General features: G+C 36.4%; 6 protein-coding genes across 7 annotated transcripts; 5 read left to right on the top strand and 1 right to left on the bottom strand.

Annotated features, from left to right (window-relative positions):
- The first annotated feature begins 5,886 nt into the window (after nucleotides 1-5,886).
- On the top strand, nucleotides 5,887-12,510 carry LOC135071826 (uncharacterized). The gene is made up of 5 exons (XM_063965653.1): nucleotides 5,887-6,078; nucleotides 8,079-8,199; nucleotides 9,684-9,872; nucleotides 10,140-10,262; nucleotides 10,661-12,510. The coding sequence occupies exons 2-5, from the start codon at nucleotides 8,086-8,088 to the stop codon at nucleotides 10,733-10,735; spliced, it is 501 nt and encodes a 166-aa protein (XP_063821723.1). The 5' UTR covers nucleotides 5,887-6,078; nucleotides 8,079-8,085; the 3' UTR covers nucleotides 10,736-12,510.
- A 222-nt stretch (nucleotides 12,511-12,732) lies between these two features.
- LOC135071825 (protein singles bar) lies at nucleotides 12,733-16,724 on the top strand. The gene is made up of 4 exons (XM_063965652.1): nucleotides 12,733-13,294; nucleotides 13,759-13,941; nucleotides 14,803-14,943; nucleotides 15,844-16,724. The coding sequence occupies exons 1-4, from the start codon at nucleotides 13,148-13,150 to the stop codon at nucleotides 15,919-15,921; spliced, it is 549 nt and encodes a 182-aa protein (XP_063821722.1). The 5' UTR covers nucleotides 12,733-13,147; the 3' UTR covers nucleotides 15,922-16,724.
- Nucleotides 16,725-22,086: 5,362 nt separating this feature from the next.
- On the top strand, nucleotides 22,087-29,899 carry LOC135071824 (uncharacterized). Its single transcript, XM_063965651.1, has 4 exons — nucleotides 22,087-22,314; nucleotides 27,753-27,824; nucleotides 28,112-28,271; nucleotides 28,968-29,899. Exons 2-4 carry the CDS (start codon nucleotides 27,785-27,787, stop codon nucleotides 29,122-29,124), a joined length of 357 nt encoding a protein of 118 aa, XP_063821721.1. The 5' UTR covers nucleotides 22,087-22,314; nucleotides 27,753-27,784; the 3' UTR covers nucleotides 29,125-29,899.
- A 174-nt stretch (nucleotides 29,900-30,073) lies between these two features.
- Nucleotides 30,074-37,864, top strand: LOC135071823 (uncharacterized). The gene is made up of 4 exons (XM_063965649.1): nucleotides 30,074-31,030; nucleotides 33,057-33,346; nucleotides 33,435-35,338; nucleotides 35,564-37,864. Exons 1-4 carry the CDS (start codon nucleotides 30,699-30,701, stop codon nucleotides 36,041-36,043), a joined length of 3,006 nt encoding a protein of 1,001 aa, XP_063821719.1. The 5' UTR covers nucleotides 30,074-30,698; the 3' UTR covers nucleotides 36,044-37,864.
- Nucleotides 37,865-38,114: 250 nt separating this feature from the next.
- Nucleotides 38,115-72,308, bottom strand: LOC135071822 (multifunctional protein r). Of its 2 annotated transcripts, XM_063965648.1 has the most exons (23): nucleotides 71,935-72,308; nucleotides 70,317-70,467; nucleotides 69,617-69,777; nucleotides 67,872-68,022; nucleotides 65,402-65,465; nucleotides 65,222-65,316; nucleotides 64,951-65,131; nucleotides 62,127-62,345; nucleotides 61,550-61,668; nucleotides 61,137-61,412; nucleotides 60,842-60,976; nucleotides 60,370-60,582; nucleotides 59,696-59,833; nucleotides 49,351-49,456; nucleotides 47,618-47,759; nucleotides 46,553-46,826; nucleotides 46,146-46,462; nucleotides 41,697-44,838; nucleotides 41,507-41,611; nucleotides 41,166-41,414; nucleotides 39,237-40,976; nucleotides 38,774-39,157; nucleotides 38,115-38,633 (listed from the first exon to the last, which is right to left on the bottom strand). In XM_063965648.1, exons 2-23 carry the CDS (start codon nucleotides 70,455-70,457, stop codon nucleotides 38,427-38,429), a joined length of 8,559 nt encoding a protein of 2,852 aa, XP_063821718.1. In that variant the 5' UTR covers nucleotides 70,458-70,467; nucleotides 71,935-72,308; the 3' UTR covers nucleotides 38,115-38,426. The 2 variants fall into 2 exon arrangements, with proteins under 2 accessions (XP_063821718.1, XP_063821717.1); XM_063965647.1 differs by lacking the exons at nucleotides 59,696-59,833; nucleotides 60,370-60,582; nucleotides 60,842-60,976; ... (8 more) ...; nucleotides 70,317-70,467; nucleotides 71,935-72,308 and adding an exon at nucleotides 51,826-51,913 and having other exon boundaries at nucleotides 49,351-49,468.
- A 2,552-nt stretch (nucleotides 72,309-74,860) lies between these two features.
- LOC135071818 (carboxypeptidase A2-like) lies at nucleotides 74,861-94,126 on the top strand. The gene is made up of 9 exons (XM_063965645.1): nucleotides 74,861-75,578; nucleotides 86,160-86,357; nucleotides 86,633-86,892; nucleotides 87,091-87,300; nucleotides 87,744-87,933; nucleotides 88,452-88,602; nucleotides 89,545-89,734; nucleotides 92,440-92,586; nucleotides 93,069-94,126. Exons 1-9 carry the CDS (start codon nucleotides 74,861-74,863, stop codon nucleotides 93,279-93,281), a joined length of 2,277 nt encoding a protein of 758 aa, XP_063821715.1. The 3' UTR covers nucleotides 93,282-94,126.
- The last annotated feature ends 9,197 nt before the right edge of the window (nucleotides 94,127-103,323 follow it).

Here is a 103,323-nt window from a genome sequence, read left to right as displayed (position 1 = left end):
TGCAGCTGCAGATAGGTATATGTTATTTTTAATAAGGTGGCACACAATTAATCGGTCCACCGATTAATCAAATCAATCATTGACTTATTGCAAAAACTGTTATCTGTTACTTATATCAGTTATATTATTCGTACTATCTGTCTACTCAATAAATAAAGTATCAAATTATTGAGATTTACAGAGCTCAAAAATACGGAGAAGAGATTTGAAAAAAGCTTCAAATAAGCCGCATTAAAATCAATTAAAATCGTGCGTTCCCGTTTTAGTTGACCTTCTTCTATTTAAAACATGTTATGTAACACTTATAAATGTCATTTATTTATTTTTAGAAACGCTCATATGTTATTGCAATTAAACAATTATGGATCTTCACGAAATGTTGATTACTAAATGTATTTTTGGTTGTGACAATGAAAATTCCATCTTTATTCGGTGAAGAATTTAGATAGCTTTTCCAGTTTCAGGCATATCTCTGGGAATGGTGCATACCTGTTCTGTCTCTTTTTTGTCTGAAGACTAATTTAAGCTCTAACACTACCCAAGTAGCATCAGATTATCTTCATAAGGCATTGAAGATATCTTGCAGACTAGTAGCCTAATTCCAGCCGTTGTCTTGGCCAAGACAATAGTCGCACTCAAGAAATCTTGAAGTTATCCCCCAAGACAATGGTAAGCATAAAAGGGCACAATCCTTTGGAAATCACAGAGAGAGAGTTAAGACAACGCTTAAGGCAGACTTAAACCCTAATTAAGAGTGTAGTTTTAAGAATTTCTAAACAAGTACTATAATATATCTTGTAGTATGACTGTAGACAAGGAAAGAGAGTAGAAGATATCTTGAATACTTATTTAAGACTAATAATTATTTTTATAGCTAAGGTTTATTTAACTTCATGAAGAACTATGTAAGACACTTTTTATTAAAGAGTAACTTTAATTTAGAAAACATTGTGATCTTTAATACTAAATCAACTTTAGATAAGGTTAATGAAAATGGCGATTAAATTATTTTAATAACTAATTTATATTATGTGTAGAAAAGACCTTGAATGTCATTTTTGCATAGGAAATATAAAACGCAATGTGGTTTCTCGTGTAAAATCAATGGATAATGTTATAAAACAGAAGGGCCTTGAAAAAAACCTAATAAGATCAATAAAATATTACGAAATTGTATTGTATAAAGAAAACTTTGAGGTTATAAAATAATATTTTATTTTATGCAAACGTTCTTAGACATTTATGCAACTAGAAATAGTGTAACAAAGACGTACTTCAATTTAAATGTCCCCTTGTTATGATATTATTGGTTAATTTCTGATTTATTTTTTGTTACACATAGCTCATAATGGCGGTAATTCTAATTTGTCTTAAGGTAGCAAGAGTTTAGAAGATTTTGATTTTGTAAGTTTAGTAAAGAAAGAGTTGAGTCAAGTTATACTTTACATAGTATTAGTTTAGAAACATTAGATTTAACTTACACTTAAAAGTCACTTGATGAAGTATTACTTAAGTGCATGTGGTATCAAGTAGATCTTTAGTTTTAATTAGTTAAAACTAGATAGTTTTCATTCTGTCTTAGTCTTGCTAAATTATTGGTGCTGTTATACATTAGAGAACAATTCATTTACTAACTTATTTATTATTTACATGATTTCGCCCTCGACTTTGTCCGTGTGGAAGTCGAAAATGGTTCTAATAGGACTAATTGGTTTTTAGTTTTATTATAACATATAGGGGAAAGTTCGGTATATTGTACTGGCGGGTAAATTACACCATCCTCATATTTCGTAAAGTATTCTTTGAACTCTGTAATTGCAACACTCAGCGATAAGCAATTAAATTCATTGAATATCGGCTATGTGATTTTTGCCGTGTTAATGAACGTTCGTTCGTTCGTTTCAGCCGAAAGACGTCCACTGTTGGACAAAGGCCTCCCCCAAGGATTTCCACAAAGACCGGCCCTGCGCCGCTTGCATCCAGGTACCTCCCGCGACCTTCACCAGATCGTCGGTCCACCTAGTGGGAGGTCTGCCCACGCTACGTCTTCCAGCTCGTGGTCAGCACTCAAGAACTTTCCTGCTTCGGCCATCAGCTCTTCGAGCTATGTGCCCCGCCCACTGCCACTTAATTTTAGCGATTCTGCGGGCTATGTCAGTCACTCTGGTTCTCCTACGGATCTCCTCATTACTGATTCGATCACGCAGGGAAACTCCGAGCATAGCACGCTCCATCGCTCTTTGGGTGACCTTGAGCCTTCTTATGAGGCCCATAGTAAGCGACCACGTCTCAGATCCGTACATCATCACTGGCAACACACACTGGTCAAATACTTTTGACTTGAGACACTGCGGTATTTCGGACGTGAGAATTTCGCGAAGCTTCCCGAACGCTGCCCAGCCGGCCAGTTAATGAACACCATGACGTATTTTATTGTGAAAAGTTTTTATGTAATTGCTTTTATGGATTTTTTTATCCACAACGAGGAAGCTCTTGGCCTGTATCTCACCTGATGGTAAGTGACGATCAGGCCAAAGGTGGAAGCGAGCTTCGCCTGGAATCCTCAACCACGGAGGAACTGGCTATCTTACCTCTAACTGCCGGAACACAATAATGCTGTTAACATTGTTTTTATGGCGACAGACTTAGGTAAGATGGTGGTAGCTAGCCAGGCGGACTTAGAACAAGCCCTACCACCAACCAAACCGAACAGAAAAATCTGCCCCCACTAGGAATCGAACCTGGGACCTCTGCGTCTGAAGCAGGTGGTCTAGACCACTAGACCACGGAGGTGGTTAAAGAAGAAAGAGAGGAATTTTTAACAATTTGTAATTTTGTTAAATTTAATCACACAATGTTTCTAATTTATTAAATGAGAAGATTGAAAAGCGTAAATAAATTAGTGTGGACTGTGGATTAAAATTATACAAATATTTTACGGTAGTTATTATGTCAAGATTTTTTAAAAGTACCTACTGTCACCTAGTTAGTTAAATTGTATAATATCATGTTGCACTCAACTTTACCATACAATTTCAAAAATATATAGGCAATATTTTAGTAAATCAAATTTTGAGTTTACTTATAATAGCATAATTTAGTTCGCGGGCGACCGCACGCATTTTGTGTCAAAAATTAATACAATAAGCTGCGCACGCAGGTGCCCGCGGCGGGCGCACGCCGCGGGCGTGCATTACGTGATCCTGTTTTATCGAAATCGTCCCGTTAAGTGTATTTTTTCTCAAAATGTATAGTAATTCTAGTAAAAAGGTAATTAACTTAATCTTCAGAAAACTATTTTTAGGACAATGGTCTTTAAAAAGTCCTAAGTAAATCTACAAATACTTTATTTACTTTGCAACACTTAAATAATACTTCATCTATACTATTTAGTATTAAGTGAGCATACAAAAAATCTTAATTTAGTAAAATAAGATTTTTTTAACTTAAGCTAAGAATAACTTAAGACCAAATTCTCTATAGAATACTTAACTTGGTTTTGGGTATTCTTAATTTGCTTAAGTAGCTCTCGATGAAGAATATAAAGTCTTAAAGACAAAAATCTCTATTCTAAGTTAATTTGGTTTTAGCTTAAGTGTAAATTTAGATAGAGTTAAAACAAATAAGATTTTGCCATTAATACCAATTGCTACTTGGGTAATGAGTCCTGCCTCCATTTTTGTATGCCTATATGCATTTATTTGTCTTCAATATGATGTGCTTGATCATGGAATACGAGTAGATCTACCACTAGATATACCTTAACACCACAATATTATGACTGAGTAACTGCAATTGAAATTGAAAATTTGGATTGAGTCTATTCCTTAAAATGGAGGCAGGGCCCAGAACCGTATAATTTAAATAATGATTTTTGTTAAGTACTGAAATATTTAAGTTGTGTTGACAGTTTTGCGATTCCGTTGTCGTACAAAAATATTAGGCTGTCTAGCACAGCAATTTGTTTCAGGTAATTTGCTTTGTATGACTACGGAATGATGAAGATTTATACTATAGTTAATGATCATTATTTAACTAATTTGTAAAAAGTTAATAAATATATTTTAACGTATTTTGTACATTTATTTATTTTTTACAAGGGACTAGACCCGGCTTCACTTCGGTGCAATGTATTTCCTCTTGAAACACTCATTCATTGATGAAAATCGTATTAATTAAAATCCGTAGTGTACCTTAAAACTATTTAATCGGACTGAAATAACGGACTGACTTTGTTTTAACTGTGTAATAAATATTATAACGGAAACCTCTTTTCTGTTTTAGTAGTGAACAGAGAGTTGTTTTATGATGTAAAATCAATGATATTCCTATTATAAACTAACATAGTGGAGTAATATTATTTTGAATTTTATATTTTGAAATGAATCACAGGATTGATTTTACGCGGACTTTTTCAAGCTCTACAGATAAAAGTTTCCCGGCAGGCGTGTTTTAAACATTTATATTTACCATTTCACGATAAAAGCGGGTATAATATAATTTTATTGAAAATTCTCATTCGATATCTTAGAATATTTTTCGAGATGAAAAATACATAGGTACATACCTACAGTTCAAAATTTTCAAGGCGCCATTATTACATATTAATAGTCGTCCAAATGAATTTTAAAAAATAAAACAAAACTGCTAACATGACACTTCACTTCACATTCCCGCCAAGAAGCCCCTTCGTATAGCCTGACCAGGAACATAAAAACCCTGGCATAGAGGCGCGTCAATTACATTTGATAGTGTAACACTAAGTACAGTCGTACCTGTGTTAAATTAATAGGCTAACTTTATGTATCAGGATTCTGGATTACGGGCTAATTTGATATTTTCATAAATTAACGAAAAAATATTATTATAGGTAACCTGGTTTAAATAAATTAAATGAAACCATCAATCGAGTTAGTAGGATTTATTTTATTATTCGTCAATAATCAAATTCAGAACTTGAATATTCAACTGCAATGTCTGCTCATGAACGCTTCAAACTCAGTACTTCTTTCCCAATTCCATAAAATTCAACACTTAGAAAGTGACAAAAAACTTTAAAATAAGTAGTTGAAACAAACCACAGCTAATTTTCATAGTGGACTGTACTATACGATAAACATGTCAGTCAATTTGACAACCTTTGTCGGAAACATTATTCAATGAAAATATTGTCCGAACCCTTAGTATTTCTCTTCGACAAATACATTAACACATTGTGAACCACTATTCTTTCACGACTATAAAAATATTTTAGCAATTTAATTCACAAAATCAATTGCGCACATTTAAAATAAAGTTTGTTTACACTTTGACAGCAATAGACTGACATGCAAGGTGACATGTCAATGAAGTTTTCAGTTACTGTTGCCATTAAAAGAAATTAGTACCATTAGTTTTCCGCAACATGGCGAGGGTTTTTATGTTCCTGGTCAGGCTATACATATAATAGAATCCTCTACCTACAGGCTGTAGACTACAGCTCTACATTAATATTATTAAGAGGAAATATTTGATTGTTTGTTTTGAATAGACTCAACTACTGAACCGATTTGAAAAAATATGTATTTTACCGTTAGAATCCTACATTATTTTTGATGAACATAGGTGGTACGAAGTTGGCTGGGTAAGCTAGTATAGTATATTAAGAACAAATGGACTCTAGATTGAATAGCTTTCGTTAAAAACAGACTTCTACTTTAACGAAGAGAGAGCTTCTACTTTAATGAAGAGCTTACTTACACAAGACTCCGATTGATTTGATTTATTGCTGTATTGCATTGAGAATGTTTAAGGCGCGCAGCCAGGTTTATTTTTAGCTGTGATTAACGTGTGTATTAAACGTCGGTGAGTACAACCACAGTTTAATTTTCGTAGTAGTTAAGGAAGGTATAGCTATACCAGCGGCTGAGAGGACGCATGCGCCGCACTGGAGTGAGTCACCAGCTGATCGCGGTGTATGGCTTACACTCGTACAGTGCACCCACCGTTGACGACGTTTGAGCTCGCTCCGCGAAGCGCGGATTTTTGTGATTCAAAATTATAGTTTATTTTCTCAATTTGGACAACTTTTTATTATAGGTGAGTCACCAGTCTTATTAATTTACTAAAACCATTCATTGTAGTTAAACTGTTTGAGTGCTTAGATAAGTAAACGTTCACCAGTAGATAAATACACATTGAAGTTTGTGAGTAATAGTGTTGTTTGTTTGCGATCGGTTTTCTGCTTTTATTATAATCAGCTTTGAAGTTTCGTAGAAAAAATACCATAATTATCAAGGTAGGTTTATTTGGAATTTTTAATATCAATATCGATACCAATTTGGTCTTACAATACTGTCTAATGAATCATTGAAAAGTCAAATCAATGAGCCATTAACATTTTAATCATATCAGTTGAGAGAGCATTATAAAATAGGTTACCAATACTAATACATAGAGTGCCAATAAATTAGTCGGTGTTCTTTACTCAAGAAAGAGATGTATGTGTCGTGCCTATTTATGTGTCGAGTTTCTTTCGTTCCGTGTTAATTGGATGGTTGACATCACTAATCAACAAACTTACTTTTGATGAGCTGTCGAAATGCGTTTCCCACGATTGTGTACTAAAGCAATATGAATCTGTGACGACAGTTATTTGCCAAATTTTACTAAACACGAGATAAAGAAAAATAAAAATGTAATGTGCTTTTAACTTACCTGTTTAATCAAATACGCACTGCACTGAAAAGGGAAAACTTTCTTTCCCTAAGTTATAAATCGGAGGGGTATATTGTCTAGACATAGTGTCGCGACGGAGGGGTTGATGCCCGATTGCTGATATTTGGTACAAAATATTTAGGTATCTATTAGGTACTATACTTTTCTTTTGATGGAAGGACTTAATAAACTAATGATTATATTGTTGGTTTGAGGCGCGTGAATTTCGGATTTTGAAGCGTCGTCTACGACGACTACGACTACGAAACGAAAGAACAACTATTGTTTCCGGAGGGGCGCGTTTTTTTATGACACTTTTCCGGACGCGTAATTTTATTTACATCATGAATCAAGATGCTATACTTATTATACTTATTTTACTTGACTGTCGAGCCCGCATTGGACCGCGAGGGCAGACGACCTCGGCCCACAAACTGCGCAGGCGTCATGCCTCGCCGACCAGTTGTCCTTATCCTACGCATCCTTTTTCGGAAATTGAGTTTTTTAAGCACCCATTTTTATAAAATTTCACGGTAACGCTAAATGACCATAATTTGAAATGCCAGATTTCCTTGCGTGCGTTGAATTCTTTATTCTTCCTAAAGGTTAAATTACGCTATTATTAAAATGTTAATCTGTCCCTGTGTCAGTTAGTAGGTAGTTAAATTCCCTCTCTTTCTTTTCCTGAAATTGGATTGACGTGAAAATATGGATATGACATAATATTATGTACCCTGATCGAATATGATGATAGAGGCGGAAGCCGATTAATAGTAATTGATCTCGTTCTCTTCATGAATAGAATTATAATAATAAGAGGTCTTTTCATTTGGAACAGCGAATCACAAGTTGTTTTTTCTTCTATTTGAAATAAATGACTATCACATCACGTCTGTCATTTATTTATTAAATTTCCACGAGTCGTGGTCACCTTCTTGCCTTGGATTCGCCGATGTGACCTCAGATGTGGACCTACAGATGGCGTCAATGTCAACGTCATTCAATAAGTATGCAAACAGCATTGTTGTTACCGTGTCGGTCATACATAAGTTGTTAAAAGCCTCATGCTATTTTTCAAATTAGCATTAATTAGGTTTTGTTACATTGTTTATTAGAATTTGGTGTAAATCTTGCCGTTTTATTAATGGTAAAATTTTAGTGTTCGGGAAACTTGGACTCGGTGTTTGGGAAACATTAATATGTAGCACCAACTTCTGTTCCATAGTTTCGAAAATGGTTTCAAAAGTCAGTTCTTTCGTTGCACTGATCGTTTCATTTTTGGATTTTTACAAATCCTGTTTACATTTACCTTGACAATGTAAGTAGGTAGGTATATTAGTGATGTTGCTTACCTGACTAATTAGGCAAACTTTATGTTCCAGCTAAGCCATGTCTCACACGGTGACGATTACGCGGACCACGGCTGTGTCGTCCGGCCACGCGGTTTATGTGAACAGCGGGTACCTCAGCTCGACTCCTGGCCTGCTGAAATTAGCACAATTAGTAAGTATCATTAATATGAACAGAGGTGGAAAAACATTAGAAAGAAATGAGAAAAACTTTATTAAGTTGTTTTCATTCATAAGGATCTCAGATCGAACGTTTACGAGGAAATGTAGAGTCAAACTCAGTCAGATTTGAACTTATGTTATGAAATGGTGAAAGAAATTTTCATTTGATCATCCTGAAATAAATAAAGAACATCATTCTTTCTTGGTTTAAATCTATTATATTAAGTACATATTATTGTATTGGCTAAAATTGCAGATGTATTATAAATTATGTATAACACGTCTTTCATGTTTACATGCCGTTGCTTTATGTTTACAACCTTGTCCAGAAAAGCGCAGCGTGTTCCTTGAATATTTTGGTTCAGGCGAGTGCGGAGTGACCTACTTTCGATTACGTCAACAGCGATGTTGGGCAATATACTGTGGCAATAAAACTCTTGTGGGAAGAAAGATTTTGATGAAAACTCCGATTGATCATTTTAACTCTTTGTTATGTAAATACATACATACAGCTTAATATTGACTATAAAAGTGGCATTTAAATGCTATAATTTACAGATACTTAAAGGAGAACTTTTCTTTCAAATTAAAAGCTTTGTTTTCCAACTGTTAAATAAATAAATACCTAAAATGCAATGATTAAGTTACACTACACAGTGTTTTAATATAGTGTTCATTGTAATATTCATGAAAAGCGTTATCAGAAAGAGTAATATTAGCGTTTTCCTTGAGTCACCCGCGATGTGATGACATCACCTCGCGTCACTGCCATTGTAGAGTGTGAATATATTCAGCGGAAGGTGACCAAATCCTAAAACGTTGAATTTTTTATCAAATGTTATACATAATCGTGTTTTGGTATGCCATTTCCACAGGCCATTTGCGTTATTTACTCGTGTTGTTATTAATGGCAACAACAAATAATCTTAAATTCCTTATTCATCATTTGTTTTTAACAGAAACTGTAAGATCCTACAAGTTATAAAATGTTCGGCATTAAAAAAAATCTGATCTCTACCAGAAGATGAAATGAACTGCTTGGTGCACTCTTAGCGGAGCGTGCTTTATTTTGGGATTCTGAAACATTCTGACGTACTCGTATATAAGTATAACACACGAAGTCAATGAGGAGAACTCATAAAACGACTCTTGTATAAGTGTAGGTAGTAGGTTATTTTGTCATTTGCTTCCACAAAATGACCTTGTGCTGAACTTCGCCCTTGTATGAATAATTCAGGACTGTTAAGTGTCTTGGCAAATGATTTCAATATCCCTTGATGTTCATACGATGGATATGTAAAGAGACATTAATATGGGTTTCAGAAATGGACCAAAAATTATTAAATTTTGCCACCAGGTTAATAGCCCTTAAAATAAGTACAAATATTTAATAAACAAGGATAAAAATTCATTTAATGGCGATTATTTATATGAAAAAAGGAGCGATTAAATTCATAAATTGGCTTTTCTTTACAGTTGCTGGGTGCAGCATGCGTGGGTGTGATGGCATACTACATGGACCACGGGCCCTACTACCACGTGGCGCCCAAGGCTGAGCTGTTCTACTTGCTGGTGGCTGTGGCTTTCCTCATCGGCACGTTTTGCCTCGTCGTCTCGTGCCTCGCGTCCTTGTCGACGGCCTCCATTATTTCCAAGACTGTTTATGTAAGTATATATTCTAACTACTTGCGACTTTTCAGGCAGAGTTGCCCGAAAACAAAATATCCTAATAACATATCGATGCTGCTGGTTTACCAGCCTTTAAATTAAAAACTGTTTTTTCTTCCTCAATCATTAAAGGGGACCATTTAGCGATACGTTTTCTTTAGATGTAGGTACATTAATAGTATTTTTAATCGACTTCAAAAAAAAGGAGGAGGTTCTCAATTCGAGGATGAAATTTTACGACTTCAATTATTTTTTGCATTGCAGGAGGTGATATACCATGGGCTGGCCTGCCTCCTATATTTGGCAGCAGGACTTACGCTTATTATAGAAGTAAACCATTACAAGAACTCATATGGCAGAAACTACGAGCCCTATTTAGCTGCGTCGGTAAGTCATTAATATTTATGTAAGTAGTTTTGCTTAAAAATCTAGCTTTTGCTTGAATTGCAAAGGGCTTCGTTGAAAATGCAAGGAGATGTAGACTGTAGACAGCACAAAAAATAATAAAATTCATTTGTGTCCTTCCAAAAAAGTGGTATTAACCTACCCGTTCAGAAAGAGACTTTACTTCCCTATAGATAGTGTAGAGTCGTTGCTTAGCTACACATCACACAATATAACTAGTTCTTAGGAACTATGGTCATAAAATGATTTCTAATCTATTCCTCAATTTTTCTCCTCTGATGAATTACATAGAATTAAAGAACTTTAGAGTTTAGAAGTTCTTTGACAAACCTGCTCTTCCACCTGATGTACTTACTTAAAGTTTATTGTTTCTTTTTCAGATTATGGGTCTCATCATGGCTGTACTGTACCTTTTCAGCACGTTCCTAGCCAATCGTTCCTACCGCGGCATTTAAGCATTCAGGAAGAAAGGGAAATACACTTAAGCTAAAGGATGGATTCGATCAAACTCATTAATTCGTTTAAGTTTATCTTTCGAATAATATTATTAATTACTCCAGAGATAAACCTTACAATATAAATAGATATATGTTACGTAATTGTCATTTTTCGGGACAACAGGACAGATCCTGGCTAAACAGGAGTTACAGAGGTGTTAAACGAGACGTGGAAATAGTCCCGTAATTGTATTTTTTTTACGGATATTTGTGGATTAGTCGTCAAACCTAGTCAGAGGCCTTAAGGCGGTTTAATGACATCAGTCAGTTTTCCACCACCTCCACCAATCCGCCCTAGATTCACGTGGTAGAGAATTTGGGGTGCGGACGTGGGGGCTACACAGGTAGGCTCATGTATTGTATTTGGTCAAATTCTGCCTAAATGTAGCCATTTACTTAGTGATAGAATATTTATTGATGTCTGTACCATTTATAACTTGTCTGCCATATAGTTTTAAGGAAATGAATTTATAGGTCAGGTGCAACGACCTCTTTTTCATAGACATGAAATAAACACATATTTTTTATAAAAAAGAGAACATAATATGAAAGCTATTTCTACATTCTCATTTTGATATCTTTTTTTAGATTTTAGGACATATTGTTTAAATAAGGATATTATTCTCGTAAAAATAAAATGAAATAAGTATTATTTATTGGTCAAATATAATACATACTTTAGTACGTTGCCGTTCCAGCTTTTACCACTGTTTGTTAAATTAATTAATAAGTAATTCTGTTAATCTAACATTGGTTTTGTATGTCCTACTCTCGACATTCAGTTAGTCATTATGTCAGTTAAAACTTATTTATTAAAAATGCACTGTTATAAAATATTCAATCTTCCATATAGACATGAGTTGTGTTATGTTACTTATTGTTGGTTATTTGATACACAAATCTAAAGACTCTACCACACAGACGGCGACTACAGCGTAGTGTAGTAAGTTTTCTAAACAATTTTAATCATTGCCTTGGGTACACTCATGCCGTTCTGTGTATTTATGCAAAGAAAGAATAATTTTAGTGTTTAGTTATTTTTAGGTACTTACATACAACTTCACTTAAGTCGCCATCTAGCGGCAAGGCAATACGAATGCATTGTAGCGCCACACTGTGGGTTTACTCCAACGAATTTCCAACCATTTGTATTGTAAGGAAAATCTTATATCTGCCTGCCTACACGCAGTTTTTGTTAAGTATATTTTTGGCATTAGGTACATATGTATTTCAGTTAGTGTCATGCGATATTTAACATTAGTTTGTAAAATTAAACTACGAACAAAAAAGTGTGATGTTATTGAAATTGGGCACGGTCGAAAAAAACGGAAAGAATTTTGCAGACTGGAAAAAAATAATTTATTCTTCAAAATAACCTCTGTTGTGCATAATTTGTTATTTTAGCATTTCGTAACTGTTGTAAGTTTTCTAGTTTTTATATAAACCTTTTTTAAAACGCTTTGAATGTATTTCAAATAAGTACCTTTTACATATGTAAGTATATTTTTAATCTATATATATAAAAGAAAGTCGTGTTAGTTACTCCACTTATAACTCAAGAACGGCTGAACCGATTTAGCTGAAAATTGTCAGGGAGGTAGTTTAGAGCCAGGAGAAGGACATAGGATACTTTTTATCCCGTTCGAAATAAAAAAAAATCTGCTTATTTATTGCCATTAAGGCGGAACAAAGTTCGCCGGGTCAGCTAGTTTAATATAAAACGAGTACCTCGATGATATTGTTTTATTTTTAATTGAGCCCGCCTATTTAAACTGAAGCCAACTAGGTACCTTCTGTAAGTAACTAATTTGATTTTTTTATCAATAATGTGCCCAAACAGTATTCACTCTCCCATTTACTGCAATATTCCTAAACCCATTCATTCATTAAAAACAGAAGCCCAGAAATAGTATACAACCCTCCACGGCGCACGCGACGCTCTATTTTTAAGCTGCGCACACGTATCCCGCCCGGCACGAGACAATTACTCCTTCTTTGGTGTTTGAGTGGGATACATTGATTAGGAGGTACTTATACTTTCCAAATCTATTTGGGTGATCTGAATAAAAGGTGATAGGCGACCTACATCATCTCTCAAGTATTTGGGACAGGGCGAGTGCGCTGAACTTTTATTAGTGCGCTCGCAAAACGTCTAAAAATATTGTGTTGTGACTAACGCTAACCGTGTAAATTGTGAAGTGTTTAAACTCTCCTGAACTTCCTGTGGGATGGGATGTGGATGGGTACAGTGAAATCGTAGAAACGTTAGCAACGGGATAGACATCGTGAGGCTCTTGCTGTGTTTCTTTTAAATATCGAACGAAATTAAATTATTTCGGTGTTGTGTTTTGTTTTGTGAAAAATAAAATAATGACTCCAGGACCTACCATTGTACGAGTAGCCCCAAGCGGCGTTAGCGGCGCCAAAGGCATCAAATGTTGCTGTTGTCGGTGTTGTGAGTGCTTCAACCTCGGATATCTCACAACGCAGCATGGGCTCATCAAACTGGCAGAAGCTGTAAGTAACAATATTTTATTAATACAAAAGTAAAGACTTTACATTGTGTGTCACTCACAACAAACATAAACAAAGTCGTTTCATAAGTTATAAGAAGACTAAAATTGCTTTATTGTCTTCTTTTGTGTTGAAATAACATAGCTTCGACACACATCAAGAAGATCAATGGTTATGATTGTATGAATAAAGGAAGAAACAAAGACGTTTGCGCTAAAACTCCGCTAAAAGAACTTTGTCAGTAGAAAGTTTAATGACTTTAGAAAACCAATGTTCAAATCTTGCATAATTTAATGCAACAAAGCATTCGCAATAAGTTAGACAATGCTATAAGCTAGAGAAAAAATACCGATACTTCTAAAGTAAGATAAATAATTCTTAAGTAGGTTTTTGTTGCAGGAATCTTGGAAAAATTACTTTCAGTAGATAAAAAGTATGTGCTAATGACTAATTTTCTACTTCCCCAGATGCTAGGTGGTCTATGCCAGAGTCTGTTGGTTAAGTATGGAATGTCAGAGGCTGGAAGCATGGGTTCAGCATTCCATGGTTTCCTGACGACGGCATCCGCTTGCTTGCTCACCACTGCGTTGCTCATTGCGAGTTACGTCCTTTCATCAAACACGCAGCAGCTCATACGGCAATCTATCTTCGTAAGTCAAACATTTGTTAATTAATTTATACAATCAGATCTACAAACGCATTTATTTATAGATAGGTACCATATCTTATCGACATTGAGTTTTTAGAATAATATACCAATTGTTGTTATATTATGTTACAAAATAAAAAAAAACCATGTTGTTTCTTATTTAAAAATGCTTTCAGCAGCTATACTTACCGCCGCTAACCCATTTGTTACCTTTTGTTTTTTTGATGCTATTAGTTGTGGTAAAGAATCAAAAAGCTAAATGCTTCGTGCACTTTATCGCGGACTCAGGCTGAATGCGTTGTCTTTACAGCCTTTTTACATCTGCATTTTACGTTTGTTATAGACAAAGTAGGTACTAAGTAATTACTTTTTTCCAAAAAGATTACTGACATAAACGTATCAAAGTTTATATCGTTTAAATCATCGACACGTCACATATCGATTAATTGATCTTTAGTAAAATCGTGATCGATGTATATTTTTTCGATTGTATTCATTATCGATGCACTTATTCGGAATTAAACATATTTAGCAGATTATCTATAATTATTAACAATGCATAGGTAATTATTTTTTGGACTGGCAAAGATTTTTGACATTCAATAAACTTTGGACATGGTATTTTAATTTGAGTCTCTATACAAATCAATCCAAGGCATTCTTACATTCATGACTGCGTGATTGTTCGCAGTTATTGTTCTAGAAGTCTCACGTTTGATAATAACTTAATAGATTTTAGGACATGCGACTGTCTAACTTATCACGAAAACTTCCCACGTTAATTTTACGTGTAGGCACAATATTTTTGTAGTCTTGTAAATAAAAAATATAACAATTGAAGGTATTATGTTTTTGTTTTCAGGAATGCCTGTTTAATGGGGTTGCGTGTTTCCTATATCTCTCCGCATCGTCGTATATGGGTGTTGCAGTGAATATTTATCTATACCCGAAGTATGCTTTGGTGAGCATGTACTCCGCATATCCTGCGATGACTGCTGTATACGTGAGTGTCAGAATTGAAACGTATTTTAAAACAGTAGCTAAATGATTTAGGCTTGATATAAGTCTCAAGAACTACCGTCTATAATTACGCAATAGATAAAGCGCAAAAAGCACTGAAATAACAACTGAAATCATTTTTTCTTTAAATGTTCTTTCGATATACGTAGCGATAGCAAAGTTCGTCATCAGACAAGAAACGCAATCTACTTCTTAGATCAAATAAAAATAATATCAAATAGGCCTAATCATAATATTTGATCTAACAGATTTCTTGTCATCTGATTATGGAATCAAGGCGATGTTAATCAGACTATTCAGGCATTGTTTTATAAAATTCTAGACTGTCGTTCACTACTTCTTCAGTCATAGGTAAAATCCTCAACTTAAAGAAACTAGTTAAGTCTGCAGAACGTCTGTTTAGACAAATTAATATCATAGCGATTAGCGAGGTGGACGAACAAATTAGTATAGCTCGTTCTTAAGACCTTAAAGCTGTATTTCCCTAAACCCACCCAGAATTCACTACGAGTAAGTAATACCTAACTATATATTTTTTTAATAATGTTAAAAATTCCTGTTTGTACAGGATACGTATTACGTAGGAGGAGGTGGCAACTGTTTGCTTTTGTGAACATCATCATTACCGATTGTAAAAATGTTTTGTCATTCGAAGTTTAAATAACGATTTTGCTTCTTTGAACACTCTCTATTTAAAATATCTAGAAAATATCAATTGTACCTACCTAAAACTATTTTTCAATTTTGACTGTTGCCTTTTTTACAAATACTACATACTCGTATAATAAGATTTTTTTATGGCGTCTGGTTAATAATAAGTTACAATGTACTATTTTCATATTTTATTGTTTTTATTTATACATTTCTTTACATTTTTTTTCAGTATATTGGAGTGGTGGTGGGAATACTTCATGGCGTCGACGCTTACATATCTTATAAGTATCACAAAGGCTACCGATGATGTAATACGAAATCATGTTTTTCATTCCATGTTTATAAATTAATGCCTTGCTATTTTGTATATAAATAAGCTTAAGTTTTAAAATACATACTAATATTCATTAATAAAATAACTAGTTCCTTATTTTTCTTGGCTATTGCTTGTAGAAACAGAGTAAATTATTAAGGTGGAAGTATTGTTAGGGTAAGTTTTAATAAATATGGAGTATAACATAATACAAAGCATAAAACGCCTTCGTCGAAACTGTCCTATAGCGTTGACGTTTTCATACCGGCGTTATGATAAACTAAATTACTTAACCTTTACATAAAAAAGTTCTCAGTAATAACTTAATCAAGGTTATTACTTTTTATTGTTAGGTATTTGTTTTATTTATTCACTGCAAATCGGCTTATGCCCCTATAATTTGTATTGGCGTAGATATTAAATTGCTACTCAGTTATCATTGTTTATTAAGTATTCATTCATGTTAAACATCAAATAACATACTACATTGTTGTCAACAAAACCAATTCCGTTCTTATTAAGGATTTTAGTTTTGGGGAGGGTTTATTCCATTACTCTCTTTTACAAATAATTATGTTACCTACTCTATTCACTTCTCTTTATTTCTATCAAATGTTGGCTTAGCCTTGTTAATACAATGAGTATTTGAAACGGTGTTATTTTAAAGTTGCAAAGGGTGACTTAAATATTTTGAAATTTAAGGAGCAGTTACTACACTGTAAGCCGAGGTAGAGACGTACTTTATACTTAAAAGTTGTACTTTATATGTTCTTTAATAAAGGATGTCTATTTATTTATATATAATTTCGTTTTTTTTTGGCAAATGCAATGACTGTTTAGAATATTTTGCTACTATTAATTTGAGCTGATATGTTTTTACTACAGGACCTTCACAAATCGGAGGAGGAAAAATTAACTCTTCTTGTTTATTGTTTTTGTAAGTCGCGTGAGCGGCTGCGGCGAATCGTGCCTGGTACGCGCTGCGCCGGCGCACCTAGCCTCCGCCATTGTGATTTTGGTGAATCTGTTGGGTGCGACGGTTGATACGTAAAAAATAATCAGCTTCCATATTTTATAACCTTATTAAATAATCATGCTTACCGATACCATCAGGTGAGATACAGGCCAAGAGCTTCCATTATACCCACTTCCCACTTACCACCATTTTACCCAACACCGGTAGAGCATTCTGCGCAGCAAAATTAGTTAACATTCAAAACTTGTTCCAATCTCCACATTAGCAACGTGGTAGGAGAACCCAATGCGTGCCGGTAGGCATGACATGAAACTCTTTCATGAAAACGGTAATTTTCATTATGGAGTTTCATGTCATGTCATGTCGTTGGCATCAGAGGCATTATAAGTGCAAAAGACGTGTAGGGCGTACATACACCCAATGAATAAATAACTTTGCCTTTATTTCATTACACTGCTATGAAAAAAAAACATATAATATTTTTTAGGTTAAGTCGCTGTTAGCGAACTTTAATTTTTCTGAATAAGGATAATGATTATGATTTGGAAAATTATTTTCTCTTCCTATGGTGGACCATAATTTGCCAGAAGAGTCGTTACAAATCACGGCGCAGAAGATGAAGAACGCTTAATTTTAATGTGTTTTCCTTTCGACATATTATTTTCTACGTTTGTTTGTAGTTTTTTAAATCATAGTCTATTGACTAATAATCTACTCAATAAAAATTGCAAAGTACAATAACATCGAAAAGTAGATTAACTGTCTTACGATTGGTAGTGGTCCATAGCAGTGCTCACCCTGCAGCTTTCAATACTACTTTCGCAGAAACGTTCGTTCAAAGCCTGTGAAAGTGGAGCGCCCAAGCAAACTGCCAACGGGCTAATGCTTGGCTGTGATCTACCTCAGAAGAAATGTAACACCATCTTTACCTTAAAAAAATATGGACGGAAAAAAACTAGCAGGCTAAAGGTTAATTACAGACACCTGTTTAATCGTTCACCATCTCCCCATTTTAAACTTTTAATTTTTCTACAATTTTATCTACAAAATGGAACGCTAAACACATTACAAACAATTAATAATATTACAGTTACCTAATACTTAGTGTTTCAACTAGAGTCACGTAAATAATTGTTTGATCAACATATAATTAACAGATTAAAATATTGTTATCATCTTGTTTTTGCAGAGATAGGAGTTAGTATTAATTATTAACTAAATCAATATTATGTTTATTGCACTTACTCGTAGATACTTATAATATACTGTTAAAATGGCAGAGTATACATTATAGGGTTGGATGATGTCCGCTGTTATCGATATTCTTTAATATCAAAAAAGATATTCCATATTACTTACACCGATCAGTCGTCAGTTATTTACAAATGTTCCTACATTTTAATGCGAATTATGTATGTGTACATTGTACATATATCTTAGTTCCAACAAGATAAAGACTTCAGTCTACCTTATTCCTTAAGTTTTTTTTTAGCTTGTAAGGCAATTTGACTATTGTACTTATGACACATTTAAGAATATAATAATTTGGCAAGTAGGCTTTCGAAAAGCGCTTTTACATGTCCCAAAAATAGCTTGCCTTATCACCACTTCGGGACATGAAACTAATGTTTAGTAAAAACATTTGAATGAATTTCGTGAATCAACAGTTGAAAACTCGATATTTAACTAGCAAGAAACATTAAAGTTCAAGTAAGTACTTCCTTAAAGACAGCACGATAGTGCAATAATGAGGTAAAACGCTATAGCAGCGTGGCCGGAAGTTCAATTCTTGGACTTGACGGAAAGAAATATGCACTTGGAAATTATTATTTTTTATTTATTTTTCCTTACATCTTATGTAGAGCCGAGTAACTGTAAAACATCACTGATGTCGTCGTGGTGCACCTAATAAGCTTACTGCAAATCTTGTCTAAATAGAAACATCTTAGACCAATTTTGAAGATTAAGGATGAGTTGCACCACCTAACTTTGACCGTAACTTTAACGATAACCGGTGCATTTTTTTATGGAGTTTGACAGATTATTGACGTTTGTCAAAGTTAAAGTAAGATGATGCAACCCAGCCTAAGATTTTATTGTGTTATAAACTAAAACCAAATAATGTGTTTAAATAAACCAGCTATGCAGTACCTTCGTTACCCTTCACTTACCTCTTGTAAAGTCATTGTGTAGAAACGAAGGTGATTCGTTCGACTTTGGCGCATGAGATTGCTCAACACTTCGAAAGTGATAAGGCAGCCGGGCGACCTACTTTTTACCTCTGCATAGGTAATCCATCTTGCATTAAAATATTAAGTAGATGTTCCCAAGAATACGACCACACAGGCTGTCCCCAAGATATCATATGAAAACTTATATAAGAAAAAGTTTTATCGCTGATAAAAATGCGAGAATTACGAGTACTTAACGGGTCATTTGCGAATTTGATACTCATGGTCATGATGGTCACTATTAGCTATTAGCTAACTAATGAAATTTTCAAAATATAATGATATTACCTATTGTATTAAGTAGGTAATTTCTTAATTTATTTTGGGTACAAAAACTAACAATTGAATGGTTTCAATATCACATCTTACCTAGATCCAACGAAGCAGTTTGGTCACCATATTATTATGGCGATTAAATCGCATACCTACACATTGGTAAGTAATGTAAGTCAGCAATATTTAAAAACCCATATACAAAAGCTCTAGATTTTTCTATTTAGGGATCTGTTTGCAAATTATTAAAGTTTAAAGTGCCAATTTTTGATCGAGTAGGGCGTCCCCCCCCCCTCTAAAAACTAAACAGTTGGCTTGAAAAATCTGGAAAAATTCGTATAATACTGATTTTCATGAACTTTCAAGGAAAACTATAACGGTTTTAAGATACATCAGTTACTTTTGTAATGTTTAAAGATACTGATGCTGATTACATATTTTTTCATATTCATTTTCATTCATACTATCATGAAATTGTGAAAATGCAGTTTTTCCACTTCATCGTACACTAATTTAGTCAATGAAAAGTTACCTAACCATTTCTACCGAAGGAAGAATGTGATCGTTGGAACTATGAAATTTTTTATTCAGACTGCATAAGATTGGTAATTCATCTATGGGGAAATGTATTAAACTTTTCAATAAATTACCACAAACTGTTGTAGAATTGCCCATTCATAAAGCACATATCAAAAGCACCTTAAAGTTGATGATTATATGTATAAAAGATAAAAATGTTTGGAATGTTTAACTACCTAGCTCGCATCAATACTTATGAAGTTATGACTATAATTTGTATATTTTAAAGACTGTATACCCTTGAAAAGGAGGCTGACAATAGTGACTGAGTTTCTTGCGCTGCTTCTTCTCAGCACTGGCCCATTTATTGTCCCGAAGCAGTGGTAGGGTTAATATTGGGACGTGTAAAAGTGCTTTATATAAGCCTACTTGCAAAAATAAATGAGTTTTATGAGTTTTTTTTAAATATCCAAACCATTTAGGATTTGTTTCACTTAATTTTATTTAAAAATAACTCATAAAATTCAGAATATTTTTAATCTTAATCTAGGTACTTATTTTATTTGAATTGCAATTTAGAATTTTACAGACATAATATATTTCTGAAAAATTATACAATAGAGATTCAATAAATGTTAGCCCTTAGATTAAAAAGTCCATTTGCTTGCTACAGTTGTCTTAATAGCTCACATTATAGCAGAAGTGCAGTCAACGCTCTTTGAGCAATAACAGTTGCGCAAACAACCTGCGCTGCGTCCGCGCCGTATCACGTGACGCGATAATGATAATGTATAACTACTCGACAGCACATCAGCTAGTCATTTTTGTTGCAAAATAGCACGTATTGCAACGACATAAGATCCTAGAGTGTTAGCTTGATGTGCCGATGCTCGTTGCTGTACGTTCTCCGGCCATTTCATTAGAATACAGAATGCCAGGTAACAAGTTGTTGTCATCTATTGTTTAATTGGACATGGCTTACGTCAACGAGTGTTTTGGCTAGTTAATATCAGAAGTTTAGAGAAAGGAATTAAATAACTGGATTACTGTGAAAGTGCTAGACTCACGTAGTACCAATTACGTATTGCATTTACCTGCCTACGTATATTCAAAAACGATATTACAGAAGAAAGCTAGCGAAAGTCAACATTTGCACTTGTTTTTATCATAGATAGTAATGACATAGATAGTCAAGCATGACATGAATTGATCTATAATAATCTACAAGTTAACATAGTTTAGTCAAGGAAATGCAGAAATCTCGAGAGTGTCTTATCATGTTTTACTGTATCTGTTATTGTAATGTACATAGGTACCTACCTAATTAAGAACTGAAGATAACTTACAATCACTTAAGGTAAGTAGGTACCTGTCATGTGCTAGAAACTTTTCTTATTTATTTGTTTACGTTGTGGGCCCATTAATTTAATTATTTAATGCATTATCTCCCCGTCACTCTGATGGCATTGTGTCTCAGATTTCATGTTATAAACGACTATCAATGATAACTTTATCTAGCAGGCACCTACTTACGTATTTATTGGTCGACGTCACATAGGGGGCGTAATATTTATCCAATTCTGGGAACTACCATGGGTGACATCTACAAAAAGAATGTAACTTAAAATTAATCAGTTTACACTCAAATATACATATACCTACATAAGGTATCTATACTAATATTATATACCGAAGTAACTCTGTCTGTCTGTGTCGCTTTCACGCCTAAACCACTGAACCGATTTTGATGAAATTTGGCATAGAGACAGTTTGAGTCCCGGGAAAGGACATAGGATAGTTTTTATCCCGGTTTTTGAAACAGGGACGCGCGCGACAACGTTTTTGTGTCACAGAAATAAATACCACGCGGGCGAAGCCGCGGGCGGAAAGCTAGTTTTATATAAGTTGTTTGTTAATAAAGAGAACATTAGATGTAAATGGAAAGTAGAACGAATCCGTAATTCTATAATATGTTTTCATATTAATCCAATTAAGATTTTTTTTTGAATCACCTTGAAAGTCAGTCCTATCATAGCAATTGATATATTGATACAAATATGTGTCCAGAGAAAAAAACCTGGTTTTGTACATATTATTACTCGCAAGTGAACCAGCTGGTTCCAACCACGGCGAGGTGATCTCTTGAATGCGGAATCGCGGACACCTCTGTTGACTACCTACAGTAAGAGACGCGCCGCTGAGCGCTGCGCATGCGCTCCTAGCTCTTAGCTGAACCGTCGAAAAATTCCATACAAACAAACCGTGTTATAGTGTTCCACCTTAACCATTAGTGATACAAAGTGCCAAAGCATTTAGTGTGCTAAATTAATGTACGAAACTAGTTTATCGAGTGAAAGGACCAGTCTCCATTTGGTGTCGTGAGTTTATGTAAGTACTGGAAATTCAATGTTTGAAATTGATTTTACGCATGCTTGCGACGTCGAATCAGCATCGAAATCGTTAAAATAAATGTTAGCTTGTGAAACATTGAAGGCCGGGCGTTAGATGCGTTTTTATTTAGTTGATCACTACATAAGTTTGATTGATCACAACAGTTGAACTCACAGTTTCGATGAAATATACCTATTTAATTATTTCATTATCAACAACCATTACCTCTAACAATGTGATAGTTTCCCGAATGTGATAGAGTAGATTAATTAGCATCATGTACGTATTAATAATTAAAATTTTCGTTATCACCATAACATAGAACTTGTAACCTTGGTGAATTCAGTCAAAGAGCAGCTGAATACGTCAACGGAGCTAGCCACTTCAATAACTGGATCTCACTTCTGGACAGTTTTCATTCCAGAAATCATCCTGTATATGTAAGTAGGTCCTAAGTTCTTCAGGGTTCTTGCAGTGAAATCTTCCGTGTATTTTGGCAGCTAACAGTGTTTGAGTCATCGCAAACCCGTACCGATCATTGTCACTTTCCGGGCATGCGTGTGCGTCGCTCTTGACATACATTATCGCAATGATTCACTTGTAGAGAGAAGGACCTCTCGTAATCCTTTTTGTTATATCATACCCAATATACCTATTGTTATATCATACCCAATATACCTATGCTGGCGAGTTCCGTGAGTGCCTAACTGTAGTTTAACCGTACAGGCTCATTGCGAACGATTTTATTCATAGTAGCTGGAACAGTCATATATAATGAAAAACATAAAAATTTACTGAAATATCAATGTATACAAGCATTGGTTCACAGACCAATGGTGGTGTTGACATTGATGACTACGAGTAGGTGAAGGTAACTATTTTATTAAATTATTATACATGTACTTGAGTTAGGTGCTTGTAATAGCTTTTGTTAATTATAAACATAATATCGTAGATATTTACATTATGATAGAATACTATAAAACATAATAAAAATCCGAAATAATTTTCTTATAATATTTTTTTATTCAAAACAAGGCAGGTATTTGACCACAATCGCACCTGATGTTAAGTAGGATGGTACATATCTGCCCTGTAAGTGCCTATTCACTCTCGCCTTATAGTCCGGATTATAGTCTGCGGGAAAGACAGCAGCAGGCAACAAATTCCAGTCCCTAGCTACATTATGTACTTAGACATATTATGTTCGTTCGTTTCAGCCGAAAGACGTCCACTGCTGGACAAAGGCCTCCCCCAAGTCGCGGTCATAGGGTGCGTAGTAATGATGCGCGCTGCAGCGGCCGCGGCGTACGCGTTCGTGTAACCGTAGCTTAAGACCTAGTAGGGACATTACCGACATTACTTACTTTAAAGGAAAATATTGTTTTATTAACGTTACTATGTGATTTATTTTAAGGTTGAATTTTATTTCTTTATCTCAAATCATAATTTAAATTAAATGTATATGGCCATTAACTACTAGTAGATTTCTGTGTGCTAAGCTTAGGTAATGAGTGATAAGAGATAAGCTGTGCCGTAAAATTTATAATGCAGTATGACTGTTATTTCGTGCTTTAGTAAATGCTGTTGAGCAAAACACTAACGCAAAAAATAAAACGCAAGCCGAGAAGCTTACGTATCTACGCTACCTTGAGAAGTTAATAGAAATGCCGACTTGGGATAGCGTAACATTCAATCCAATGCCTTTTACCAGATTGTGCAAAATACTTACTCATTTGGAATTTATAAATAAAAAGTGCAGTGATAGGGCAGTGTAACCGAAACATTTTTTCAGTCTCCCAACGCTGTCTAGCTAGAGGCTTACGAAGAGAATTTCAATGGAATAATTTTGCAGTGATTCAGCAATCACGTATCAACAAATCTTACTCAATTAATTCAAGGGCTAACTAAACTCCTAAAAACAAAAGAGTAAATTAACAACTACGAGCTCGTTTCTGATGCCTCGATGACGTTGTGTGATCCAGCTTCAAAGTTGAAAATGAAATTACTATTTTTCTAATTAATTGGTCTAGCCTCAAAGACTGGGCGTCTCTCAGCACACCTTGACGTGAGCCTACCGGGGAAACTCATTCCCTGGTACCTACAACGTAACTGTAACACAAGGATGCAAATGGATGTTAATAAGCCATGTTGTCCGACGCATATTTTTTATTTCCTACGCTGAATGAACCAAATGACTATTGACAATCTAGTTCTGAATGTAATTATTAACACACAAAAAATATGCTTGTCAAATTATTTTACGAAGGTTATGTGTACTTATCACGTTGTGATATGGGAATGTACTCCACGCGGCTGCATGACACATGACTACCTACTGTTAAATCTCATCTTGAGTCTAGATTATAAAATACGAAAGATAATAAATACTTAATCATGTTTCATTTTATAAATGAAAACTAGTTAGTTAAAGGGTATGAAGAAAGAAATATTAATAAAACTTGTAAAAGTTTAAGTTTTAAAAAGTAAGTGCAAAAATAATCAACAAACAACTATAAACTTTTATGAGTATCAATCATAATGTTCTCTAAAAATATTTTCAAGACCTTTTCGACCCCTCTGTTACTTCTTAGTAAAGCTGAAATTTCAATGTAGAGAGTGCTCTATTAACTCGCTAAATTATTCTCAAATACGATTTTTGAGCATTTAACTACGGTTTACAAATAATTAAGTTAAAGTAATAAATAAGTTTTCTAATTTTTTTTACTGAACGACTAATTTTTTTTACGAATAACGCAAAGCTACGCTAATTGGCTTTGACATTTAATGCTCTGAGTAATTTAGGCTCGACATTAGGCAACCCGAAAATGTAGGTAATAAAGGCAATGTACTCGTCTAATTATGTATTTAATTATCTTCACTTTATGATTAGTTTCCTGAATCACCTTCGTAAGTACACTGGCATTGCAGAGAACGTGATGGTATGCAGTAGGCGGGTACTTATCTATCAGCTAGTGTGATGGAGTTTATCATACTTATATGCATAGTACCTGGTAGATATGCGAGTGTAGTATACATACGAACATGTTCCGCCCACCTCATCATGCAATATGTCAAAAACCCACAAAGAAAGTACCTTGTTGTAATTAAGAATTAATACCTATTATTTACATTTGAAATTAATAAAATGCGCTAAAGTGTTAATAGTTTACAATGACTAAACTGTAGTGCTCTACTGAAACTATGTTCATTTAAACAAAATGTAGACAGGTAGTTAAAATAGCCTAATAATATCCTATATATCAGAAAATTTTCGAAAAACATTTGAAAAGGTCACTTTTCGGATCTTTTTGAGACTGAATTTATTTAAAATGTCCGAAGATATTTATTTTTATTAAAAAAATTTTTCTCAAAATTAACCTTCTAGCTGAAATTTTCCTTTTTGAATCAAATGTTTACTTTTTAGTTAAGTTACATTAGTAATTTACTCGACTCGAACTCGACACGTAAAGCTCATGGAAAATAAACGAAAATTGCATTTTACGACATTTGGTTCTTATTTTTTGGACAACTTTAACGAACCCTAATATTTGTTTTGTCTTTAATTAGTTGTATTGCAATAATATTGTTTAAATCATATATCAATATAAGCTTCTTTAATTAATCTTTAACTGTAATTGAATCTGATTATATGAAAAAATTTGGTACATTCCATTCGATATTTATACTAGAAGCTCATCCCGACTACGCCTGGCTCTTGGCTTATTAGATATTGTAAGGTAGACTATTTAATATCTAAAAAACACGTAGTACCTATAACTCCACAAATAAATGTTTAACCACATGTACCTAACATGTTGGTTAAACATTTATTTGACCAAATAAGATTATGGTTTACATACGTATTAATATGAAGTTAAATATTTTGGAGTTAATATTTTTTTTAAATCTGTTAATTTTGCTTCACCACCCACTAATTACATTAAAAAATACTTTCAGAATACAATTTAACGCTTATTTACATAGCTATTAGCAGAAAGCTAATGTAGGTACAATTCAATACTAAATACCAATCAAGAATATTATATGTACAGTTTTTTACGGTTGGTATCGGATTTCGGAACAATATTTTATTCGTTTGTTAGTTTCCAAAGACCTTCCCCAAGGATTTCTGATTTTCTGAAAATTATTAATTTAAGAAAAAATATGTATTTCTAACTTTTTCAGTTAACGACGACGACGAGCAGCTGCTTAGCTGCTACTAATTTTTAGATTAGTAATGAAATTATTTTAAGTCTCAACGCGGACACTGCGGAACATGCCTAAATTGAACTCTTTAATTACACGAGCAAGCAGAGTCAAAATTTCACACTAGTACAGTCATAATACATGTGATCTTGATAAAATCAGCGTGACTACATTTGATAAGTCGCAGTCAGAAACCGTGATTTATCAGCGATCTTAATTATTTTACGTCATTATCGATTCTAACAATTTCGAAGAATTGTTTTTGTAATCTATTAATAAAGTCAAGAATGTGGACTTTATTCGTTGCGGCTAGTTTTCACTGAGGGATATGTAGGTATTGTTATCGTTTATTTTCTATTTATACATTTTTATTGTTAATTACGGGTTATGTGTTGAAATCAATGATATCAGATATTAAAATCCGGTTGTTATGTAATGCTTTGTATGTAAGATTTTCAAGTGAAATTTTGAAAGTACTGATATAATATATAACACAGAAAAAGGAAAATTTTACTGATGTTCGTTCATGCAAAATGCAAACCTGTTTATAAATTAGGCTAGAATCTAGGTTTATGTTGGTAATTTCTGAATGTCTCGACTTCAACAGCAAGCTATTTCAAAACACGCAAAATGCAACAAACTCTGAATCAAATAGAATCCATATTACTTAGTCAGATAGATAAAAATATTTATTTCTTTGTGGTTGAACTCAGTCCCTACCCTATACCGATAAGCTGCGGTGATCAACGAACGTCCTTACAGTCACAGTACCTACGTAAAGGTAGACTTATCGTCTGATCAGTCCACGTAAGTTCATGAAGGAGCGTTTTCGTAGATAATCATGATTAACATTTTCATTAGGGAGTGGACAAAGCATGATACAAGATAAATGCTTTTTCCTACAGATGACGATGACATGTTTTTGTCTGATGACGTAAACTCCTGCCGCTGCCTAAATTGTTTCGCGGTTGCATTATGAAAAACTAATCATGCATCAACTCTCGGCATTTACTTATGTCGGTCAGACTTGAAAATTTCCACCATGAACAGCCATTTATCTACTTACTTAATTGACAGTTATATTTAACGACATGCAAGAGGCAACCAACATTCAGTACCTACATCTTAGCAAAACATTTGTAACATAATTAATTAGTTAGGTACTTACAAAGAAGGAGACAATGGAGTCGTCATCTTGAACATCTGTTTTTTCTCTTTTGTTACAGATTGTACTGGTCGATTTATTGAAGAAATACAAATGGAACAAATATCGAAGAGTGCTAATTGGGGAGAAGCAGGTAACGTAAACACTGAAATCATGAATATTAATCTAATATTAGTCCAAAATTTTTGAGAGATTTTGCAAATACTAATAGGTTTTATTCCCATAATATCCATAGGTCATTAGGTCTAGAGCGTATCCTATTGTACTGGGCATTTAAATACGGGCTCGCAGATTCAAAGAACTGAGTGGGAACAGTCGTAAAAATTGCCGAACCATGGCAGAACGAACATGTTTGAGTCTTGACGATTGTATGGTAAATTGAAATAAAAAAAACAAGTTAATGTTTGTTATCTATTCCAGACCTATTGGAATCGACGGCAGATCCAAGCATATCCGTATCAGAGATGGAGGATGAAATACCCACCTTGACAGTCGCTGCCATCGTGGGCGTCACCGTGGTGGTGCTGCTAGCCATCGCTGCGGTCTTCCTGCTCGGTGTCCTTATTGACTGGCGGCAGCAGTAAGTCTTCTTATCATATAGTTTAGTAAAGTAGCCCACTAGTACCACACTAGCACTGTAAGGCAAAACTTTGTTTACAAAACGATTTTGGGGCAGATTTAGCCTAGGCGCAGACCATCGATTTTTCGTCGGCCGATAGTTTAGTCGGACAGTTGATCAGTATGGGCATGTATGAAAGTGCGCACATTACACCGATTCCATTTGGCCGATTGTTCATATAATTTAAAATCGGGTACAACTATCGGCCAACTAAAAATCGATGGTCTGCGCCTAGTCTTAGAATCGGGACCAACTATCGGCCAACTAAAATTCATTATTAAGTATAGATAGAGGTGTTGACTGAAACAGCTGAAGAGTGTGACTACGGGTTTCTTGGTAAAATTACTTTGAGTAATTACTTATTTGATTCAGTTAAAAAAGAAAATAATGATGATACTATGCTATGCTTCAGAAGTGGATTCAACTGAGACATACCTACTATAGGTTGTTAAAATTAAAAACCCCCCTTGATTCTAGAAGTCTGATGGAATAATGTAGGTTGTGTAAAGTAAACCAAGTGGCATAAGTAGGTATTATTTAAAAACAGCAGCCGTATTCGCATTGTTCCAAGCTATTAAGTTACTTTCTACAAAGTCATAACAAAACGTAATCTTACCCGGCAGTGTAGAATAACAATGATGTTTGCATTGGTTTCAGGCGAATGTTAGAGAAAAAAATGGGCGAAGTCAAGAGAATGAAGCAGCAAAGGCGCGTTAACACGCACCCTGAAAGCGACGACGTTAGCATAGCGAACCACATGGAGGAGCCTGGGATGAGTTTACCACCCGCGGAAATATTAAGAAATGTGCCTTAGTCCACTATTCTAACATATACCTACTTAAAATTGAATCATTTTTATATAGCTTAAGTAAAAAAAACCTGAAAGTTAGATCTGGCATATACGCGAATCGTCTGTTATTATTAATTTAGTATTGAAAAATACTGCCATACTTTGTGTAAAGCTTACATCACTCTCAAAGTAAGTCATAAAATAATGGTCATAGTCATGGAGTCAAGTTTTGTGGTGAAGTGGAATGACAGTGTTACGTTTAAGAATATCATAGAATCTTTATACCTACTAATGTTAAGTACATTTGTACTAATGCAAGAACGGTTCAAATACGGTAAAATTAATTGGTTTTCAGATAATTTATATTAAAATTGCATACTTAAGTAATAGGTACCCACATAATTTCCAGGTGATATAATCTTACATAGGTTAATCTATTTTGAAAACTGTTAATATTATTCTGTTTTATCTGGTCGATAATACCAATACTTATTAATTGTAAAACGCAATCATGCAGACTGATTTATTTTTCGATTATATGAACTCTGTGGCGTGTATTTCTAATGTATAAAACTTTTACATCCTGGTTAGATATTATAATTTATTAAGAATTATTTGTATAGATTGTTATTAAATCAATGTTGCTGACGTTATCCGTTAAGTGTGATATTTTGAAAACAACTGTAAGAAAAATATTAATTGTAATTTGTAGGTATTTTTATTTAGTGTAAATTGTAGTTAGTGGACCAAAGTGTAAATTACTTTTTATTTTAAATAAGAATATATATTTAATACTTTACTTTCAGTGTTTTAAGATCTTGTTATCATATCCTGCTATGAATACCTATTTTTTTTACAATTAGAAACTCAGAACACTGTCCGGTAACTTAAGTTATAGTTCAGTTCAGTTTTCCGACATTTAATTTAGAAGTTTGAAGTTTATCACTAACCTATCAAGTATTCTATAAATATTTTCTTGTACAAAAATAAAGAAAATAAGTGTGAAGCCTAAACTTCGCATTGATTGTACCTATTGGGCAAGTGCTCGTTGCACTTCGATGGAGGATTGTCTTGATAAAGTGCCGACAATTAATAAAGTGGGAATTTGACATTAATTGTGCCTAATATCTAGACCACACATTGAGTACACGATCCAGTAAACATCTTGATTTTATGTAACAGACATGTTTCAATAAAAGAATGCAGTGCGATGGGTGCTTGTACGAATGCAATTATCGGTTCTTCATAGAAGTGTTTGGAAGGGAGTATGAGCGGCACTTGCTAAGTTAGCTGACGTTTCCACGGCCTCTTCAACTTCTTTTAATAAAGCCTACTTGGAATAACAATGCCGCTAATCAATTTTCTGCGATAAGAATAATGCAAGTAGGTTTACTGATAAAGCAATCACTTTAATTGTAATATCGAATATTTTTCAGTGCCGCTCAGTGGACGATTATAAATGGACATCTAGGTTGCGCTGATTTTAATTGATAAGTGACTTAATTATTTTTGAGGAAGAACAAAATGTGTGTGTAATAAAGGCGGGCGTTATACAAGATATTGATTTTATAAAATTGTGATATTTTTGATTTGGTGTGATGGGTAATTCTAAATCGAAGAAGAGTGCGAAGGAACCGGACAAGTTTTTCGAGAGGGAGCGATGGAGGGAGCAGAAACGGGATGAGAAGCGTAAGAAGAATGCGAACCCGTTGAATAAGAGGGTCGCGGTGAAGGAGCCGCCGGTGCCGTTGGCGGCGATGGTGAGCCCGGTGCCGCAGAGCGCGGCGGTGCCGGCGCCGCCGCCGGCGCAGGTGCGCTCCTTCGACGAAGAGGCTCTGGAGCTCATGCGCTTCCAGCTGCGAAACGACGCTGATGCTTTCCTACTCAACAACATTCTGCTCTCGGTGCAGTTCTTTGAAAATTATGAAAGGTATTGTTGGTCAAATTTCTATCGTGTACTAAATAGTTTTTATGAAAGTCACGAATTTTGTTCGTGTCGTGTTTTACAAGTCATAATTTCTTTTAATATTATTTGATGCAATATTAATTGCGCAGTTCGAAGAGATAGTGAAGCTATTATCATTAAGCCTTCGTTTAATTCAAGATCAAGAATATAGGTCACAATTTCTAGATATTATGGATAAATTAGGTAGCAATGCAGAACACCAATTAATTGTATGAGCAGCTAAGAAGATGGAAATAATCGGAAAAAGTCGGTGTTGCAATAAATACTACTTATTGATTCAACCTACCCTGCGACTTAATCCGTGTAAATATCGATCAGTTACAAAAAAACTTAGAGCGCCTAGGTATTTACCTGCTATCCCCGAAAAAAAAAAAGTAAACTTTCTTAATATTTACCGAAAGCTTTTCATTTCAAAGAAAATCCTATCGCATTATTCAAATAATTATTCGAATATTATGGACTCAGTCCGAAATAGGTAAATGATATCTTTTGATTCGATTATTTCATTCTAGAACTAAGTAGATACCTATATAAGTACACTAATTAAAGTACTGAAGGAGTATGTTAAATATCGACAAAATTATTAGTAGGTGTCAAGAACAGTTATATCATTTTCAAAAAACTGCCAATTTTAATAGCATTTTGTAATTTTATATCCGTGTGAGTTTGGGTGGTCTCTATAGTTAGTAAAACTCATGTTAAATAAAAAAAATAGCTAAGTGAGATTCTACATCCAACTTTATTGTTAAATCTCGAATTGAAAATTGACCTTAGTATTAGCCTTGTGCTTATCTTTTTGAGTGGGTAAAGTACCCCGAAGAAATAATTAAGTTCTGTAAATTATTCCATATCAAGTTAGAGAGGGAAGTCCCATATCTTTCGATAACAAAATTGTAGATAAAGCAGTCCCGTAGTGCAATTTGAATATACGAGTAGAGTCTTGTATCTAAGTAGTTCTAAAAATTACCTAGATGATATAATTTTTTAATGTTACAAACGCGCCCTTATTGTTATTGGAACTCTATCATACAACATAGGTAGGTACCATAATCTAGTTACATGCAGAGTCCCTATAGTAGCGTTCTCTACGTAAGACAACTCTTTGTGAGAACTTTTGCACAAATATCAGGTAAAGAAAAGATGATTGAAGATTATACGTAGGTAAGTACCTACTTACTAGTACTAATATGTACCTACATATGTCATCTATAACAATGTCTTATCTTGCAGCGGATATGAGTAAGCTATTTGAGCGTATAAGAGTCAATTATTGTATTTCATAAATAATTAATAAAGCTAAGTCTAGTTCTAATCTTTATTCCGTCTTGTGATAAACCGTGATTCTATATACTTAGGTGAGTTTAAAAGATTCCGACAGATAAGGTTCAAGTAGGTATGTGTTAGGTATTAAATTGTATTGTTGATAACTAATGACTCGCCTGGCTTCATTATACCTATTTATTTTAGAAATGTGAACTGCACCATTGCGCCACCATGTTTTTAAGGCTTACGATGAAGATTTCACACACAATAACATTCAGAGAGTATGACTTGTAAAACTTTGTAGCGGAGAGTTGAAAATAAATAGTAACTATAATAATGTCTTAATTACCACGTAGTTAACTTCACCTCAACGTGTAGTTTCTTGATAGCACTAACTTTTGATAGTCTTAGCAAAAATAGTAAAATGACGTAGGTAACAAGACTTAATCATATCGTTAATTACGTATATATTTAATATTAGGAAAGTCTTAAAGTATTAATAAAGTTTTATGATTTTTATATATCTATTTAAAAATTTCGGTTTATTTGATTTAAAAATCAGAGATTATTGATATCATTATTAATTTTATCATAAGAAGGTATTAAACTTTACAGTCGTTCGTGATGGTGATAACGGTAAACAATAAACATAATTATTAGGAACATAGGTAAACAGAAGGGATTCAGCACACATATTACTTAAAGATGACGTATCCTTTTGTTTTAGGGAGGTGCAAAATATCAAAAACAATCCAATAAGCGAACGGGAGCATATGATAAACGACGCTATGGTTCGTCACAACAAGCATGTTTTCTTCGCTGACCGACTTCAAGAAAATGTAAATGAACATGTCGTTTACCAAAAAGTTCGTGGGCAAATGGAGCCCTTGACTTCGCCAAGACTTTTTGTTATCTATGATAACGTGGAGGCCAGTGAACCGGGGGATACATCGGACTATAGCGCTGTACTCGACGCCCCCTTTTATAAGTTACGCATAGAAGATTGCAAAGAACCAGGTAAATAATATTTTCCCGGAAAAAAACTGCAGCGAAATTAAGATTATACTGGTTTTAGATAATTAAATATCATTTACCATTTTTTCAGGGTTCGTGAAACTAAAGAAATTGGAAGTTTTAGAAAGTACCTTATTGAAAGAGAATGAATCTGTACCAGCCAATAACATTGATTCGGACGACAGTGTGTATACAGAATCTGAAAAGGAATCCAATGATTCTGATGATTCTCCATCTACTTCAACAGGAGAAGCTTTACTGCAAAGTATTAAAAATAGGCTTGACACCGGTCAGGAATCAGTAGCACCTAATGTGAAACTGAATTTTAATGTACTTGAAGATACTGGGCGAAGGCGCAGTGGGCCATCTAAACAGGTCAGCGTGCAAGTGGAGAAAAATAACATTTTAAACATAAGTAATATCCGGAAAACCAATATTTTACTTGAAGAGGATGAAAGACGAGACTCAGTTGTCTTCAAACCAGATCAAATAGCAAGCGAAGACCTTGAATCTAGGCCCAGGAAATCTATTTTGAAAAATTCAAGAAGGCTTAGTGGACCTACTAGAGACATGAAAGCAAAAAATTCAATCTTTGATGCTCGGCCAATCTCTGCTGAAAGTATTATAACAGAGGATACCGAAACTTCTGGATATAGATCTAATTCTAGTAGCTTGAAAACCAATGATTTGAGTGAAAATGAGTCTGATTATGGTTACTCAACAATAAAAGAATCGACTACTCCAAAGAGAGTGGAACTTAGCTCACTGGGCAACAGCTCACATTCATCAGGGGTATTGCCTGACGAAACCTGGACTTCTGTAGCTGTTCGAGCAATCGATTGGACTGATGATGAAGACGATGACTCCGACGATAACACTTCAAAATTGTCTCTATCAAGAAATCTATATGATACGCAGTATTATCTTTGTTCTGTGGGTTTTATGAGAAATTTTGTTGACAATTTCATACTTGACTTGGGTTCAGTTTTAGGTCTATCTCAAGATGCTATAAACAGCGCTCTCACTCAAGGGGCTAGTATTTACTGTGATACACTTAGGAATGGAAATAAGATAGGAAACGAAGTATTTCCTGCCCTTATAGCGTCTTGGCCAAATGCAGCTAATCAATGGATAATTCGGGAAAGGAAGATTATTCAAAACCCAAGAACAAACTTTAGTTATCAATGGCCGACCAAGTATATGGTTAGTAAAGCGATGGGATTTGGTTGTTTACTAGTACCTGTTGGGTTTCGACCAAAAAGGGGATTGAACACAGATCAGAAATTGCAGTGGAAAATAATATTCCCAGCAGCAGAACGCTACTTGGAGAGTTGTTTAGCTCATGCACACATGCGCTGCTACTTGTTTGCCCTCACTTTGCATAAAAGTTTTATGATGGAACATGATAACTCCAAAATGGGAATAGACGTAAGCCACATCAAAAACCATCTTTTTTGGCAATGTGAAGATAACTACGCAAAATGGCCAGAACATCGTCTGGGTGAGACTTTGAGAATATTTTTGAGACGCTTTTACGTCCACTTTGGCCAAGGCCGATTTCCAAATTACTTCATGGAGAACTGTAACGACTTCAAAAGTATTCCAAAACCAGTTCTTCTAAAGATGCAACGACGGCTAGCTGATATATTGGAAGCTCCGGTAATGCATCTGCTGAGCGCTTTGACCAAACTTAAGTATACAAAAAAAGAGTTTTATCCCCAATTCAATACTCAAAGGTTATACGAAATATTGACTAGCAAAAATCCTCTAAGAATATTAAACCCTAACCTACCAATGCCCAATACAAATTATGCTGACAGCTCTGATACTGATGAGGAGCCAGATACAAACTTCTGGGATAAAGCAAAAAAACATGACAAGTATTATCAATGGAAAAAAGAAAAACAAAAGCAATTACAAGAGCGAAGAAAAGCACAGTTTTATATTAGAAAACAGAGGGCGTCGATAAAGCAAGAACATGAAATTAATACCAATGTAAGAAAATACTTAAATTTTTATCAGTTGGTCTTTATAAATGTTAAAAAAATCCATTCTTGTAAACTACAAAACAATTTTAGCTTGTTAATTTATTGCAGGAAGATTTAGATATTCTTTTCATCTGGTATTTGATTTGATTTTGACATGTAAAGGATTGATAAAAACATTAACTGCACATTTTTTTTCAAAATCGTGTTACTAATGTTTTTTATTTATTTCTAGATAATACTGCCGAACCGGATGGAAGTAGAGCGCCGACGTTTGGTTCTAGAATTTTTCATCCCTCACTTCATTGCTATGGCGCGTTCTAGTGAGAAGTTTGAAGCTATACGACAAGCGGTGATCTATTTGGAACAAGCGCAAAGGCTTTGCGTGCTGTTGAAGGAAGAACCCGCCGGGGAATACACTGCTAACGAATATTTGGATGTGATTAGGGACAAGCTGGTTGACTGTCAAAGAAAATTGGCTAACCAAGTTGGTTTCAAGCTTCCTCCACGACGGGAGAGTTCAGTTGAACGATTTGCCCAAAGGCCGATTAGAAAACTACGCCCCAGATATGAAAATATTACTAATCAAGACTCTCCCTCAGACTCTTCTGGTTTTTCAGCATTCACCTTTGTCGAAATACATGCTGAAAGCTCATCAAACCAGGATTCTATTAGGTTAAACATTGACGATATTGGAGAAGAATCGAAGTTATAAGTTTTTATTAACTACTAGCTGACCCGGCGAACTCTGTTCCGCCTTAAAGGCAATAAATAAGCAAATCTTTCCTTATTTGCTCACCGTTTAGACCTACCCTGAACTACGACAAACATTTTAACACCAAAATCAGCTCAATCGGCCCAGCCGTTCTCGAGTTTTAATCAGACTAACGAACATCAATTCATTTTTATTTATACAATGTGTCCGGGCTTGTAGTGATCAAACTTTAAGGGCATAATCTATGGACAATTTTATCGATGAAAATACTTCAAACTTGGGGCTTGACCCATTTATCGCAAAATTACAAGGATTTAAGTTTAAAATTTTTAGTTTTCACCTCTTCCTTCAAAAACAAGTGAAAGCGTGGGTAGCTTAACATTAATAAGCAAATATTTTATATCATGCGATAGCCAATAAAATTATCTATTAGTAGAAGTAGAAAACAGACACAAGTTTCATACATTTTATGGGAGTAAGATTGGTTTTAATTAGAAAAATACATGACTTTTTTCACTTCTTTTTCAGTTATTTTCCAACACAAGAAAAACCAGGTCGTTAAGGTATGTTTTATTTGCATTGTATTATTAGTATTTGAGCTATTCTACAAAACGAATGTAAATTGATTAGTCTACGTCTATTAGTTACGACGTAATTGTTGAACAGAGATACCCCTTACCAGCGGTTTCCATAGTAATCGGAATAGGTTGTGTGATTATTTTCAGGCAGAGCATTTTCGCATGTCGCGTGCGCTATGGAAACCGCTGGGAAGGGGTATCTTTGTTCAACAATTACGTCGAAACTAATAGACGTAGACTAATAAATTTGCATTCGTTTTGTACAATAGCTCAAATACTAATAATACAATGCAAATAAAACATACCTTAACGACCTGGTTTTTCTTGTATTGGAAAATAACTGAAAAAGAAGTGAAAAAAGTCATGTTTTTTCTAATTAAATCCATTCTTACTCCCTTAAAATGTATGAAACTTGTATCTGTTTTCTACTTCTGCTAATAGATAATGTAATTGATTATCGCATGATATATAAAATTTTGCTTATTAGTGTTAAGCTACCCATGCCATCACTTGTTTTTGAAGGAAGAGGTGAAAACTTAAAATTCAAAACTTAAATCCTTGTAATTTTGCGAGAAATGGGTTAAGCCCTAAATTTGAAGTATTTTCATCGATAAAATTGTCCATAGATTACGCCCTTAAAGTTTGATCACTACATGCCCGGACACACTGTATAGATAGATTAGTAGGCTACTATCTACTAGACTTTAGTATGCAAGAAATGCAGGTTATCTATGTTTGTAGTTAGATATTATTATACATAAATAAGAATAAGCTTAGTACTTAAGAATCTCTTAAAAGTTAGTTTATTATATAAAATATATTTTATTCAAATGATCTGTTGGGTTCTTTAACAAAACTTCTTGTTTTTGTGGTCATGAAGACCTTACAAATGAAACACGTCTTTTAATTTTACGATTAATTTACGACGATTTAAGAATCGTTAATCGCCTAAATAAGTTTAGGCCAGATTTAATTTTGTATAATTTCTAAACTAATTAGTTATTTTAATGAGTTTAATGTTATGTCAGATCAAAACAAATACAATTTTCAATTTCCAAACTTGATGTAATTTCTATGAAAATAAAAAGAATGTAGTAATAGTATATTATGTACAGTAATTTTGCATAATTGAATTGAATATGAATTTTCTAGTATGTATTACTTAGCATGCAAAACATACGCATACCAATTATTATTGTGGCATACCTAAATCCTAAAATAAATCAAAATATTATTTTGAAAATCTTTATTTTGTATTTTCCCCAAAGACCATGGAAAATCTGGCTGTCAAAGGTTACGGAGGATCTAGAAATGGCAGTAAACTGGTTTACATTTGTCTCAGAAATGAGACTAGAATATCTCTCTGTAATATTATAAAGAGCTGTGGTTTTCTGAATAAATGAAAATAAAATAAAAATAAAATAAAGCACTATTGCATCTTCTAAACCGCGATGTTTTGGAATTGCAATGAGATAAAAAATAAAATAAACGAATACTGTTGGACGAAGAAAACTATATTAATATTATCCTTCTATAGCATATTTTAATAGATTGCATTCTAGGTAGTTTGGTGTAAGTTACTTATGTAGTTTTTAACCAAAAGGTGAAAATAATATATCATTTAAAATTAGAAAAAAAAACTATATTAAAGTCATTTTAACGGTAATGACGATACATAAGTAGTGTACTGTCTTATTTGTCTCCATTCAAGTTGTAACAAGGAATATAAACTTTTGATACAAAATTAAATACAATATACATTTATCCAATACGTAACTTAAATATTTTATACAAATAACGCATAATCACACGAGAGGGTTAACTCCTGCGACCATGGAGAGGAGAGCCATGCGCACATACATGCCGTACTCCGCTTGCCTGAAGTAGGCGGCGCGAGGGTCCGAGTCGAACTCGGGAGAGATCTCGTCCACGCGCGGCAGAGGGTGCATCACGACCATGCGCCGGCGCGCGCGCGTCATCAGCTGCGGGGTCACCACTAACAGACCTCGGGTCTGAAAATAAATTGTACACGTAAATTACAGTTCTTTATTTTTTTGACATCCTGATTTGCGTCAACTCTTGGAAAGGGTCATTTATTCTATACAATAAATTTTTGTTTAACAAAAATAACATAATTTTATACTATATATACCTTTTCATATTCCTCTTGACTGTCAAATCGTTCCCTTTGGACCCTAGTCATATAAAGCACATGTGTGTCAGCAAGAACATCCTCCAGTTTTTCGTATACCCTTTGCGGTATGCCTTTTTTAGCGACGTAGTCCATGATATGTTTAGGCATTCCAAGTCCTGGAGGACTAACATACTGTAGCTGAACTTGGTATAAGGTGAGAATACGAGCAAGTGAGTGTACGGTTCGTCCATTTTTCAGATCGCCTACCATGGTAATCGTAAGTCCATTCACAGTACCAATTTCCTCTCTGATTGTAAATACATCTAATAAAGCTTGAGTAGGGTGTTCCCCTACACCATCTCCGGCATTGATAATTGGTTTTCTGCAATGTCTCGACGCCCGCTGTAAAATTAAAATTTGCATTAGGTAAAATATATTTTTCTAAAACCAAAACTCAATTCAGCCAATTAAGTAAACTTACTGCAACGGCGCCAGGTTCAGGATGACGCAAAACCACTACATCTGAATAACTTGCCATCACAGCTACACTATCCTCTAAGGTTTCACCTTTCTTAGCCGATGAACTCGTAGCATCGGTATGTATAACAGATCCACCCAATCTCTGCATAGCAGCTGCAAAACTACAGCTTGTGCGTGTACTGACTTCGTAGAATATCGAAGCCATTACTTTTCCTCTTAGAATATCATCTAAGAATCGTCCTTTGCCTACACTTATCTTCATAAATTGTGCCAGATTAAATAAGTCGTTCAGAGTATCTTTGCTGAAAGAATCTACTGTTATTATACTTTTGCCAAAGATATCGCTTTTTTGGCGATGGGAAACGGATGCTGTTGGGGGATTGTAATTTGAAGTACTGTCACATCTTTGCCTTATAATTTGTGCAGGCAATGGTGACATACTTCTTCCGTTGACATCGTTAAAATGTACATTTAATTTGCTTGGATTTTCAGGCTCAATTTCAAGATCACTTAGACGAGTCAATTCACCATATATCTCTAACGCCGAATTTGGTCGACTTATTTCTTTCTCAACTTTTTCTATTGCGTATACTGGGAACGATTGTTTTTTAGGCGTAGGCCACTCACGAACATTTTGGCCAAAACCGGGTGGTACTAAAACTTGACCTTCAACGTAAGCTATTTCGCCTCGCAAAGTTACACGATGAACAGCCCCACATACATGCATTCCTGCGAATGGTGTCCATTTTGATTTAGAAAATTCCATAGCACTTGGTATTGTCCATTCATAGTCCATATCTACTTCAACGTATGTGTTTGGTTGTTCGGGCAAATTGAATATTTTTCGGGGGTTACGGTGGAATTTATTTATAATATCTTCTATGGTCAAGCGACCCTCATGTACTGCATTCAGCAGTAGCGGTAAAATGGTTTCCACTCCAGGGAAACCTGGAAGAGCTTTCACGGCATCCTTTTCTTCGACAGCATGTGGTGCGTGGTCGGTTGCGAAAATATCGATGATTTCGATGTTTTTCCAGAGTTCCGCTTGATCATCAGGGCTGCATAAAACGGGTCGTACTTCAGCTCGACCTTTTCCAATTCGTTCTATGTCATCTGTACTTAAGAACAAATGATGGGGACATACTTCACATGTTACTTTCAAACCTCTTTCCTTGGCTGCTTTAATTATTTGAATTTCTTCCTTTCGGGCTACATGGCAAATATGTATTGGACGATCAAGTAATGAGGCCATCAGAATAATGGCTCCAGTTTTTTCACGTTCAGCATGTGCACACACAACCATTTTCTTCGGCCAGTTTTGTAAATGTTTTTGCCAAACTGTCATATCATCTAATTTTAAAGTAGTGAATGTTTCGTTCAAATACATTTTTAATGCTGCTGCTTGTGGTGCAATTTCTGCAGCTGTATCACAGTTTGTAGATGATGCTCCAACAAACAGAGCATAATCACATCGAGCACTAACTCTCGCGAGTGCTGAGGCGTATTCGTAAGCAGCCCGGTCAATCACAGGTGGGTTCGTGTTCGGCATTGCACATATCATTGTGATGCCACCAGCAAGAGCAGCAGCAGTGCAGGAGTTAAAATCTTCTTTATAGGTAGCGCCGGGTTCGCGAGCATGAACGTGGACATCAATAAAACCAGGAAGTTTTATTATGTTTCTAGATGTCATACAGTCAGTATGTGTTTTCATTGGTGGAGCACCTCCACATTGCGCCATTGCCTGTAACAGTAAAGATAAGGTTTTATTACGATTGTTAAATACAATATTGTAGAACAAGTAAGGTTATAAGATAATTTCAAAACCTTTTAGTGACGGGACAATGTGGTATGTGTTGACGTATGAATAAATGCTTATGATTTAGGTAATGAATTATGAATGTTAATGTAATAAAAAGAAGATATCACAAACCTGCACTAGGAGCTTTGCGCACTTTACATCAGTTACTAGAGGCACAGCATAATCAACGGCAAGACGCCGGGTGCGATACCCATGGGTACTGAATGAAGACACACGCCGAGCACCTCCACGCATAGGCAAATTGATAACCAGATCCAGTTGACGACGAGCCATGAAATCAGCTAGATGCATCAGTTCTCCGTCTGCTCTAGCATCATCTACATCACCAATATGGTCGAAGGTCCATTGTACACTTTCAACCTGAAAAAAGTTTATATTATAATATATCAAATTGTTTTACAATGCAAATGTGTATCACATAAGTTGCAATTTATATGTATAAATAAACATACCTCAATACCATGTTCGGTGTAAAAATCACCGGTTCCCATACTTGCATACAGCTTATATCCCATTCTTTGAAGTACTCGGACACTCGGTAGTAATTCCATTTTATGCTAAAACATTTAAAGACATTGTTTAGTTATTAATTATTTATAATTGTTGTATTGTTTAAAAAGTTATAACTAGATAGGTGTTTACCTTAAACGTGCCCACAGACAGTAAAATAGCTTTTTTTGGAATTCTAAAACCAGTACTCATCAAAGATTTTAAGTAAGCTTCGTAACGGTTTTCTCCGAAACATGCCACTTCTCCTGTTGATGCCATTTCCACACCTAGTGTTACATCAGCGCCTGCTAATCTCGAGAAGGAAAATTGGGGAACTTTAACCCCAACTTTGCCACAACCAGTCATTACATTTACTGGTTCTACAGGTATGCCCAGTATTATTTTTGTGGCCATAGCAACAAAATCATGGTCGAGAGTTTTTGATACAAATGGAAAAGATCTAGATACTCTGACGTTACATTCAATGACTTTCAAGTCATTATCCTTAGCTATAAGCTGCATATTAAAAGGTCCAGTGACATCTAATATATCAGCTATTATACGAGCAATCTCTTTGATTTTTTCCAGAGTTTCATTATTTATATCTTGAGGTGGAGTAACTAATGTTGCGTCTCCAGAATGCACTCCTGCATTTTCCACGTGTTCAGAAACTGCCATACAGTAAATGACACCATCTGCTGCTACGGCATCCACATCGATTTCCTTAGCATCCATTATGTACTTGGATATAACTACTGGATGCTCTTTATTAACTTCACTTGCTGATTTGAGATACGCTTCTAAGTCTTGGTTGGAGTATGCAACATTCATGGCCGCACCGCTTAAGACGTAGGATGGTCGAACCAAACATGGATAGCCTACTTCTTCACAGAAACTGATGGCAGATTCGAGATTGGTAAGTTCTTTCCATCTGGGCTGCAAAATTCCCTTCCGATCTAACATTCTCGAAAATTTGAAGCGATTTTCTGCATTATCAATCATATCAGGCGATGTTCCTAGGATAACAGCTTGCTGTCTGTGTAAATCTATAGCAATGTTGTTCGGTAACTGTCCTCCCATTGATAATATTACGCCATTAGGTTTTTCAATATTATAAATGTCCATTACTACTTCGAATGAAATTTCCTCAAAATATAACCTATCACTCATATCATAATCGGTACTGACAGTCTCAGGGTTATAATTGACCATTATGGTCTTCTTGCCTTGATTTCTCAGTTCTCTCAAACAACCAACGGCACACCAGTCAAATTCAACTGAACTTCCAATCCTGTATACGCCAGAACCTAAGACCATAGTAAAGTCGCCCGGAAATTCTAGGTCGTGTGTGCTGCCATTATAAGTTAAATAAAGATAATTGGTTGAAGCTGGCCATTCTGCTGCCACAGTATCAATTTGCTTTACGAACGGCGTGATATGATTATCTTCCCTGAGTTTTCTCACAGCTACTTCCGTACTCTTTATAGCAGCTGCTATTTGTTTATCCGAAAACCCGATTTTCTTGGCATTCTTTAAAGTTTCCGAGTTTATCGAAGTACTGCCAACAGCTATAAGAGTTTCATAATAATCGATTATGTTTTTGAATTTATGCAGAAACCATTTGTCAATTTTTGTAAGTTCGTATAACTTTTCGACGTCATAACCTTCCTTTAAAGCAGCTGCTAACACGAACATTCTTTTATCTGTAGGTTCTCTCAACTCGTTTTCATTTACTGTTTTAATATTCGGATCAAATCCATTTACATTTTCATCGACCATTCTTAGAGCTTTTTGGAAAGCTTCTTCAAAGTTCCGTCCAATGGCCATTACTTCTCCAACACTTTTCATTGAACTTCCAATTTTTGTGCTTACTTTGTTGAATTTAGCTAAGTCCCATCTTGGTATTTTTACCACGCAATAATCTAAGCTGGGCTCAAAGCAGGCCGTTGTTACTCCAGTGACAGAATTTTTGATTACAGGCAATGGGATACCAAGGGCCAATTTGGCAGCCACATACGCCAAAGGATAACCAGTTGCCTTACTAGCTAACGCTGAGCTTCGAGATAATCTAGCATTTACTTCAATGATGTAAAATTCTTCAGAATTGGGATTGAGAGCGTATTGGATGTTGCACTCACCAACAATGCCAAAGTGTCTTATAACTTTAATGGCTGTGTTACGCAGCATGTAGTATTCTCTATTTGACAATGTTTGACTGGGGGCCACTACAATAGATTCACCGGTATGTATTCCGAGAGGATCAACATTTTCCATGTTACAAACTGTGATGCAATTATCAAAAGCATCACGAACGACTTCGTATTCTACTTCTTTCCAACCTTTGAGCGACTTATCTATTATCAGTTGATCTGAATGAGACAGAGCTTGGTGAGCTAAAGCTCTCAACTCCTCTTCATTGTTGGCAAAACCAGAGCCTAGACCTCCCAACGAAAAAGCTGAACGTGCCATAACTGGATAACCAATTTGAAGTGCAGCTGCTAACGCTTCATCTACTGATGTAACTGCAGCACTAGGTGCCACTTTTTCACCGATGGAGTGAATTTTTTCAGCAAATATTTTTCTATCTTCGGTATCCACTATCGACTGAATTGGAGTTCCAAGTACAGTCACATTATATTTTTCAAAAACACGTGACTTTTGTAATTCTACGCCACAGTTCAAAGCTGTCTGCCCACCAAAAGTCAATAAAACACCCGTAGGCCTTTCAGCTTTTATCACTTGTTCCACATACTCTGGAGTAATGGGTAGGAAATAGACTTTGTCAGCTAAGCCTTTTGATGTTTGAACAGTTGCAATATTTGGATTTATCAGAACTGTTTGAATTTTCTCTTCTTGCATTGCTTTCACTCCTTGAGAACCCGAATAATCAAATTCACCCGCTTGACCGATGGAAAGGCCTCCTGAACCAAGAATCAACACTTTTTTTGGTCTTTCATGAATTGTAGGAATGTAACTCAGTCTTTTAGTTATTTCTTTGTCTATTACGAAGGATTCTTTACGTTTGTAAGATTTTACAGCGTCTATGAAAATATCGAAAAGCCATTCAAGGTCAGTTGGACCTGCAGTATGCTCAGGGTGGAATTGTACACTGAAGAACGGATCTGTTTTGTGAATTATGCCCTCATTCGTTTTATCGTTCTCGTTTGTGAATAAGATTTTCCAATTTTCGGGTATCGTGTCGGCATCTACAGCAAACCCATGGTTTTGGGATGTCATAAAACACCTTCCAGTACCGTTGTGAGTGCATGGCAAATTGTGACCACGATTACCATAGCTGGAATAAAAAGAAATAGATATATGTAAAAATATAACATGTAAACATCATATCTGTTGTTTATTCTGATATAATGTTTTATAAAATACAGTACCATATTTAATTAATTTAAACAGGCTTTAACGCGATACGCGGATAGGTACGAGTAATAACTGAAAATTACCTGTTAATAATTAAATTATGCAACTCGAAAGTTTCAAATTATAGTACCTACCTACCGTAAGTTACCACAATAACTAGGACCTATACATAGCTGGGCACCGTTAATCAAATAGTTAACTTCGTTAATCGTTAAACCGTTAATAAAAAAATTAACTTCGTTAAACGTTAAAACGTTACATTTCGCAAGATTTAACGTAAGTTAACGTTAATCGTTAATCCGTTAACACATGATAATAAAACGAAAAAAATAATTGTATGCAATGTTCAAATAATTTCGAAAGCTTGTATCGCGCATGGAATTTATTCCTCTTTTATGTTTGCGCTACAAGCTTTCGAAATTCGAAATTATTTTATATGGCATATTAAGTAAAATTATTTTTTTCGTTTTAGTACAACTGCATTTCAGAATAAAAGCTTGTTTTTTAAAAAGTTTAAAACACTTTTTAGTAGTATCTCAATCTCAGAGCCTTGGTTCAATTACAATACAATTTAGCACCAAAGTGCTCGAAACGACAAATCCAGCAAACCCAAACTCGATAAGTTTCCACCGTTTCGTTTAAGAATTCCTATGGCCACTTCCTGACTCCATCATCAGGACCCTGGACATCATCTAGTACTAAAGTGCTCGAAAAGACAAATCCAACGAACCCAAATTCGATGCGGTGCCGCCGTTTCATTTAGGAGTTCCTATGGCCACCTCATGACTCCATCATCAGACCAGCTCAATGGTACCATAACATTGCATTGTCATCGTACGTTCATAAGTATACCAAACAGTTCAATCGGTTCCGGAAAACTGGTCTTAAATTCAGTTGCAAGAGTTGTCCCAATATAAATAAACACATACAAACAAGGTTACAAAAACTGTTGTTTTGGGGTCTGGAAGTTCTGGAAGTCCGAACTTACTTGTCAGAACGCGTTTTTCTAGCGTTTTTCAGCGTGCCTGCTGTATCTTTTTGGTAAATAGTAGGTACCTACTGGATTAACGATTAACGGACTTAGGATAATTTAACAGAAGGTAACGAGTCCGTTAACATTGTTTAAAGTTAACTTAAAAGTTAATCCGTTAATAGAAATGTTAACTTCGTTAATTAACGATTAACGGATTAACGAGTTAATGCCCAGCTATGGACCTATATTCTTACCTCGTTTTGTAAGTTTTGCATCCCACTGCTGTTGACAATATTTGGTGACCAAGACAAATACCAAATATTGGTTTCACATTTGATTTATTGTTAACTGCTTCTTGAACATTGTCCACAACTTTCTTGCATACTTCAGGGTCACCTGGACCGTTGCTAATAAATAAGCCGTCATAATCGTTTGGGTTAATTTTATGATCCCATGGTACCAAGACTACTTTGACGTTTCTTTTTATTAAACAGCGGATTTGATTGTATTTTAAACCACAATCTACAGCCATTATTGTGACATCCCCGTTTGGGTTAAAAGTTTTAACTTCCTGAAAACAATTTAAACATTCAGTTTCAATTATAGCAACGTCGCTTTTAAGTAAATTAAGTCACTGATAGTGCAGAACGAAATATTGTACCTTTATGGATACTTCAGCGACTAAATTTCTTGTGTTTGGATCGGATAGCGGCGGAAGAGGGCCTAACGGGGGCACGCCTTGAACGATTCTCCCCAACATGACCCCCGATCGCAGACGATGAGTGAGGGCTCGAGTGTCGACATCGCAGAGACCGGGCACTCCTCGAGAGGCTAGCCAGGATCCTAGCGAACGGCGCGCGCGCCAGTGGCAAGCTTTTGTGCTAACTTCGCCTACTATCAATCCTGCTGCCCAAATGCGGCTCGATTCGAACCACCTGTAAGAAAATAATTATCATAGCTTTGTTAGCTACAAACGAAATAAGATACCTATGCTACTAAGGTTGTATATTATGTAATAAAAAGTTTGTTAAAAAGAAACAACAACATCCCTTATTCTGCATTAGAAACAATCTCTAAGCAGACTGCTCGTGCTGCTACCTAGTTGTACATTTTATTAATATTTAGTATTGAAGCAGCAAACTTTTTGCACTTCCTACTTATACTTATTATATTATAAATGCGAAGGTTTGGATGTCTGGATGTTTGTTACTCTTTCACGGAAAAACTACTGAACGGATTTTGATGAAACTTCACAGTATTATATCACATGTTTATAAGTTTTATAACCCAGAATAACATATCTATCTATATATATAAAAATGAAACCCGTTTCGCGTTGTCACGGCATCACGTGTGAACGGCTGAACCGATTTCGATAATTCTTTTTTTTTAATGTTTGTGGAAGTCCAAGGACGGTTCTTACGGAAAAAAATATTAAGAAAATCTCTACGCTAAGGCGGTACGAAGTTCGCCGGGTCAGCTAGTAGACTATAATTTATGACGATCTGTGACAAACGAAATTTCACGCGGGTGAAGCCGCAGGCAAAAGCTAGTAGGATATTTGTATCCTATTATTATTTATTTAAAACATCTAAAACTTATTCTCCTATCAAATAAACACAAAAAAAAAACATGAAAATCGGTCAAGCCGTTTTGGACTTTCATAACAAACCTTGTGATACGAAATACGAGTATTAGAAGAAACTTAACAAAATTAACAACTAACCTGGGAAGTCCATGTTCATCGTGGTCCTCTTCGTCGGGAACACCGTAGTTGCCGACCAGAGGGTACGTGAGTACTAACAGCTGAGCATGGTAGGAGGGGTCTGTCAGCGACTCTGGATAACCCACCATACCAGTCTGGAATACTGAAGAACACGAATAATAATATTAGATTATAGCTGAAACCCTTGGGAAGCTTGAGCTTATGGAAAACTTTGGGGGAGGCCTTTGTCCAGCAGTTGACGTCATTTGGCTGAAACGAACGAACGAACAAGCTGAAACATTATATTGATATTTTTCACTCGATACTGGCAGAAATAAACCTTCCACAGAAGTTTGGTTGCCATTAAAAAATATCTGTAAATATATAGTAAATAGTTACTAGGAAAAGACTTCGGACGCAGGTAGGCCGTAGATTGTCCCTGTTCAGGTGGGGTTTCTTGAATGACTTAAACTTGGAGTGCAAGTGTGGTTGTGTTCCCCAGTCGATGAAGTACATGATGTTGTGCCCTTTGTGCCCAAATGAATGCTACTGACAACGCCACTCTTGTAGCGGATTTTTGACACGACAAGAAGAAGAAGAAAAGTTAATAAAAAAATACATTTTAGCCTGTCGAAGCACTTGTAGCCTGACGCCTGTGCCACAAAATATTTTAAAATTTTGTGCCTGTGCATAGACAGAAAATAGTACAGTCGCCAGCCAGTATCGAATAAAGACGCCACTACTATGTTTAGCTTGATGTGCTGACTTACGTACATTAGGAGATGGCAAAAGTTTTCTAGCATTTATGAAAAATATACAGAGCAGTTTGTCGTGGTCGGGTTCGAATTCCAACTGAAGCAATCGATTTCGCAAGTTTTAAAAATTCATGAAACATTTCTAAAAAATACAGTCCAATTGAGAACCTCCTCTTTTTTTCCAGACGGTTAGGTAAAAGGGGAGCTAAGAAGCTAACACAGAATGTCGTAAAAAAATACGGAACAGCGTTTGTTGTTCTAATCCTGTTACATACAAATTGAAGATAAAGTAAATCCGCTTTAGAAGGATTTTTATTTTAGTAAATCCGTTAGAATTATGTATTTTATCGATGTTGGTATGCCTAAAATATAATGATAATATTTAAATAATCCATTCAAGATTGATCCGGTTTCGAATTTAATTTTTGAAACAATAAACCAAGTACTTAACAGATAAATAATAAAAACAAATCGCAATAAAATCGATAATTCACCAGTAAATTAAAATCTATTGAATACTTCCCACATTAAATTGCCTATTAATGACAAGAAGTTAGAAGACACTGGAAAGGAAAAAGGGGATACTGGACCCTCCAGTGCGCGAGTTAGGCTCGCACTTCCTTCCAGTTTTTATTTCATTGATTGCTCATTTCACAGAAGACTTAATAAAGCCATACGCACAGTCCCTTTTTACGAAGTTATTGTGCTCTTATCGGTTGTGTGGTTTTCAAAAAATTCATAATATATTGGTTTTTAAACGAAAATAACCACCAAGTTCTGTGCTATACTAATACCACAACACGTCACAGCAGATAGCGTAGGTCATGATATTTTATGATCCTGATCACAGATCACAGAAACTAAAGGGTGATGTGACAAGGGGGCGGGGCAGGTGTCGCAGCAATATGCCCAAAAACAGAACACATTGCTCGTGAAAGCAATGATGGCAGCAGTGACTATGGTTCTGATTCAATTATTTTCTATTACAGAAGTACTAACCAACTTCTCCTTCAACAGGAACTTGAGCTCCAAAGCTGCGGCCCTGGAACACGGAGCCATCTGACAGCACCAGGCTGCATGCCGGCCCCACTTCGCAACTTAGGTCCTTGTCCATCGTCTAAAATATTAAATAAATAACTTTAATTCAGTATAATCCAAGCCCAATCATAAAACGCACAGAGGCTAAGTGCGGTTTTAATGCCCCGCAAAGCTAAATAAGAGTGAATGACTAGGCCGAAAAAGGACGTCTTTAGTACGCTTCAACTCGAACCTATAGCCAAAATTCTATTGAAAATTCTAAATATTTACTAGTTTTTGTAAATATTTAGATTTTTCTATGAAAGTGTTGCAATTGCAAATTGAAAAATATGTAACGCGTAAAAGAAATGTGGTAAGTACCTACCTATTATAGTCACATTATACAAGATTCAGGTACCTCCATACTTCAGATAGAACAATGGCGCACTGTGTGCTCTTTAATTAACATCAAACTCGATGTTTTGTTTGTCCTAGATGTTACATTTACCAAAACAGTGATATAATATCGTGCATAGGTACCTAAGGTTATAGTATTTAGTCAATTATGTTAGCTTTTACACGCAAGTTAAGGGCTAGGAGCTTACTGAAAATATGATTTTTACTTCTTTTCATATTCTGAAACCTATAACATGTCTTCGGATATACTTACTACCCAATTTGTTAGCTGAAAAAAAAGACCATAAATAATAATAAAATATTTTTCAGAATTATTTTTTTTAATCATAGAAGGACTAGGATTTGAAAATATGTAGGTATGTACAAAATTATCGGACTTTTATGTTTTTATCAACTTTTAAGCTTGGTTTGGTGTCATTAAAAAACTTAATTAGGTATAGATGTGTTTCATGTTATATTTAATTTTTTAAAAACTATAGTTGATTATTTAATGACGTTAGATTGTATAAAATTGTTTCCTGTCTACTGTTATTCTTCCTATTTCATAATTATAGTATCTATTTTTGTCTCTCTCACAGATACATTTTTTATATTTCGATGTAAGTTGTAACTAAACCGGATATTATTTATTACGTATTTTTAGATTGAAACTTCCTTAAAGGAATTTATGATCGTGTCTCTAGACATAACTACAAGAATGTCTTGCAAGCTTCGTGTTACGACGGTTTTCCGTTACAACTTCTCAAAACCTTATATAAATTACTTAGGTCGTCAAAATTAAAGCTGAATCTGGACATATTTGCAAGTGGATGCTTTTCCTTGATAAATTGAATATTTTCATACACAATTTATTACATAAAATATGTATAATATCGAATAGGTTAACATGTTTACCTATGACCTATACTGCAATTTATTATTTACTAGCTTTCCGACCGCGGCTTCGCCCGCGTGATAAAAGAGCTGTTTTTAAGGATTTCCCGGAAATTATTCGAATTTTTCTCGCCGTAAAAACCATCCTTGGACATCGATGAACATTTAAAAAAAAGAATTGCTAAAATTGGTCCAGGCGTTGTTGAGTTATGCGCTTACCAACACATTTTGCGATTCATTTTTATAGTAGAGAAGATACACTTACACATTTACATTATAACTAATTATTTTTGCGATTAATGAATGTGCATTAACACAACAAGCATTTTTATGTTTAATGATAAGAAATGTAGATTGTAAGTCGAGTCGAGCTTTCTATACCTACCTACTTACTAATATTATAAAGAGGAATGATTTCATTGTTTGTTTATATTGTATTGAATAGGCTGCAAAACTATTAGACTGATTTGAAAAATGCATTCACCATTAGAATCATACATTATTTCTGATGAACATAGGTGGTACGAAGTTCGCCGGGTCAGCTAGTTCTTTAATATTATTTTATGGGTTTATTATTCAAGTTATAATTCAATAGCTATTCATTACATATTAATGTAATAAGTAATTATTAAATTTTATCTGACAGATTTCAAGAAATTATTTTCGCAATAACATTTATTTTTTATTTTAAATTAAACCCCCAAAAACAACTCGTTAGCAAAAAAAAAATACTACTAAAAAATAGTGATCTTTAAATAAAATGGCAAATTTTATTAATACCAATAAACTACTACACATCATTTTTATGTAGGTTCACCTGTTATTTGAAGACGATATACCTACTTGAGTATTTATAGTTGTTTTTAGAATGAAATTCGTGACATAAAATGACATTATAAATTACTAATAATTTTCTGCACAAATTACGTAGGTTTATAAAATTGTATGCAAGTCACAGTAAATTCACTAGTTTTAAAATTAGGAATATTATTTCTAAAATTCAAAGACGTGAGGCTGTATTATAAAAAGTTCATCACATGTGTAAGGTATGGCGCTGCATGGTAACAACAGCGAATATCTTAGGAATACAACTAGGGGTCAATAATCGATCTCGACAGACACACTGGTTACTGACCCGTGTTATTGTCGGTATATGCGTGTACTCACTCGAGCCTGAGACTTGCTTGCCGGCCACGTGGTTTATTTGGTTGCCGGAGCGAAACACTCCGACGCTGTCGCGATCTCAACGACGACAGACCGGTCGCGGGGCCTAACTGCGCCATGCCTTATCATTCATACTTCGTCACAATACCAACAAGTTTAACCTCTACCCATCCTTATCACACACACCCATTCCATATTTATATCTCGCTCATGCAAATTGTTAGGACTAAATGAAGTGGACGATTGTTAAATGATTCACACTGAAGTTAGGCATGAATACGTTCCTTCAGGCCGCTTCGCTGTTAGACATATCATTTTTTTTGAGTTCCATAGAATTCATTCGAAATAACCATGCGATCAGGTATCTTTTGACATACACAAAGCATTTTACCATTACCTGTCTACTTAAGTAAAAAATGGTTCACCTTTGTTACTTTACTAAAATTACACTTGTCAACAAAAAACACTTTTCGTTTCTAACAAACACAAAACAAAATTAGAATGTTCCGTAATAGGGTTCCGTACCTCAAAACGAAACAGACGGACATTTGCAGGTATGATGACTCAATATGCTTATTGAATATTACAAATACAAATATTCAAAGACAAATAAATATTTCTATTTCTATTTCTATTTCTATTTCTACAATGCTTTTTGAATATTATGTCTTCTAAATGGTAAACTAAAAATATGCCTTTTGTTACTTGTGCTTATCGAAAATAGTGCCTTTGTATGATTATGTATTGTTCGTTTCAGCCAAATGACGTCCACTCCTGGACAAAGGCCTCCCCCAAGATTTTCCACAATGAACGGTCCTGCGCTGCCCGCATCCAGGCTCTTCCCGCGACCTTTACCAGATCGTCGGTCCACCTAGTAGGAGGCCTGCCCACGTTACGTCTTCCAGCTCGTGGTCGCCACTCGAGAACTTTTCTGCCCCAACGGCCATCGTCTCTACGAGCTATGTGCCCCGCCCACTGCCACTTGATTTCAGCAATTATGCGAGCTATGTCTGTAGCTTTGGTTCTCCTGCGAATCTCCTCATTTCTGATTCGATCACGCAGGGAAACATGATTATTTATTTATACCTACAATAAATTGCAGAGAGGGTCGCTGTAAAAAACTGCCATACATATAGCGAAGTCAGTAGGCACTGGGTTTCATTTTCACGAAATGTAAGTTCTCTCTACAGATCGCCAATTTTATTCAAGAGTTAAAATGCGTGAAGCCATTGAAATTAAGAATATAAGAACTTCAATTGGGAAGATGGTTTCAAACTTCTGCTACATGGAATCCAGTGATTAAATCTCGCTTGACTTCGCAGTTGAATCCTATGAAACCCTCGGTGGGCGAGTCCAACTTGCACTTGTCCAGTTTTTCATTTTTCAGAGTGAATAACTTGACAATAATAGTCCACTTTATTTAGTTTGGTACCTATTGTAACGTTGGTGTTAAGCATGACGCAGGTAGGCCCTTCGGTGGGCCAGTCGTCCTCGTGGTTCAGATCGGGATAGCATCGGAGTGTTCGGCTCCAGCATCCTAATAAAACACGTGCCCGGCAAGTCCCAGGGTCCAGTGAAGGCCAAAAAGGCCGTTTCTTTCCTAGATAAATTCAAATTCAAATTTTTTATTGCTAGACGAAAATTTTTTCGCCGGACCTCATATACATCCGTTTTTTTATCCCGACACGGAACGCTTTTTTAATTTTTCACCGGATTTGCGTTGGTTTACGTATGGTTTACTAGTTTTGTGACAGATCTAGTTTAGTTTGTCACAGATCGTCATAAATTATAGCCTATATGTTATTCTGATTTAGTTCCAACGGGACACAATTTCAACGGGACACATTTTCAATCAGACACATTCCCACGTGGACACAGTTGCAAACTGACACAATACAGTCAGTCGAATAAATGAAAGTGAAATGAAAAATATGAACATTAAAATAACTATATTTTATTACAATTAAAAACTAAATTGAACAGAAATAAGCATCTTCGCGTACTTTCCTTAAATCAATAAAATAACCTAAACATAACATAGACCGATCAATAAAATTTACCTTGGCTTTTATGAGGGGTAAGGAGGTCAGCTAAAATTCAGATTTCGTGACGTTTCCGCACATAGATATGGAAAGACTAGCGGCTGCCCGCGACTTCGTACGCGTGGATTCCGTTGTGATCGAGTGCGGCTTCCCGCATACACAACTTTTTGCTTTTCAGCTAAAGTTGATACAAACTATTTTATAAACATGCCTTTAGTTAGCCAAGACCGTATCACCGTACTTCCACCACTTTATATTAACCTTGGCATCTTGAAACAGTCTGTCATAAGTGCCACTTGTGGTCTAAACTGAATAAATACTTTTGATTTTGATTTTTGATTTTGTGAAGGCGCTTGACAAAAGTAACGAATGTTATAATTTTCTTTCATGAAAGTTTTCAGGATTAAGCACAGAAAACTTGAATGTTGGTAATTTTTGATGGGACTCACATTAGGCAACTGGTACCTAAATGATCGTAATTTTAAGAATTCAATGACTGAAGTCCAGTCCTAAGCTTGGAATTATTATTTTTGGTTATAAGTAATTTCCTAAGCAAAAAGAAATTGTTGAGAGCATGCTATCCAACTTGCAAGAGCTAGGGTGCAACATGGGCATAAAAATACACTTCATGTAGGTACTCGCATTAACATCGATTTCCACAAAATGTGGGTGAGTTTAGTGAGGAGCAGGATAAAAGATGTCATTAGAATTTTCGGACAATGGAAGAAGGTTATCAGGGGCGGTAGTGATCATATATGGATGGCAGACCATGCTGGAATTTGCAACGAGATCTACTCAAACTTGTCTATTCAAAGAAATCATATAAAAGATCATTTGCTAGTGTTCAATAGATATTTTATCAACACAATGTGTAATTTTTCGTATTTTTTTGTCAAAATAATAAAACTATATTTTAAAAAGTAAAGCTGTTGACGATCTCCCAGTATTTTTTTCACAATCAGGGCCATAGAAATACCCAATAACAGAAAAAAAATTAAAGGAAAAAAAACATGTGTTGACCAGTGTAATGGACATGGCGCACAATTTTTGTTGAAGATGCCAAAAGAAACTACAACAAATTAGAATGAATACTGTATTTTTACTTTTTTGATATCTTTAAAAATGACTGAAATATTCAAGCTCAAAGTGCGCTCTTCCGCTAGGAGCGATTTTCCGCGCGGATTTAGAAAATGTGACGTAGTAACATGAAAAGCTGCATGTAAGATATTATCTGTGTACAATGGTTAGAATGGTTAGTAGGGGAGCCGAAGCGGGGATGTCGGGACTTACTAAAGAGTGGCTGACTAACATACAAGGAAATACTTTGTACTTGGCTGACTGGCTGATTACCTCTAAGTATGAATTTTTGATATAAAACGGCATTAGTTTTTATGCCTCTCACCCAAAAAATACCTCAATTAAGCCCAAATTTGAGACCGCAGCCAAACTTTGAGTGACGATGGAAACTAGCCTAGATGGAGGTCACATGAAAATGAACTTCTGCTTCTTCATTGATAAAGACTTATCATTTACGATACCTTATCATTTTGTATTCCATTTTCAAGTCACTTTTTTTTCGCTTACTGTTTAAACAAAACGTGGGATTTTTTGAATCTCAGGTCTTTTGAACGCACATCTGAACGATGTCTGGTTTTAATTTCTTCAGTTACTCGGTGACCATGGCGCTTGCAACAGTGCCGAAATATTGGAAACTCAAAACTAAGGTACATGGTAGCAATCCCGTCAGTAATATAATAGGAAAATGTCTTGAAAAATAAGTAAATCGTATATTAATTTATGTAACTAATTTTATTATGTATCATACTTATAACTAATCACTTCATTCAGAACTAGAAAACGATTCCAAGGATTCCACTTTTCTTCAATAGATGATCAAGATAAAGAGTTATTTATTATAAATTGCTCTTCCACCATTTCAATTATTCTATCTTACATCTTACTTGATGAAATCTTTTTCAATTTTATTTACATGGTCATAACATTTTCACCATTCCTCTGCACCAATTTATGAGGTACACCTGAAACCCCCGATAAAGCAGCTATTATAAGAATAATATTTAAAAAACCCTCCTTCTGACGCAGTTAGGTAATAAACTAAATGTATCCAATTTCACTCCAACTTACTGTCAACTCAACGACGCGCTTTAAAATCAAAGATTGACTTTGAATTATGCCTTATTTTACAATACACATTGAAAACAATATGACTTGCTTGAGCTTTTTCGACTTTTTCACAAAAATAACAAATAGGCATGAAGAGATTACAAAATTTCTACAGCGATTGACAGTTCACTTGATTTACGTTGACAGGTGACAATAAAGCCATAGACATTTGCCATATGAAAGACACACTTTTCCAGTATTTTTGTTTGCCATGAGATTCTGGTACACCTATACCTATCATTTAATGAAAAGATAAACAAAATTTTTTCAGCACAACGAAAATCTGCTTTGGCGCGTAGCAATGCAACGTGACAACTACAGTTCGGACTTCTTTATGCGTCCACTACACATAATAAAATTCGAACTATCGCACATTTTTTCTTTTTAATTCTAATTCAGTAAAAAATGTTTTTGAAACCTTCATTCAAAATTCAAAAGTTATTATCATATGACAGAACTTATGACCAGACTATGTACATTGAATAAAATATTTTTCTTTTTATCATCAAACTTAGCAGTCTAATAAGTTACTATGACACTCAAGTTAATCCACATTCAGCACCATAGCCTCCCCTTCTACAAGGCCCTCTACAAATGTCAAAACGTCACTTAACCCTTTTAGCACCAGTTCTTTTGTTTTTGAGAAGATGTACCCAATTTTTATATCAATTTAAGTATAGTCCAGTCGTTTGGTACAAATTAACGTGATTATCTGGAAAGTGTTCCCTGAGTTTTGAAAATTGGTGATTAAAATAGATTTCGCTATGCTCTCTGTTAGTCTGTTAGTTAAGTGTGATTGCCGCGCTCGTTGCGAAATTGGAAAAATGCTGCCTTATAGAAGATTTTTGATAGTTACATTCTTTCCTATTTCGTCGTTCCAAATGACGTTCACTGCTGGACAAAGGCGAGAGGCCTTTGGGTTTTCCATAGGTTTTTCATAATGAACAGTCCTGCGCTGCCCGCATTCAGGCATTGCATTCATTCATTCTTCCCGCGACCTTTACCAGATCGTCGGTCCACCTAGTAGGAGGCCTGCCCACGCTACGTCTTCCAGCCCGTGGTCGCCACTCAAGAAATTTTCTGCCCCAATGGCCATCGTCTCTACGAGCTATGTGTCCCGCCCACTGCCACTTGATTTTAGCAATTCTGCGTGCTATGTCGGTCACTTTGGTTCTCCTGCGGATCTCCTCATTTCTGATTCGATCACGCAGGGAAACCCCGAGCATAGCCCGCTCCATTACCCTTTGGGTGACCTTGAGCCTTCTTATGAGGCCCATAGTAAGCGACCACGTTTCAGAACCTTAAACTTTCCTATTTATTTCACGACTAGCTTTTGCCTGCGGCTTCACCCGCGTGAAATTTATTGTCACAGATCGGCATAAATTATAGCCTATATGTTAATCTGGGTTACAAACAATAATATTGTACAGTTTCAACAAAATCCGTTGAGTACTTTTTGCGTGAAAGAGTAACAAACCTGAGACACAGGAATCTTAGTTCAGGTATCAACCCACCAACATTCTTACTTTTTGTTTTTCCTGATTGTTTGTTATCATAATATTACCTATCTGTTATGTTGGTGAGAAATAAACATTACTTTACTTTATTTTAAACTTCCAGACATCCAAACTTTCGCATTTATAATAATAGTAGGATACAATTATGTAATGTAGAAACAAACAAGAAAAAAAAAATTATACTTCAGCAACGCGAATTTTTTTATACTTCAGCATATTTAGGACACCCGGCAGCGTGTCCTGCCATGATCAAAGAAAAAAGAACTCGCAATTTAGCAGGTACATTAATTTGACTGTTTCACAACTGTAAATCTATTTCACTTACATTACATGAAATTTATCACATTTATCAAAGCTGTCTATGTCCCAAAAATTATAAAATGAAAAAAGTAGTTGTCAAAAACCTTTTTTAAGGCGGATTTTTTTCAATAAGGCGGGCGCGCGCGCGGCTATAAACGAGGTCACAAAATTCGGAAAGAACATAGCGAAATCTATTTATTCACCAATTTTCAAAAATTCCGGAAAACTTTCCAAGTAAAATTAACAAATAACTGGACTATTTACTCGTTATTGAGCACAGAGACACAAACTTGGTTATTTTTCCAGTTGGTTGGTTATATTTAAGTGCATAAATGTAAAAATGGCTTCATAGTGCACAAAATTGGCAATAGGTGGCATAATAATGGTTACTTTTATAGCGCATAGTTTGAAATGTGATTGAACGATGACAACTAACAACAGTTGTCAGTTAGGTAAAATTTTATTTTAGTTGGAAAAAGACAAAAAGTAGTAAATGGGTTAACGCGCTGGGGCTGCAAAATCATGTTGTGACGTCACGCGCGAATATTGGAAATTTTTGAAAATTTTAAAAAGTCCGTAAACTTCTCGAGGCTCTATCTTCGGTAATACTGGATGGATTGAGGTGAAATAAAAACTAGTGTAATGTGTGTGATCTAAACTTTAAATTAAGTCATAATTTAACTTAATATTACAACTTATGCGTGTTGTCCAGTGTACCAAGTTTCGTTAAAATCCGTAGAGTAGTTTTTGTTTCTATAAGGAACATACAGACAGACAAAAAATTTACTAATTGCATTTTTGGCATCAGTATCGATCACTAATCACCCCCTGATAGTTATTTTGAAAATATATTTCATGTACAGAATTGACCTCTCTACAGATTTATTATAAGTATAGATAGTCTAACACCCAGACCGGTCACAGAAATTAAAATGCATCATTTCAATTTCTGCCCGGCCGAGAATCGAACCCGGGACCTCTCGGCATAGTAGTCCATTCTGAACCACTACACCAAACGGCAGACGAATACATACCCATGACAATTAACACATTTTATTATTATTATTTTTTTCACTAAAACATTTAACTGATGATACATTAATTGATGTGTCCACGTGGGAATGTGTCTGATTGAAAATGTGTCCCGTTGAAATTGTGTCTCGTTGGAACCAAATCGTTATTCTCGGTTATAAACAATAATACTGTAAAGTTTCATCAAAATCCGTTCAGTAGTTTTTGCGTGAAAGAGTAACAAACATCCATCCAGACATCCAAACTTTCGCATTTATAATATGTATTAGTAGGATTTGCGTTGGTTTACGTATGGTTTACTAGCTTTTGCCCGCGGCTTCACCCGCGTGAAATTTAGTTTGTCACAGATCGTCATAAATTATAGCCTATATGTTATTCTCGGTTATAAACAATAATACTGTAAAGTTTCATTAAAATCCGTTCAGTAGTTTTTGCGTGAAAGAGTAACAAACATCCATCCAGACATCAAGATATCCAAACTTTCGCATTTTTGGATTAACTACACATAATTTTATTTTAATTTAAATAAGTACCTAGGTAGGTACTTTTTGTAGCAATATCGTATAAAGGGTGAATAATAATTTATGTTTAAATAATAAAGTATACACTTTATAAAACGTTTATAAAAAATCTATTTCACTACAGAATAAGAGTGAATTTATTTTATAACAATATTGAATGACTAAAATGTAATTACATCGTTAAACAATGTCTTGGACCACTATTTCACTAGCTGAAGTTTGCTGTTCTGTTTAGTATGGGATAGTCGATGAACTCCATCGTGTATTTTTCAGGCGCGCTTTCAAGTTCCAGTATTTGCAGGCAGTTGGTTAAAGGTGCGGCCTTCAGCCAGACGCCTGGCACGTAGAGCGTCACCTGCGGCCCCAGGCCAGGCCAGTACCGACCCAAGTTGTTGCCGTTCACCCAAACATAGCCCTAAAACAATGGTTTTAACGTTAAAAATACTCTAAGAGTTTACTCCAAAATCCTGAAGTTTCAATTTGTTTTTTACTGTACTTGATAAGTAAATGAATACCAATGCGCTGTCTATTGAAGCATGTAATTTAAGATTTCTTATTATAACATAAAAAATAAAATACCTAAGTGCTATTTTATTGGTTGATTTCTTCAGCGTCGCATCGTCATCGATGTAAGAATATGTATTGATAGAAATATAAACAATTTAAGTAATATCTATTCAAAATGTAGTGCAGTGCTATTTATACACTTAAACACGAGTGTTTGTTTTCATTGTTCTTTAATTTCCAATGTTTAACATAAATAACCACTCATAAACCACAATATTATACAAAATTAAATAAAGGAAATCAATAATAATGTTTGAAAATTTACAACACCATGAACTTAAAAGGTTTTAGTTCAGTTCAACAAAACGATACCTAAAAATTCTAATCCTTTGAACAATATTTTGGTTTATTTGTCCTTATGACCTTAGAATGTTATCTGCTTACCCTTCCCCATCCGGTGGTATCTAAGAAAGTATCTAAAGGCTGGTCCCCCTCGGGAAGGGTGAACTCCCCTTCGAACAATACCGGGCCTTTGCTCAAATTCGGCTGGTTCTCAAAATCTGCGTCATATCGATAAAGTAATTCTAAGGGATAACCACTAACGCTCCATTGCCCATTTAGTGTCTCACCGTTGTAAGTAACGGTACTCAGTATTCCCTGAAATATTAAAAAAAATGTTTAAATCATCATCATTATTATTAAAAGGTGATTTATTACTGCAGCAGGACGACCCTCTCTAATGTTCTAGAGGCAAATGAAGGATTAAGTTTCTTTTCTTTTCTTCTTTTAATTACTAAGATCGCGACCATTGAAGACTTTGTTTCATGGTCATCAAGCAAAAGTAAAAGGACAGGAAGCCTCTGAAGACTCCCTTTCCAGAATATCAAGAAATTAAATGTACCAAGGTACTTATTACCTTACGATCACGCAAATGTGATCCATAATTGATTCGTCCCTGGTTTTCCACTAATAAAGACAGTACTGATTCAGCCTTACTCTGTATACTTAATTCTTTTCTTCTGTACATTCTATTTATGGCACCTTTGAGTTCCTGTAAGTTTTAAAAAATCAGTGAATATAAGGTTTTTTCCTTGTAAATGAGTGAGTAATTACATTTATTTAGTACCAAAGCTATGCAGGCGCTATCGCAAAAGCTACTTAATTTGAGATCAGTTCGACTGTACACCTATTTTTGATATAAATGTACATACCCCATCTACATAAACATAAATCCAATCACGAGGTTTTTGTATTTCGAGTACACCCTTTCCCTCCTTCAATTTAGTTTCATATAGTACGAGTCCGCTTCTTTGTCTTAGTTTTTCGAAGTGTGGCAGCGTCGCGCCTGTTACGTCTGGGTATTTCTTGCCCAACATCGTACGCCCCAGGCTCGAGAGCAGTTCGATTCGGGGAGTCACTGTCACTGTCCCGTATGCCCCTTTACTAGACGGAGTGGGCTCTGGGATGTCTTTTGCTTCGAAGTTATACTAAAAGTAATGTAGAACATAGTATTTAATTTATAATTTAGGAAATAATGAGAGGCAAAACACGCTTATTGAAATTTCATTCATGATTCAAAAAGACAGCATTAAACCCTAAAGAGAACCAGTAACTTTATTTTTACCTGTTTAAGAACGTCGCGTATAGCATAATACTTGGGAGTGGGATCTCCAGCCTCAGTCAACGGTGCATCATAATCATACGAAGTAATATCTGGAGTATATGAGTTACCGTAGTTCGCCCCTGAAAAATATCATGTTCATTCTCTATCAACTGTACTTCGTTGGTAAAAACGGGTTTCAACATAATCGGTACGAATACTGCTAACGCCATGATGTGATCTCTCCATGTAAGTCACATTGATAAAAGTTTTAAATGAAACAAAGTGAATAATTTACGCATAGTACGCAGAACTGACGGCTGATGGGGCAGCAAGGTTCTGGAGTGGAGGCCGCGTACCGGAAAACGCAGCGTGGGACGTCCACCCACAAGGTGGACCGACGACATCATAAAGGTAGCAGGAAAGCGCTGGACGCAGGCCGCTACCAACCGGGTAGCATGGAAAGCATTGGGGGAGGCCTATGTTCAGCAATGGACGTCCTATGGCTGAGATGATGATGATGATGATGATGATGATGATGATGATGATGATGAATAATTTAACTTCCTATATGCTCGTCGCTTTCATTTGAAAATATTACCTGCAGAATATTCGAAGTTGCTTCCACCAAAGAACACATAAAAGTTAACATTGACATGTTGACTGAGCATTTCCCTGAGGTTCCTGACCACATCCTGGGTGTCCACCTGCTGGATGTGCTCGCCCCAGTGCGTCAGCCAGCCAGGGTAGTACTCGGAGTTCATCAGGGGACCCTCGGGCATGTACCGCCTCAAGGTACGGAACGCGTGGGTTACGTTTGCTGAAAAATAGCGAAGGAAAACGTTAGCTTTATGACTTGCAACAAATCGATTTGTCAAATTGTAAATTATCCTTGAAATCAACCTTCATATTTATTTTCTATGGTAGCTTAGTAACTTTTATTTAAAAATAATGTTTGAAAAAATAAACAACTTGGGAAAGCAGCGAAAGGTCGTGGGTTGGATTCCCGCCATAGGCAGTTCGCTTTTTTCAAGTTGTTTAGTTATTTAGAATTTAGTTGAGAGAAGCGACTACGATTAAAAAAAAATGGATCCATATTAATACGAATAAACAATAAAAATGTCGTTGAAGTCTTTTGTAGGGAAGTAATATACTAGTACACTTTCCACATTCTAGATTTTCCAGGATGATTGCAAAACAAATAAAAAATTAAACTTATAGTAATGTATGGTAGTGTGGGCAGGCCCCCCACAATGTGGACCGACGATCTGGTGAAGGTCGCGGGAGGTGCCTGGATGCGGGTGGCGCAGGACCAGTCTTTGTGGAAATCGGTACATTGTCCCCGAATATAAGACCCATAAAAGTCTGACACTGAATATGTTAGCGGAATTTGGTGTTTTTTTAGGTCCAAATTTCTGGAATACGGTGGAATTTGGCTTTTGATCTAGCGCTTTAATGGGTATTTCTCCGGAGGCAAAATTTTCGATGTCTTTGGGTATAGTTCTGTAACCAACTAACAAAATGGCATGCAATATTTTTTTTAGTATAGCTTAGGTTGATCCCTATCTGGCGCAAATTACATTTTTGAAATAATTGCTGTCTTTTTACATAATAAAAATATTTGAAGTGTGATTCTCTGATTCATATGGTGTGTCCGTTAGCCATTTTCCGGAACAAAATGGTTGATGTAGCATTTTCCTTTTGATATATCAATATAAATTAAAATTATTTCGAAAGCCAATGAGTTGTCCTTCTACAAAAAAAATGTTTCATAATTTTAATTAACTTAGTGTGTTCGCAAAAAAATAAATAAGCAGTGTCCGGCGTAAAATACTGATTCATATGTCGTGAGCTGTCCTTGACCATAACTGGTCAGGTTTTAATCATAAGAGTCTGGTTTCTGGCGTGGAGGCAAGTCCATCTTGCAACGGATTAGCCAGAAGGCAGACGTGGAGCTGGTTGGCTTAGAACCCGGTGTGACGAAGGCAAATACTTGATTCATCTGTGCTTGGTTCAGGTGGCATGCTGATTACAATGCCTACTTTATAAAATTACATTATTGCATTAAAAATCTAATCTGTCTTTCTTATGATGCTTTTGGGTTATAGATTCATGTAGAAAAATGACAACGCTGTAGTCTGTATGTTTGACGAGTTTTGCTCAATTTTAGGCAAAAAACTGATTTATCTGTGCGTGATTCATATGGTCAATGCCCTATATGAATCATAAAATAAATTAGTTTTTGGTCTATCAAGCACCAAAAAAGGGTTTTTTTAGCTAAGAATGACATCCCAGACTGCATCTCACTTAAGACCAGGTGCGATTGCGGTCTTGTTATGAATAAAAAAAAAACATTATCATTTTTATGCTAAGAATAAAATGTCTTTAAGCAGTAAATAAGTAGCTAGCAACCATAATACAAGCATAATTTGTTGCTTATTTTGTGGCTAAATGGCGCTGTATGAAATTGCCCAACGATTTATTTATTTTTATAATTATTTCAGCTACACTTAAGGCGTCCGTAGCACATAATAATATACTGCTGAGCATAGGCCTCCAATGATTTCGAGATTAACTGATTGCCATTGCCACAACCTCTATAAGCTCATCTCACCTTCTTCACCTTGTAGGTGGACGTCTTAACAACAATAGCTTGGATAAGTGATACAGCTCGGTAGAGTCATCTAAAATACCTTAGTGCCATAAGATGAAAGTCTACATCCAGTGTGTGTTATCAGTGATGACAAATTGTACTGAAAAGCGGCCTCTCACTGTAGGCTTACGAACCACAAAGCTGAAGTGATATTGGGCAAGACACATAGTATACAGAAATGATGGCCGATGGGATAGCACGTTTCTAGAGTGGAAGCCACGTGCCGGAAAGCTCAGTGTAGAACGTCCTCCCACAGGCAACAGTCCTCATGCAGGGCGCTACCCACCGGTCATTATGGAAATCATTGGGAGAGGCTTATGTTCAGTTGAAATGATTATGATGATGACAAAATATTATGGATGTATACTAAAGTTTCAAAAAAATGTTTTTTCACGAATTATTGTGGAATCGTTGCATTTTCTCGTAACAACAGATGATTGTTTTTGTTATAATATGATTATTTTCTTGATTTAGAGCCAATTGTACATAAAGATTATAAATTTTATTTCTATTTTTGATTAATATGTAACAACTTCTGATTCATATGGGCACAAAATATTTGAACGTCGATATCTTGAAAACTACTTTACAAAAACGAGTCCCTTATCCAAATATATGTTATTGGGTGTACCTATTTTCATATGAGTCTATGTTACAAAACTAAAATTGAATTTGAAATTTGTCCATATGAATCAGCCGAAGAATGCGATTTCGAATAAGTGCCCTAATAAGATCCGAGGTGGCAACGCAACACTGATGTAAGGTAACATACTGGCAGTTCCAAAGTCGATGGTAGTGAGTGCACCGTCGACGGCGCCGCCGAGGAACATGGCGGGGTATGTGCCGTCGGTGGTGTACAGGAGCGCATTACGGCCAATGTGTTTCAGGAGTATGTCACGGCTTTTTTCTTTGTATGGCTTATCATCACCGTAACTGCCGTATTCATTCTCCACCTGTATGTCAATAAATACAAAACATACTGCATACGATTAATTAAATCACTTTGGCTGGAATGTATAATTATAAATTGAATTAAAACGTACCTGAACCAATATAATGGGACCGCCATTTCCAAACAAAAGTGGAGTCAATTCTTGAAATAATTTTTCTAACCATATTTCACTTTCTCTGATGAAGTCTGTAACGTTAAAGGTTTTTATTAAATGGCACTTGTTTATAATTTTATTAAATAAAAGAAATAAATAAAATAATGCCAATGTTACCGCTATCAGTGGTGCGAAGTTTAATGTTAGGATATTTTCCTAGGAGCCAGTACGGGAAACCTCCCTGAAACAAAACAAAATAAAATTATAGCTTTTTTTTTTTTTTTTTTTATGTGATAGGAGGCAAACGAGCAGACGGATCACCTGATGGTAAGTGATTACCGTCGCCCATAGACACCCGCAGACCCAGGGGCGTTACAGGTGCGTTGCCGGCCTTTAAGATAAAGATACGCTCTCCTCTTGAAAGTTTGCAGGTCGTATCCGTCCGGAAACACCGCAGACGACAGTCCATTCCACAGTTTGGTTGTACGGGGCAGGAAGTTTCTAGAAAAACGTACTGTTGTAGACTGCCAACCATCTAAGTGATGGGGGTGGAAGTGCTGTCGGGTAGATCGGTGGCGAAAAGTGGCGGCAGGAATAAGTCCGGATAATTCTTCGGAGCACTCCCCGTGATACATGCGATAGAAGATGCACAGTGAGGATACATCTCTACGCAGCGCCAAGGGGTCAAGCCGATCCGAAATGTCCTGGCAGTCAACGATTCGAGCTGCTCTCCGTTCAATGCGGTCCAGAGGGAGAAGCTGGTACTGGGGCGCACCTGCCCAAAGATGAGAACAGTATTCCATATGAGGCCGAACCTGCGCCTTGTAAAGTTGCAGACGATGGGCTGGAGTGAAATACCGTCTCGATCTATTGAGCACACCAAGCTTCTTCGAGGCTAATTTAGCCTTACCCTCTAAATGACCACGGAACTGGACTTCGCTCGATATGTCGACACCAAGGATTCCGATATTGGCTGAGGCAGTTAGGGGAGTGCTCTCGAAACAGCGGGATACGACAAACGGCAACTTTTTGGCGGTGAACGCGCAAACTTGTGTCTTTGTAGGGTTAAATTGGACCAAATTGCGTCTTAACTAGCTTCTTCAAAGTAACTATGGCAATTGTTTGATATCGTTAATTAACAAATACTGTTATTGTTTCCCATCCAAATCATGTAGGGCCAGTAGGGCTCCGGGTGGAATAGATTTTCCAAGCAAAAGCTTTATATTTCTATTTCTAGTTTTTTTTTATCCACAACGAGGAAGCTCTTGGCCTGTATAAGTGAATAATTGTGAAGAGGAGCGGTTCTTCCCAACACAGGCAATGTCTTGCCTAAAGGGAAGTTCCTACCACTATCTGTATATTACTTAGACTAAGTTACCTACGAAAATAATTATTTATTTATTATTATTTGTATCTCACCTGATCAATTTATGGACAGTTCACACAGTTTTGGTAGAAAGTCACCAGACTTAGACGTAAAGTCTTGAGACTTAAAGACTATCGTTCGCGTACCAAGTCCCTCTCAGCGCATATGTAGGGCCCCGGTCGGAGCAGCACGTGCAGGCCCTTCGCACGAACGCGGCCACGTCGCGGTCGCCCTTGAACTTGTACTGGACTTTAGACGTAAAGTCTTAAGACTTAGAGATGACTATCGTTCGCGTACCAAGTCCCTCTCAGCGCAGATGTAGGGCCCCGGTCGGAGCAACACGTGCAGGCCCTCCGCAGCGGCGGCGCGCACGAACGCGGCAACGTCGCGGTCGCCCTTGATCTTGTACTGGACTTTAGACGTAAAGTCTTAAGACTTAGAGATGAGTATCGTTTGCGTACCAAGTCCCTCTCAGCGCAGATGTAGGGCCCCGGTCGGAGCAGCACGTGCAGGCCCTCCGCAGCGGCGGCGCGCACGAACGCGGCCACGTCGCGGTTGCCCTTGAACTTGTACTGGACATTAGACGTAAAGTCTTAAGACTTAGAGATGACTATCGTTCGCGTACCAAGTCCCTCTCAGCGCAGATGTAGGGCCCCGGTCGGAGCAGCACGTGCAGGCCCTCCGCAGCGGCGGCGCGCACGAACGCGGCCACGTCGCGGTTGCCCTTGAACTTGTACTGGACATTAGACGTAAAGTCTTAAGACTTAGAGATGACTATCGTTCGCGTACCAAGTCCCTCTCAGCGCAGATGTAGGGCCCCGGTCGGAGCAGCACGTGCAGGCCCTCCGCAGCGGCGGCACGAACGAACGCGGCCACGTCGCGGTCGCCCTTGAACTTGAACTGGACTTTAGACGTAAAGCCTTAAGACTTATAGATGACTATCGTTTGCGTACCAAGTCCCTCTCAGCGCAGATGTAGGGCCCCGGTCGGAGCAGCACGTGCAGGCCCTCCGCAGCGGCGGCGCGCACGAACGCGGCCACGTCGCGGTTGCCCTTGAACTTGTACTGGACATTAGACGTAAAGTCTTAAGACTTAGAGATGACTATCGTTCGCGTACCAAGTCCCTCTCAGCGCAGATGTAGGGCCCCGGTCGGAGCAGCACGTGCAGGCCCTCCGCAGCGGCGGCGCGCACGAACGCGGCCACGTCGCGGTCGCCCTTGAAATTGTACTGGACATTAGACGTAAAGTCTTAAGACTTAGAGATGACTATCGTTCGCGTACCAAGTCCCTCTCAGCGCAGATGTAGGGCCCCGGTCGGAGCAGCACGTGCAGGCCCTCCGCAGCGGCGGCGCGCACGAACGCGGCCACGTCGCGGTCGCCCTTGAAATTGTACTGCCGCTCCTCGGGCTCGTGGTAGCTCCATTCTACGTACCTTTGCATAAAAAATAAAAAAATATTGAAGACGTAGGTATTACGAGTATTGCAATGTTTCATTTGTATAACAAATGTACAGGGTGTTTGTAGTAAAGCGTCCGTTGAGAGACCACACATGACGCGACCAGTTTGAAAACTTGAAAACTTTCAAATGCTATGGCAGAAACTTAGATGCAATCATGCAACTCAAAAGTAACTAGAAATTGCAGTTTCGATGCAGTTGCGTTTCACCGTCTTTTCTGGGCCTTAGGATCAAATGGGCGAACTTGTATTCTTGAAATGACCTTAACACCCACGAAGTTTGTCTAACCTTCCGCCAAACACCCTGTATAGTGAACCCGAAAGGTTTTGATTGGAGTTTTGGCAAACCACAGGTTTTTGGTTGCTTTTTTAATATAGAGGTACTTAATGGGGCAGCAATGTTTTTTGTTCAGTTCAGCAAACTGTACAAACAGTTGATTAGTGGGTTTTAAATTACCGTTGTTTCATTGGGGTGTAAGAATAAACAAAAAAGAATTTGATTCTACTACACTGAGATGCGATTTAAATATATTCTTAGATTCTAATCAAGAACCACCGCATTCAATGTATAAAGTAAATATAATGATACCTAAGCGTTTTTATATTTACTAATTTACACTTGTACAGGACCGGAACAATGTCCCTAGCATGAAAAATGTACATTTTATAATACTTATTTATGAGTTAATTTCTCACAGCCTTGTATCATCTCAACCATGAATTTGTCTTTAATACTCGTTTGTTAATTTTTGGGATACTTAATTGTTACAATACCTACCTACCTGATTGTAAATATTCATATTGAGGAAAAACTTGTTTTTATGTAGCTCGCTAAACATCTGGCCGATTAAATTATGCAGAAATACCTTACCTATAGTTCAACCAAAACGTAATTGACCATTGTTTGTTAAAAATACTTACCACAAAAAAATCAAGAGCTATAAAACCTTAACTTGTATGATAAACGATGTTAAACAATATTTATAATTAAGGTTCTTAATAATAATTATTAAGTTAAGTAAGTAGGTAAAGCACAATAACTTGACATCAATCGACATTACAAAAAAGGTGAACAATTTTTGAAGTTGTGCTTGCTGACACGAGGCTTTTATTCCAGAACTTTTCTAAGTTTATTTTATAAGCCGCATACTAAATTATAATATCAATTAAATTACGGAAGTTTTTGAAAACGGACGAACGAAGTAAAGGTCGGGCCGCACTTGACGCTGATGCGTGGCGCGACACAAAGCGTAAAATTAAAAGTTATATTGCTATTTTACATTTTGTATGGTGCGGTGCGTCTCATTGCAACGCTGCAGCAAGGCGATAGGCGAAGAAAAGTGCAGCGCTGTGCCGCCCCACACAAATGCAGTCCGAGAGGGCCTAATGTGATTTTACATCAAACGTCGTCACAGTGAGTGCGTAAAAAAATGTCAATAACTGTATGACGGATTGTACAGCGCCCTTAGCGGAAAACTTTCAAGAAGTAAAATTTTGCATTTTTTTAACGCACTCGCTAGTGAGGACGTTTGATGTAAACTCACACTAAGCTCTTTGAACTTTGTTCTTACGTGGAGACAGCATTGAGCCCGGCCGCCTTGAGCTTGCGCAGGCGGTCGCGCCAGTAGGCCGAGGGCAGTCGGAAGTAGTGCAGCGAGCCGGACACGATGTGCAGCGGCTGGCCGTCCAGCATGAACTCGTTGCCGACGATGCTGATGTTGTGGCTTGCGCTCTGGTCAAATACAGAATAAAATACTTTTATTTAAGTATGCGCCTTTATTCTTTTTGCAGAAAAAGGCGCGGGCACACAATTACTTTCAGCCTCGAAAACATTTGAATATCTTTTTTCTTAATTTCTAGTCACCTTATGACTTAGAAAGAAAATATACCTACTTACCTACTTAGGAATTTTTTTTCTAAGTCGTGTATGGCATCGCATGATATTATTTACAGTACCTCTATACGCCCCCTATATTATAGCCGCCCTAGGGGGCGCTGTTTAATTTTTCATACAAAATTTTTCGATGACACTTTGAATACGCAACGAAACGAACTCGAAAGTTTTTCCTACTAGAGGTACTGTACTAGAGGTTCTATTCTTAAGTATTTTATCTCTCTAAAAAAAACAGGTTGTTCGATAAAAGATCAAATTAAAAGGGTTCAGTGGATTTTGATATGGTGGATGAAAAAGCGGGAGATCACATTTTCTATGTGGTGTGTCTTAGAAGACTCATTGGCTGAAATTATGAAAATTGCTTAAAATTAACTTGCCTTGATGTGACTTGGGGAAGCTCCGACCTGCGTGACGACAGGCTCAAGGGATGGTACCTCGGCAGCTCGTGCGCATGTCGCGGTCAAAGCGAAGACCAGGCACAACGTCCTGATGAAACCCATACTCAGTGGGTAAGACATTTTCTTGTCTCTACAAACGAACAACACAATATTATAAAAGCTTTTTAAGGTGTTAGCATATTATTATGTGTTAGTTAACTTTAAAAATATTACGAAACTTACAGCGCAAAAAGATTTCATAGATGGAAAGAACTATTTTTAAAAATCATTAGATGGAAAGAAAACAAAGTTATACCTAAAAATAATTAAAAAAAAAATACACACAGTGAAAAAGCTGCTGTTAACTGTGACTGAAATTATAAAACAAACGGCGAGATAATTAAGTAGGTACAAAAACAATATTTTGTACGAATACGACCATACATATTTTAATTTATCTGTGTGGATTTATGATTTTCTACAAATTTACTTCACTTTATTTTTAAAATTACTTGTACATAATGGGGATAACTTCAAAATGTAGTCCGTAAACTAAATCAGCCTATTTATAATGTAATTGCCAACTTCTGTTACGAGTACGATAGGAATTCGTAGTACAAAATAATGTTAACAATAAGGAAAAAAATATTGAATATATCACCTTTGATTAATTAACATCATTTCTGGTCGTTAAAATGTTGTTTTCATATTGAGTTAAATTATGTGTTACTTATGGAACAGGACAACAAATTAATCAAATATTAATTAATTTAATATGTATGTAGATAAAATATATGCAAAGAGAGAAGAGTGTAAAATAAGTTCTTTGGAGCTCTTGAAAAACACACTTACATAGAAGCCTTAATTCCTTTAAGAAACTATCCTACTTATAATTAATGAATACCTACGCTTACTTATTCAAGAACAATAGAATGGACAAATATTATTTAATTGGAAGATTTTGAAAGAAAAATATCCATGCCTATTGCGATTACACAGGTGCGCTTGAAATGCAATGTAAACTTAATAGTTTATAATAGATAATACCTACCTATTATTATACGAATTTGTTTTCTACAATCCTTACACGCAAACGTGTAAATTGAATTTTATTTGTGAAACTTTATTCCATTCTATTTAGTACTAATTCCGATTTTGTCTGTAATTGTAGAGTTTAATTACAATTAAGAAACTTTATTGCTTACTAAATGTAATTAGTAAATATCTATCGGGCTTAAATTAAGTCTTGGCAATAAGTTACATGTACAGGCATGATGAACTGAACACCAATTGCTTTACTAATTTAAGAAGAGTATGAAGTTTAAAACTGACTTAGCTAAACGTAAACAAGGTCGTCTGTCGGTTAAAAAGTTGACACTGTTCAACCTAATGATTTCATTTAATTAAATAATTCGATAGGTAAGTATGTAGTACTTATAGGTTTAAATTAAAATTTGTTACGAAGTGTACGTGCATTACTTTGTCATGCACGCTAATTGCTCTACTCTGTCATTCCACAAGTATAACAGACGGACTGTACAAAATAGTAAACCATCGCGCAATTGCAGACATAGATACTATGATCTTAGGCATGCAAATAGATTGTTCTGTGGCTCACCAGTCACCACGGGAAGCACGGCAATGACCTGCGTTGGGTAGACAGTGAACTCTCTTGGCCCGGGGTCTGATAATCGTCGCCGACTGGGCTAGCTTAGTTGAAATAATGGAGCCGGCCCCTAGCAAACTTTTCTACCGAGACACGACCGTACTCTTCGCAGGCCCCTCAAGCACTCCCGTTTAATATGTTTTGACTCTATGTGTGCCTAACTTGCTTAAAACAACACCGTTTCGTCTGGCATTATACCTGCTTTGTTTCAAAAGTCACCGAATAATAAATGAATTAAAATAAATCAGTTCCGACTATGTCAAGTATGTAAAGGTGTACTCACTCGCAAATATTCAGTACACTGCACTGCAAAACACGTCTAATAACTGCAAGTAGCACAACAAAATGACTATAAGTAGATAACAAAGGCTATTAAATATTATGATGATAATAACTTCATAATTACTTACTGTTTTAAGACGCCGAAACCAATTCATTTATCAGTACTTGTAGGTTGTTTTGTTTCAATCTACATTATGTATCTGCGTGTTTGTTTTCCTATTGCTTAATACTTAGTTTTGTACACTTGGGAGCAAATAAATAGAGCCACTCATTTTGTACGTTTTATTTGGCTTACTTACTGAACATTATACTTTGAAACATTTAAAAAATATAATACCTATAATTTAATAATTTCAGTCTACTTACGATCAAAAAGTCCAACATTTATAGTTCAAAGTGATGATTTATGTTAGAAAATCGTTCTTTATTACTTATTTTTAATGTAGAGAGCTTTTGGGAAGGGTGAACTGACCTTCGTGAAACCCTTTGTTCATGCCGAATTCTTTTTGAGAACTGGATCAACAGTTTAAACATTACTGAAGGCCAACCACTAGCAGCCCTCGCAGTTATCGTCAGTAAGCTTTAAATACTTCACACCATTGTTATATATTTTGTATTAATTATATTATAATATTTTATGTATTATATTAGTATAAGTTTTTTTGTATTTGTACTATTTTGCACCGCCTACTTAAATTCTCTGTTTTGTCTAATTTTCTGGTTAGCTGGAAGAGAATGCCACATGGCATTAAGCTCGCCTGTTGTACCACTGTTTTTTATGTGTGCAATAAAGATTTTAAATAAATAAATAAAGTAGGTACGAATTTTGAGTATAAGCTCATAACTCATTTTCCTTTGATGCAGACATTAACGGAGTATCATCATAAAAGTATCTAAAACATAACAGAACGATAGAATAGTTATGATTTTAAAGGATAAATTGAATCGTTTTAATTTTGATAATGTAGAACTTAATTTTAAGTTCTAATTGCGTTATTGCGGTTTTGTGAATCAAAATAATGTAACTTGCATTGATTGTTAAATTCAAAAAATAAAAATAATAATTAACCAATTTAAACCTACTACTTTCTAATGCATCATTTTAAAAATATTTTCTACGTTGCATTCTGTGGCATTTAATTATTTCATTTTTCAATTTAATGTTGCTAAATGCGGTTGTTACTATTTCATGCTTTCACACTTTGCGGCTCTTTAAGAGAGAACAACACGACAAGTCACATCATTTATGAAAAATATACCGTGCAATAATTACAAAGATTTCTTTAGAAAACTCAGCGCTTCGTAATAAAAGATAAGCATAATATCTGTTTGTCTTGTTACACACGTAAGGTACGATTCGACCAAACTTTTATTCGAGAATAACTCCTGGTATTATGGCACATTGACAGTTTCAGTATGGGAAAAATGTATGCAAAACTGACGATTTATTCTGAGATTAATATTTAATTTACTCTTGTTTGGTCGAATCCATGCAGTTATTATAATATATTAAACAGGGGGGTTTTCCGATTTGGGGCAGTCGGGATTCATTAGAAAAAAGATGGCTAATAAAATAACACTCAAGGGAAGAGCGGCAATGCCCCTCGAAATCTCGTAGCCAACGTCAAATCATACCTAAAGCTTACTGCCCAGAGCCCAACCCTTAAAGCCGGAATGCAATTGAATTAGTTTTGAAGTGAGTATTATAATAAAACAAAACAATTAACTACTTAGATTTTCCTGCTTTAAAACTCTTTAAAAAAAACTTAAACAAAAAACCTATTGAATCTACAGTGAACAACTTAGGTAGGTAGTTTTCGAAGTAATCTTAACGTGAAGCTTGGTGCTAGCCCCAATGTGCGCTGTACCAAAACTACTAGATCTAGGGGTAGAAAGCTAATCGTCCAAACGAAATCGGGTGTAGACGTAAGTGGTTTACAATGATAATAGTCAAACGAGGCAATGATATGTCTCAACTCTCAAGTGACATGCCGTGCTTGTTATTTTAGCGAGGTGATATTTCTGTGTTCACGCACACGATCGGCGGTCCTCTGCTATTCATTGAGTAGAGAACCGTGCGACTTCACTTGCTCTAATTTCACACTTTATCGTTTGAACCTGATTTATTATAATTAAATAATTATATTGCCATGGGAAAATGCATTTTTTTTACTTATTTTTTTATATACATAATATTATATCTTAATTTCCGTGGGGCCGGCGACGAAACTTAAGAGAGGTGTTCCTTCTTCCGCTCTACCTTCTCCAAATGCAACGTTCACAGTTTATTTCTATAACAAAAGAATTCCAATGTCACACGAATTTTTGCAATTCATGATTTGCAATTTCGACTCTCACGGTTTAAAAATTTAACATTCACACAAGGAAACTGCACTAGGTTAGTAAGTAAATAAAAGAGAGTACGGGTTAGCTAGGTAAGGTGCGGTGGCGGAACGGGCGGGCTGACCTAGTGGCTGCGGGCGCATCGAAAGCGACATCGCGTAATGACAGTGGCAGGGAAGGTGGCCGGGGCACGGGCAGGCGCGCGCCGCGCGGACAGTGCGCGCGCACCTCGCCATGCGCACACGCTCGCCACATGGCGCGTCGCCTGGCGCTGCTCGCGCTGCTGGCGTGCGCGGCCGCCGCGCGCCGCCCGCCGCGACACTCCGCTGACATATCCGACTCCGAACCCCTCGACCCCTTCTCCCTCTGGGACGAGTACGAGGAATCCTTCGAAACCACCACTTCCCCGCGACCCACCACCTCTAAACCTAGTGCCAAAGTTATCATAAGGGGCAAGGGACCCAAAGTGAACGTCACAGTGAAAAGTCCTCATGAGGATGGCAAGAAAAAAATTATCAAAACCACAAACATTAATATAGAGAGTCATACAAACTTTATTGTGACCAGAAGACCGTTAGTAAATAGCAATTCAGTGACGAAAGGTTCTCAGCGACCTGTTCTAAGTATCGGTGGAGATTATTTGTGGCTAGATGCTGAAAATGTGGAGCAAGCGACGAGATCGACCACTAGGAAACCGCAGCCGGTGCGCCGCCCGCCTGCGAGCCGGCCCACGACGCGCCGCCCGCCCTCCAGCCAGCGACCGACGCGCCGCCCGCAGCCGCCGCGGCGTCAGTCGACCACGCGAAAACCGACAACAAGACCTATACGAAAAACAGCAAAACCCACAAAGGCACCTAATAAAAAGACGACTACTTGTTCTCCTAAAAATCCAGGATGGCTCTCTACATTTTTTCAAGAGAATAAATTAAAAAAAACACCGAAAAAACCAGTGAATTCAGGTTGGTTTTTAGGTAGGTGCTTTTTTGCTTTACGGATGTAATAATGATGAGTAATAGGTCTAACTATATAAACTATATTTAACTATGTCTAATAAATAAGATAATAAGTATTCCAAAGTCAAGTAATGATTAGTTGGCAACAAGACGCGAATAGGATTTTCACCCCATCATAAAAACTAACGCGACGACATAAGTAAACCACAAACATAGTGACGTGCTTTTTAATTCGACGTGCTGTTTAAAATATTCTTCCAACATTAATGGTCTTTTCTTATTATAACCTGATTAAATTACATCAGTTGAGATTGAGGTCAAACCCTTGCAATCCCGGTTAAAAAAAAACAAAGAATACTTAGAGTAGGCGCACACCGTTGATTTTTCGTCGGCCGATAGTTTAGTCGGGCAGTTGATCAGTATGGGCATGTATGGGAGTGCGCACACTACGCCGATTCGATTTGGCCGATTCTTCATACAAATTAAAATCGGGCACAAGTATCGGCCAACTAAAAATCAACGGTGTGCGCCTACTCTTACCTACTTAATATCAGTTGTTGAATTCTCTAACTTATTAACTGCACCTGAGACTTTGCCAATGAAAATACTGCTAGTTCAAGACCATTAGACACGACATGAGTACACCATGGCGACAACCATAGTAACTGGAGCACTAATTATGATTATACGTGTTTGGTGAAGACAATATATGTAATTGGCATGCCGCATGTAGGTGCAAAGCTACTAAGCAAAGCTTGTACTATGGGTACCTACTAGACAACGGATATATAAACATACTTACTTAAATACTTTTTTTTTGTAAATACATATATTATTATACGAGTACATAGAAAACACCCAGACCCGACACATAAATTAAAATTCATCATTTCAATTTCTGCCCGGCCGGGAATCGAACCATAGCAGTCCGTTCTAAACATACATATATGACTATGACTATGACTACACCAAACGGACCGACTATTAATGCAATTTTTATTTGTGCAATAAATCAATAATATTGTACTTGTACATACAATAGCAAAGAAGTTGATGTTTGATTAGTAGGTATTTGATTTTTCTATGGCGCATGTTTACAAGTTTTGTTAACTACTCACACATTACAATTAATGCGATACATCCATACGCTGCGGCAGGTTATACAGAAGACTGAGGAGTAGGTATAACTTGCCACTATGCTTGGCGTTCTGGCGGTTTGGAGCTCGATTCTTAAGATTGTTGACAAGTATGTCTACCTTGGGCAAACGATTCAACTAGATAGGTCCAATTTCGTGAAAGAGGTCAATCGTCGAATCCAACTCGGCTGGGCAGCGTTCGGGAAGCTACATAGCATCTTTTCGTCCAAAATACCTCAATGCCTCAAGACGAAAGTCTTTATTAATCAGTGTGTGTTACCAGTGATGACATAGGTACGGCTCCGAAACGTAGCCTCTCATCATAGGCCTCATAAAGAAGCTCAAAGTTGCACAACGTGCTATGGAAAGGGCTATGCTCGGTGTTTCTTTACGAGATCAAATCAGAAATGAGGAGATCCGTAAACGAACTAAAGTCACTGACAGCCCGACGGATTAGCAAGCTGAAGTGGAAATGGGCATGGCACATAGTACGCAGAACTGACGGCCGATGGGGCAGCAAGGTTCTGGAGTGGAGGCCACGTACCGGAAAACACAGTGTGGGACGTCCACCCACAAGGTGGACCGACGACCTGATAAAGGTAGCAGGAAGGCGCTGGATGCAGGCCGCTGCCCGTTACCAACCGTGCGATGTGGAAGTCATTGAAGGAGGCCTATGTTCAGCAGTGGACGTTCTCTCTATGGTTGAAATGATGATGATGAAAGATTGAAAAGCAGCAATTATGGTATATGTATAATAATATGTAACTGTATTGTTATGTTTATTATATGAAACCAGTGATTAAAAATTTGTGAAATAACAAATGGCTAATAATCTTTAAAAAAAATAAGTGAAACTCAACAGAATGTACATATGTAAAGAATTTAATACTTGAGTTTAGCATTGTAATTTTATTTTGATACGAGTAGATTAAAGTAGTATTGGGTCAGGTCAGTGGAAATTGGTATAATTTTCCAGCACTTTCACAGTATATTTCACACACCATTTTTACAACATTAATATTTCGTCCTTAAGTGTCACTCCGCTCAGTGCTCAATCAGGCCTGTTCATCTCCGCGAGTTTACATCGAAAACAAAACACGCACGATGGCCCACCTACAGGATACTATTCGACAAGGCTTCACATACGAGCGAACATTGACTCACGCACGCGTATTCTTGTGTATGATGGAAGAAAATAAAGAAAATGGTGTACTAAATACTGTGCAGTATTTAACTGACTAAATAATAATAAAAACACACAATGTACTTTTTTAAGTTGCCTCAAGACACTGAGAGGTAAATAAGTAGTTAATATTATTCATGATAATTCATTCTAAATCATGTATTTCCTTCGCCATTTTCCGCAGTTTGGCACCTCACGTCACATCATTTTACCGAAGTCAGCCCTATAGCTTCGGTGCAGTGCCGATCACTGACGTTTGTCAACAAAATGGTGCTTGACTCTTAAGACAGGCTAAATTACACCATATTGTTTTAATGACATTGAGCATACATTTTTTTAAATACCTTCGCGAAGTAAAACTTCTGTACGTAGTACTTATTATTATTCTGTGGCTCAATCAAGACTGAGTCAGACCACGGTAATACTATCTATACAGTATTCCAACTCGGCCATATTTTTGAAATAAATGTCAACAGCCCCGCGGTACGTCACGGTATGACAACATGCGATAGGGCTGCTCACCTACAGTACACATTCTAATTACATCTGTCTACTTAGAATTTCTATCTAGTTTTGTGATTGTAATTTTTTTTTTATTTAGACAAACAAAATACTTTGTGAATGGAATAGGATAAAAATTCGTGTTGTTTTGTGATTAGTAGATTTAATTTAAAAAAATATACTAAAATATTTTTTGAAGCTACTAATCATAATGAGTACTTAATGACCTGTTACTTTAATTTCAGGCTGGCGAAGTCGTGGGCCAAAGCTGGTTTTATACAATATAATTTTCATTTCAAATCAAACTGACTGAAAATGACCATTTCTGATAGTTAATGACTAGTTTTTGACAAATTTGATCGTTTAAGACGGTCAGTCAAATTCAATCACCTTAGTCATTTTTGAAGGAATTGTAGCTTTTGTGGTAAATAAAAGAAATATTGAGGAATATAACTTTCTATTCGGTTTAGAGCGCACGCAAATCACAGAGTTCAAAATGGCAGTAACAATAGTGTCAACATGAAAAACTAAACGGATTTCCGTATTGCCAACATACACAATATAAAATGGTTGCGTTCCATTTATTCTAACACCCTCCCCTGGAACGTAACCCTATTTTAGTTACACAATACAAATGCTTATCAGCAGTAGTACCCTTAGTTAAATTATCAGCAATCATGTCTTCACCTTTAACATAACAAAATTTAACATTTAAATTATTAACATGATCCTTCAGAAAATGATAACGAATGTCTATATGCTTAGACCTAGGTAAGTAACAGTCATTCATAGATAACTTGATCGCACTCTGGTTGTCACTGAAGATGATGAGCGGGCTGTGCGGCGGCTGGCCGAGCTCGCCGTGCAGCTGCTGCAGCCACAACGCTTCCTGCGTCGCGGAGGACATCGACATGTACTCGGCCTCGGCTGTCGACAAGGCAACAGTCTGCTGTTTATGTGACCGCCAAGAGATGGCGCCACCCTGTAACATAAAAATGTAACCTGTGCACGATTTTCGGTCGCACACATCTCCTGCCCAATCTGCATCACAATATCCTGTGATTTTCTCATTACCATCTTTGGTGTAAATCAATTTCAAATCTTTTGTGCCCTGTAGATATCGAAATATTCTCTTCACTGCAGTCCAATGCGTAACCTTGGGATTGTTGTTGAATCTGCTCAGTGTGTTAACTGCAAATGATATATCAGGCCGGGTAACCTGAGCCAGATAAAGCAATGAACCAATAGCTTGTTGATATGGACAGTTTAACAATGCTTCTTGTTCTTCATTTTCATTAAATTTCATACCAACTTCAATAGGGGTTTTCACAGGTTTGCAGTCCGACATTCTGAATCTTGCTAACATTTCTTTAATATATTTCTTCTGATCTAATACAACATCACTTCCACACCTAGTGATGTGCATGCCCAAGCACTGGCTAGCTGGGCCTAGATCTTTCATTTCCAAGTGTTCTTCTAATTTTTCCTTAAATAACATCTTTGTAGACTCTTGAGCAGTAAATAAAATTAGATCATCAACCCAGACAGCTATAAATGTGTTCTGTTTTATATTGAAATAAACACATGGATCTGTTTTCGATTGTTGCATTCCCAACTCATGTAGGACTTTGTTAAGTTTGACATTCCAAAGCCTACTGGCCTGTTTTAGCCCATATATCGATTTATGTAGAATGCATACCTGAGATCCCTGTTTATACTGTTCTGGTTGCTCCATATAGATAGTTTTATCTATCTCTCCTTGCAAAAAGGCTGATACAGCATCCATTTGATCTATTTCCAGATTATATTTAGCTGCCAATGCAAATAAGTAGCGAATAGTGGTGTACCTGACAACTGGTGAGTATGTTTCTTCATAGTCTAATCCATTTCTCTGAGCATAGCCTTTTATTACAAGCCTAGCCTTGTAACTGGTGATATTTCCACTCTGGTCAGTTTTCGTTTTGAATACCCACTTATAGGGTAGAGCCTTTTTTCCCGGTGGAAGGTCTGTCAAACTCCAGGTTTCATTTTTCATTAAAGAATTGTATTCTTTATCCATCGCCTTCTTCCATTCTGTGGCTTGAGGTGATGACAGAGCCTCTTCTACAGTCTGTGGATCAGATGAGTCAGTGTACAAACACAAATAACTATTTTTGTCACTCTCTTCATTCCTTTGCCTCTGAGACCGCAATGATCTTACTGTGATGTTGCTGTTAACATCCTGCTGCCGTCTCACTGAACACGGTGGATGATAAGTTTCATCAGAATCTCCAACATCAGTTTCATACTCACTTGAGTCTTCATGGACATCCGAGTCATTGGGCTCCGGAGTGAGTATTTCGGGATCAGAACTGTCTTTGCTGCTCTCACTTTCCACTGTATCACAATCAACAGGGAGATTTGCATGTGTATTCAAAGTTTCTATAAAAGTGACATCTCTACTTTTTACTATTTTCTTTGTTTCAGGGTCAAACAATCGGTAACCCTTCGAGTTTTCACAATAGCCAACTAGTATCATCCTTGATGATTTCTTGTCCCACTTTTGGCGTTTTTCTTTTGGAACATAGACCATAGCAACAGAGCCAAATATCTTCATGTGTGACAAGTTGGGTTTCCGTCCTTTCCAAATTTCAAAAGGAGTTTTACCTTTTAGTGCCTTTGTTGGTGACCGGTTGACAACATATGCTGCAGTTGCCACAGCTTCAGCCCACAAGTTCTTTTCCAAACCAGCATAAAATAGCATGCACCTCGCTCGCTCAACCAAGGTTCGGTTCATCCGTTCAGCGAGGCCGTTGTGCTGAGGCGTGTAGGGAGTGGACGTCTGGTGAACAATACCATGATTAGGCAAAAACTTCTCAAAATTATGATTACAATATTCTTTGCCATTATCTGTGCGTATAATTTTGATTTTGTGGTCCAATTCATTCTCTACCTTTGACTTGAAATCCTTAAAGGTGTCCAGAACATTCATTTTATCTTTGAGGAAGTACAAATGGACCTTTCGGGTAAAGTCATCGATGAAAGTGATAAAGTATTTCATACCTCCATATGATATGTTCTCCATCGGGCCGCACAAATCAGAATGTATTAGTTCCAGTGGTCTTGTTGCTCTGGAACCAACATTTTTGAACGGCAGTCTGGCTTGTTTCCCTTCCAGACAGTGGGTACAGGTGACATTACTTACATTCTGAGTCAGAGTCACACCCTCAGCACAACCAGGCAGCTTCTTCACATCTGTAACATTCAGATGGCCCATACGTAAATGCCATAAGTAAACATTATTACAGTTTATGTCACTAGATGATAAGTGAGCCATTTCTCTGCTAGTGTCCATGATATACAAGTTGTTATTTAATGTTGCAGTACATATGATGTCTCCTTTGATGTTTCTAATAAAACATCCTCTGTTATCAAATGTAACATTAAATCCTCCTTTCACTATAGTGCTAACTGAGAGAAGATTAGCAGCTAGTCCAGGAACAAATAAAACATTTTTTACCTGAATTTTATGTTCCTTATTTACTTGAATATCTACACAACCAACTCCCTTGACAGCCAATGGTTCCCTGTTGGCAACTGTAATGTGTTTCACTGACGGCTCGGTGACATTGTACATCCAGTCTTCTCTACTTGTCATGTGCATGGATGCACCGGAGTCAATCAACCATTTATCACTGTTGTCACCAATGGTAGCTGAAAAAGCTGCAACAAAACTAGAAGTTTCTCCTTTACTACTTGTAGTTGATGGTTTCTTTGGCTGCTTACAAAACTTTGCAAAATGTCCTTGTTTGTTGCAATTAAAACATCTCGGTCCTTTTGATTTAGGTGGCTGCTCTTTGCTCTTCGTTTTCTTGGAGTTTGTATAGAATGCAGTAGATGTTGATATTTTTATTTCCTGAATAAGTTTGGATTTCACCGTGTCAGCACTAATTACTATACCAGAACTCTCCAGCCCCATGATCATGGGCTTATATTCATCAGGCAGTCCAGCCAACATTAGGGTTCCGAGCCACTCATCGTTCACATCAAATCCTATGTTCCGCAGTTTGTGCGCTGTGGTCATTATCTTACTGACATAGGCTTCAACACTGTTACTCGATTCTAAAGTGGTGTTTATCAAGTCTTTAAGCAAACCAACTCTTCTTGTAAGGCCATTGTCATCAAAAGCTCTCTGTAAGCTATCCCACACCTGTTTTGCCGTTGAGCATTCCTGAACATGGACATAATTCTGGGGATCCAGTAGCAAAATTAGCTTGGCCTTCGCCTTGACATCCTTGGCAGCATCAACAGGTTTGTTATCAGGCGGTTCCACACAGCACCACAAATCCTCGTGCTCTAAATATGTTTTCATGCTGAATTTCCAGGTGGCAAAGTTCTCTCGCCCGATCAGCTTTTCGAGACTGAACATATTTGCACTCATCCTGACGCGTTTTCACCAGATTAAGCAAGCAAGCAAGCGTTTTTCTGCAAACACGTTGTTGTACATAACCTCAATTCGGACTTCAATTGGAATTTCACCGACTGATTGAAGATTTTCTGATTTCTTCCAGATTTACCACAACTACGCTCTGCTACCATGAAGGAATTGTAGCTTTTGTGGTAAATAAAAGAAATATTGAGGAATATAACTTTCTATTCGGTTTAGAGCGCACGCAAATCACAGAGTTCAAAATGGCAGTAACAATAGTGTCAACATGAAAAACTAAACGGATTTCCGTATTGCCAACATACACAATATAAAATGGTTGCGTTCCATTTATTCTAACAATTTTCAACACTAGGCCATCGACGTCCGTTCGGCACATTCGCGACACCCCTAACTTTTGGATCTCGACCACGTCCCGTGATTTGAAATTCGAAGGAAAACTCGCGTTTCGTCGGTTTATATGAAGTTACAATACTGTATGATATTATTACCGTGGTCAGACTGACTAATAGCCCTGCTATCGAATGCCACGCTCAATCACCCCCACAACAACTCGTAACGGAAATCAATTGAAAACTAAAAAAAATTGTATAATTATAATAAAATATTTCTAAAATAAGTATAAGTATTATATTTTACCATTAAAATCGACAATAAATATTAATAAAATTACCGGTAGTTATTGAAATCATAATTGTTGCAAACCAACTTTTTTTTTTTTATGCTAGACAAGGCAGGTATTTGACCGCAATCACACCTGGTGTTAAGTGAGATGCAGTCTAGGATGGTACATATCTGCCCTGTAAGTGCCTATTCACTCTCGCCTTGAAAACGCCCGGATTATAGTGTTCAGGAAATACAGCAGCAGGCAGCGAATTCCAGTCCCTAGCTGTTCGCATTATAAAGGAGTCGTCGAAACGCTTAGTGCGAGCTGGTGGAATGTCGACAATGTAGGGATGGTACGCTAGCCTGCGTCTGGTTCCCCGGTGATGGAGGGGCTGGTGGAATTAAGTTGTATAATTCCTTCGCACATTCTCCGAAGTGTAGCCTGTAGAAAACCGTTAGAGAAGCAACTTTACGGCGGTGGTCAAGTTCCTGGAGCGACGCTTCAACAAGGGTCGGGCTGTCGATTAGTCTCCTGGCACGCCTTTCCACCGAATCCAAAGCAGCCAAATATTTCTTGGCAGAGCCGTCCCAGAGGTGGCAGCAGTATTCCATTCCAAGCACTTCATTGTTACAATCAATTTAAAATTACTAAAATAACAACAGTTATTGTATTCATATAAATATGACCTAACAGTAGATAGAAAAGCCGGAAACATACTGGTAGAGTAAGAGTATTAATATTTTATGTAATAGAACGTAATTACGTTCTATTGCATAAAATCATACTCTACATTATGGGAATGGGGACAGTTTTCTATTAACCGACACTCATTAGACACAATAGCTGATTTAAAGGCGGGAAATTTATGCCTCGACACCGCAATATGACTTGTCTTTACCCATTGATATGACTCATATTAACGTCGTGCTCTCTACCACTTTATTAGGTTCATAAACCTAGAGACTCTACCACAAATCTGTACATAGAATGCACGGTTAATAAGTTTATTGTCACACATTAAACCTCAGTTATATTTTAACAGGTTTTGTTCAATGTATGTGTGTCAGTCACAACGCAGTGTAGAACTTCTAAATTTTGAATTTATGATAGAGATTATATGGAAATTAATATTTCTAAAATGATTCTATATTGATATATAAATTAACCTCTAATTTATACGAGACCATGTATTTTATTAATTTGAAAAGATGATGTTACGAGAAACTTTTTAAAAGCGTGACTGTAAAAAATAATGACTAACGTTCTTGTAGAAAATTTGAATCTGTGGCTAACCACAACCTAGGTAGACATACAAACTTTTGTTTGTACGAGTCAGAACTTTAGATTAAAAAATAGTTACGTGCCTTTAGCGCGAACTCGACATCTAGACGAACGAGCTTTATACTAAGTGTGTGTATTTATATTTATTTATTTATATGTCCAGTCTTTCGTCATCGTAGTGCGCACTAAAGCCTGGTCCGTGAGCACGTAGAATCCCGTCCAATGCTCACGGACCAGGCTTTAGCTAAAATAATGTTTTGTATGTCTAATATGTCAAAGTCAAAGGTCGATATGCAGTCTCTTCGCGGAATGACTGGTCTATCCTAGGTTTGACCAAGGCCTTCAGGCAAACCCCGAAGTAAATTCTTATTTCGGCCTTTGACTAAGTCAAACCTAGAAGTGCCTAAACGGTTCAGTCAAACGTCGAAACTAAAATAATCTGTTTCGGGCTTTGCCTAGTCAATCCTAGAAACGACTGACAGACTCGGTCAAAAGTAGACGGCAAATAGAAAACCAGCCATGTGTGAGTCGGATTCGCTCACGAAGGGTTCCGTGCGACTCTTTTGTTATATAAGAGCCCCCTTAAATATTTATTTTATTTTAATTTTAGGATTTATTTTGGTTAAAATGCAACTTAAATTATGTGAATATTTCAAGGGTTCACCTGTTTACGTTTTAATTAATATCAAGTAAAAAACTGCAACAAGTCACGTTTGCTGTATGGGAGCCCCCCTTAAAAGCCTTAAATATTTAAGTATTTTATTAAATTATTTATTTTTTAAGTGAATGATTCATGAGATACGAGCCTGGTGACATACAACATTTAGCGAAGTCATAATAATAGGGTCTAAACTCTTTATCCTTTAAGGTAACAGAACCCTAAAAATTAGTAATTAATCAAGATCGATCTAGAAACACTGACAACCAACCTCAGTACTGTATAAGTTTAGTTACTCGTACCTTCACCTAAAGAGATAGCTGCGCGTGCGCGTGAAAACCGACCATCGTAACGCCTATGCAATAAGTTCGAGATCAGAATTAAGTATAGTTTAGTTTAAAGTCTTAATTGAGGTTTGACTAGTCAAACCCCGATTTCATTAAATTGAGTTTCGTCCTTTGCCTGACCAAATTAGTTACTCCTAGGTTTGACTAACATTATTTAGTCAAAGGCCGAAATGTTTGGGCTTTGACTAAGACTTCTAGTCAGACCTGAGGATTGACTAGTCAAACCTAGGAGTGCCGGAACTTCGAGGTTTGACTATAACATATATTTCTTAAAGTTGTGAATGCTTACCTATACTAAAACGTTTATTTTATTTGTATAGAGAACAATAGTGTCTGGACAAACCTCAAGAGGATTTAAGACACTATTTAAATTAAAGATGTAACGGCTAAATACTTATATGTAATAATAAATAAAATAAATAAAAGTACGGCATGTAACTTAGCACGAAACGTTTTACAGGATTTTTCTCCCGGATTTATAACTGGATATCAAAAAGCAACTGGTTCGGTGCAGGCGGGTGGTTCGAGGACACGGAGCCGAAGGTGACCACCTCGACCACCACCACCACAGTGGCTCCTCTGACGGCGGCGACGAGCAACTGGTTTCAAAGTCTACTCGATTCAGAGGAGAGCGATGGTATCATAACCAGTGGAATAAGTAAGTATTTCATTTTGAAAAACGTATAACTTAAATTTTTTAAATTGTATTTCTGTGAGTTTACATTTCCATATTACTTACTTACATTTATGAATTCCATATATTATACACTAATTGGAAAGTAGAATGTATGAACTTATGTTGAACTTTACGTTTTCTGAAATCACGTTAAGTAAATGACTGTTTCATGACCAAGTCATTATTTTAACTTATAATGTAGCTTAATAAAAGATGTAAATTTGAAACACTGCTTTGAGGTCACAAAATATTTTCAGCAAAGAAAACAAACAAAAAGTCCCTAAAGAAGAACTATAAAGGGTACCAGTTGCTGAGAACATATCCTGACCTGCAGTGGAAAGTCAATGAACTGTTGGACCTACAAGAAGAGGCTCAAGGCTCAGGGTTGATGTGGTGGACCTCGCCATCACTCAATGGTTCCACAGACCTGCTAGTCCCCCCAGATTTGCTAAGTGATGTTAAAGACCACTTGAAAAGTTCTAAAATTGATTTTGATGTTGTCATATGGGACTTACAGGTAAGAAAGTAAACGTATAACATTAGGTACTAACACTTTCACAGAGTAAATGAAGATATGAGCAATGTGCCTTCTATAGAATTTATTTGATAAGATGCGCGGGAATCTGCTTGAATCGCCTATAACTTATTCTCAATGAGCTACTGTTTTGTTTGAGAAAGTGTCCTGATTCTATTTACAATATATTGTTACTTATAGAAAGCCATAACGTATGAGAACCCACGGTTGTCAAAGAAGCAAAGATTGGAATTAGAGCAACTGCGTGGCCACCCGATGACCTGGAGGAGGTACCACCGTTACGCAGACATTCTTCGCTATTTGGAATATCTGCAACATTCCCATGCCGATTTAGTCGAATTAGTACCTTTGGGTCGATCTTCAGAAGGTCTACCATTAGTGGCTGTAAAGGTAATTAAAATATAATCAAAGATAATTTATCATAATGTATTCTAAATAAATAAATAAATAAATAAATATCCTTGGACATTTCACACTGCGCTGCTAGTCCCAAACTAAGCAAAGCTTGTACTATGGGTACTAGACAACGGATATAAACATACCTACTTAAATACATTTTTTTTTGTAAATACATACATATTATACATAGTAAACACCCAGACCCGTCACAGAAACTAAAATTCATCATTTCAATTTCTGACCGACCGGGAATCGAACCCGGGACTTCTCGGCATAGTATTCCGTTCTGAACCACTACCAAACGGCCGATTCTTTAAGAGATACAATTAATTAAGTAGGCAACGATTACAATAATTAATATTGACTTTCTTCTTTCCGTTTTCCTCATCAAGCTTACGGACGGCGAAATAATTAAAATGTTTTTTATTTTTAAGATATCGTTACCTAGTAATGACAGCTATACTAAAGACTCCAACAACAAAGATTACAAGAAGAAATGGAAGCTGCGTTCGCGCATGAAGCCTGCGGTGTGGCTGGATGGCGGGACGCATGCGCGAGAGTGGATTGCTCCCGCTGTCGCCACCTGGATTTTACATGCACTCATCGAGGGTGAAAAGGGTTTAGGTGGGTAGTTTTACAATTTACAGCTTTTGGTCTAATACTAATATTTTCTAGAGCTAATCTCAGAAACTTAATGGTCCGGTTTGAAAAAATATTTTTCTGTTGGATTGGACAACCAATAGGAGCAGATTTTATCAATGAAAAATGTTGGGAAAACGGGAAAAATTATTCATACGGATTTCACGCTTACAAAGTTCCGGGCATAGCTAGTAATATTTAATCATAAAAACAGAATCTAACTATAGCGATCAGTTGATACCTCGTCCATTTCACCAGCAGCGTTAGGTATCAATATCATATCTTACTCAGCCTCTCTAAAACCTTCTATAGCTCATGATAGCTATTATACATGAGTGTTTTACGAAATCGAACATCAGGGAAGAACTAAAAATATCTAAGGATAAGGGAAGAATATCATTACTGGTATAATTGTCCGTGGATTTTATCATTGTCACCTAACATCAACAATAAAATACAGCCCTACTATAAGGCTTGTTTGAAGAAAACCCAACATTCCGCAGGGGCCGAGTACGAGGTTCTGAAGCAGGCAGACTTCTACATCATGCCTGTGTTGAACCCAGACGGCTATGAGCATACGCACACACACGACCGCTTATGGAGGAAGACGCGTTCGCGACTGCCCGATCACTCCGACGACTACTATGTAGGCTGGTGAGTGAGCCACTATACCACGGTAACCTTTTGCAGTTTTCTTAATTTTTTACCCCTAAACAACGAAGAAGCTTATTAAACTAATTGCCTGTGCTTTTGACTGTTTGTGTGTAAGAGCTGATTAGGTACTACTATAAAGATGTAAACTAACACCATCTATAACCATGAACTTAGTGTGCATGTTGTATGAACCAACCTCCGTGAATGCATAAGGATCGGTACACTGCGGTCGATTCAAAGCACTACTAGTAAGTGATACAGTAGATAATTAAATACTTGTAACTGGAAGAGAAAACTAGACTCGCAGTCAATACCTCCGTTGCACGCGACAACGTAAGAGGATGTTAGGCTTGAGAACTGAGCCAGCGTATCACGGAAAAACCAACCATTTTTAGATTTCTCCCGAAGTCTTCGAATATCTCAAGCCTGTATTTGCCATTTCCTGACCTCATATCAAACAAAAACCTAAACCACTCAAAGTTATTGTGACCCTGAAGGTCAAGTAAAAGCGTTCACATGTTTAACTGTCCTCGGTAAACTAGTTTCACTGTTATCTTCTTATTTGACCAAAGTATACAATACACGTGTTTCCTGTGAAAGTGCAAACAAGGTTTATACAGTTAATTTAAATTATAAAACATTTTACACCAAATTGGTGTCAAATTCCATCAATTAAAATGTAATTAAGGATCTATTACTTACTAATGAAACTAAATGCTTAGAAAGGTTGATTATGATTGATATCAATTACTAAGTAAGTACAAAATGACGTGGCGTGCTTCGCTTACAGACAAAATTCTATGTGAGACTTTATGAAATATTTGTAGCATTTGCATAACCTACCATTTGGCCGCAGAGGGTAATTTTCCCAATATGTTTCACATTTTCTTTAACTTAGGTGTATTTTCTAATTATATGTATGTTTTGTCTATAAATTACCAGGTTTCCATGGAACTGGGGCCGCACAGAGTGCGTGGGTGTGGACGCTGACCGCAACTGGGACTACCACTGGGGCGAGAAGGATGCCTCGCGGGACCCCTGTGCGGATAACTACGCTGGCCCACACCCCTTCAGCGAGCCTGAAACGCGCGCCGTGTCCGAGTTCCTGGCGGAACACAGAGACCTTATAAAGGTAGGGGCTGAAGGTAGAACTTTCAACATCAAAATCAAAATCAAAATCAAAAATATTTTATTCAATTTTGACCACTGGTGGCACTTATGAACACATCTACCTTAATCTTACGTTACATATTATAATATTTGGAATCTGCAAATAATTCCCAAATTGAAAGGATCTTAACAAGTCAGTAAGTTTTTCTTCACATAAGCCTCTCTGAATACATAAATACCTCGGTAAATGGCGTGAGGTTGATAGAGAATGAGGATAAGGACATTGTTGATGATACATAAGAGGGTATATTTATTTATACACATACTCGTACCTACCTTATATGTAAAAGATAACGATAATATCGAGTATTGGATTTATTTCATTTAATTCAATTATTCATTTGGTTTGGGGGAAAATCTCAAATGGGAAAAATTATAAGTTTATCTTGAAATTTTCTCTTCATCAACTTGAAACAAGTTTCCCTGTAGGCTAAATAATTTGTAACGATAATGCCTGCTCAGAATATAGGCTGGCACAGTTTCCTTTTCTAGAAAATAATAATTACATCTCTATAGCTTGCAGAACCAGTTTTCTTTGCAGGAAATGATTACAATACTTACTGCCATTTGAAAGTGGGGAGCGTACTAGTCTTTTTAACTGCTAAACAGTTATTAACGTAAATTAAGCAATGGATTCAACAGCCTCTTGTTCCCACCTTTTCACTGCATTGTCTTTCCAGATCGTAACCACACATAGCAAAAAGTGTTTTGGAACATGTAAAAAAAATTCATAAGTATTCATTTTTTCTCGAAGTCCTTTGTACGAGGAAAAATAAGTCAGCAACCCAGGGGATCCAGGCGTAATTTTATAACATTACTAAAGGTGACCCAAGCACACGAGGCGGGTGGTTGTCCTTCCTTAACATTGACACTGATTTTAAATAAGTATGAAGTACCTTATACGATTTAGAATTCGCATACCTATCGTATCGTATATGCAGTTTAAGTGAATTCGTTGGCTTGTAGTCTAAGTCGTAAACTTTTTGAGAACTTTCTGATGTGCGCTGAATTAGAATTTATCGCAATCTTCAACCACAGCCATACGGGTGCATGTTTCTTTTAGTACCTACTAGCCCGCGGCTTCGCCCGCGTCCCTGTTTCAAAAACCGGGATAAAAACTATCCTATGTCCTTTTCCGGGACTCAAACTATCTCTGTGCCAAATTTCATCAAAATCGGTTCAGTGGTTCAGGCGTGAAAGCGAGACAGACAGACAGACAGACAGACAGACAGAGTTACTTTCGCATTTATAATATTAGTATAGATTAGTGCTACTTACATAATGTGGGGTTCACTAAGTTTAACTTGTGGTTTAACCTTCTAGGTTGTTCGAGATGCACGCACGTGAGATTGCATTAATTGGTGGTTTATTGTGCCCAGTGTATTGTGATAATAAACTACAAATAATTATAAACACAAAAGAAGAGTAACATATTTTATAACTATCCTTAATTTATTAAACTTATTTACAATACGCCCTCTGCGCGGTTTACCAAAACGAAGTAGAGTTTTTGTTAAAGTTTTTATCGAAGTCAGAATTAAAAGCATTATAAATAAGAAGACCTTCATGTTTTCTGCCAGTCAGCAAACAAGTATGTCGCGGGTCAGGTCAGCGTTGTTAAAAATAGACATACTTATCTACAACAGACTAACAAAAGTTCAACTCTTTAAAATAACAAAAAATCAATTTTATTGTGTCTGGTCCCCGTAACAAAAGGATCTACTTTAATGCGACTTTCTTTCTTTCTTCCAATGACATGACGAGCTTGTATTTCATGGTGTTATTATCTGCATTGCTATTTTGTATTGTACCATAGTAGAATTTATTAATTTAGGTGTTAGACAAGGAATAAAGTCCCATTGTCTCAAAGTCAAAGCCACAGTCAAAGCTTTAATTAGCGACATGCTTTTAGCGGCATTAGTGTCATCAAGTAGATACACTAGACCAGCGCTACAATAGATAGAAATCAGAAGTAGTTTCTATTTTGTTGCCTTCAAGTATAGCAATTTATCATTCTCGCAAACCCGTAAAGGTAGACCGCACGACGATCGTAGATCGTCAAACGCGGGAAATTGTGACGGAATACGGTGTTTGCCTACATAGTCACTTTCAAAACATTTTCTACTACACTTTCAACGTGAGCACCTATGATTCATAATTTTAAATTGCACTTTATTATCAGCAAAGCAGAAAAAAATATTTTTATTAGACGTGTAAAGTAACAGCTTTTTATTATTTTAATGGAAGTGATCAGTTACATCCTAGCTACACAATCTTAGGCTGATTTGCACCATCTAATTTTGACCGTAACTGTAACGTTAACCGGTGTTTTTTGTATGGAATTTGACAGATTTTTTTACACTTGTCAAAGTTAAAGTAAGATGGTTTACAGTCTAAAGAGACGCAGCGCAAAATCAAATTGGTAAAAAACATTAGGTTAAAAGGGCTTCATGACCATTCGATTTAAAAGTTCTAGACTGGTGTAGATTGGAACCTTTATCCAACAACGGAATAGAATTCAAAATACCTAAAAGATCCCGAGATCACTTTCGTGGTTAGCGGATGTAATGAGATGTTGTTGTCAATAAATTAAAACTGACCTATCCAGACTACATAGGTTTACTTGCAGAAATCTTCATACATACACGTCGATAACTCTTCTTTCAGGTATTCATTACTCTGCATGCGTACTCTCAGTCCTGGCTGGTGCCGAGCACGCACGCGCACGCGCCATTCGCCGACGACGGAGTCCTCATGGAGATGGGCAAGCTGGCCACCATCGCACTGGCAGACCTGTACGGCACTAAATACCAGGTTAGGGTCTAAAAATAACTAACTACACTATTTCTCTCCAAATGGAAAGTAGAAAGTACGCAATGCCTGCGTCTAAGAACCAATCAATGCGAATATAAATACATCATTCAACAATCATAACTGCCTATTTACGCGTTCATGGAACATTTTCCCATTAATATTTTACATTACCTACCTACCTAAGTGCGCCTGTATAGGTGTAACCTAAAATTGAATTCAGATTAAAGCCGAGAGTGGTTGTGACTAATTAGCTATTTAATTATTTACTCGGAATTTATAATTCTATCCGCGCTCCAAATATCCAAACAAATCCATTAGGCCATTGATGCGTGATTGAGTAACAAACACATACTTTCACATCCCTATCAAATGTGATTTGTACAATGAACATGCTAAAACTCGTCTAAGTAATTTGCCGCCGCAGCTCGCAGCTGAAACTTTTGTTTTCCATGAAATACTTACTCGTTTATTTTTTATTTCAGATTGGTACAGCTTCTGAAATACGGCAACCTGCTTCCGGAATGGCGCATGATTGGGCAAAAGCACGTGCTGGAATCAAGTTTTCCTATCACGTCGATCTCAGAGACTCGTATGGGCCTTACGGATTTTTGCTGCCGGGAGCTCAAATAGTGTCAACTGCCCGTGAAACCTGGCAGGCGGTTAAAGCTATCGTAGATAATTTATCTCCGTCGTAAATAAAATAAAGCAAAACGAGAAAGTATAATTTTGTAGGCTCAGAATTACTTACCTCTCTTGGCTAACACACATGGACTACGAAAAAAAGGAGGTTTTAAAATACGTATTAATCTTTACGTTAAGAGAAAGAACTAATTTAATAATCTCAAACCTAATAAGAAAAAAATCCTAGAGACGAATTAACTTGATAAGAAAACAAAAGATTTTTATCATTTGAATTTGATTTAATAAAAATAGAAAACAATTCGACCTAATACGACGTAGACCTACTTACCTTCGTTAGTACTACGGCAACTACGACTACCTTCATTATTTTATTATGCACTAACTCTTGCGAGTTTATGACAGCTTAGGCATAGCTAATTTATTACGAGAATAACTATATCCAATTAGTTGAGAAACAAACAACGGATTTGGAGTCGTGGTGGTTATAACGGTGAAACTAGGTAAATTACATGAATAGGCTGTAGAGAAAATGAAGCAGTCAGCAGTTAATTGCTATGGAAAACTTAGCTAATAAATGTTTGTGATTGTTGGGAACAATCATAGTGAGACCTTCTTAGTTTATTTATTAATGGAATGGACACAGGACCTACAACCCATTCGAGTTAACTGCGCATCTCGCAGCCGTGACGTCACTTCGAAGTTCTGGTATGGGACGAACGTGGGGAGGTGTTCGGGTGAGTTCGAGGGAGAGTCGCATTCCAGCGAGGTGCGCAGTTAACTCGACCGGTTGTACATTACTATACATACTTATATACTTCACAAACAACATTTGGTTATGTAGAAGTCACATTAATTACTTGATTTTTGTAATAAATAAAATAAATAAATTAAAAGTGTTTGACTTTGTATTCTATTTGTAGTCTATAGTTTACCCACTTAAAATGTCGGCGAGGTTGTGCGCTGTGCGATATTATGTACTACATAATAAAATATTAATGAAACGAAGATATCTTAATCCACCTACTTTTACGGGTAGGCCTCCTTGCAGTGGCAGATTTATAGATTTGCCGCCCGTAGGTTGGATCTTGTTTGACTGGCCTGGCGAACATTGATATATTCGTATCCGAAATAACGTACCTACTTTGTGTATGTAAAAAATAATTATGAACTAAATCTGCCGCCCCATATAATTTGCCGCCTTAGGCTTCAGCCCAGCCTGCTGGTAAATCCGTCACCGCCTCCTTGTGTGTGTAGCAATCCTCTGAATTTTACTACCCCCAATTTCTTCTTCTTCTTCTTTTTTGATGATGTTGGCAATACACGTCGAGGTCGACTTGATTTGTGCCATTTTCAAGTATACAGGGTGTTAGGTAAATGGGTATACAGGGTGGAATTTTGTAATGCCACCTGATTTTCTCTGGGGATATCTGAAGTCCACTACTGATAAACTACGGAATTCAATGCCAACAATCGTTGCGTTATTGCCGATGTATGGCCCCAGTTGCTCGAAAAAGAAATTGAAAATTGGACATCTCGATTACGCTAACTATATTTGAGCCAACCGTCGCGCCCTTTGTTCCGAAATAATTTTGAAGCATAAATGGCATAAGAACATCTTTAAAACAAAACCAATACCATGTCAATCTAACATATTTTTACATACTTTATTTCATTTTAAAGTTCTATACCTCTAAAAAAACACCCTATACTTAACCCTAACTATCGATGCAATAAAAATACAGGATGTAATTTTTAACAGATTTTAGTTCATTCGATTTCCGGGTGTGGCAAGCACATTTTTGGAAATCTTTGAATGCAATTCTATTTCTTTTCAAAAATAAAGGAATGTTTTCTTTGAGATTTTTTTTCTATCTACAATATTAAGAGTACTTTCCCTCTAGGTGGCATTACAAAATTCCACCCTGTATAAGTGATACGAGTTACAAAATGAGATCAAGTAAATCAAGTAATGATATGATATGAAGGCATATGCATATGAAGGATGATAGATGATACCCCTTCCCACCACCCTTTGGGTCTCACTAAAGTTGTGGTGCTTTACTGAGACCTCCTATGGACAACTTGAGAGAACCAGAAGAATCACGATGCACTGCTCTGCTTCACTTTCCCACACTCATGCACGTTCACGAACACTCAATGGTTAATAATCCACCATTATTACGCATTATAGTCGCCCAAACACGAATTTGAGGAAATAAAACAAAGCCGCTAACATCAACATGACACTTCAGATTCCCGCCAAGAAGTCTACCCCACAGATTAGTCTACCCCCAATTTGTCCATTGCGATAAAACTTGTTTTTTTTTTTAAGGAGCCATTTTACATTTTCGTGCGAATTTCTAAGATTTTGGAAGCATGAATTACTATCTTAAGCAACACCCAGATATTATTTAATAACTGCGAAAGATAGGTCAATCCTTGGTGTTGACCATTAATGAAACGGATTTACTAAAACTCTTTTGCTTAATTCACAGTGCCCCATCTCCCACAACCATTTTACGGAAAAATTGCCGCAGACTCATTTTCAAAGTCCTGTATCTATTATTTATGCTCATATAATAAGCTTAAAAATATATAGTAATCATCGGACATATATTTTTGTAGTCCATTAATGAAATAGATTCTTGAATTTCATTACCATTATTGAGTAAAATCTAAAAATAATTTGGCAAATTTGAAGATTAACGTCACATTTTGATCGTGGTTTTTGGTTTAAAAACACAGCAATAACTGCAATAAAAGTATCCCAAAATAAAGTATATTCATTGTAGAATTGATTTCTACAGTTATTGTTTAAATATTAGTAACCACTTTGTCAAAATATTGATGTGAATATCAGTATAAATTACAATGCGCAAGCCGACATCGATTAGTATGGCGCGAGCGCCCGTCAAGGCAGGACCTGTGTCATTTTTCCCGCCGTGACGTTTACGTGCGTTCGTGTCGTGAAGCGGTGATTTGTACGGCGACCAAATACATTTGATACTATGCCGAGAGGCTGTTTCGAGTCGGCCGGCCGAGCAGAAATTGAAATGATAAATTTTAATTTCTTTGACGGATCTGGGTGTAACTATGTATAATATGTAGGTACCATGTATTTAATTGAATAAATAAATTATAAAAAAGTATATCCATTATGCTAGCACCCTTAACACAAGCATATTGGTTGCCTACTTTTGGACTAGATGGCGCTGCGAAATTGTCCAAAGATTTGTTTATTTATTTCCGTACCGCGCGGGAATAACTTGACATGTCATTTTTGCGTACTTTTCAGGGGAGCGATTTTAAAGTTTAGAGTTCTCTGGTAAATCGGAATTAATGATAATTGATATTTTTATGATTGAAATAAGCTAATTTGATGCGTATTTTTCGATTGGCGTAAGAATTTGATTAAATTATCTTCTTAATCTATTAAAAAAAAGACTTGTCAAGTTGTGTACCGACGACTTGTCAAGTTATTCACCAAAGAAAAACAAACATTTAAGGTGTAAAAATTGGATTTAAGTTAATTATTTTGAATGAAGTTTAAGTAAAAAAACAAAACATAAAAATAGAACATATTTTTATCACTTTTGCAATGAAATAGTAACAAATTTATTAGAAAAATCAAATATAATCGCAGATTATGATTGCTTTTGATCAGATAATTGTACGTTTACTTAAAATTAAAAAAAAAGACAAATAAAAGAACAAAAGCCATGCTTCATAACAAGCACAATTAATTTTAATTATTTTAGGCTTACCATTAAGCTTAAAATAATTAAAATTAACTGGATATATTTTTGCGTAAGGTCGACACGCCCTTTCGCGTCCACCGTCCAGTTCACGTCCAAATGATGGATCACTCTAGAACGTAAGCTATTGCTATGATTCCCTGAATATATGACAGGTTAAAAAAAATAAAAAAATCTTATATCATGCTACCGTTTTTGCCAAAAATAAATCCCACGTGAGCAGGTGCGCGTTTCAAGGTAAGTTTTTAATATACAGTGTGAGTCACGTTAAAGTGTACATATGAAAATAGATGAAACTAGACCTATTTTTATCGACAAAAAAGAGGTCAAAATTTTTTTGAGATTTTTTTTTAATTTTTTATACATTTTTATTTCTTCCAATTACTTATTGTAAAGAAAACGTAATAACTTTTAAACTAAGCGGTATATCCTGATAAAATAAAAACAGTAATAATGCTAAATAACAGGCGATACTAAAAAATACATAAAATACACAAAAAAATGCCAACAAATAATAAAAAAATATACTTTTTGAAAAAAATCTGCTTAAAAATTCGTGTTTTTTTGGTTATTTGATAAATTTCTCCAAAAAATGCCCCTATAACCGGGGGTTTTTATTACTTTGTATTATTTTCTATCGTATTACCTTCGTAAAACCAAAAATCGCATGTCTTTATCCCTATCACAACGTTTGCAATGATCGTTTGAACACAGGCCTACCACAACATTATTCTCTGCTACAGGTAGAGACAATTTTAATTGTAACTAAAATGCTTATTTTACTTCGAAATATTTGGTTTTTATTTGAAATCTAACTTTTCTTTATCAAAATTACAAATCTAGAGCCATTTTCAGTTTCGTTGTTAACGAAGCGTTGAATGGCGCGCCCGGAGAGGCTTAGTTCAAACGATCATTGCAAACGTTGTGATAGGGATAAAGACATGCGATTTTTGGTTTTACGAAGGTAATACGATAGAGAATAATACAAAGTAATAAAAACCTCCGGTTATAGGGGCATTTTTTTGAGAAATTTATCAAATAACCAAAAAAATACGAATTTTTAAGCAGATTTTTTTCAAAAAGTATCATTTTTTATTATTTGTTGGCATTTTCTGGGTATTTTATGTACTTTTTCAGTATCGTCTGTTATGTAGAATTATTACTGTTTTTATTTTAGCAGGATATACCGCTTAGTTTAAAAGTTATTACGTTTTTTTTACAATAAGTAATTGGAAGAAAAAAAATTGTATAAAAAATTAAAAAAAAATCTCAAAAAATTTTTTACCTCTTTTTTGTCGATAAAAATAGGTCTAGTTTTATCTATTTTCATATGTACACTTTAAACATTTAAACATAATAATTTGTAGATTTTATATCAAAAAATATAATCATTTAACAAAATTAATTTTCTTATAATATTTTAATTCTATTACAACCATTTTCCACTTCATCGCAGATGAAATCGCGGGCAAAAAGCTAGTATGAAATATGTAGTATTGCCTGCGGCTTCACCCGCTTGAAATTTAGTTTGTCACAGATCGTCATAAATTATAGCCTATACATTGTTATTCTGGTCGACGCCAGGGATGGATGAGCGTCGCTGTCGCTGGCGACAGGGTCTTCTGGTTCAGGGTTCATGGCGTAGGTCTCAGGCAAAATGAAATCCACTACACACAGCACTAATAATAATAATTACACACAGCACTAGAGTCGTATCGGAACTGAATGAACCAAAGGTCTTGCGATAGGAACGTCCGACCCGAGTGATAGTTGAACACAGACTGCCTAGTACTGCTGTACTGTACTGTAAAGTTTCATCAAAATCTGTTCAGTAGTTTTTGCGTGAAAGTGTAACAAACATCCAGACATCCACACAAACTTCCGTATTTATAATATTAGTAAGACTAGTAAGAAGTAAGATAGTAAGATGAATTATTTTAGTTATTTGTTTACTTATAATAATATTTATTTATTTATTTCTTAGCTCTGTCTGATAATGGATCTGGAGGAGATGCAATGGCCACCTCCGTAACAAAACAATAGAACCCTATGGAGTTTGGGCTTGTGTGATTCGCCTTGACGAATATTTCGTATCCAGGGTCCGATGATGGAGCTGTAAGGGGGCAGATTTTTTTTTTCACTATGTGACTGTCTTTATTTTGTACATAATATATATTTTACATATTATACCTATTCGTGTTTCATTATGAATCGAAATATAAAAGACTTAATAAACTCTATTAAAAATTTAAATTAATTTATCAAGTTTGAATACCTCATTCTACCTTAAAATTTATAACTTAAATCAAGTCTTAATACGGTCACAGCTCAAGATTTTTTTGTCCATTTCAGCGTTCTTTTTACTCTTTTGACGTTGCGTTGACAGCTTTTACCTAAATTCGCGCGGAATATTTTTGTGAAATGGCTCTTAAAGTTCCTATTCAACAAACAATACAAAGAAATTCTTTATACATTTACTCTAAAAAAAAATTTAAAAGAGCCGTGTTTCGGATATGGTTTCGGACCTCATAAATATCAGAATTTCTCGGCTAGTTCGGACCAAAAACCGGTTATGACATGAGGGCGTTTGGCGGCAAATAGCGCTAGCTAGCAGCGCTAGCAAATAAAATGGCGACCTTTTAGCGGTAAGTGCTGTCACTGTAAAAAAACTATATGGGAAACGTCACTTTGGAAGTTAAGCAAACGTGTCCTAGCCGAAAACATGCTAAAGTTTTCGGTGGCTGCCATGGCAAACGCCATTTTGCTAGCAAATTCTATTATTATTCTGTCTAATGGCTTCAATGGTGCGAATTTACAGCACACTGGTTTTGCCAATTCTAACCACAGATATGGATTAGAGTAGATAGATACAGCAAGTTGATCGTCAAAGCGTGCCATTCCGATATGTCCAAATGGACATACATGGTCGAGTGATGTTCATGTAATCCGATTACAACAATCGGTTACGATGATTTTACGAGGACAGTAGTACGAACACGGTAGAAAGAAGAAATTATTTACGGATTGAGAATTGTAATTAACAGCACAAGTAACAAATAATTAATTGGAATAAAGTAGCAGTAGAAGAAGTATAAAGTAGCATTGTTTTTAATATGTCGGCGCCGGACACAGCTGCTGCAATTATTATTGATGATTAATAGTACCAATCTTAATATTATGTTATCTGTAAATCTGTAGAGCGGAAGGTTTGTGATTCCTAAACGTAACACCCGACTGATGCGCAGAAAAAGATAACTGTCAATCAGTTGTGTCATGTCAAGTGTGAGCAGGCGGCTGCGAGGTTATCTTTGAGAGCGTGTTGAGTTTGGTGGAACGTTAAATTGTAGGAAAAGTGGTTGTCAACCATCCAAGATATTATCTCCTTGCCCGTTAACCCACGCCTATGGAGATTCCACCCCTAGAGTTCCTTCTGATAGAGACCCAGTGCCTTTATCAGAAGTGGGATTCGAAGGGCACTATTCAAAGGAGATAAATCTTTCAGCATGCACACCTACGCTACGCAACTCATCAAGTTTTACATGGAGGATGCTGGCTCAGACATTGAGAGTTGGTGCAGGTTGACGGAAATTATTGTGATTGACGTAAACTGGAAGGGCCTTTGTGAGTGAGTGAGTTGAGGGGGCCGGGCCAAGGGCGCCCGGGCCACCCTGTTGCCGTGGTTGAAGGGGCTGTTTACGCCCGGGCCACGCTGATGTAATGTTGGTTTCCTGGTCGCATGGCTGCATGCCTGGATCAGCAGTAGTAGTGGTGCGGTTTGAGGTAAATGGTTGAAGGAGCCTTGGCTTAAGCCTTGCGCGTCGGGCCATGTTACCTAAACCCTGGTTTCCTGGTCGCATGGCTGCATGCCTGGATCAGCAGTAGTAGTGGTGCGGTTTGAGGTAAATGGTTGAAGGAGCCTTGGCTTAAGCCTTGCGCGTCGGGCCATGTTACCTAAACCCCGGTTTCCTGGTCGAAGGGGCCTCACGCCCGGGCCAGCTGTAATGTTTTGGTTTCATGGTCGGGCTTCGCGCCCGGGCCAGCTGTAATGTTTTGGTTTCCTGATCGAGGGTCATCACGCCCTGATCAGCTGTATTTATTGTGATTCTACGATCTGATATTCGCACGCTCTGTAGTCAGGAATGGACGAGCTGTGATAATGAGAAATTGAATGTTTACAGATGGACAAACCCTGGACTAAGCGCACGAGGCCGTGCGATAGTCAGGCTGGCCGTGTCGGCGCCGGACACAGCTGCTGCAATTATTATTGATGATTAATAGTACCAATCTTAATATTATGTTATCTGTAAATCTGTAGAGCGGAAGGTTTGTGATTCCTAAACGTAACACCCAACTGATGCGCAGAAAAAGATAACTGTCAATCAGTTGTGTCATGTCAAGTGTGAGCAGGCGGCTGCGAGGTTATCTTTGAGAGCGTGTTGAGTTTGGTGGAACGTTAAATTGTAGGAAAAGTGGTTGTCAACCATCCAAGATATTATCTCCTTGCCCGTTAACCCACGCCTATGGAGATTCCACCCCTAGAGTTCCTTCTGATAGAGACCCAGTGCCTTTAAATACATATCCTGCGATGTACTCTTAAGAGTTAAAACCATGGTCCCTGTATGTGGTGCACTCATACCGATCCCAAGGAACCGTACTTACTCATAACAATAAGACACACACTGATCCATGCACTTGACAAATTTACGTCTTGAAACGCTGGTGGGGTAAAAAAAAATAACGAGATTTGACGATTTGTAAGAATTACTTTATTTTAAAAAGGTAAATAAAGATGTTTTTGGTTTTGTATTTAACACATTATCAGTTTTATCGGAATTAATTAATTGTCGAATCGAATCACACGATATCTTTCGATGACTTTGCGAATGCAGTACGATGATACGATTATTTTTACGTTGCGGCAATCACTAAAATTCGCTAAAATGACACTAATGACGTTTAAAAAGTGGCACGCTCGGCTTCATACAATTTTTTACCTGAATGTCTCCAACTTCCTCATTGGCCCTAGAGCAATTCCAAGTATACCATCAATAAAAGCCTAATTAGAGTCATCAAACCTCTCAGTCATTCAATTAGAGCCATTAGAACTTCATAACTATGAGTTGTTTTCTGTGTGTAAGCTGAGGACACGTGTCCCCAGCTGACACATCTGTATCTTCGTAAATATTTATGCTACGATAATGTATTATACCTCAAAAATTACAGTCGAATCCAAATAGTAGGCTTTCCAATTTTCAAGACTTTAGCTCAAATACTGTTAAAACCACGATCAAAAAACTATGTGCGAGCTGGAGTACCGTGTCTCCAGCTTACACATCTGTATCTTTGTAAATATTTAAGCTACATCAATGTTTTATATCTCATAAATTAAAGTCGAATAAAAAAACCCGACTTCAAATCTTTTAAAGCTTTATCTCGAACCGTTTTCGAACTACGAACCGATATGTATGTGTAAGCTGGTGACACGTAACACACGGTGGATTATTAAAACCGTATAAGTTAGAGTTGCGTTTTAAAGATCAAATAATTCGTTATAATTGAAGTACACACGAGACATAATTTCAAATCTCTAGGCCTCTTAGTTTCAGAATTAAAAGCCAAAAACTATTTTCCCGCCAAATAATTCAAATAATGTGGGTCGACTGCGACGTTGCCGTTCCGTGCGTCCACTAGAGCAGTCGAATTTGAACCTAAAAACTAGTAGCGTTTGAATCATTTTTATTTGTAGTTTAAATCATTTAATTTCGATTATAAGAATTTTAGACTAGGAGCCGGCTGATTTGTGTATTGAGTACCTAATAACCTATATTTTATAAATAAATAATAATAAATAATGGTTGAGTCCCGGGAAAGGACGTAGGATAGATTTTATCCCGGTTTTTGAAATATGATAAAGATTTTCATCATCATCATAAATCATCTGAAAATTATAAATAACTTGAAAAAATCGAGTATTCGGGTAGCCCTAGTGATACTCTACCTCTGGGCTTCGGCTTGACAGTACTTTTTGGGAAACCTTGTATATGTCGTTATGTTCGCTTAATCTTGTAGTTATTTTTTTTTTATTTGATAGTCCAGTCATTATAGTAAGTTCACCTCGGAATTCGAGATACCCAGCTGTAAGTCTGTAAATACGTGTATATTGACACCCTAAAAGTTGTCTCAAAACCTACATATGGTAGGGTGTAAGCAACTATTAAATTTCAAGGTCAACGGTCACAAAAATCGGTTTTTTGTGCTTTTTTTAGAAATATCTCATTTCCTATGGGTTTTTTGCTATTTTTATTTATTATCAATATTGTAGAATTCTAAATTCTCTACA

This window comes from Ostrinia nubilalis, chromosome 5 (genome assembly GCF_963855985.1).
Source record: "Ostrinia nubilalis chromosome 5, ilOstNubi1.1, whole genome shotgun sequence".
In the NCBI taxonomy this organism is placed as follows: domain Eukaryota; kingdom Metazoa; phylum Arthropoda; class Insecta; order Lepidoptera; family Crambidae; genus Ostrinia; species Ostrinia nubilalis.
This window is presented reverse-complemented; position numbering and strand designations above follow the sequence as displayed.

Bases quoted from the DNA above. Each gene is read 5' to 3' on its own strand.
- LOC135071824 (XM_063965651.1), top strand. From the start codon at position 27,785: ATGGAACAAATATCGAAGAGTGCTAATTGGGGAGAAGCAG. The intron at 27,825-28,111 runs GTAACGTAAACA...TATCTATTCCAG, and splicing joins TGCTAATTGGGGAGAAGCAG to ACCTATTGGAATCGACGGCA. The intron at 28,272-28,967 runs GTAAGTCTTCTT...CATTGGTTTCAG, and splicing joins CTTATTGACTGGCGGCAGCA to GCGAATGTTAGAGAAAAAAA.
- LOC135071826 (XM_063965653.1), top strand. From the start codon at position 8,086: ATGTCTCACACGGTGACGATTACGCGGACCACGGCTGTGTCGTCCGGC. The intron at 8,200-9,683 runs GTAAGTATCATT...TTTTCTTTACAG, and splicing joins TGCTGAAATTAGCACAATTA to TTGCTGGGTGCAGCATGCGT. The intron at 10,263-10,660 runs GTAAGTCATTAA...TTTCTTTTTCAG, and splicing joins AGCCCTATTTAGCTGCGTCG to ATTATGGGTCTCATCATGGC.
- LOC135071818 (XM_063965645.1), top strand. From the start codon at position 74,861: ATGGCGCGTCGCCTGGCGCTGCTCGCGCTGCTGGCGTGCGCGGCCGCC. The intron at 75,579-86,159 runs GTAGGTGCTTTT...AACGTTTTACAG, and splicing joins GAATTCAGGTTGGTTTTTAG to GATTTTTCTCCCGGATTTAT. The intron at 86,358-86,632 runs GTAAGTATTTCA...AAATATTTTCAG, and splicing joins TATCATAACCAGTGGAATAA to CAAAGAAAACAAACAAAAAG.
- LOC135071822 (XM_063965648.1), bottom strand. From the start codon at position 70,457: ATGTCTTACCCACTGAGTATGGGTTTCATCAGGACGTTGTGCCTGGTC. The intron at 65,132-65,221 runs GTACGTTTTAAT...ATTGACATACAG, and splicing joins GTCCCATTATATTGGTTCAG to GTGGAGAATGAATACGGCAG. The intron at 61,413-61,549 runs GTAAAAATAAAG...CATTACTTTTAG, and splicing joins TACGCGACGTTCTTAAACAG to TATAACTTCGAAGCAAAAGA.
- LOC135071825 (XM_063965652.1), top strand. From the start codon at position 13,148: ATGACTCCAGGACCTACCATTGTACGAGTAGCCCCAAGCGGCGTTAGC. The intron at 13,295-13,758 runs GTAAGTAACAAT...CTACTTCCCCAG, and splicing joins TCATCAAACTGGCAGAAGCT to ATGCTAGGTGGTCTATGCCA. The intron at 14,944-15,843 runs GTGAGTGTCAGA...ATTTTTTTTCAG, and splicing joins CTGCGATGACTGCTGTATAC to TATATTGGAGTGGTGGTGGG.
- LOC135071823 (XM_063965649.1), top strand. From the start codon at position 30,699: ATGGGTAATTCTAAATCGAAGAAGAGTGCGAAGGAACCGGACAAGTTT. The intron at 33,347-33,434 runs GTAAATAATATT...CCATTTTTTCAG, and splicing joins AGAAGATTGCAAAGAACCAG to GGTTCGTGAAACTAAAGAAA. The intron at 35,339-35,563 runs GTAAGAAAATAC...ATTTATTTCTAG, and splicing joins AACATGAAATTAATACCAAT to ATAATACTGCCGAACCGGAT.